The sequence below is a fragment of the Polyodon spathula genome, chromosome 8 (assembly GCF_017654505.1).
Source record: "Polyodon spathula isolate WHYD16114869_AA chromosome 8, ASM1765450v1, whole genome shotgun sequence".
Taxonomy (NCBI): Eukaryota; Metazoa; Chordata; class Actinopteri; order Acipenseriformes; family Polyodontidae; genus Polyodon; species Polyodon spathula.
In genome coordinates this window covers 38,241,268-38,353,267 of record NC_054541.1, presented here as the reverse complement: position 1 = coordinate 38,353,267, position 112,000 = coordinate 38,241,268, and the positions used below count along the sequence as shown (strand labels likewise).

General features: G+C 35.7%; 2 protein-coding genes across 2 annotated transcripts in view; both read left to right on the top strand.

Annotated features, from left to right (window-relative positions):
- LOC121319912 (semaphorin-3A) overlaps positions 1–21,550 on the top strand; it is a 129,566-nt gene extending 108,016 nt beyond the window's left edge. The window contains exons 8-18 of the mRNA XM_041257869.1: positions 3,342–3,484; positions 4,381–4,495; positions 4,593–4,662; positions 5,887–6,031; positions 6,379–6,598; positions 7,215–7,306; positions 8,138–8,179; positions 9,723–9,880; positions 12,391–12,458; positions 17,130–17,275; positions 18,483–21,550. Coding sequence (XP_041113803.1) covers positions 3,342–3,484; positions 4,381–4,495; positions 4,593–4,662; positions 5,887–6,031; positions 6,379–6,598; positions 7,215–7,306; positions 8,138–8,179; positions 9,723–9,880; positions 12,391–12,458; positions 17,130–17,275; positions 18,483–18,938 — 1,655 coding nt within the window. The 3' untranslated portion in view covers positions 18,939–21,550. The remainder of the gene's footprint in view (positions 1–3,341; positions 3,485–4,380; positions 4,496–4,592; positions 4,663–5,886; positions 6,032–6,378; positions 6,599–7,214; positions 7,307–8,137; positions 8,180–9,722; positions 9,881–12,390; positions 12,459–17,129; positions 17,276–18,482) is intronic.
- A 47,699-nt stretch (positions 21,551–69,249) lies between these two features.
- LOC121319911 (semaphorin-3E-like) lies at positions 69,250–109,481 on the top strand. The gene is made up of 17 exons (XM_041257868.1): positions 69,250–69,796; positions 86,683–86,843; positions 87,910–87,969; positions 88,157–88,276; positions 92,417–92,510; positions 94,565–94,681; positions 95,852–95,988; positions 96,852–96,966; positions 97,493–97,562; positions 98,494–98,638; positions 99,622–99,844; positions 103,162–103,253; positions 103,745–103,786; positions 104,108–104,274; positions 105,851–105,918; positions 106,160–106,299; positions 106,639–109,481. Exons 1-17 carry the CDS (start codon positions 69,682–69,684, stop codon positions 107,092–107,094), a joined length of 2,322 nt encoding a protein of 773 aa, XP_041113802.1. The 5' UTR covers positions 69,250–69,681; the 3' UTR covers positions 107,095–109,481.
- Positions 109,482–112,000: the final 2,519 nt, after the last annotated feature.

Here is a 112,000-nt window from a genome sequence, read left to right as displayed (position 1 = left end):
TAGCTGGTTATTTTATGGGGGTTCAGTGCCAATTATAGTGCATGAAAATTGTCTGCCAATTATTTCTCCCAGCTCCCTAATATAAATGCCAGAATTTAAAAACACCTCCTCATTCTTCTTTGCTTTTATTTATTTATTTATTTTTAAATGCTTATTACTTACATTCTATGTACTGACAGGAAAAGACTACATTTCAAATTGAATGGGCCCTTGTTGAGACCATATTTATTGTCAGTGAAGAAGTATTAACGTGTTTAGCTTTCGCAGCTTGTATTGAAAATACCACCCATGCTGCATGCTACTGAAAAGGCCATTGTTCTGTAAATGATAAGAAATGTCCAACTAAATGGCATACCATTTTTTAAAAAGCATACACGCCTAATTAGGTATGTTTTCTTTGGAGGCAGTATGCAAACCATTTCCGGGCCACATTCTGTTTTCTTTTTATCTTTTGAGAGTGTCACAACTCGCAAGTCCTTTTTGATTGAACACGCAATACGATTTTAATTAACCAGGCAATATGCTTTCATGCGATTTTTTTTTTTACACTGCTTCTGTGCTGCTTCAAAGAACATTAACAGTTGATTAACCTTCAACCATGTTAATTTATAAAATTAAACTATGTGATGGGTGATATGAAAGCTGCTGCAGCTGTTTAATTTAATATGAACCCCCAAAGAGCCTGCACCACCTTTATTGTGTGAGGAAACATATGAAACGGTGATAATATCTACTTCATCCACATGAACATTACATCTGTTATATTTACAAAGAGGTTTGTTTTAGGCTTTTGAAAAATCCCAGTGTTTTTAACATGTTAAAATGCTGGTATGTGGGTTTAATGATGAATGATTGACACAGCTGACATATAATTATCTTCTTTCTCGCTTTTAGTACAATATATAATCACAGCTCTTGTGTAAATTGTTTAAAGATGGTTGAAGGGACAGTACAAAAGGTGTATGTATGTACAGGTGTGTGTGTGTGTGTGTGTGTGTGTGTGTGTGTGTGTGTGTGTGTTTGTGTGTGTGTGTGTGTATGCAACCCTTTAGACTGCAGAACAAGTTATAAGGCGGTACTGTCATGGTTCCTATTTGCCCCATGATGCCATTACATTAACACTAGTATTGTCATTATAAGGCGGAACACAAACAGCACAGTCTCTTAACTGGTTTCATACAGCATTATGAAGGGGTAGCATTATTATTATTATTATTATTTATTATTATATTATTATTATTATTATTATTATTATTATTATTATTATTAATATTATTTATTTATTTATTTGGCAGACTCCTTTATCTAAGGTGACTTATAGATGTTACAGGGCAGTACTGGTCAGGGTTACAATGCAAAATAAATATTTAAATACAATATAGTTTACATTAAGTGCAGATAATACTACTAAAATACAATATGAGCTAGGATGCAAGTTAGGATTACAACAAGTTATATCTACAATGACCTATTAGTAGTGCAATAGTGTAAGGATAATGCATCAGCTGTGGATCCAGTAACATGGTGCTTAGGTCAGGTAATGTCTAGTGCATCGGGGTACATGAGAGATCTACAAGTGCAGTCTAAACAGGTTTTACCCCAATTCGGCTGTTAAACACATTTTCTCCACTAGCCAACAGAGGAATGAAAACAACATAGTTTATTATAATATACTTAACTGTTAAACACTGTCAGCATATGTTTTAAAAGGCACTGTATACAATATAAATACATAGCTTTTGTTACACAGTTTATTTTTTGTCTACCGTCCCACATGTTTTTTGTTTTTTTTTTTTTTTTAACTTTTCCTACTGTTATAATGTATTTCTTCAAATCTCCTTCCACCACTCTTAATCATGCATACTCAGTAAAGCAGTAATTCAGCAGGGGGCGGGAGAGTTTGAGTTGCTCCCCCAATTAAAACCAGGGATCAGACTACGCTATCAGCCATTGCGAGTACTGTACTGTGTGTGGTTATAGCAGATAGGAGCTTGTAACAGAGGCTTGCCTCCTCTGAGGGTCTGGAACTGCTGTTAATATGTTGAATCTAGGGTTTGGGTTCAAATGTCATTGTTTCTTGCATTTTAAACAATATTGTTGGTTTTGTTTTATTGAACACTATTTAAGCAATAGAGCCCGTCGATGCTTGTTCTACCGTGTGGTAGATGACCGAGACTGGAGTTATGCGCTCGAGCCGCATCAAGAGGGCTCTATCGCATTTAGAAAATTATTTATTTATTTTCACTTGAAAAACAAAAACAAACTTTAAAACCTATATTTACCTTGAACTTCGGATATTTCGCTGAGTAAGCTTGCGCTGAGGAAAATGTTATTATTATTATTATTATTATTATTATTATTATTATTATTATTATTATTATATTTATTTATTGGGGTCTTACTCTTTCTTATTGTAATTTGTAGTATTGAGTCCGACTCGAAACTTGTTGTTGGAGGCGGGGCATCATTCAAGCTGTCAGGAAGTGGATTGGCTGGTGCGGAAATAACTTAAAACAGGGTTGACAGTTTGACTGACTGGTTTTGAGTGAGGGTGTTGTTTGTATCCATCAAAATTGTGGGCCAATCATGTTTTTCCTGTTGATTTGTTCTCCAGTAGCTGCAAATTGAACCTTCATTACATTGTCCTGTCACAGACATATGATTTCGCTTGACTCAAGATCAGCGTCAGAAAGTATGTTTAAGTAGCTTATTATGTTACCAGATTAGAATGTGTTTATGCGCGGATGGATTTAAAATTTAATTCACAATTAAGCACTTCAACGTTCCAGCAGGCAACAATGCAAAATAGAAGCCCACTAGATCTGGAAGCTGATTGGCTGTTCTCACTCAATCATTTTCGAATATATTAATATATAGTTACGGGTGGGTGCAAGTTTGCCAGCGCTTATGGAGGAGCAAGACTTTTTGACTTTTAACTTTTTGGGAGATACGGCTAATAAAAAGAGTGGTTTTAACTACTATTAAAACCAGCCCTGGTGTCCTGCTTTTTCTGCTTGCTACATTGTTGTCAGAGGTGAGGCAGTTACCTGCACTTGGAAGCTGGCAAGGGAGAGTGAGATATATATATATTTTCCACTTCCTCCTTTGCCTCCTCTAATGAGCCTATATATATATATATATATATATATATATATATATATATATATATATATATATTTTTTTTTTTTTTTAAATATATCATGTTTAATTATTATCAGTGCTGGTAATAAACATCTTCATAAACTACAGGATTTTACTTGTTGATGATTATTGTGTTACAACTGTTAGATAACGAAGATAATGTGCCTGATGCAGTTAATACATAAACATTTTTTTTTCAGATCCTAGATTTATAAGTACCCACCTAATTCCTGAGAGCGATAACCCTGAAGATGATAAAATCTATTTATTTTTTCGTGAAAATGCAATGGATGGAGAGCACTCTGGGAAGGCAACCCATGCCAGGATAGGGCAGCTATGTAAGGTAACAAATGTATTATAATTATTCACGTTTAAAATAAAGTTGTTTAAAAAAAAAAAAAAAAAAAACATGTAGCAGTGTTTAAGGCTTTTGGCGTGCTGCACAGCATTGCATTGCAATGCTACGGGATCATTTAGCAAATTAACTCCATGGAGTTCAGGACCTACAGCCAACCTAAAACCTAAGCCATGAAAATGCTGTGTGCTTTTAAATCAAAGCAGCAATATGACTTGGGATTCATATTAACTGATGATGATGAAGAGAATTTAAACTTGAGAAACTGAATACCAGTAAGGCCAGTGCATGCTGCTAATCCAAGAACGGCTCATTTTACACTGCAGCTGTGATTTAATTGGCAGCTGCTGCAGTCCTGTCTCTCCCATCATTTATCACTAGTAAAGTATACAGTGCAGTGGTATTTCAGTAGTAATTTGGTGGGAAAGTGGAGAAAATAGGACAGAATTGGCAATAACTACATTCATGATTTCCATGGTTTTCAGTCTCGCTCACGGCTTCAATGCTATTTGCTTCCTCTTTCCCATTTCAGAGTGTCATGACTGGCGAGACAAGAAGCAGCACAGTTAGTGCATTCCTACTCTCAGCAGAGCCCCCATAAAAATACCACAGATTACCACTGTAAATACACCCACGGGTCTTGGCACATTTTCCTCTGTTTGATATTATAATACTTACACCATGATCTGATAAGACATAAATACCTTCTACAAAACATTCTACTGTATGCATCAGTTACAATAACCATTACAATTTTAAAATATATTGATTGCTCAGTAGGTGCTATACGTGGTACTGTAGGGATGCATTAAACCCTTTAGTAGACAACCTAATTAATATAAGTATGATGTTTTACTGAATATTATGTTTTTTTTTTTTTTCAGAACGACTTTGGAGGCCACCGAAGCCTTGTTAACAAATGGACAACCTTTCTCAAAGCACGGTTAATCTGCTCTGTCCCTGGCTCTAATGGCATTGACACCCACTTTGATGAACTACGTGAGTATATAAGCAAGAATACCTTACACTATACAATATATACATACTGTTTATACTGATCTCCCGTGATAAACTGACATTCTCTTATTATTTTCAGAGGATGTGTTCCTAATGAGTTCCAAGGATCCTAAGAATCCAATAATCTATGCTGTGTTTACAACATCCAGGTAGATGACGTATTTATTATTATGCTTGTGTTTTTAATACTATATAAACTATACACTAAAACTAAGAAAAAATATGTTTAAAAAGTTCCAGAAAACCAATTGCACTAGTACATTTTAGAGAGTTTTTACATTTGTATTGTTTGCTCTGTAATGCATTTACAGCAGCTAGCAAATCTTCTTGAGTTCACTTCTAGAAATTGGCCAATTCCATTTAGCACTGTTCAGGTTTCATTCAAGGCTGCAGAAAATCTTGTTAGCTCAAAACACAGGTCTGTTTTTAGACAGAAACCATACATTTGTTGAGGGTCACCATATGTGACACTACAGCACATAAGAAAGGAGAGGTACTGTGCCAGTAAATTTATAATGTAAGTGCTCATCAAGGTGAGAGCCAATCACATGGTAAACAGCGGATGTGCACCAATGACATGGGATAGGCCTATAGAGCAATGTTCTAAAGTGTTTTCATGTGTTTTTTTTATTATTATTTTATTTTTTTATTTATTATTAATTCTGGTGCAATTATTGAATTGGTACCCAATTAGAACAAAAAGTAGTGTTCTTTTATGTTGGTCCCTTTTTATGTTCTATGTGTTTATTAAAAGACTTACTGTAACTGAGGTTGCTTTGAACACTGGAATTTTCAATAGTTTTTGATCACACACAGAACTGTATTTTGCCAATTTGATGTGTAATCCTGACAGTTTTAATAGTTAATAAATAACTTGCTGTAAATAATAATTATCACTGGATCCTTTACCAGTACCATAACTGGACATACTCTGCAATAACTGGATTTTCATTGTGCAGCAGTTGGGAATCTACATGGATAAACCTGTTTTTAGTAGCAACTTCTGGATAACCACAGACTTTGATGCAATCCAGGGTAATTCCCTGTAGCATGCTCTAAAACATTGCTGCTGTCACTTATCCTGGTATGGTAGGGGTTTATAAAATCAACCCCTTAGCTTGCAGAGCCGTATTTTAAATGGGGCCATTGTTTACTGGGTGCATGTGTGAGTGATAACAAGAAATGCTCGGGTAATTCAATTCTAATTAAACAATTTCTAATGCATGCATTTTCCAGTGTCTTGATCAATAAGTGGTATTAATTGTATGGAGCAGGCAATTTATCAGTTAGATTAATCTTTACTTTAATTAGGTTTTGCACTTAATGACTTTAATAGATTTTTTTTTGTGTGTGTGTGTGTGTTTTTTCTTTAGCAATATCTTCAAGGGGTCAGCAGTATGCATGTATAGCATGTCTGATGTGAGGAGAGTGTTCTTGGGCCCCTATGCCCACAGAGACGGTCCCAATTACCAGTGGGTACCATTCCAGGGGAGGGTACCTTACCCACGGCCTGGAACTGTAAGTAGAACAATAGAGGTACACTTAGAACAACCTAGTTGCAGCTAGATATCAATTATTTCATAATGGGATAAAAAATGGGTGGAGTTTGTGTGTGTGTTGTTGGATAGTTCTTTGTTTTACCCCACCTCAACACACAACACCATAAAAAGGAGCGGTAATATATATATATATATATATATATATATCACTATATATTATATATATATATATATATATATATTTTTTTTTTCCTTTTTTATATGTACAAATGTTATTATGATATATTTGCTTATCTTGTTTGTACACATATAACTATATACAATATTTTCTAAAAAAACTAAATAAATAATAATATTGCCTTACAGTGCCCAAGTAAAACCTTTGGAGGGTTTGATTCTACGAAAGACCTACCTGACGATGTCATCACCTTTGCAAGAAGCCACCCTGCCATGTACAATCCTGTCCATCCAATAAGCCACCGACCAATCATCATCAAGACTGATGTAGACTACCAGTTCACACAGATAGTTGTGGATCGTGTTGATGCAGAAGATGGACAATATGATGTCCTGTTCATTGGAACAGGTATATATCTTTACTACAGTTTACTGCATCTGTCACTAATTTTGTTTTCCAACTAACATTTTTTTGATCATGTCTGAATATGTCAATATTCACCAATGTTTGACAAGCGGTTTATATTGTGTCTAATATTTTGCATCTGTCAACAAGGTGAATTCATAAAAGTAATACAATCTTCCACTGTCATGGTAATCCCAATCTGTTTGGGGTCCCAGTGCGTCTTTGTTTGAAACATTAGATACTATGTGGCTGAAATAGCTTGTAGATTGTACTCCCATTTGTTTGTAGGGTCCTGCTCCCGATTTACCATTCTGATTAAGACACACTACCTTTGACCCTAAAAATCGAACTCTTGAAATCATTTGGGGCTTTGTTCAAACATACCATCTTATCCTGAGACATGCATTATCATTTGATGCAAGGACATTATACTTAGACATGTGCAAGATATTTAGACTTTGTGGCAGCATTTTCTGAGATATAAAATAAAAGCAACAAAAAGAGCAAAACTATTACATCATAAAGTGGATAATATGTTTGAAGGAATCAGATGTTACATATAGTGTAGAGAGATATGTAATAGGTTCCTTCATTAATATGTCCCCTTTCTGTTTTTAAGATGTTGGCACTGTTCTTAAGGTTGTATCGATTCCCAAGGAGACCTGGCATGACCTAGAGGAAGTCCTCCTAGAAGAAATGACTGTGTTCAGGGTAAGTGTTGTCATGCTCCTTCAGTTAACCCTGTCGAGCTGCAAACAGCGGTTATGTTTTTAGTGTTGTCGTCACCTCCCAGCATTCAAGTGCAAGTCTCACTTGATGTGTACAATGTATTGGTACATAGTGATAGTGTTTATTTATAATGTGGTCAGTAGAAAGAGGCCTAATAAAGCAATGTTATAGCTATACTGTACTGTACTGTTCATAGCTGCGCCTCAGTTTTGATTTAATTGTGGCCAGAGTGTTTCTTCAACAGGCGGACCTATTTAAATTTAAATGGCAGAATGAGATATTATTTATAGTGGTGAAGACCAAGACTTTGAGGGCTGTCGTGTTGCAAACAACATCCACGAGGCAAATAGAAACATGGAGGGAAACTCTTATGTATATGAAAATAAAAAAGTACAAGTGCTGAATGCAGTCAGTTAGTACATGTAAATAGTAACTGTATTAAAATATGAACACAAGAGAAATACGCTATTTTACACACAAACAATACACTTTTATTGATAGTCACATACTTTACATGGAAAACAACTGATTATGTTTCTGCATGTCCTTGTAATTATCCCATTTGGCATTGTCATTGTCATTAATTTATCTGTCTTATTTAGCATTACTCTCTGCTTGACTGCTTACCTGTTCCAATTAGGTGGTAGCTTTCCTGTTTTCCTGTAGAGTGCAGCAAGAATATCTCAGTGACTCAAGAAGCATCATCAGTACATAACCCTACTTAGGATACCTATATGATGAGGCAGCTCAGTTATAAATACAAGGGGTGATTATAAAATCATGAAGCTAATAGATGTGTTTGCTTTATTTTAGGAGCGTGTTGCCATTACAGCCATGGATATTTCTACAAAACAGGTAAGTTTTGGCTTGAATGGCTGTCGATTCCAGACAGCTTAGTGTATTATAGCTATCCCATTGTTGTTGTTGTTGTTGTTGTTGTAATAAGTAGTAGTTGTAATGGCAGTATTGTATGTTTCGTTAGTTTTCATGAAAAAAGGCAATGGAACTGCAGCCAAAGACAGTGGCTTTGTACTTCTTCTCATAAATTAATTTAAACCACCATGCAAGGTTTGCTGCAGTGACATTCAATGTAAGGCTTATTCAATTCAGACATATAATGTCTGGCTCCCCTACAGTATATCCCATGGTGTTGGATACCATAATCTTTCGACTATTACATGCACCCCTTCACAAATATAAGAAGCATCATGGTGCACTATACACATGATGAACGTTATATATCAGGCATATAGTATACTTTATAAAAAGTGTACAGTTTATGCTTAATTTATACCTTTGATAATATTGCATATAGGAACCCATTTTAATGTGTGAGTGATCCTTCTAACTAGCAAGCATCCACCTTTGCTTTAGTCCTCTACATTTTTCAAGGTTTGCACGTTTTACAAGGGATGTTAACTGAAACTGCTTAGTCATGCACACAATGGGTGCACAGTGAATTCTGAGAATTATGGTATGCTTCCCCAGTGTTGGACAACAATAAGTGACTACTTATACTAATAAATTGAGGTACAGCTCAGCTAGGTTTGCTGTCTTTATTCGTCTTAACAGGGATAACATTATTTAAAGCAGAAGGTTCACATGAACTCCTGCACGGTGCTCAAGTATTGTACACAGGACAGGACACCTCAATAAGACAAAGCTAGGTTGTCTCAAAGCATATCGGTGTGTTCACTGATGTGAAACAAAAGATGCCAAAGGCGAAAATCAATGTTAAAACTACAATACCAATGTTTTTTTTGTTTTTTTAAATCATGTTAATTCCCTTAAGGGTTAGGTACTCTTCTTCAACATGTTGCTAAAAACTACAGTCTTAAAGATTCATAACTGGACATGGACTAGACAACCAGATATGATTTATACTTCTTTGTATGCTCTGTTAACACAATACCCAGTACTGTACATATTGCATGCAGTAGGTGTTTACAAGAAATAAGGCTGTTGGTAATGTGTTTTAACCTATAGGTCACTAGCTTTAGTTTGCTGCAAGTTTTTAATGATTGGAAGTAGTCACCTTGGAATGGCTGTTGGTTACATAAGTACTTTGGGTTTTCTCTTTGTAGTCAAAGTATTAAATAGGCATAAAAAACTATCCTTAAACATTGTTAGTTGTTGTCAAGAGTTGTATGTGAAATGTCCTAGTGCCATATTAAAATAAAGATTGATTCTTATGGCAAGTGCTTTTTGGGTTGATGATAAAGCACTGATGGTAAGCATGACAGTGATCCCATCAATGTTGCAAGCATTATTGCATTCTACAACCTGCTTGTATGACAACATAAAGGCCATTCTATTTATTTAATGTATATACCCACTATAATAATGTATTAAATAAACACAGTTATAATAATAATAATAATCGTATTTTTTTTTACAGCAACAGCTATACCTTGGCTCAGCAATTGGAGTTTCACAGATGCCCTTGCACCGGTGTGATGTCTATGGAAAGGCCTGTGCCGAGTGCTGCTTAGCCAGAGACCCCTACTGCGCCTGGGATGGAACTGAATGCTCCCGCTACTTCCCCACATCAAAGAGGTCAGACACGCTTGTGTTCTTTTGGAATCCACACTGACCGTGCTAATTAAACCAATGCAGTTTTGAGGGCTCATAGTTAGAATGCTCTACAGGAGGTGCCTGTGGCTCACAGCTTTTTTTTTTGACAAATTTTATTTTCTTCCAAATTTTTTTGACATGTCAGAGATATTTCACAGCTACTTATAATATGTGGCAATAGAAAAGTTATTGGATTTGCCAGTGGCTTTGGCATTCGTTCAAGTCTCAGGACACAGTTTTTATATCTAGGCCTATATATACAGGGTGATTAGAAAGTAAGTTTACCACATCAACACATGGTGCGTTGATGTTGTAAACCTACTTTCTAATCACCCTGTCTATACTGTATATACTATACACATATACTGTGAGGTTGTTTAAATGTAATTCAGCCATGTAATTTCCCAAAATGAAAATTCCATTGTGACAGGCTGGCTTAGTGGTGACGTCAGGCCAGATGCAGGCAGAAACACACAGAGAAAGTACTGCAGTTGCAAAGGCGCTGCAGTGCCGTTTATATTAAAGACAAAAATAAATTAAAAGATTTAACAAAAACACTTGCTCACAAAGCGAAACAAAAAGGTTACACAAAACAAAAAGCACAAACACAATAACCAAATAAATTAGCAAGTCAGGCTGGGCAAATCACCTTCAGTGTTCCTAGATTTACTTTACTTTCCGTTTCATTTATTTCTCTCACTCCATTCTCTCCTTGGAACAACCGACCCTGAGCCTGGAGAGCTGCAGGCTTTTTAAACAGGTGACCGTCTCCCGATTAGGAACAAATGAATCGCTTAATTCATTCGGGAGATGGCCACCTTCTACACAAGATTTTTAATTGTGGATGGGGTTTCCCATCCACGCTGCCAAATCAAAAACACACAGCTCTTCACCGTCTCATAAAATAAAACAAAGCAGTAACAAAACACTGAAGGACGGCACCTCTCTCGCCCTATATAATACATAAATCATAAAACACAAATACAAAATAACACAAATGAGACACAGAGGCGAAGGGGGAGACCCCATTCTAAAAATAAATAAACAATCATATACAGGGCTCCTTGCCCTATTACAGCCATAAACATCGACTCATATAAAACCCAGATAAAGTCTTTCTTTGCGTGCCAAAAAGGGACTCGGTGGGGGGTGGGGGGCTGGCTACTAAAAAACTTTAAGGGAGAATTTACTAGGAATGGCAAGGTATGCTTGTATGCTAGTTGTGTTTGCCATCCTTTGTGATTATATGTTTCTTGGCAAACTTTATTGGAAACATAGGACAGATTTATAAGTACAGATTTTTCTAATTTTCTCAATTAAGTGAGCTATATTTCACTAAAGAAACATACATCCTTTATTAAAGCACATACACAAAACTATTGAGGTAAACTGTTCTAGAATTTACATTTCATCATAAGTATATTATCTACATTGAAAAAAAAAGTATTGTGTGTTTAAAGAATAAGGCACATCTGTCAGAAAACAAAAAATGAAACAGCAGCATTCCGTTCCATACCTCAGCCTGTCATACATCTGTATTCTTTTAAATTTCAGATGTGTAAAACTTGTCACTTTATGGTGCATCATGAAGATTCCTTTGGATAAGCTCATTTCCGTCTTTTGATTGGTCTGTTTGAAATTAAGATTTTGGACCTTTCTGCATTACACATGTTTCCCTTTTCTTTTTTCCGTAATACCAAGACAACATTTTAGGAAACCATAAAAATCACCAGGGGAACAGTCTAGAAAGACACTTACAAGGCACGAGTAATATAATATTAGACTATAAGTTTACTCCCTCCTTCAATGTTATAGATGCTTTTAAAAGAAACACATAACAAATAGAGTTTGTCTGACTGTTAACCATTTGCCTTGTTTTATTCATTTGACTTTGTATATGAATGAACAAGCCATTGCTCAATCAGAAAATGTGTGAAAAGCTTATGTAACAATCTATGGGGGAGGGGTATTGAAGTTGTCTTGATCTTAACTATATAGCATTCTACCAGTAAATACTCAGTTGGGTTATTGATTTTAATTTCATAGCCTCGCCTCATTTTCCTGGCTGCTCAACATTTGTCCGCAGCAGCCTGAAGGGAGATGCACTACCTTGTAAAGAAGCTGGTAACACTAGTTCCATGTATTGATTAGAACATTAAACCTCTGCTACAACCTGCTACAGTTACAAACTGTGGTACGCGCATAGCTGAAAGGAATGAAATCAAGCATGACATCAATGACCTTGGATCTAAAATAACTTAACAATGTCAATAAATTGCATTGTACAGTAGGCATCAAAGCAACAGTATCTTCAAATTTTTTCCAATGTATTAGTCTTTTTGTGATTTGAATGGGTCATCAATTAACATGTATTGACTGATTAGTCAACAGCAAACAAGGATTTGCATGCTCAGTACATGTTCTCAGTTAAGAGTTGGTGTAATTCTGTATTTTAATATCTTTTAATATGAAATATTCTCCTTTTAATTTAGACGTACAAGAAGACAGGATATAAGAAATGGGGACCCTGTCACTCAGTGTTCCGACCTTCAACATCATGGTAAGAAGGTTTATGTAAAATATATACATGAATAAAGTTTTACCTTAAGCATCCCACTGAACGCAGTTGGGATTCAAGGAAACGCATGTACATGGATTAGGGAGTGGTTAACATGTAGAAAACAGAAAGTACTGATTAGAGGAAAAACCTCAGAATGGAGTGTGGTAACCAGTGGTGTACCACAGGGATCAGTATTAGGTCCTCTGCTATTCCTAATCTACATTAATGATTTAGATTCTGGTATAGTAAGCAAACTTGTTAAATTTGCAGACAACACAAAAATAGGAGGAGTGGCAAACACTGTTGCAGCAGCAGCAGCAAAGGTCATTCAAAATGATCTAGACAAGATTCAAAACTGGGCAGACACATGGCAAATGACATTTAATAGAGAAAAGTGTAAGGTACTGCACGCAGGAAATAAATGTACATTATAAATATCATATGGGAGATACTGAAATTGGAGAAGGAATCTATGAAAAAGACCTAGGAGTTTTTGTAGACAATGTGGGGAAGCTATAAAAAAGGCTAACAAGATGCTCGGATACATTGTGAAAAGTGTTGAATTTAAATCAAGGGAAGTAATGTTAAAACTGTACAATGCACTAGTAAGACCTCATCTTGAATATTGTGTGCAGTTCTGGGCACCTCGCTATAAAAAAGATATTGCTGCTGTAGAAAGAGTGCAAAGAAGAGCAACCAGAATTATTCCGGGCTTAAAAGGCATGTCATATGCAGACAGGCTAAAAGAATTGAATCTGTTCAGTCTTGAACAAAGAAGATTACGCGGCGACCTAATTCAAGCATTCAAAATTCTAAAAGGTATTGACAATGTCAACCCAATGGACTTTTTCAGCCTGAAAAAAGAAACAAGGACCAGGGGTCACAAATGGAGATTAGACAAAGGGGCATTCAGAACAGAAAATAGGAGGCACTTTTTTATACAGAGAATTGTGAGGGTCTGGAATCAACTCCCCAGTAATGTTGTTGAAGCTGACACCCTGGGATCCTTCAAGAAGCTGCTTGATGAGATTCTGGGCTCAATAAGCTACTAACAACCAAAGGAGCAAGATGGGCCAAATGGCTTCCTCTCGTTTGTAAACTTTATGTTCTTATGTATGTCAAACTAAGATAATACCTATGAAGGCTTTAGCCACAAGGTTTTTCTGCTTGACCTCATAATTTAGGATTGGGTGTTTGAATGTATGCATAAAAAGTAATTTTAATAAGAACATTCTGCAGCATGGAGAACTAAAAAGAGCAAGTCCTAGCTGGTTACCAATCAGAATGCTGTTCAGGTCATTATTTCTACTAAAGACATTATGCCCTTATCAGCCATCAACAGAATATTTGACATTATTGACTTTAAATAGCAGCAAGGGTGCTGTACATCACTATCACTGCTCTTCAATCTCGGTAGAATAGAATACTGGCAGGTCTGTCTTATTGTCACATAAACTTACGCTCAATGTTGTCGAGAACCATATAAACTTCCCTAAGAAATAATGGTATCCATGCATCATTATTCTCGAATTCCTTTGTGTTTCTACATTAAAAAAAGGCATGTTGTACATTATGCATTATACAGTATGCAAATTGTTTCTTAATCATTTGACTCTTCATGGCTATAAATAAACATAAAAAATGAGGTTCAGACTACGCATTTGGCATCCGTGAGCGGTGCAAGGCAGGCATCCTTGGGCGGTGCAAGGCAGGCATCCTTGGGCGGTGCAAGGCAGGCATCCTTGGGCCATAGCTCCTCCCCTCTGGGCTCTGAGAGCGGCGGCTCCTCCCTCTCTGGGCTCTGGGAGCGGCGGCTCCTCCCTCTCTGGGCTCTGGGAGCGGCGGCTCCTCCCTCTCTGGGCTCTGGGAGCGGCGGCTCCTCCCTCTCTGGGCTCTGGGAGCGGCGGCGGCTCCTCCTCCCTCTCTGGCACTGGGAGCGGCGGCGGCTCCTCACCCCTCTCTGGCTCTGGGAGCGACGGCGGCTCCTCACCCCTCTCTGGCACTGGGAGCGACGGCGGCTCCTCACCCCCTCTCTGGCTCTGGGAGCGACGGCGGCTCCTCACCCCTCTCTGGCTCTGGGAGCGACGGCGGCTCCTCACCCCTCTCTGGCACTGGGAGCGACGGCGGCTCCTCACCCCTCTCTGGCACTGGGAGCGACGGCGGCTCCTCACCCCTCTCTGGCACTGGGAGCGGCGGCGGCTCCTCACCCCTCTCTGGCACTGGGAGCGGCGGCGGCTCCTCACCCCTCTCTGGCTCTCGGGAAGGCAACTCCTCACCCCTCTGGCTCTCGGGAAGGCAACTCCTCACCCCTCTCTGGCTCTCGGGAAGGCGACTCCTCCCCCTCTCTGGCTCTCGGGAAGGCAACTCCTCACCCCTCTCTGGCTCTCGGGAAGGCAACTCCTCACCCCTCTCTGGCTCTCGGCAAGGCAACTCCTCACCCCTCTCTGGCTCTCGGCAAGGCAACTCCTCACCCCTCTCTGGCTCTCGGCAAGGCAACTCCTCACCCCTCTCTGGCTCTCGGGAAGGCAACTCCTCACCCCTCTCTGGCTCTCGGGAAGGCAACTCCTCACCCCTCTCTGGCTCTCGGGAAGGCAACTCCTCACCCCTCTCTGGCTCTCGGGAAGGCAACTCCTCACCCCTCTCTGGCTCTCGGGAAGGCGGCTCACCCCTCTCTGGCTCTCGGGAAGGCGGCTCACCCCTCTCTGGCTCTCGGGAAGGCGGCTCACCCCTCTCTGGCTCTCGGGAAGGCGGCTCACCCCTCTCTGGCTCTCGGGAAGGCGGCTCACCCCTCTCTGGCTCTCGGGAAGGTGGCTCACCCCTCTCTGGCTCTCGGGAAGGCGGCTCACCCCTCTTTATTGGAGTGACCGGGGCATCTCCCATGTCTACCGCCAGGTAATTAACCACCATGAGGGCAACCTCTGGGAAGGACGCTGGGTGGTGTTGTTCCTCCCACCTCTCCCCATCTCGACACCACAGTGTGTTGATAACTATGGGGAGATCATGGACTAGGTCTGCCTCAGGGTGCATCAACCAGTCCCAGATCTCCTGGGATGGTGGTGAAGGTGGTGGTGCTGGAGGTAGTGGGGTGGCCCTTGATGCCCGGGGTGAATACTGCACCTCTTCCTGGGCCTGGTTGTAGGGGCATCCTGCCCAGTTGTGGCCGTCCTCCTCACACCGGCCACACCAGTTTGCCGGTGGCACATCTGGGCAGGACCGCCAACGATGGTCCTCCTTCCCACACCAGGAACACCAAGGGAAGAGGCTGGCCGGGTCCTCCAGCGGTGGCTGCAGCAGCTTACATTTCTTCAGCTGCTGCTTGTCCTGCCTTTGCTCTTCTGCTCTTCTTTCCCATTTTTTTTTTTATATTTCAAAAAAAAAAAAAAAAAAAAAAAAATGTATCCCAAAAATTCCAAAAAAAAATAAAAATACTGCTCTGAGCCTCTAGGTGGCACTATCCCACTTCTTACACCAAATGTGGCAGGCTGGCGAGTGAATAGAGGCCCAGAGACAGTCTGCAGTTCAAAAAAAAATACTAATTTTATTATAAATAACACAAAACAAAAGTGCACAATGGCAAAATAAAGGGATTTAAACGCAAAAAAAACCCCAACACAGAAACAAACTTACAAAAACAAGGTTTCCAGGCTGGGCAATGCTTTCACTGGATTCAAATTTACCAAACCAAAACCAACAAACAAACACCAACCTGCTTCCTCAGCTCCCTCTCCCAAATGAGAAGCAAAGGCCTCCTTTTATGTCAGGTGGCTGGGCGCTGATTGATCGTTAATTAACCTAATCAACCCCAGCCACCTGAACATAATAAACCCAGGCAGGTAGGGGAAATTAACCCCATCCTTGCCAATTTAAAAAGGGCAGAGCTTTGCTCTCCCACAGATGTATTTATGTATTGCGTTTGGCTTAGAGTCCTTAGATAACCCTCTTCCAAGATGCACACTGTCAAGCAGCTATTTTATCCTGACATTCTTAGATAAGGGATGTTTGCTCCATTATATAGTTAAGTTGTGTATTTGCCTTTCTGAATTCTGTTCTATAAGAGAAGGCTTTAGCCACCCAAATGGAGGAGACCACACATTGATTTTTCATTTATGAAAACTTGAGGGCCAGCTTGTTATTTTGTAAACTGGAACCACCACAGCATCATGCTGTGCTGCTATAACTTTAATTCAGAAACACACTGCAGAGGTTTTAAAGTTCTTAGTTTGGCGACAGCCACTGAATACAGCATATTCATGCCTACAACTATATTACATCTAGTTTTCCAAATAGCTGAGGGTTCTACCCTATATCCACAATTTTGGGTATTTGCTGTTTCTTTAATTTAGATGAAACCTAAGCAATACCTCTGTATAAAAATCAGATCTGGGAATAGTATTGAACATATTTGTTAGAGGCAAATTACAGTTTACATACTGTGTTGAAACTAACTGGCTTTGTAAGTTTCTTCAGTGTGTCAAATCTTCCATCACATTTGAGTAAATATCACAGCTATCCTTTGCTATGGTGTGTGTATATATTATAGATTTGGATCCCTAACCATGTTGACATTAAGGGGTTATTTAACATTTTATAATGCTGATTTGATTTTTACCAAAAAAAAAAAAAAAAAAAAAAAAAACAAAAAAAAAACGGATGTGTCTCCTTCATCTACAGATGAATTAAATGGCAAAGGGAATTTGGAAGAAAGGATTATTTATGGAGTGGAGAACAGTAGCACTTTCCTGGAGTGCAGCCCAAAATCCCAGCGTGCTCTTGTCTACTGGCAATTCCAGAAACAGAATGAAGACCGTAAAAATGAGGTAAAAGTTTTTTTTTTTTTTATCCCCCCCCACACACACACACACCCCAGTATTATTTTACTCAATATATGCAGTGTCCAGTGATTCACAGTATGGGATTATGCAATAATTCTGATGTCACCAAGTCATATGACAATATAATTTAAGATATTTCAGACAAAGGTAAAGGCAGCTTTAGACAGAAATTATAACTCAAACCTTTCAGTGGCCGAGTGAGACCTATAGGAGCCGATGAAGCTGAAAAAAGGCATATCTGAGCAATACACATAGCCCCTGCACCATAGAGATAACACAGACACAAACAAAGGAGATAGCTGCTTCTGCATCCAGTGCTCAAAGAATATCACAGACATTTGCAGAACTTTGAGATGTTATAGTAATAACATAATGACTTTTATAGCATTATTGAGGAGTTGGTGATAAAAGGAGAGGATTTATCAATATGCACGTCTATAATGAGGTATGTGAAAAATACAGAGAACAAGGGGTGGGGCTTGGCTAAAGATGAAGTACTGATGTCCTTTTGCTATGCAGGACCTTTTAAACCTGTTTTACTCTGAAAAAAAGATATATTTTAAACAGGGCGTGTACAATAAACAACATGTGTGAAAATAAATTGGACCTGAAGTGCCAGACAAGCATTGAATAAATGGACTACTAAGGGTTAATATTGCTTTTAAACTTTACTAATACCAGTAGCCTGACAGCATTAAACTTTCTTACAAATGAGTAGAATGTCCAACACTGGCTTACATTTCTTCCTTATCAATCCAACCTTGTATCAGAATTGCTTATTATTATTTATTCAAAGTTAGACAATGCCCTGTCTATATTATAGTTGGTATATAAGGCTTTGCTATGGATGATTGGGCAAATGCCTCTTTAGCATCACATTCACAGCTGAAAATACAGCAAGGTGGCTATCTGTTTAAGAGAATGACCTCTAACCGTTATGCTTTTGGTATAGAGCCATTCTATGTAGCACTTTTCACGGTCCATTGGATTTGGTATGAGCCTCAAACATCTGAGAAACTGAACCATTTAATGGTCACAAGAGCCATGAGTCAGTGTGAATCAGGTTAGGTTTAGAAATGACCAATGCTGAATTTAACTGACTAAGCCAGGTGCTGTTCAGTAAAATTAAAATCGTTGGTAGCAAATAGTCTTACCAAAGTTTCTGTGCACTAATGTTAACTCTTAATTGCAGATAAAAGCAGATGACAGATTCATCAGAACAGAGCAAGGTCTACTCATACGCAGCCTTCAGAGGCAATATTCAGGAATCTACTACTGTCAGACTGTTGAACATGGATTCATGCAGACCTTGGTCAAGGTCACTCTGGAGGTCATAGACACAGAACACCTAGAGGAACTTCTGCACAAGGATGAGGATGGTGAGGCAGCAAAACCAAAGGAAGGCCATATCATTATCCCCCCCAATCAGAAAGTCTGGTACAGGGACTTCATGTCCCTCATCAACCACCCAAACCTCAACACCATGGATGAATTTTGTGAGCAGGTCTGGAAAAGGGACCGCAAGCAGCGTAAACAAAGGCCATCCAATGCCCAAGTTAATGCTAACAAATGGAAACACATTCAGGAAAACAAGAAAGGCAGAAACAGGAGGACCCATGAACTTGAGAGGTCACCAAGAAGTGTCTGATATTGGGGTGGCATTTCACAGACTTAATCCAAGTAGACTCTTATAGGCACTCAACTGGAAACAAATGCAATATACTCCTGATTTAGTTCATTGGATTGATAAAGACTTGCACAATGGTTTAATGGTAATGACTTTGGTAATGAGTGAACTACCATGTGTTAGTACCTTTGAATGGTCTCCATTATGGAAGAATGGAAACTGACAGTTGGACTGGACTTCCTGTAAATATTCTACAGCAAAAACAATATTTGACATTTTGCTAACTATAGAGCTCAGACTTTTGTTAACACTGTACAATTAAATAACCATCAACGTTGACAATATAATTATCTCTCTGCTTGCCATTCTGTTGTTTTTAATGCAATAGTTTATAGATGTTACCCTATCTCCTAATACGTGATAAGATTCATTAACAAATTATTTTGGAATAAGCTCTTCCAACACTGATAAGGTATGTTTTATTTTTAGTTCATAGAGTTCTATCTAAAAAGTGTCTAAAATAATGTATGTTAACTATCTATCTTATTGTATATCATCCTACCTTCCAACAAAAACTACTGCAACCCAAAGTTGTTGTTTGTTTTAATCATCATGCAAGTGTATTTCATTTCTGTTCAATTGTACTCCTTAGATACATTTCTAAATTATTTCAGACATATTTTCTATTCTGAGTTTTTTTGCTTTATTTAGTGTCAATAGCTAAATAATGAAAAGGTCTAGGCTATGTGATACAACACAGCACAATATAAATAACGTATTTTTTAAATGTATACAGTTAATGGTGAAAGTGATTATATTACACTTCCAAAAGCAGACTGACATACATGGCTAGTTTTACAGATCTGGATTAGCGCTAATGTTGGACTACCTAATATTATTTTAGGTAAGGTAGTCCAACACTAGTGCTAATCTGTGAAACCATCTGATAAAGTATATCATTGCAATCCATTTCTTTTTTTCATGTGTGGCAGTATGGCCTGGGGTGCTATGTGTCAAGCCAAAAAATGTATTCCTTAATTTATTATTCCTAATAAATACTGGTCAGGTGATTCATTAGTCATAGAAATCCTGGAAAATATTATAAACTAGCCTAATAAATAAAAATTAATCAGAGATCTGAACCAACAAATAATACTTTTTTTTAAAATATAAATGACAAAAAGCATTGCATTCTCTATGTGGCAAATACCAATCAAGTTGACATTTACTTAAATTCAGTTTATTTTTATCTGTGAGAACAGAATTGAACAAGTTAAACTGGGCTACGACTTAAACTTACATACTTTGGGAGTGTATATTCCCAATATAACACCACCTCATTACAGCTACGATATGTGTATGCCCTTATTGAGGAAAAAGAAAGATGAAATGTTATCATAGTGGTTATACCTCCCAGTAGAGATATAAATGACTGTGTTTATACACTATTAGATGTAAAAAGGTCCATAGAGGCCAAGGCATCACGACTTAATGTAATTTATCACTGTTGCAAAAATAAAATAAACATTACTGTAGATAAGTGGGTAGACACCATACAAGTGTTTTTTTGTGGCCATTCATCTCCAAGAAGAACAATATTAAGCTGACTCCTACTGAGACTGTTTAACTACACTGTCTGTCTGTGCATGTGGTTGGGGACGGACTGTAAAGCTCATTATATGTCAGCACAAAGGTGGGGTCAGAGTGAGAGATACAGCTGCTAAATACCAGCCATCTGAGCTGTCAGTTAATTCCGTCTAAACCCAGTCACTAGTCATCATTAAGCTGGCAAACAGAACCCAGATGGTTAAAAAATAAGATTTCCCTTTTTTTCTGTGAAACCATGCAGAGATCTTCTTAAAAGATGTTCCACTGATTAAAGACATTTTATTAATCACATTTATCACACACTTTTAGCATTTTTAGAACTATTGACTGATAATTTAAACAACTATAAAAACAGTAAAACTATGGTAAGTGATTTAAAAAAGACATCGGTAAAGATAATTGTAAACACATTTTAGGATGCTTCTTCTAGGTTAGCATGGACCACTGAATGTTCAATTATTTAAAATCTAAATATTTGCTTGATGGTTATTGTTTGAAAGATGATACATGCCCTAAATACAATATTTGTCAATTTACAAGAAAATAAAAGAAACCATTTTTGTCATGGTCCAAAAAAAAATGTCACTGTGTAAAAATTGCATGTGAATGCTCTTTTTAATGTGTCTAATAATTTTTATATATAATTTAGTGACTTTTAATGTTATGTGTGTAATAGATCTACCTTTTGCAACATGCAGTACACATTAACCTGTTTAAAAGCTGTATATATTTTTTCCTTAGAAAATCAAGGTACAGTGTAAAGTACTGGCATCTATTAGGTACTCTATTCCAAGGTGTTCTATATCAGTTTTTGAGCAACTAGTATACAACTGTTTCCCCCACATTAAAACATGAGGGATTTATTTCATATTTCAAGGCAACAAAGTAAAGTATCCATCAGATTGCATGTATGTTTACTACAGAGCAATTCATTTACATGATCATATTGCTCTTTGCATTTCAGATGGTCTCTATAAAACTGGAGAAAATATAATGAAACTGCTGCTGTAAATTATTTCTTTTTTGGCATGTATTCAGTTGTTGAATAAATATTTCTTCTAAAACATCTGAGGTTTTGAATGTCTTTAATTTGTTAAAGGTGTGCGCCATTTTAAGCTCACTCATTTGTTTTCTATTTGGAGAGATCAATCAGCAAAATCAGATTGCAAGATTTTTGCAGACTGGCACACTACATTTCACATGTGGACTATTTTGGTAAATATTCCAACATTTACAGTAGATCAAACACGGCAACGGTAAACAGCAAACAGCGAACGGCAAACAGTAGATCCTTAAATGACTTTAGCCTCAGTCGTATGAGGATGGTTGCCAAGGGGTTTAAACAGTCAGGTCTCATTATCGTAACTGATATGCAGCGCTCAAGAGCACATTCTAAACTAATGCATTCTCCAGTCTGCCATGAGACAACATAGGACTTGTGATGGGTTTGTTGAAAGTTGAGGTCACAGGTACAAACTCAGATGACTGGCGCTTATTATCTCTAATGAATGCAGTCTGTTAATTATTGCTTGTCTGAAAATGCAAACCTGTGATTGCTGTGAACCCCCTTCTATCCACAGCCTCTTTTATTAGCGGTTTCAATTAAATTAAAATTAGACACCATGAGCATAAGGAAAAAACGTGTACAGCATCTTGAACAACTTACTTAAACTGGGGAAAATGGAACGAGTAAAGAGCATTGGATGTGATTCTACTGTATGTAGATAGTGGGAGCCATCTTTTTAACATAATAAGAATGTTCTGCTGCAATCCAGGGTTTGTTTTCCGATTAAACATGATAAAACCAAAAATATGTGCAACTGTACTTAATTTTAAATATAATTAATTTGTTACAATTGTTTTACATTGCTCAAAGATAGCACAGTATTTCTGTGACAATTAGGCCTTATCTGTCGCTGCTTGCAGAAAGAGAATGTTCAATATTACAAAACCAAACCCCAGGAAGATGTCTGATCATAGATTTTACAGGAAACACCTACACAGTTAATACTTGCAACATGGGCAAATAAAGTCAGAACTTTAAGGAATACTCCTATTTGTAAAGTTGCAAAATGGGACACACCATGTGTGGTCTGCTTAATGCTTGGGCAAACACAAAACAGCTTACATTCAGAAAAACTGAATACAAATTGAATTAAAAAAACCCACTCCATGTGTGCAACTAATGCAGAACACAAATCAATGTTATCTGTCGGCTTCAGTAAGCTGTTTAAATGAAAAACATCTCTTCACAAAAATACTTTAAAAAAAAACAGCACATTGTTATTCCAAACAATAAACACTGAAAAGTTAGTTGCAAACAGATTTAATCAGCATTTAAAAAAAAAAAAATAACACTTTATTTTTTGAACCAAAGAATGCAGAAGTTATAATATGTTTTCTTCAGTATAACAGTCTTGGCCAGGTATTATCCTACACACAGAAACAGGGTTAGCTTTTTAGTTGAGCAACTGTTGATAAAATTCTCAATTAAACTATATCGACCCAGTCTGGATGTAAATTCAATTTTTGCATTTCTTTTAAAAAATCAGTCTTGCCAAGTTTGAATGATGGTTTTATAACTAAAGAGCAGATTATGATCAATGCTGTATTATCTTTATGGCCAGGTATTTCAATATGAGAAGAAAAGTAATTATGATATTTTACCCCCTCTCCCCTATACAGTGGTGTAACGGTTGTGTGTGTGCGCTGTCACAATAACAGGTGATTGTGAACCACTGCCAGCTGTGTTTTACTCAACACAGAGGCATCAAATAGAAAAACATTTTCACACTGGCCAAATTCACAACTGGGGTGCTAAACTCGTTGAAACCAGTCAGTCTGGTAGGTCTCTTGTGAACTAGATGAAACATGAGATGTGACTAATACTCAACACTATTGGGTATTATGTTATGCCCCATTGAAAAGCACTGGGTCAGTGCTAGTAATAACAGTTAAAAATTCAGATCCAGGACTTGACCCTAGCTTCATTTATAAGGAAACCAAATGAGCAGAAGATGAGCCCAACAGTTGGTAATGGTTATAATGAATACAGGCAAGTATATATTTACTTTATAATATACTGTATTTAATTATATATGGTAGAAGTTACAATAGTTTGGTTGCACTAATACAATTTCTGCATCCAGAAAATCTTAAATTATTTCCAGATCAGGACTCTTTTCACTGTTAATTTAAATTAAGGCATTAGATTAGGCATAAGACTAGGTTTATAGGATCTGGGGTTATTTTATCTACACGATGTCGACCCACAGCTGTTTCTGTTTCAAATGTATTAAAAGAGCAGATGCTTAAGGAAATTCTGCTTGTTTAGTTCTAAGTAGTCAGTTAGTGGTTACGTTCATTCAAAAGTAACAATAAATGACCAGAACTAGTGTTAATGAAAAAAAAAAAAGATACAGTATACAGTATACAGTATTTAAATTGCACCTCTAAATCCCTCCAACAGTATAACCTGTCATTTGTTTGCCAATAACCTGGTTTCTCCCCTTGTCAAGAACGTAAAAAGAAGCAGCCAATTGACTTCATAGCATGGTAGAGGATATACCCTTATGATATTTATTTTCCACTCAAGCTTGCAGAAACCGCGTGTCATTGGCTCTTTTCCAACAAGTGCAATTCCAAAATGTTACTTTTCGCCATGTTTCGACATAGACAGTGAGAAAAACAAACCCCATATTTGGACTATGGGCCAAACAGCCAGCTGTCAGTTTAAAGCTTTGCACAACTTTATCTCTCAAAATCTGTTACCTAAATGCATTATATTTGACCTCATTCTATCTGCAGCCTCCTTCCCAGACATTTCCAAACCAGGCTGGCCCACACAACAAGGTCAACCTCACAATCCCACCACAATCCCATAAAAACAGATCTGGAATCATTTTAAACTAAATAGCCTTGTTTTGGAATCTCTTCCTCCAAGGAATCTTCCATCTCCAATCTTCAAATGTGTAATAATTATTCCTGTTTTGCCAAAGTGTGTTTCTTCATCACCCTTATGTTCTTCTTTGGCTTCTTGTCTTTTGAGCATATGTATTGTTTTGTTTTTTTTACTTACAGTACCATCCTTTTCCACATACCGATACCTAATGATCTGTGTTTCCATTTCCTATTTCTAATTTAAGGATGCTGCTGTTAACTGTATTTGTTTTTTCCTTAATATATAATACACATAAATAAAAATGCCATGCATAATCTCTCATAAAAAGCCAACATAAAATGTAAATAGGCTATGCCTGTTCTGTATTTACATTTTTGTTTCTGTACAATTGGTAAAGAACATGACTGCCATCTGGTGCTGAACATAGAGTGGTGTGGTATTTAAAGTCTACATTTAAATATCTAGAAATATTGCTAAAAATAGGGAACTATTTTACAATGACTTCATGTCAAAAACTAGTTCTTATTATACGTATTTTAAGTGATCAAATCAGTCTTTTGGTCAAAAACTAATAATTAAAAAGTAAAAATACTTTTAACAGAGAATTATAATATGGATATTATCTGAATAAAGTAATGTTGTGTGCCACAGTGGAGAAAGATGGTCATCTTAATTTAAAGATTACCTGTCCGAAACAAAAGTTTACAATTAATGGATGTCCAACAGATGGCATTATAACCAAAGTTGGACTTGTTTTTTAAAGTGGGGTACTTCGTATGATATCACCATGTAACAATTTTTTTTTTTTCTGGTTCCTGGGTAGTAAGGGTTATTTCCTAATTGCTTATGCCTCAAAAGTATAGAAAATGGCTATTATTCCCCACAAACTTTGTTTTTGTGACCAGGACAGTGATATTTTGAAATTTACCTATTTTCCAAAACATTCCAGATAGATTCAGTGCTGAGTAAACTTGGAGTAACTTCTAGAACTTTCCAGTAATATAAATAGTAGTATAAATACAGGGGCCTTAAGCTCACCAGTTCAGTTTAGTTCCAGCTGTCTAAGTGGATACATATCTGCATTTTTCTGAGATGGCATCAAGAGGCTGCAAGCATCCGGCAGACGCATTTTGCTATGTCTGAGGCCAATTTATCAAGACAAGAGCGAAAAAGTACTCCATGGAAGCATCTGCTAAGATGTATGAGGCCTACAAGGCATATTTCGGCATGCCTGTCGGGGATCAAGACAAACCCTGGGCACCTAATTTCACTTGCGAGCACTGCAAAAAAACTCTGGAAGGTAAGATGGACAATTGTTGCTCGGAATTTTATGTAATGAAATTTGTTAACATTTTTAAAATTGTAAAAGTTTTTAATTTTAAAAAGTTTTACAGTTTTCAATGTTATTGAAAAAATATATCATATATGAAAAATGTTGCGAGACTCTCTTACACATTAGTCATGGGTGAAATAAATGTATTTTTGTAGGATGGTACAGAGGGGAAAAGAGAGCCATGAAGTTCGCTATCCCAAGAATTTGGCGGGAACCCACTGACCAACTGCTACTTCTGCATGGTGGACCCTTCCAAACGTCGGACTGGCAAGAATGCACCTGCTATCACATATCCGGACCTTCCTTCATCCATCGCCCTGGTGCCACACTGCCATGAGCTCCCCATACCCACTCCTCCGGAGAGAGAGCAGCAAGTCCAATGCCGAGCTTTTGACGTCTAGGCTCAAGCAATGGAACTTGTTGGATGAAAGTGTGCAAGTTGCAGATCAGAGGAAGCGTCACCAACCTTTTTCCAGCTTCTTCACCCGTCAAGATGGACTCTGCTTCTGCCACAATGTGGCCAGTCTGTTCGAGGCAATCGGAATCGCCTGTAACCAGAATGAGTGGCGCCTCTTCACTGACAGCTCATCCAAGAGCCTCAAAGACGTGCTGCTCAATAATGGTAACAAGTACCCGTCTCTTCCCCAGGCTCACTCGGTGCACCTCAAAGAGGATTACAACAGCATCAAGACCTTGCTGGATGCCTTGAAGTATGATGAGTACGGCTGGGAGGTCATAGGAGACTTCAAAATGGTGGCATTCCTGATGGGTCTCCAAGGCGGTTTTACCAAGTTTCCCTGCTATCTTTGCCTTTGGGACAGCAGGGACACCAAGGTAAACTACCACAGGCGGGACTGACCACAGTGGACCAAGTTCTCTGTGGGGAGGAACAACGTCAAGTGGGAGCCACTGATGGACCCCCGGAAGGTGCTGATGCCACCACTGCACATCAAATTGGGCCTTATGAAATAATTTGTCAGAGCTCTAGATAAGGAGTCGGCAGCCTTCAAGTACCTTCAAGACTTCTTCCCTAAGCTGTCTGAGGCAAAGATCAAAGCTGGTGTCTTTGTTGGACCACAGATAAAGAAGATCCTGGAGTGCAATGAATTCCCCAAGAAGCTCACTAGTAAGGAGAAAGCGGCTTGGAACAGCTTTGTCGCAGTGGTTCGGGGCTTCCTGGGCAATCACAAGGCCGAAAACTATGTGGAGCTGGTTGAGACTCTGGTGAAGAACTATGGCACAATGGGCTGTAGGATGTCCCTCAAAGTCCATATCCTTGATGCTCATCTTGATAAATTCAAGGAGAACATGGGAGCGTACTCGGAGGAGCAAGGCGAGCGCTTCCACCAGGATATACTGGACTTTGAACGCCGCTACCAAGGACAGTATAACGAGAACATGATGGGAGACTACATTTGGGGGCTGATTCGTGAAAGTGATTTACAGTATAATCGTAAATCTCGAAAAACTACTCACTTCTAAATCTTTTGTAGTCATTTTAGTATTACTTTAGTATAAATACATGTTAATTTGGATTCATATGTTGTTTTTTTCTGACTTTATGTGAACAAAAAGACACAAATTTGCCAGTTTTCTCATTGGAAATAGGTAAATTTCAAAATATCACTGTCCTGGTCACAAAAGCAAAGTTTGTGGGGAATAATAGCCATTTTCTATACTTTTGAAGCATAAGCAATTAGGAAATAACACTTACTACCCAGGAACAAAAATTGTGTTACATAGTGTATCAAACAAGGCACTTATACTAATGGCTAATAAATCTCTTTATATGCATGAGTGATGTTTAACTATAATATAAAGTCAAGTTATTTTTGTGCTGTAATTAGAGTTTTTTTCTTTCTTTTTTATGTGTGATATACAGTTTCTGAAATACGTCATACTGTCATACCAAGGCTTGATTGCCAAATGGGAACATAGATTCGACAGCTGTCTTCGTGATTATACACTGCACTAGGCACACAGTCCAAACAAACAACATGATTAAGGAGCAGTTTTGGACAAACCATGACAAAGAAATGTAAACTAACAGTATAAATATTTTATTTGTATTTTAAAAAGGCTATTATGGTAAAAGACATGACCTCATATTTTCTTGTGGTGCAAAGAAAAATGAAAACAGCAAGGTTTTGAGTAATTTCTCTAGGTACAATACTAAGGTTATGACTGTCTGTTCACAGCTTTAAACAAAGGATATTTAGTAACATCAAAAGAACCAACTAAATTGCTTGTTTGTTTGATAACTTTAAGCCTTTAATATGTATTGCCCTGTCATGGTCAGACTGAATGTTGCCAGGTGAGCTACTATCGGTTTTAAGTATAGGAATTTCCCAAACAATCATATTTCCTTTGAAGCTGTCAGTCTGAAACTAAAAAAAGAATTTACAATAGACACAAAGAAGACTTGCTGAGATTAGATAGAGACAATTCCTTACTTTAACCATCTGTAATTTTTGAATAACTGGAGCTGTATTTTGTTATTAAAAGCCTTAAGAAACTTAAACCTTAAATTTAAACCCTAAAGAATCTCTGTATTCTGTCAAGCACCATTCAGCATGTGCACTCATGCTGTCGCTATCACCATGTTTTCACAGGGCTGCACTTGTATTGTTTATACGGTCGTCTAAGCAGTGGGAGATAGCACTGACAGACTGAATCTCAGCTCCTGGCTCCAGTCCGGCTCACAGCAATATTCAAAATGGTCACCCACTAATGAGAGGCCAAATGGATACTGAAAGCAAATGTTGGTGCTGGAAACATACAGATACAACACACACACACACACACACACATACATTCCCTTTCAGGGAAGTTTCTGTTAAAAATTAAATGATGGAATATTACATTTCAATTTCTCAGCATAGAACACCAAGTAAACTTAACTTTTGAAATGAGTGTTATGTATTCTTCTTTATCAATGACACAGCGTTTGGAAAAAAGGTGGAAACAAATAAGCCATGAGGGAAAATAATAATACAGACATTGAATTATCCCCCTAATGAAAAAAAACAAACAAACAAAACAACAACAAAAAAAAAAACATTGAAGCGCTCATAGGAAATATTGTTGTTTATATTTATTCACTCTAAGCCTCAAGTAACATTTAGCTGTTTTTTCATATGGGGGCTGGTGATGTCTTTATTAAAGAAGCCCAGGAAAGCCCACAAACTTGGTAACAGAATCACAGATTTAAATTCACCAGGTTTCACCCCAAGCCCTCCAGGTGGTGGAATAAGTGAATTATAGTCTATTGTTGCACAAATATCTGGATTTCTGTGGGGGCACTTTTCGTTCAAATACATGTGAATAGATGGCTTCAAGGAATTGGAAGCTACACTATATAATATAATACATACTTAAAGTAAAAAATATTATTTACCACTTCTGTACTTTGACGGCAGAGTGTCAAATTTGTGTAGCTACTGTTTTTTGTGTTTTGATAAATTTGCTAATGTGATCAAATTGCATAGCGTAAAATATAGTGATTATACCAGCCATGACTGGAGGAAGAGTATAGGGTCTGGGGTAAAAGCATAACAATGCTGTATTCTGCAGTCTTCAATTTCTGAAGCTTTTCTGATTGAACTGTAATTTAAATAATTATTACACAACATATTTATCTACTTAGTTTCTGATTAGTTTCCCAATGAGGAAGGGTGTGCATGTAGCTGAAATTTGTTGCAAATGGTATTTTAGAGATATTGTTCATTCAAGTATTTAAGTAGCTTATTTAGCTTTATATTGGAACTGCAATTTGGAATATGGCTTCATTTAAAAAAAAAAAAGATTTATAAAAAATACATAAGACTGAGCTCATACTTTATCATTTCTGGAAGTAATTTAGTCCAACATGTTTTAAATTTGAATGTGCACCTATTATTTTTGCTGTTGGTCTTTCTAATATCCTTGTATATGTTTCAGACAAGACATCGAGTCGCATGGTTCTTCTCAGTACTGTGGGGGTGCTTGATTCCATGGCACTAAAATTTCACAATTTTTTGTTTTGCAGTTTTTGTGTCAGTAATTGTTGACTTTCCCACACCATACTCTAGCAAGTTGAACAGCGCGTTCAGCCTTTTCCAACAGTAATTTTTCAGCTGAAGTAAGTACTGTCCTTTTTTGTTTGTCATCCATTTTGAATGTGTCATGGACACACTTGTAGTGCTGTTAATAAGGCAATTCGAAACAAAAGGGTTCAAAGTAACAGGCTTCTACTGTACATATATACATATTTCAAACTTGTGTACATTTTCCCCAGTAATGGTGTTTTCCATCTATTCAAAAACACGCTATATTTCTAAAACTTTCATTACATCCATAAAGCCAAGGCTCTTTTTAAAGACTTATAAATCCTAAATCCAAACGTAAATATCTTAAATATCTTTCCAAAGATAGAGGACATTCCTACACCATCTGTAAAATGATACACTTTCCGAAATGCCAGGTTCTATTTCCCTTACACATAACCCTACAAATCTATTATATTTGGATGGGTTTGTCATTACTTTATGAATATTTTACTTACATTGACTAAATGTTTTTGCCAGGTATGGGTCAATATTCATACATAATGATTATATATTATACATTTTTTAAACTGTGGAAAACAAAGTTTCAAATGTTAACTATTTTGTCTAAGTAGTTAGTTGCCAAGGCGTTATCCCAGTAACTGAACAAAGATGCACATTACTTTAGCAGTGAATTTAAATGATAAATGTTAGTTGTTGTTTTTTTTGTTTGCTTGTTTTTTCAGTTAACACACTGTTGTGAGAAAGCAGGGCACTCCCTATGATACACAACTCAATAGGCAGGGTACTCTGATTGTGCTAGTCCCAAGTTGTCTGACTGGATTGATGTAGCAAAATGCACATGAAAGATACATGATATGTATGTAAAGTAGTAATATATCACAGCTTTAAAAATGAAAAATAAAATCATAAGAAGTTTTAGCTGTGCAAGGTCAAAGCACTTGCTATCCTTTCGATGATTAACGTATTTCCAGGTTATATTTCAGCTTCAAGATTTAAAGATACACAATAATTTAATGTTACATAAGTTGTGTGCAATAGGGACTGAAAAAAAAACCGATGGAATATTAAGAGACCTACAATTATTACTGAACCATTCTAGGTCTGACCTAACTTTTCCATTTGCAGTCATCCAGTGAGAAAAGACAACCTTTCATAAACTTTCTCTCAAAGGGTAAGAAGGGTATTTCAGGACCAAAAATCTATAATAAATCATGACTCGGTGCGACAATGCTCCTTTTGTAAACATAAGCAGTCGTTATGATTTATGGTCAAAGCAGCAGAATCTTCACAAAGACTGTCATGACAACCAGTCAAAAAGTAACTATATGCTATCCACCTGTTTGAGTTAATGATCCATTTTATAATGGGTACTTAAAAAAACTTAAACTCCCGTTCTCCCGGGGTCTCATCATAGCCACACAGTCAATTAATCATTTGCAACTATTATTAGTAATATGGTTGATAAAGCATAACGCTTTCCATTGCAAGGCTAGATTTAACTGCATAGACCAAACAACAGTACTTTCAGAGTTAAACATTTACAGGCCAAAATAACATAATGTGAAAAGTATAATGCATACACTAATATATAAAGATAGTGTTAACTGCATTTTTTTGTTTTTTATTTTTTAATTTAACATGGATGTGCCTAGTACTCTAATCATTTGGGTTTCTCTTACATTTATGGCAATTTCAAATGCTTATAGAAAATGCCTATTAATAATGACTTATTGTAAATTATTTTTCAAAGCAAAACAAATACATTAGACCAGCTCCCAGTGACAGAGTACCTGCACTGAGAGTAATAAGTATCATATTTGGAATCTTTGTCTTGCTCATATGTAGCTTCCTCAGGTGGTTATTTCTCTCAGCACATTAGCAGTCTTTTTTTTTTTTAAATGACAGTTGCTCTAGTGGTTGGAGAAAAGACTTAATCAATATATGATGATTTGTAATGCCGTTGCAGCAGCTAACAATGTGCATCTTATCAAGTTATTTGACCTCTTGATGCTTACATTTTTGCTTCAGTAGAATAAACAAATATTGCATACTAATTAGGTAAATATTTTCTAAATTAAAAATGCCACCATTTAGGTCTAGAATGAATGTAAGCAGTTGTATTTACATCAGGGCTGGCTATATGTAAATATGCAGCAGAAGTGGTCAGTTTTACTGTAGTTTCATTGTAACGACTCCAATTTACACCATATGAGAAAACAGTTAGAATCAGAGTATTTGGTTACTGTATTTCTCTATCAGACCATTCTTTTAGCATTATGCTTCATTCACATTAGCAGGAACTTATAATATACCAGGTAAGAAGGTTATATACTTTAGTCCATATTTTAGAAGCTAAATGTTCACTCTGGCATTAACTCCATTGGATGTTTATTTATTCAGTGACACAACCAACTCATTTATTTTTCTCTGAGAACCCCACAGTTGATTTGTTTTCCCTGCTGCATAAGGTCTAGCATCATGTCAGCTGAATTATTGCCAGCACTGAGGAAGTTTAACTGGCCAGAATAGCAAGGGTTATTGCCGAGACAGGCCAAGCCAAGGCCAAAACAATCCAACAGTCTCCTACCCATCCTTCGTTTCGATTTAATTAATTCCAGATCTATTGAAATTCAAAATCACATTGTGTGGTGTAACCTTAACTAAGTTGCTGGAGGACATCTGATGTTGAGATTTGTATTATTTAGAATAATGGTGAACAACACAGTTTAGTGTGGAGTCATATTGGAATCGGCTGTGGATTCTTAAACACTTAGTTTACCAGCTGCTGGCTGGAAATATTGAAAGATGTGAGGACAGTTTTAAAAATAGAAAGACTCTAATATAGTACCTCTTTCACTAAGAGAAGCAGACAAAAACATAAATAAATCTCATCAGTCATTCCATTGAGAAAACATCATGGTTACTTAACTTTGTCAGAAAATTATTGTAGGGGCTGCTGCTGTGGTTAATGGCCAGTATTCCTAAACTATATTAACCTGTACAGCTACTTCAAGCTTGGTAAATGTTTTTATTATGTAAAGCCTACATATCAGAATACAGTTATCTATTAGGGCTAAGAACCTCACATTTTTCATAGATACATCAAAAATCTATAAAACAATGAGCTTTGTGATTGCTAATATTACCTGAAGGATTGCTATTAAATTATAATTTGGATGTTATACTGTCAATAAGAATTTATTAGGAAAAGATCATATTGTAGCACGTCAGTGGGTCACCTCCAAAAGTGTTTATAGTTGTACGTATGGACAGTGTGGCTAGTTGTCAACAGGGGACTAGGTAGCCAGGTTTGGCAGGTGTAAGAAACAGGAACACTCGTATTACACTGAATGTAGTAACTTGCATAGATATGCATCTAGCACAGGAACATTGTTTGATGTTTATGTTTATGGAGAAACCAGGTGAATTAAATGAGTTTGGGAATGAATGTGGATTTAGAAAGGAAAATAACAAACTTCAAATAATTATGCTCTTGTGCAGTCTATATTTAAAGCAATAGCAAACAGAGTGCCTTGTCTTCAACAAGTCTGAAACCTGCTGTTTATGTTCTTTACATGAAGCATATTGCAAATAACTGGTCTATAAAAGTAAGAGAGGTTGCAATATAGCATTCCCATGACAGTGTGATATATATATATATATATATATATATATATATATATATATATATATATATATATATATATATATATATATATATACACACACACACACACACAGTGCCTTGCAAAAGTATTCAGACCCCTGACCAATTCTCTCATATTACTGAATTACAAATGGTACATTGAAATTTAATTCTGTTTGATATTTTATTTTAAAACACTTAAACTCAAAATCATGTATAGTAAGGTGACATTGGTTTTATGTTGGGAAATATTTTTAAGAAAAATAAAAAACTGAAATATCTTGCTTGCATAAGTATTCAACCCCCACACATTAATATTTGGTAGAGCCACCTTTCGCTGCAATAACAGCTTTAAGTCTTTTGGGGTAAGTATGTACCAGCTTTGCACACAGTGTGGGAGTGATTTTGGCCCATTCTTCTTGGCAGATTTGCTCCAGGTTGTTCAGGTTGGTTGGAAGACGCATGTGGACCGCAATTTTCATAAAATGCCACAGATTCTCAGTGGGATTGAGATCAGAACTTTGACTGGGTCACTGTAGGACATTTTTGTTCTTGAGCCACTCCAATGTTGCTTTGGCCTTGTGCTTGGGATCATTGTCCTGCTGAAAGGTGAATTTCCTCCCAAGCTTCACTTTTTTTACTTGCAGTATTTTCCTGTATTTGTCTCCATCCATTCTTCCTTCAATTGTAACAACATGCCCAGTCCTTGCTGATGAGAAGCATCCCCACAGCATGATGCTGCCACAACCATACTTCACTGTAGGGATGGTGTGTCTTGAGGCATGGACAGTGTTAGGTTTGCGCCACACATATCGCTTTGAGTTTTGGCCAAAAATCTCTTGGTCTCATCTGACCACAAAACCTTTTCCCACATTGCAGCTGGGTCACTCTCATGCTTTCTGGCAAACTCCAGACGTGCTTTCAGATGGTACTTTTTGAGTAACGGCTTCTTTCTTGCCACCCTCCCATACAGGCCAGTGTTATGCAGAGCTCTTGATATGGTTGACTGGAGCACCATTACTCCACTCGCAGCCACTGAACTCTGTAGCTGCTTCAAAGTGATTGTTGGCCTCTCTGTGGCTTCTCTCACAAGTCTCCTTCTTGTTTGAGTGCGGAGTTTTGAGGGACGGCCTTTTCTTGGCAGTGCCTGGGTGGTGTGACGTAGCTTCCACTTCCTGATTATTGATCCAACTGTGCTCACTGGGATATCCAAACACTTGGATATTATTTTGTACCCTGTCCCTAATCTATGCATTTGTATTACTTCATCTCTAACTTCTGCAGAATGCTCTTTGGTCTTCATTTTCCTTCAGATTCACAGCCTTACCAATGATCCTTCAACAGTGGGGTTTTTATCCAGAAAATGTGACAGCAACTTTAATGGTTTACAGGTGGAGGCCAATGGTAGGGTAATTGTGTCCTTGTTAGGGCAATTTCTTTTATCGGTGCAAACTGGGAGCTTCCACAGCACAGGGGTTGAATACTTATGCAAGCAAGATACTTCAGTTTTTTTTTTTTTTTCTTAAAAATATTTCCCAACATAAAACCAATGTCACCTTACAATAATGGATTCTGAGTTTCAGTGTTTTAAAATAAAATATCAAACAGAAAGAAATTTCAGTATACCATTTGTAATTCAGTAATATGAGAGAATTGGTCAGGGGACTGAATACTTTTGCAAGGCACTGTATATACACACAACTTTTACACTGGACACAATGCAACATAGGGTTAAAATTGAAGGACCTATAATGAATCTTACTTTGTTGTTGGAATAAAGAACATTTGAAATACATTTTTGTTTGATGAAAAAGTTTTCCACTATCAGAACATTGGTTCTTAAATGCTGTATGTCAAACACAGCCAACTTGGAATGACAAGGATGCATACAAAAAGAAATATATTGAGACATTTTGCTCATTACTTAACTTGGGATGGTGCAAAGAAGCCACCATTTTCAATTATCGATTACTTTTGTAAACATGCATGTCCAAATTCAAGTAGTTCATCTGCTATATGAGCCATGTATTGCAAAAACAATCCCCATTAGCAACAATTGGTAATATACATGTGCCAGACAAAACATTTACACTTGTACAAACTCTTTAAGAGGCTATCCTAATGGTTTCAATTAGATTTTTGTTGACATGTTTTCTGTTTGTGATATTTTCCATGTTGCAATACAAACGGCAACAAAGTCTTATTTTGCTAATGCAATACAGATATTCGCCAAGATTAAAAGATTATCACATTTAACTTGCTTCCTCTATATGAGATATTAAAGGTTGTTAAGACAGAATAAATAGACATTTTGGTTACCGTCCAATTTTATTTGACTGTTAAACATATGTGACTTTAAATGGATTTTATTTAAAACCCGACTTATGTTTTTTTCCATTTACAATTTATTCAAATCTACATAACAAACAACTTAAGTTTTTATATATACAGTGCCTATATAAAGTCTATTTCTGGAGTGCTTGGGATATTGTTGTCACATACACATTTTGACCAGTCTTAGCCATAAAAGCCTGTAGCTCTTGCAAAGTTGCCATTGGCCTCTTGGTAGCCTCTCTGATCAGTTTACTTCTTCCTTGGTCATCCAGTTTGGAGGGACGGCCTGATCTAGGCGGGGTCTTGGTGGTGCCATACACCTTCCACTTTTTAAATAATTGTCTTGACTGTGCTCCGAGGGATATTCAAGGCCTTTGATATTTTTTTATCTGATCGGTGCCTTTCATAAACTTTGTTCCGGGGTTCTTTTGAAAGTACCTTGCTCATTAGAATTCATGAATAAAATACAGAAACTAGTGATGTAAATCAAATTAGCGTTTACTGAAGATGTATGAAATGCAATATATTACAAAGACAGAAGAATGTTTTAAAATGAGTTTACTTTGACAGTGTTACTCCCAGCAAAATCTTTTCAAAATGCGATACACCTCCAACCCTATAAGTGTTGTTAGTTTTCTGGGATTTCAAAAAAAAAAAAATACACTTTGGGTTATTTATTTTTTTTTATTTTTTTTTACTTTAAAACTAAATAAACAAGCCTGCTTTGTAATTTTACCTTTTCGTACATTTCAACAAAATACATACCAACAGAAGTGGGTTTTTTTTTGTTGTTGTTGTTGTTTTTTTAACAGCTTTTTTAAAGAATTCACTGCTGCAAGTCATTCTTTTTGTACATTGATAACGTCCATCGTAGTCTTTTGTCTCAGTGAGGTAAAATATGTTTCCTGGGCTTCACTAAGTAACTACCTCGGGATAATTAATTTTATAAAATTGGCATCCTTCTGCTGTTCATACCTAGAAACGAATCCTCGCATGTGTAGCGCTGCTGCTGCCTTGGTGTCTATTCCACAGGTTTTCTGAGGTCTCTTCTTCCTCACTGCCACTGTCCTTATCATAGTTACTGTTGTCCAATTTGGCGCTACATGTAATAGGTTCTAGGCTGTCGCATGTGTCATTGTTCTAGGCTGTTGCATGTGTCATTGTGTGTGTGTGTGTGTGTGTGTGTGCAACACAAGCATTAAGTCTATCTTGGCAATAATGTAGTGTCTTTCAGAGATAAAAGTCATCAGGGAGCTGCAGATAATTGAAGTCGCGGATGGATGGGGTGCAGATAAATGAGCTTGTACTGTATATATTATCTGAAAATTGTATATTTTACAAAATTGTAAATTATACAAAAAAATGTATTTCTGAGATTTTTCAGGACCAGTGTGGTGTAGTGAAAAATAACACTCCCTCCACACAAATTCGTATTTTTAATAATAAATACAAAATACTGTTGCTGTAGTGATCTTAATTCAGCCTTTGTCACAATGAGCAAATAACAAAATAGACAGGGATTACAGCCAATTTAAGTTTAACAATTTGTAAAACATAAAATCAGTGCATAGTCTACAGTTTGGATCGGATCAAATTTAAACATAGGCTTATTAAAACCACACACTTGCTTCTCATCACTTCAACTTTTAATTTGTAATATTTATCAAATTAAATCCCGTAAAGGTAATCAATTGAACAGATACAGTACATAGTAAAGCAATTTTTTTCCCCCCTATATTCTTAAAGTTTTCTGATATTATAACTTTGTGAAAAGTATGTGCAGTATGAGTCAATATGTCTCAATTGAATTTTTTAGGACATTTGACAGTACCAGTGAACCTAGCCAGCCTGCATCAACCACTTATTTTTAGGAATACTCCCATAGGTGGTTGATGCAATCTAGTGCTGTAAAATACTCCTAGAAAAAAACAGCTGTAGCTTATCCCAACAGGATATAGGTTGATCTAATCAACCTCTAAATCTCATTCGCAGATAGTGTAGGTGATAGGAAAAGTTCAAATAGAAACAACCTTAAAGGTATCTGGAGCACCTAAGTTCACCACATTGAAGTCTATTTTTACTTCTGCTTTCTGCAGGTAGAACAAGAAAAAAAGTCAAGAACTGTCTCAGTGAAACAGCTTCAGTTGTTTGTTTTATTAAACTATTCTGCATACAGATCACTTCTATTATTCTAATAGCTGGAACACTTAGAGGCCTTAAAGCTGCAGTTTTATTGCAGCTCCAGCATCATTTGTAATTTCGCTGTTTAAGTTGATAAATGTGCATGATTGTACTTGTGTATAGAATGCAAAATGAAACTTTAGCACTCTTTCGTCTCCAGTACAGTACTATGTAACAAAGTGTAGTACATTTTTTTTTTTTATAAAGTAATGGCAATGCATTTGAGATTGAGGAGTTCAAGAAAATTCAACTCCACATATCAGTTATACGTTAATTGAAATCTGCCGTAGATAAAATGCCCAACATTCAGATTTCACTTTTATATATTAATATGTCAGTTCCTAAGTGGAGAAATAATTGTGTAATGTGTATAACAAATGAATTTGAATATAATTCCCCTTTCAGGAACATGCTGCTGTATTATAAGTAGGGCTTCTGATTTACAGTTTTAACCAATTATACCCGATAAAACACCCGATACAAAAATAAATAAATAAATAAATGAAATCAGTGGATAGTCAATAAATACAAAAATAATAATAAATGCGTTTCCCAGTGCTGCTGGGCAATGTCCCGCCTTCCTGACTTGCATCTATCATTGATTCGTTGTGAATACTTTAAACCCGCCCCAACTACTGAGTGACAGCACCTTCTTACATTTCTACTGGAGACTCTGCTTGCGCGATTTAAAACGAGATTACTATCCGGATGGAGGCATGTTAGCGGGATTTAAAGCTGTATTACAGTTAAAATACAGGGGATTTAAAATACATTTGGGGCGAAATGTACGAAAATGTCTTCACACAAAAAACCCCAGAAGAATGTGCCCGTGACCATAGGGTCTTCATTGTGGAAGACAGCAAAGGAAAGAAGGTACAACTTCAAGTGTGCAAGTACTGTCGAGTTACTGCTATACATATTTTATCAGAAAAAAAAAAAAAAAAAACGCTCAAGCATTTTAGAAAGTTACCGAAAACACTAATTTTATACAGTATATCAAAAACTAAAGCACCTGAAAAAAACAACAACTATTTACATAAAACTCAAAAACAGCTAAAAATAAGCACCGAAAAATACAATTAATAAAACCTGAAAAACAGAAGCCCTAATTATAAGGTGTTTTAATGTAAACAGAATAAAAGGGAACCTCTGGTTTCTTACAAAATATTTTTAAAGGAAAAATTGTTTAGTAACAATACACACCAGTTATAAATGGTCAATATATATATAGTTATATATATATATATATATATATATATATTATATATATATATATATCTATACCATAGATACTGTAATACCTAATACACCTATACACTAGACATTAACTATTAAGTAGTGATATCTAGTTAGAAATTCAGTTTGTAGCACAGTAGCTCCTTTGTTTCACATTTTTTTTATTTCTAATTTTAAACAATCCTCTTGCAGATTTTTAACTTCCTCTTTCTTGTTATTTAAATAAACATTGCATATGTTGTTAATCAAATATTTGTTTAAAAATCTGTATGCAATTTCGAGGCATGAGCTGTTTCCAATTTAAAAAAAAAAAAAAATATATGAACCTTTCTCGTATTGTTTTTTTTTTGTCTTATATCGTTCGTTGGTAAGGTTTTTTGGTATTTCTCATATATATATAAAAGAGCATATATATATATATATATATATATATATATATATATATATATATATATATATATATATATATATATAAAAAAACAGACATGTGGGTCACACATCTGTCTCATGTTTTCTTGCAGGTTACCTCAAGCATCCACACTTTGATGTAGAGAAGTTAAATGGGAGCAAGAGGGAGTTACCAAAGTACAAATTCCATGACACCTCTGACACTGACTGATCCACATTTCAATCAGTATACAGTCATTTACTGTCAAGATCTAAATCAACAGTTTGTTGTCAGTTTGACTTGTGGTTCTTCAGTTTATAGGGGTCACTACTAGACTCCATGATAATCAGTAATGTGTTAATAAGGCTTTACAAAAGGTTGGCTGAAGACTTCATCCATTAAGAGAAGGGAACACAAACAAGAAACCTCGGATTTAGGGTATGAGATCAAAGCACCAATAAAACTAGTTGCATACTGATGTGTGCATTTCAGGGGAATGTTACACCCAAATCACAGGCTTCTTGAATTTCTTTGATCCATATGCACAACAAAACTAGGCTTAATCTTTAAAGAAAACAATTAGCAAAGCTTTCATCTGTTTTTACAAGTGCTTAACTTGTGTTCGAGTATAAGTAATCCAACATCTGTGAATCAGGGCAGGATAATACATATTTTATTTGTTTACTTCTAGTGGTGTGGAAGAGGCCGGTTTGTGGGCAAAACATGCCTGTTGTAATGCCCACAGTATACAGCATGGATCTGTTAGTTAAGGTTCAGTCAAGCCCTTAACCACTTAACTACTGTAAGAATCCCCCAACTTGTTAAACCTTAATGTTATCTCTTAAAAAGATTTAATATTTAGCTAAATATTTAACTGGCCAGCTACATCTGGAGTTTTTATGCAAATGAGCTCCGTCTGCTTTGTGCTTTCATGCAATTTGATTGGCTCTTGTAACGCTGAAATTTGCATATTTCCAGATTAGCATTAATATTTAATATTTAGCTAAATTTTAAATCTTGTTAAGAGATTTAATATTTAGTTAAATGATTAGCTAAATGTTAAATGTTGTAACTAGATTTATAAATTATATCTGAATGTACACATTTAAAAAAATATTTATTCATTTTTACAACATTTATAAATCTGGGGAGAAAAAGACAAGATTTAAGTTAAATCTGGGAAAAAATACAAGATTTAAGTTAACACTAGAAGACCCGTGGCGGTCATTTTGGATGTTTTTGATTTTAAAATGTAAACGCGCGAGTGTAGAAATGAGGAGATATATTACATTATACCTAGAGCCCCGGGAGCAGTCACGTTGACGGCCACACAGAAAACAAGTCTGTCATTAGCATCGGGACTAGTGATAATAAATAACAGAGGCCGTGGAGTTTTACTATGCAACAAAATATGGAGTTGATGTTTTGGATCAGATGGCACAGCGGTCTTCAGGTGTTTTACAATGTATTGTACCTAGCAGCCATCAACTCCTGGGTACTCTACAAAGAATGCATGAAGAATAATTTATCAAGGAGAGAATATATTTTACAGTTAGCACATGAACTTGAACATGAACAAGAAGCATTTGTAGAGGGAGACTGCCATGCATCTACCCACAGCTGAAGCTGGCAACCCCGTTGAGAGCCGCAAGAGATGCTAATGTCAGGTTGGAAAGTGCAATAAAAATAAAACTTAGGACAGCTGTGCCCTGTGCAGAAAGGCGGCGTGGAGAAATACATTATCTCTGTTGATTGATTGTGAACAGCCTTAGACCCCAATAAAGGAATACCCTTTTGTCGAAAAAAAGAAAAATAAATTACTTTTTTTTTATAACTTCTTGTGCTGTGCGATTCTGTTTATTTTTCCTAAGTTTAATTGTCTACGTTGTTCAGTTGCTTTTGCTCATCTGATAATAAACCAAATGCTGTTGAAAAAAAAAAAAAATGTATTGCTATCGTTTCAGTTTAATAAATATGTACCGTATGTTGCAAACCGATATCTGTTCAGATGTTCATTTACATTGTCTTGATTTGTAAAATAAATGTTTATATATATATATATATATATATATATATAATATATATATATATATATATATATACTACCAGTCAAAAGTTTTAGAACACCCCCATTTTTCCAGTTTTTATTGAAATTTAAGCAGTTCAAGTCCAGTGAATAACCTGAAATGGTACAAAGGTAAGCGGTAAACTGCCAGAGGTTAAAAAAAAAAAAGTTTAGGTTACCAAAAACTGAAAAATAATGTACATTTCAGAGTTATACAAAAAGGCCTTTTTCAGGGAACAAGTAATGGGTTAACAACTTACAGCTGTTCTGCAGCAATGGAAGTAAATTAAGCCTTGCAAGTTGATGCTAACAATTCCTACAGGTGTCCCAACTTTTGCTGATTACTTACAAACCCTCTGTCTGTATAAAAGCAGTGTTGGAACAGACTGTGTTACTACACCCTCTTAAGCATTATTTGGACAGTATTGTACTGCAGGAAGTAGTATATTGCTATCATAATGGCGAGAGGCAATCTTTGCTGTATGATACACCAGCCGAAATACACCAATATATATATATATATATATATATATATATATATATATATATATATATATATATATATGGGGGGGGGGAGCATTTGGAAATATTATGACATCTAGACTGATGGATTGTATTTTGACATTTTACCTAAAAATAACTTTTTGAAGTTTTTTTTTTTTCTTTTCAGCAGAGACAAGGCAAATGCATTGTTGGTTTAATATTCACGGTTTTATCAAAATTGTAGATTTTAATTTCACGTTGGTAAATGCAAAAGAGTTTCAGTATAGATATTTTCAGTGACTTAATTTCATTCAAGCTGCATAGTTTGTAGGAACATGACAGATGTAATCTCCATAATGTGCCAATTGTTGCTTAAGAATTGATTCATTGATAGACCACATGTATTAGGCACCACAGGGAAGAAACAGCAAATAGTCCATATTTTTTGTGGAAAAGCAGCTGCATATACACTACTGGCCAAAAGTTTTAGAACACCCCCATTTTTCCAGTTTTTATTGAAATTTAAGCAGTTCAAGTCCAATGAATAACCTGAAATGGTACAAAGGTAAGCGGTAAACTGCTTAAAAAAAAAGTTTAGTTTACCAAAAACTGAAAAATAATGTACATTTCAGAGTTATACAAAAAGGCCTTTTTCAGGGAACAAGTAATGGGTTAACAACTTACAGCTGTTCTGCAGCAATGGAAGGAAATTAAGCCTTGAAAGTTGATGCTAACAATTCGTACAGGTGTCCCAACTTTTGCTGATTACTTACAAACCCTCTGTCTGCATAAAAGCAGCGTTGGAACAGACTGTGTTACTACACCCTCTTAAGCATTATTAGGACAGTATTGTACTGCAGGAAGTAGTATATTGCTCTTATAATGGCGAGAAAAAGGCAATTAACAAAGGAAGACAGACAGACCATTATAACCCTTAAAAGTGTAGGTCTTTCCTTTAGAGAAATTGTAAAGAAAGCCAAGGTGTCAGTGAGTACAGTTTCCTACACCATCAAAAGGCACTTGGCAACTGGAGGAAACTCTGACAGGAAGAGGTGTGGCAGACCCAAAGCCACAACACAATCAGAAGACGAGTTTCTGTGAGTCAACAGCTTGCGTGATAGGTGGCTCACAGGACAACAGCTTCAAGCACAGTCTCAGTTTCAACTGTGAAGAGAAGACTTCGAGCTGCAGGTTTGACAGGTCGAGTGGCCGTAAGAAAGCCATTGCTAAGATGGCAAAATAAGAAAAAGAGGCTTGCCTGGGCCATGAAGCACAGCCAGTGGACTATTGAAGACTAGAAGAAGGTCTTATGGACCGATGAATCAAAATTTGAAATCTTCGATTCATCACGCAGGGTTTTTGAACGCCATGAAGTAGGCGAAAGGATGGTTCCTCGGTGGGTGACACCAACTGTCAAACATGGAGGAGGAAGCGTGATGGTCTGGGGCTCTTTTGCTGGATCCACAGTTGGCAACTTGCACAGAGTGAGTGGCACCCTGAACCAAAACGGCTACCACAACATTTTGCAGCGCCATGCAATACTCTCTGGTATACACCTAGTTGGTCAGGGGTTCATCCTACAGCAAGATAATGACCCAAAACATACCTCCAGGCTATGTCAGAACTACCTTAGAAGAAAAGAACAAGATGGTAGGCTTCAATCACGGAACGGCCAGCACAGTCTCCAGATCCCATCGAGCTGGTTTGGGATGAACTGGACAGTAGGGTGAAAGCAAAGCAACCTACAAGTGCAACACATTTGTGGGAACTTCTGCAACAGTGTTGGGATGAACTTTCCAAACAATATTTGATTTCCATTGTAGAAAGAATGCCACAAGTGTGTTTGGCTGTTATATCTGCAAAAGGTGGTGTGACAGGCTGGCGAGTGGATTGAGGCTCAGAGACAGATTAAAGGCAAAAAATAAAGTTATTTTATTAAATAAAACAATCAAATAAACAGGCACAAGGGCCAACAAAGAGAGGTTCAAAAATAAATAATCTAAATAAACCTACAAAATAAATGGTCAGGTTCCAGGTCTTTAAACAAAATATTCCTTTCTTTTAAAAATACAAAACTCAAAAGCAAACAAACGCAAGCACGCAAGCGCACGCGCGCACACGCACACGCACGCGCACGCGTACTGCGTAAATTTCAATAAAAACTGGAAAAATTGAGGTGTTCTAAAACTTTTAACTGGTAGTATGTGTGTGTGTGTGTGTGTTTATATATATATGCGCTTCGGTGTCCAGATGTTTGTGGAGTACTCAATAAAAAAAAAAAGAATTACATCCGACTGTTTCTCCTTTCGTTATACTATTTACGGTGTTTTGAATACAGCCATCAGAAAGACTGCTCCGGGGCTTCTAGGTATGAGTATATCTCTGGTCCTTCTAGTGTTAAATCTGGAAAAAAAAGACATGTTCAAATATGAATGCTTTTTTTTACATTTCTTTTAAGTCGAGTCCAGGCACAGACTGCAAGTGTGTCGCTTTGGCAGGCAATGTAATCAATCCTTTCCCTGCCGACCTAAAACACCTGAGCACAAATACATACATTTTAAACAATAACACACAACACAAAACATACAATATGCACAAGGGCAGGGTGTACCCCACCGCAGTTACATGTGTATTTCTTATCAAGATTAGTCAGTGCTAAAGATTACAGGTACCTTCAGAGAAATTCAGAAAATATTTTTAAAAATATGAACTGTTATGTTGTTTGCTTAGCTGCATTCAGAACTATTTAAAGCAGGGAATGGACGTTGTCTGCATGGATGAGAGAGAGTTTTTTTTTTCCCCCTCTGAAGAGCATTAGCAGTGCAAGGGTAAACATGACCATAATGACAGGCCAGACTGGAAGCAGAATTGGCTGTAGCTGCATATTCAAATTGGACAGTCTGGGGATTGCTTCTGTGGTAACATATCAATAACACCTTGGCACACAACTTTGTACCCAGCTTCAGAAAGACATTCTATTTTCTTTTTTTTTCATAGGGGATGTCATTGAGCCAACAGAGACATTAAAGCCAATATGATATTGTATCTGAAATAAAGGATTTGTCTATCCTGGTTCTATTTTTACAGATTATTAAATCATTACTTTTTCTAATGTGAAACATGTTTGCATATGTGAAATGAGTTAGGGGTTTTTATAGCTCTGAACAATATTTACATTGAAACTGAGGTACTTCTTATAGACTCTAAAATAACCATTATGCGATATGTTATTTGATACTCTTACTCTGTCTTTAATCTATTCCCCTAATCAGAGTTTTTATGGAAAAATAACACAAGTTTATGATATCAAGGGAGATATGAAATACACATGTTTATTAAATCAATCCAATGAACTTGAGATTGACAGGTAAAACTGCCCTATTGGAGCCAAAAGCTGGTTCATAACAAAAATGATTCCCTCCAGATAAAGATTAACCACTTCAACTCCAGATGTAAAAATGAAACCCCTTCCCAGGTACCATATTTTGTAAATAATAATGTTTTCAAACCTGTACTTGCTATACAATGTTAACATATGATGAATAAAACACAAATAAATGACCTAAACTGTGTTTTTCATTAACCCTTTATGCTCCTCTGTACTACAAACCCAAGTTCAATAGAGATAAAAACTTTTTTTTTTTAAATGTTATTTATTTTTTGTTTGAACAATGAAAACAAAAACACTTCTAATAATGCTAATAACAATAATAATCAGTAAATATTCATTATCAAATAAAAATCAAACAACAAAACGTGTGCCATTATCAACTTGCTCTGTGCCATTTATTGAAATGTTCAATACAACAGAACCCGGGGTTGCCTTCGCAACCACTGCACATTTCTCTTGAGTCCTTTCTTTTGTTGTCATTTCCATAGCAGACCCTGCACCTTTTTTGAGGTCTCTGCTACCCTTGTCTTGGACGGATAGTCACAAATGTGTGCACAGGGCTACTTTGCACAGGTATAGTGTTGGATATGGCTGCTGCAGATGCCTGCTTCATTGCATTGTACCCAGTACTGTATTTTGATATTATTTCGTCACATCACTGCCATTTCAAACCAAACAGCTTCCTGTGTGCAGCTGGCTTACTTGTAAAGTAGCTGCATGATCTTTTGTTTGTACAGTCACAAAGGTAAATGATTAGTTTTTGGGAACAAAAGCCAAAAAGCCCTCCAATGGAGAACGCAAACTCTCAGTTTCTAAGGCGGGGTGCACATCTGTGTAAATAGGTGCAAAATCAAATGATGGAGGACTGGCATCATGGTACGGATCAGTAATAAACACCCAGTCCCCTGCTGTTCTTGGCTCCACATCCTCTTTATCATCATCGCTGAGTGATGTCAGCATCACTGTCGCTGGTATCAAATCCTCCGAACCAACTTCAAAATCTTCATCACTCCCATTGTTACTCTCCATGTAAATTTCCATGTTTAGCTTTTGCTAAAAACTATATAAACTACAACTAAACAAGAAAAACTAATAATAAAACTGAAAATAATAATAATATAAAACATATATATATATATATATATATAATATATATAATATAATATATATATATATATATTTCACATATATATAGTGTATATTTTCAGTATATATATACACTTGTAAAAGTTGCAAAAGTATGCACTTTTATGGCAATATTTAGTGACGTGACAAACCTGTTTAGACTTTTAAGTTGTAACCATTACACCATGTAAGAATAAATCATGGATTTGAATACAAACAATAAGAAGCTGTTGTCATGCCGTCAAAAACCTATAAATACCTCCAATGTTTTGATTCAAAAACACGCTCACTTGAGAAAGATATGTATATATATATATATATATATATATATATATATATATATATATATATATATATATATATATATATATATATATATATTATATATAGTAACTAGCAATCATTTAACAACTCCATATAAATACCTAGGTGTTTAAAGTAAGACATCTTTGATACATTATTGAGAAAACACATCTGCAGACCAGCTTCCTGGGTTTCTACGCAAGGGCTCATAAAAGGCCTTTCCCAAACTGAATGGTGGAACTAGTTGTGAAGAAGCATGGTGTTAGTGCATGACTGCATATATGCTATTTCACATGTCATCAGCAATAGCTACTGTGCTAAATGGTCCCTTGGGTGCAGTCATTATGGGAATGTTTGCCTGAAAAAACATGGAGGTTTAGTCAGGTGGCGAAGAGAGGGATACGGTTTCTGTAAAGGGAAAGGGAAATAAAAATATGCTCCTGTTACTATAATTCTGATTACATTTCAAAAGGATGTATCGATAGTGGTGAGGAACGGGTGCAGTTCGATATCTCAGTTAGTTCATTCTAATGTTCTGGATCATTTCAAAAGGACATATTGATAGAGGTGAGGAATGGGTGCAGTTCGATATCTCAGTTCATTCTAATGTTCTGGATCATGAATAACTTGTTAGAAAAGGAAAAAAAAAGCCTTGGAAAGTATATGTAAAGGGGTCCAGAGCCTATAAGTATCATCTGTGCATGTGCAATATTCCCTTCTAAAGTGTGCATACACACAATCGAACAGAAACTATGTGATTTATCAATTTTGCATGAGAATGTTCGCAGACTCACGCACACTCTGGATCACACGTACGGTTGATTCCTCGAGTCAGAAAGATGGTACTGTAAGATATGATCAAAGCCTATTAAGTCAGCTAAAGATCCATAATCAGTGCAATATGTAAAATAATAATTTTCTCATTAGGGTTTTGTTATTGATTCAGGTATTGCTGAGTTTGCAATGCTTGTACATATAATTATTTCCCACTATGTAACACAATTTTTGTTCCTGGGTAGTAAGTGTTATTTCCTAATTGCTTATGCCTCAAAAGTATAGAAAATGGCTATTATTCCCCACAAACTTTGGTTTTGTGACCAGGACAGTGATATTTCAAAATATCACTATTTCCAATGGGAAAACGGCAAAATGTGTGTCTTTTCGTTCACATAAAGTCAGAAAAAAACAACATATGAATCCAAATTAACATGTATCTATACTAAAGTAATACAAAAATGACTACAAAAGATTTAGAAGTGAGTAGTTTTGAGATTTACGATCATACTGTATTTACTAAGTCAGGGCGACCATGAGAGGTGCTGCGGTTCGGACACCGAGCATGCGTGGCTCGGGTCTCGCCGTGTCGTAGGTCGACGATCGTCTGTATTCATATTTTATGATATGAATGTTGGTTACCACCACCATGATTATTACTTAATAAGCAGGAAATAATGTTTTTGTGACTCCCTTGTTTCAGTTTTGCACCGGTAATTACATATTAATATGATAAGTTATAAAAAGTGTGCAGGCTATTAAAACATAAATATTTTTTCTATAAATTCACATACACACTTGTGGAAGACCTTGCTAATGCTGCTTTTCGGCAAGAGATCACCCAACTCTTTCACCCAAGCTTTCCATGTGTGATGAGCTACTCTGCTAGATCATGCAGAAATATTTTAGCTAAAAATAATGTGAAATAAAAATATATTTTTTCAAGGACGAGAGAATGGTAAGCAGGTTCAAATTAAAATATGGCACCATGTGATAACTAATTCAGTTTTTCTTCAATCATTAAATTGCCACTCTCAATGCATGCTTGTAAACTCATATCATGACAAATTGCTCTTTAGAAAAAACAAATACATTTGAATATGATTAAAATAAAAACTCTGAACAAAATGTATTAAAAAAAAAATAGGTTCTGAGTACAGTGGCCCTGAAGTGCAGAGAACACAAACATTAGAAACATTTGCGAGCAACAGTTACAAAAATGTTGGACAAACAAAAATAGAAAGACACAATCTACGAAAAAAATGGCAGCATTTCAAAAACTGATGACATCTAACTCCAAAACACAAAAACAATATGGCAACATATTTCTAAATGATGACATGATGACAACTCATAAGACACTCCAGAAAAAAAAGGTTGCCATTGTTTTTTGGAGGAGTGTCTTTAGTTTTTGATTTGTCATACTTTTTGAATGAAAACTTTTTTTTTTGTTGTTTTTTGCACTTCAGGGCCACCATCTGTAGACATATTGTACAACCTGGATTTACATTTTCTGCTAAAATTAGGAAAAGGTCCTCACTGAAACCAAATAATTTAGTATAAAGCAAGCATCATTGTCATCATTGATCTTACCTGTTGCTGCAGGGACGTCCAAAAGATGTTACCAAATTGTTTGTAAATATTACTAGCCCCAGAGTATATATTTTTAAGCAACTTACAACCAAATGTGCAGCTGTTTTTTTGTAGCAACCAGATCGAAAACAACATCAATATTCATAATTGCAGGTACAATGTGAAACTAAGACATGTAAACTCATCTCATAACAGATTGTCTGGGGTCTCCCGAGTGGTGCATTCAGTAAAGGCACTCTGCGTGGAATGCAGAATGGCCCTTTAACCTGGAGATCGCTGGTTGGAGTCCAGGCTATTCCACTGCCAACCGTGGACAGGAGGGCAGTGCATAATTGTGTCCTTGGCTCACCGCATGCCAGCGACCCCTGTACACTGCTTGGGCGCTTGTGGGCTTGCCTGTAAGTTGCCCAGAACTGCATGGTCCTCCATTGCTGCAGCTCTGAGGTCGCTGCATGGTAGGCCTGCAGAGTGAAAAGAAGCGGACGGCTGATGGCACACGTTTCGGTGGACGCGTATGTCCGTCTTCGTCTCTCCTGAGGAAGTAGCGTGGGGGTGGCAGTGGTGAGCTGGATTCAATAAATAAATAAATAAATAAAAATTGGGCTTTCCAAATTAGAGAGAAAATGAGAAAAAATAATTGGCAATTCCAAAAAAAAAAAAAAAAAAAACAGATTGTCTACATTGTGCTAAATGTGTATAACATATACCATGGCTGAATCTGGAAGCAATTTCTATTTAAAACAATTAACATATGCTTTGTATTACAGTATATTGAATGGATGAAAAAAGTTGGGAGCAAGAAAGATCATAATTTCACACAGCCCTACTTTCTGTATATCTGCCAGAATCAATTTGTTTTTAATGCATTGCTAACAACCAAGTAAAAGCAATGAATATAGACCTGTGCTCAAGTGTTTAATTAAAAGATCCAAAGACATTCTTGCAGCAATCATTCATAACAATATATTATTGGCAAATAGCTATATTATTCAGTCACATCTGAGTCATGGAATTAGGAATCCATGACTTTAGTCTTCGAAGGTCATTGAAGCTCCTCTCAGATCGGTGCCTAGATGCAGGATCAGATGCTAGTAGTACATCTGGCCACTAAGGCAGCGTTGAACGCTAGAGCGAGTGTGTCACAATGGAGATTTCATTGGAGTTATGAGAATTGCCCTTAAAATATATTTCTAGAAACATCGAGGTTTCCCCACAATTTAAATACTTCAAAAAACAATTGACTCATATTTTAAAGTATGTATTTAAAGTTTAATCTTAATGAGATATGACATGTGGTCGCCATGTGGGGCATGTTCTCTGTATCCTCCTTTGTAAAAACTTGTGAAAAGTAATTTTTTTAGAATCTGCACTCTGTATTTAAACACCAAAAATAATTTTGAATATGATTATTGTGTAAAAAGTGATTTTAAAGTATTTAAATTTTATTGATGTCTATATTCATCATGATCCGGCTCCACTAATCCCGGATCCGGTCCATTTTTTGAACATATTTAAGAAATATCAATTTGGTTTTATAGAGAGAAAAATTGCTTGCTGCCAAATAAGAAAGAGAAAAAATATGTTTTTAATGATTTGATTTAGTCTGTGGATGAAGATTGTACAAGGTTATACAGATAACGAGTAATGTGATACGTGTCTTAATGCACTGCAGAAGTCTTTTATATGGGAGAGTGATATTGTTTTATATCAGAACACAGAGAATGATCTACAAGTCATATTTTTAACAAAATAAATAACGTTTGAAAAGCGTAAGAGAAAAGTTATTAATCTATTCTGCATGCTGTTTTCTGCTTCATCCTATATGTTTATAAAGCTATGCATAACATTAATTTCAAAGTTTATTATTTCCCAATCCTGTTTCCATCCATTAACATTCCTTGTGGTGTAAAATGATGTTCTACAACTGTAGCGACAATTTTATCGGCGGCATTACAATATTCTATGCGACATTAAAGTTATAATGCATGAATAGGTTAGATTTTGACGGTCAGGCCACTTTGTGCCAATCTGTTTTGTTTTTCATGGTTGCATTTTAAAAGGAGACAAATGGATTAATGGAGACCTTGAACCTTATGGGTTTACTCTTTGATGAAAGCCCTACAGGCTAAGTTGTTTATGGTTTTGTGAATAAACTCACTCCTGGGATTAAATTCCTAACATGTGTGAAAATACTGTAACCTTTATATTGACATCTTCTTTTTAGGAAAATAAGAGTTCATAAGAGGCATATAGTTTTGGTTCCATTGTTTGAGGAGTAGTGTTTACCAGTATATGTAATGCACATATTAACCAAGTAAGAGTTTAAGGGATTTGTGTTGCATGCTTGCATTTAATGTACTTACAGTGTGGAATCTTTTTTTTTTTTCATTTTTAGATATTACTCCCAGACTTTCATCTCTCTCTCTCTCTCTCTCTCTCTCTCTCTCTCTCTCTCTCTCTCTCTCTATATATATATATATATATATATATATATATATATATATAGTGCCTTGCAAAAGTATTCAGACCCCTGACCAATTCTTTCATATTACTGAATTACAAATGGTACATTGAAATTTCGTTCTGTTCGATATTTTATTTTAAAACACTTAAACTCAAAATCAATTATTGTAAGGTGACATTGGTTTTATGTTGGGAAATATTTAAGAAAAATAAAAAACTGAAATATCTTGCTTGCATAAGTATTCAACCCCCACACATTAATATTTGGTAGAGCCACCTTTCGCTGCAATAACAGCTTTAAGTCTTTTGGGGTAAGTATGTACCAGCTTTGCACACAGTGTCGGAGTGATTTTGGCCCATTCTTCTTGGCAGATTTGCTCCAGGTTGTTCAGGTTTGTTGGACGACGCTTGTGGACCGCAATTTTCAAATAGTGCCACAGATTCTCAATGGGATTGAGATCAGGACTTTGACTGGGCCACTGTAGGACATTCACCTTTTTGTTCTTGAGCCACTCCAATGTTGCTTTGGCCTTGTGCTTGGGATCATTGTCCTGCTGAAAGGTGAATTTCCTCCCAAGCTTCAGTTTTTTAGCGGACTGAAGCAGATTCTCTTGCAGTATTTACCTGTATTTTGCTCCATCCATTCTTCCTTCAATTGTAACAAGATACCCAGTCCCTGCTGATGAGAAGCATCCCCACAGCATGATGCTGCCACCACCATACTTCACTGTAGGGATGGTGTGTCTTGAGGCATGGGCAGTGTTAGGTTTGCGCCACACATATTGCTTTGAGTTTTGGCCAAAAAGCTCTATCTTAGTCTCATCTGACCACAAAACCTTTTCCCCTATCGCAGCTGGGTCACTCTCATGCTTTCTGGCAAACTCCAGACGTGCTTTCAGATGGTACTTTTTGAGTAATGGCTTCTTTCTTGCCACCCTCCCATACAGGCCAGTGTTATGCAGAGCTCTTGATATGGTTGACTGGTGCACCATTACTCCACTCCCAGCCACTGAACTCTGTAGCTCCTTCAAAGTGATTGTTGGCCTCTCTGTGGCTTCTCTCACAAGTCTCCTTGTTTGAGCACTGAGTTTTGAGGGACGGCCTTTTCTTGGCAGTGCCTGGCTGGTGTGATGCAGCTTCCACTTCCTGATTATTGATCCAACTGTGCTCACTGGGATATCCAAACACTTGGATATTATTTTGTACCCTTTCCCTAATCTATGCATTTGTATTACTTTATCTCTAACTTCAGTAGAATGCTCTTTGGTCTTCATTTTCCTTCAGATTCACAGCCTTACCAATGATCCTTCAACAGTGGGGTTTTTATCCAGAAAATGTGACAGCAACTTTAATGGTTCACAGGTGGAGGCCAATGGTAAGGTAATTGTGTCCTTGTTAGGGCAATTTCTTTCATCGGTGCAAACCGGGAGCTTCCACAGCACAGGGGTTGAATACTTATGCAAGCAAGATATTTCAGTTTTTTTTTTTTTTTTTTCATAAAAATATTTTCCAATATAAAACCAATGTCACCTTACAATAATTGATTCTGAGTTTCAGTGTTTAAAAATAAAATATCAAACAGAACAAAATTACAATGTACCATTTGTAATTCGGTAATATGACAGAATTGGTCAGGGGTCTGAATACTTTTGCAATCCACCATATGCACACACACACACACACACACACACACACACACACACACCACTTTATCACCAGATGAAGAAGCCTTAACACGTGGACTTACAGTATATATTTGCTGCATTTATCTGATCTCATTTTGGAATCTACTTTGCAGTCATTCAAACCCACCTTTATAAACATGATTACTTAAATACCTGGCGTCTTCTATATTTATCTATATGTTACAGTTTTAATGTCTGCTTGACTTTGACAAGGTTTAAATTACGTACATGTTGACTATGTGAATTATTCTTTAATTGCACCTTTTTTTTTTGGCAATGATCCTTAAATACCCAACAGCCAATATAGTCTTTCTCAATGTCTTCAATTACGTTTTAGTTTTACTGCATTTGACACATAAATTACCAGCAGTCTTAGTTTCTTGCATTAAAAAAAGAACAAAAAAAAATGTGGTAACTGAGCTTTGTTTCTTTTGGCCCCCATCTGAAAGTTGTTGCTCATGCCAAAGTATGGTAATGTTTAGTACCAGTTTACATTTAGTGAGTGCGATTTGTAAAAATAAAATTGTAACTAAAAATCTTCACACACGTATACAGTTAGTGTGTAAGAATGAGGCCATCATAAATGTGTACTATTTGGCAGGCAATAAAGTATGTTTTCTCAATGTTATGTTACAAAAAAAGTTTTAAAAACTTTATGAAGTTAGTAGCTGTAGTCGCAGACAAAGAATAAAGCTGTTTGTGTTTCACACATGGATGCAATTTACTTAAAATAAATTAGAAATGGCATGAATTTTGGGATTATTTATTTCCTAAAATCTAATTGACATTTTTTCTGGAGGAATTATCTGTTCCAGGAGCCCCTTCAAGTACATTTGTCAAATTCTAGTTCACTGTTGCTTGCTGGCTATCTGAATTTTCACCATCTTTTAAAAAAAAAAATAAAAAAAAAACATTAATTGTGGTTTGGATCCCACAAAAAAAAAAAATAATAATAATTTTGCCCCAACTTAGACTTATTTGAACACTACAGCTAGTGCTATTGCTATTTTTGGTAGGTCTTGATACTTGGACTACGTGATTTAGTTAAGATATTTTAAAATAGCATGCAGCTACACTAAGCACTGCAGTCAAACATGGCTTTTGATAATAAGTGCCATTGGCGTTTTAGCTCAACTGCCAAATCAAGATGTTCATGTAAAGGACTGGACACCTGGACTTGCAGAGAATGAAGTGCCGGACAGCCTAAACATCACTAATGAGGGGTTGTTTTCTCTGGAGAGAGTGTGCTAGTTTCCTTTTTAACCTGTAAATAGCTAATAGGTGTTTAGGAATTCTACCTCTGCATCAGCTCTGTTTAGTATCAGCAGTCGTGGTATCTGTCCTGTTTATTGCACATTCTTTTTTTTTTTTTCTGGGGAGGCAGCTGGTGAGGTGAAAAGGTATTCTTCATATTTTCCTTGTGTAAAGTGCCTGGTAAATCAAGGACCATGTCGTATTTTCCACTGACAGAGAGCTATATGTAAGCATTGATTAGGAGAGATGGACACAGCAATGTGGAAACCATTTCTGAAACAGCTACATGTTGTTGTTCTTTTTTTGTTTTGTTTTTTACCTTGTAGGAATAAATGTATATTTTATTGATGTATTCCATGTATAAATAATTGTTTTACATTTTGTAACTGTTAAAAGATAATTTTGTGAACATGTTCAAGAATAAACAATTGACAAACATACACCCTACAAATATGTTGTAAAAACCATTGTAGTTCCTTACAAACAATATAACCAAACCCTTAAGAAAAATCAACAGTACTGCTATGTACTGTACAGTAAGTGTCAAGTCACATACAAGGAAACGGAGCCTGAAATCACATGTTGCATACAAGTGCTTGTTTCTCAGCTGTTTAAAAGCATCTCGTGATTCTTAATCTCATGGGTGAGTCGTGGTTCTTAATCTTTTTCTGTTTGTACCCCATTATTTTGTAAATTATTGTTTGTATTATTTTTGCGCATTTAAATATGCTTCTTTTCCCAAACAAATACACCTGGAAATATACTGTAATTTTGATTCCAGTATGTGGGACTCCCAGACTATATGAAGCATGACTGTATTGAGCTTCACATATGGTTTTCTTAAGTAATTGCTTGAATGTCTTTTTAGTGCCATTACTTTTGCCAAGAATATCAGCATACAACTAATTGTTATTTCTATTCAGCTGTAAAATTTGATTTTTTTTTTACTTTTGAAAGCTAAGTAACATTGATGTTTGGTGCGGATTTTGGTCTTGTAGATTCACATGTTTTGTTTTTGAGTAAGAAGTTGTAACCCAAGAGAAACCAATAAACCAATTCACATGTTACTGCTATTTAATCCTTTTTTAGAGAGTCTATAAAACAAGAATCAAACACAGCATTACATCTAATGTATTCAATACTTTCACAATACCTCATTGTGACACGTAACATTCATTTAGGAGTAAAAAAAAAAAAAAATTGAGTTCCTCAAAGGTAAAACTTATTTGACTTTCTATAAGATGATGATGTCTCAGTAAGTTTATGACTGCTGGCTGCAGTTAAATGTATATTATACAATGGTTAGATTACTGGGTTCATGCCACAAACCCCAAAGAGGCCAAGTTCAAATGCTAACATCAAGTGGAATTTATAACAGGTGAGAGGCTGAATTCGTTTTTCTAGCAACACATGTCTTGCCCAGTGGATAAGCAGTAAGCCACGAGGAAAAGAGACTCTTCCTCAATAAAAGCACATTTAATTTGGCTGAGGTGGGTTTATATGTGTTTTTGACAGACAAGGTAGGGTAAGAAAATTAAACGGAAGCTCTAGAGAAATTAGGAAATTAGAGGACAATAAGAAAAATGAAAAAATCGAATCCTTCCACTTGACTTTTAATCTCATTTGAAGTTGTCATGTTTCACTTCAGAAATCTAGGCGTGTAAATACTTGTTTATTGGGTGATAGCCCTTCTTCATAATCTAGTCTGCTGTCATGTGACATCCATGGTTTCAAAGCTGTTATCCATCTCCAGGAGGGTCATTTCTTAAGGTCTGAGCTTTCCATTATAGATAAGTCTGTTTTTTATATATCTGAATTATGTTCCCCTGAGCAAATGACAAGTCTCTATGTACCATTATCAGAGATACAGAACATTAACAGGCTAGGGCTGGGACCAAATCAAAACTTTGACAACCCGCTAATTGTACTTAACAAAACTGTATTTAATAGCGTTTTCTTTTTTTTTGTAAGTATCTTATTTCTTCTACTCAGAAAAAGAAAATGCTATTAAATACAGTTTTGTTAAGTGCAATTAGCGTCAAAGTTTTGATTTGGTCCCAGCCTAGGATGAGCAATATGACTCCATGGGCAACATGTCTCCATGTAAACTTCCAAAAATAAAGAGAGCAGTCAGCTCCAAAAACTCCTCACTCAACAAAAGATATATTAGTCTTTTTACTGTTGGCCATTTTTCTATTTACAGACACAAGAAATATCTCCCAATTAGCCATTTTTTAGTAATAGAAAATAAATATAGAGTGACCATACCACCTGGGAGGTCCAGGAGTACTTATATAACCTAAGACATAACCTTATCTCAAAGTTTTAAGTTTTAAGGGTTTAAGAGGCTTCATGAAAATCCCATCAGTGATCGCTGATGCCACTGCAATATTAACCAAAATGGGTCTGTTACCACCATACTACAACAGCAAATTAGTATAGAAAATGTTACTTGCATAAATACATTAAGTAAAATCCTAACCTCAACCCCTAGCAATAAATTACAAAGGGTAATAGACAAGATATTAGGCATGTTCACTACTTGTTAATGTGATGGGATACAATTAAACAAAAGTGCGGTTCATTTTAAAACAGGAACTGCCATGATTCACAGTTATAAAACTCTGAAGCTTGCCTTTTTTTCTTCATGCTGGGGATCACAACCTTATTTCTTAAGTCTTGTTTGTGAAAAACTCTAGACTGTCTGGCACCAGGGAATCATCTATATTCACAGTATTTCACAGAACTGGCTTTACCTAATCCCCTTCAGATGTTCTGAATCTGGTGGATCTAACAGGGGGTATCAAACGGTCCTGACTAGAAAGATAGTAGACAATGCATAAACATGTTTTGGGAACACAATAACATTAAAAAAAAAGAGATGTTATTCTCAGAATGTTGAGAATGAGCTTTTTAGTGAACACAACATGTGAATATTATACCGTTAATAGGCAAATGTGACAACTTTAAAATCTGTAAAGTTTATTTCTTGATTTCTGTATTAATTAATTTAATTATTGATGCTAATGACCTCTTTTCCTCTGCCAACAAAGTAATCAAACTACTTAACCTTGGAGCTGAAGCCCAGCCAGGCTAATCTCTGCCTAGATACCTTACAAGTGGGAGAGGCTGAAGCACTAAACATTGCTGTACTTCGAACCCACACCTCTCAACTTGCATGCCTCAAACAGTTTAATTCAATCTCAAACACAATTTTGTTGTTATATCTAGCATGTGGCTTACTTGAAATATGTACCATCTATTTTTTATTTTTATTTTGTTATTGTATGGAGAATCAAAGTAGTATTGATGTTGGGGAAAGACTATAAGAAATAGCAGCAGAAATGTGTTCCGATCAAATAATGTTGGTTCAGTCAGAAAACATTTGAGCTATTTAAGCCACTGAATGAAAGCTGTTGGTACTGTCAATACTGCACCTACTACATATTTTGCCAGCTTTAATACTGTAAGAATAATCTCTTCTGCATTTAAAAAGAGGATGTTAAATACACATGTATTAACTTGTTTAATGACAAAATCTTTTCCGTTTATTCTGCTTCACTCCATATCCTAAGAATCTTATTTTAAATATATAGTGTTTTATCTCCTGTTCCGTCACATAGCGCAGTGTTGCAGCACACGTTCCAATTAAAGAATGGACCCTGAATTTCACTTTCTGGGTCAGGTAAGACACTTTTTGGGTCATACTTTTTTTTTTTTTTTTTTGACAGCTTTAATTTGAAATTGCCCAGCAGCTTTTTAATTTTTTTTATGGCCGCCTGAACAATGAGGTAATTTCCCGGTCTAGTGTTTTCTCCCCTTGGGTGCTAAATTGAGACCCCCAAACAACTCATTTCACTTGTGATCTGAACAAAATTTGAACCAAGGGCTCAAGAGGTGAAAACCTGGCTAATACAAGCAGCCCACTGTACCATTTAGCTTCTGTTAAACAAAGATTCAGGTGTTTTGTAATGTAATGATAGTGAATACCTTGTAAACTAAGATTGCAGTTCAGAACCTCTTCACAGTCTATAATGACACACTGTAAATAAAGAAACATTTACAGTTATCAATTAATATTTATTGCTCCTGCTTGAAAAAGAAGACTGATATTCTGACAGTTTTGCACAATTTATTATATCAAATTAAACATCTGCTTTACAATATGTTTGCCTGGAGGCCACTTCTTTGACATGCAAATAATGTGTTGAGGATTTTAAAAATGGTGCATTTCATTTTTTATCCTTCAGCTGTTTATTTTGAACCGATGGTTCTTGAACATTAAAAATAGGGAATTGAATAACGACCTCCACCTGGAATCAGATTTTTGGTATGTTTTAATACATAAAACACATTGAAACACATTGGACCAGGTTAACTAGGTTTTGCTCTATTGAAGTACACAGACTCTACACACAAATTATTGAATCCAGAATCTTGTGTGTCGATGATGGAGTAAGTTTAGTTCAACATATTAATTCATCTCACATTGGTTGTGTTAAAGTTGAATTAAAGTCAAATATCAACCTAGGTCATATTTCAAGAAAGAAAATTAAAATGACGTCTGTACCTGGAATGTTTCCCAGCTGCTGGTTCCATCAAAATGTGTGCTCTTTACTGTGCCTGGTTGCGTTCTTACCTTCAGGCTTGCTCCCACTCCTCTCTCCTCTGCTTCAGCGAGATGCACCCACAGCCAACCTTCCAGATCGGTCTTCCCCTTCGCCGACATCCACCTGGGCAGAGGTGGCATTTCGGCTATGGCTGCAGCTTCCTCCAGCACTCCCTTCACCTTCCACAGCTTCTGATCCATCCCACTTCTGAACATCAGTGTAAAAACTTGGTAAGAACAGAAGCGTGAAACAGGACTTTTATTTTGCATAAAAGCACAGGATACGCAGGTCAGCAATACATCAACAAGACAAGTTGCACATGTTATTTACCCAACTCTCCACACCCGGCTAGCACACAGGCTGCCTCTTTTATATCCCACAACCGTTACAATGTGAAGGTTAACCGCGACCAATCAGTGGCCGCTACCTGCCACTCTCAGTTCTTTATTATTTAACTTGCTGGGATCCAAGAAGGGGATGAGTGTCATGCTTAATCAATATCAAATAATCTTAGCTGCATTCTTTTCAGGTTCTTCATAAACAAACAGCACTGCATGAAAAGTATTGTTACTTTTAAAGATATCCAGATTTAAACCACCACTTTACTAAAATGACACTTTAACCCTATCTTCCTGGGATGTTGAGATCATTCTACAATTGATTGAAGGTTGTGATTTTCTTGTGGTAGTATGGTAAGCCAAATTATCATTTAGCGATATCTCTAATTGCATTTTAAGATATCTTGAAATATTTAGAGATATCTGTAAATCAATTAGAGATATCTAAAAATGAAATATCACCTATTTACAATGCACACAGGATGGCGAAGGAACAAACAAAAGCCTATCTACAGAATTAAGATACATAGTTTGTGTCGATGTGCAGTAGTTCATTTAAAGTAGGTTTCTTTTTTTCTCTCTGAATTTCTGCGGTAACCCTCAATTTACTGATTTCTGCGAAATTGTGAATTATCTAGACCTATGCATAATCACTGTATTTAAACTGATTTCAACATGTATTAATTAGATAAACTTCTAACCTTAATACATCCAGAAGTAAAAAAGCTTACCACACATGTCATCACATGGCATTTGTAAGTAAGAATTATATTACAAATATATTATATCAAAGAGGAACATAGTCCAACCACTATGGCAAGCCAAATGATCATTTAGAGATATCTCTAATTCATTTATAGATATCTCTAAATATTTGAAGATATCTCTAAATCATTTCCAGATATCTCTAAATATTTTTAGATAACTAAAATACATTTAGCGATATCTCAAAATGATTTACAGATATCTATAAATGGAGCTTTAAATGAGATATCTAAAATTTATTTTAAGATAACTGTAAATCAATTAGAGATATCTAAAAATGAAATAGATATCTGTGACGGAGAGCGAATTAATCCAAATCAACAATCTCCCTCTCGACCGGTGAGGGCTTCATACTGAATGGTTGGGCAGTTCATCCCAGGGACAGTCGGGAGCCGGCCATTCAGGAAGAGGGCGGCGTTACGGTACCTGGAGTCATCGCCCTAGTACGGTGAGCGAAGTTTCAGTCATGAATTGGAGGAGACGTGATTGAACTAGCTATCGGAGGGGGCGGGGCTTAGGGTACTTTAGGGGGACGTGACGCCGTAATCGTCTCCTTTGTTGTGGTTAATGGGAGGAGACAAGGACGGAACCTTGAATGAAGTGTGGGTTCATTGAGAAGTGTTGTGTTTGTTTTGCCAGACGGCTGATACGAAGCTGGAGCTGCAGCGAGAAGCCCAGATCTGAACGCGCACGAGCACCAGCAATCAGAGCACCCCACCTGCACCAGAGCACCCAGTTTGGAGACAAGTTTTCTGTGGTTATTATTTTGGGACTGCAACCCCTTTGTTTTGTAGCTGGCAATACCCATTGCTGGGTAGAACCAGCTTTATTATTTTTGTCCAGCTTTTGCTGGCAACACCCATTGCTGGGTAGAGCCAGCTTTATTATTTGAAACCCGGTTTAAAAGGACATTAAAAGAAACCTGACCGGTAAACTTTGTGTTTGTCCTTTGTTGGAGCACCTCAAATCACCTATACACCAGAGCACTACAAACCACTTTGCCACAATATCTCAAATTGATTTACAGATATCTTTAAATACTATGGAAACCATATGGATTGTGCTAGCATGGCATGCCAAACTGTCATTTAGAGATATCTTAAAATGAGGGTTTTAAAGATATCTTTAAATCATTTAAAGATATCTTGAAATAACTTCCTGTTCATTTAAAGATATCTTTAAATCGTTTGAAGATATCTTCAAATAACTTCCTGTTCATTTGAAGAAATATCTAAATGGACAGGAAGTCCATTGAAAACATAGAGCATTTTCACAAGAAGTCATTTTGAGATATCTCTAAATGATTTAGAGATATCTCTAAATAAAGGGGAAGTTATTTGAAGATATCTTCAAATGATTTACAGATATCTTTAAAACCCTAATTTTAAGATCTCTCTAAAAGTCTGGCGCACCATGCTAGCCAAATCCACATATTATTTAAAGATATCTCTATCATTAAAGATATCTCTAAATCATTTGAAGATATCTCTAAATAACTTCCTGTTCATTTTCAGATATCTCTAAATAACTTCCTGTTCATTTAGAGATATCTCTAAATAACTTCCTGTTCATTTGAAGATATATTTAAATGGACAGGAAGTCCATTGAAAACATAAAACATTTTCACAGGAAGTCATTTTGAGATATCTTGAAATGGCTTCCTGTTCATTTGAAGATATCTCTAAATGAATAGGAAGCTATTTGAAGATATCTCCAAATGATTTAGAGATATCTTTAAATGAACAGGAAATGATTTGAAGATATCTTCAAATGATTTACAGATATCTCAAAAACATTTAGAGATATCTTAAAATGATTTAAAGATATCTAAAAATGCATTTTAGATATCTCATTTAAAGCTCCATTTAAAGATATCTGTAAATCATTTTGAGATATTGCTAAATGTATTTTAGATATCTTAAAATTATTTAGAGATATCTGGAAATGATTTAGAGATATCTTCAAATATTTAGAGATATCTATAAATGAATTAAAGATATCTCTAAATGATCATTTGGCTTGCCATAGTGGTTGGACTATGTTCCTCTTTGATGTAATATAATTCTTACTTAAAAATGCCATGTGATGACATGTGTGGTAAGCTTTTTTACTTCTGGATGTATTAAGGTTAGAAGTTTATTTAATTAATTCATGTTGAAATCAGTTTAAGTACAGTGATTATGCATAGGTCTAGATAATTCACAATTTCGCAGAAATCAGTAAATTGAGGGTTACCGCATAAATTCAGAGAGAAAAAAAGAAACCTACTTTAAATGAACTACTGCACATCGACACAAACTATGTATCTTAATTCTGTAGATAGGCTTTTGTTTGTTCCTTCGCCATCCTGTGTGCATTGTAAATAGCATTAAGAAAAATACTCCAACGTGTATTGGCTTTTCTGTGAGCTGCATTGTACAATAGGAGGTGAGCCAAAGTTAGTGTTGCATTGTTATTTTGATTTAGGTTGCTAACATCTATTGAAAATATGATCGATTGCTATTGCGCTTCAGAATCACAAAACAAAAGACAACTGAAGAGGCTGCTAAACAGAGGGTAAAACAAATAACAGCTTTCAGAAAACAACGCAGACAAAAAGTATTCCTATCGGTTGTAGCCAAGTTAAACAGGTATGGTCTAGCACAGCCACCTCACTTCAAACAACCTGCTGCTTACTTTTTAAACACAGTTTGAATTTTAGAAAATAGGCACATTTTTTTTCTTTTGACTCGGTACTAATAAATAAATTCCTGGATAGGACAAACAATGTGACAATGAACGTGCTGCATGTGTGGCCTTTATTAAAGAATGCCAGTTGCCCTTGAGGGTAACCAAGTTTCTAATCGATTTCTACATCTGTATAACTTGGCAAGGCTTTGCCTTACACTTCCAACCAATTCAGTGGATGTAGATGTGCAGTCTCAATGTGTGGGCAAGTCTTCACACGACAGAGACAGAGAATGTCAACAGCAACTGCTGGGGGATGCTGCATACTTGCCTTTAACAAATGACAACTCTCCACTTCAGTAAAGAAGAAAGTACCACTGTTTTTTAGGCTTTTATAGTGCTCTGAAATATTATCTACTTAGGTTTATTTAATGTTTAAATAGGTCCGCAAAATGTCAGCGAAATCCTCATTTTATTCCATAACCTATCCGAGACAAATATGTAAATTCTCCGCAATTTATGTAGACTCCTAATTATGCATAAAATAACACTTTTCGGCCAATATATGTCCTCTGAAAGCAAAACATCCCCTTTGGTTTGTGCTTTTAAATTTGTACCGTGTTAACTTTCCCCATTTTATGCTATACTTTATGATTATGTTTTTTAAAAGTCTTGGTAGGACAACTTCTCTTATCTATAGAGTTCACACAAACAGTTTTTATTTTTTTTTAAATGTGACCAATTATGAATTTCTACTGTCCTTTAAAATTGTAATTACTTTTGAGATGCTTAAATAACCTAGCTGTGTTACGACATGAATGTAATCATTACCATATTCCTTTCCTTTTCTTCAGAGAAGATTTTGTATGTAAAGACCAACCATCTCGAAGTGGCTTCAAGATGAACTCCAATAAATTAACTATCATATTTAAACACTTGTATATCATCCATGTATTCAGTGAATTAGGTTTTGTTTAGAAGAAAGTAAATCCCTATGTCTTTACCTCATGGCTTTGTCTCTCTCACGGTTTATGGCTTGATTGGTGAACTTTAATGTATGTGTTTGTCTTCAAATGATCAAGCTGTAATACATGCTACTATCAAATTTAATTGGCAACCCTCTACACTTCAAGAAAAAGAAATGGCAAGTAATCCAAATGTAACTTATTTTTTCTGAACTATCTATCATTTGCAAGCCCAACAGTAACCAAACTGACCACTTGAGACGCAATAAAAATGCATTTATGAAGCACTGCAGCTGAATCCTTATTTGGTAACAATAAGCTGCTAAAGTGGAAAACAACATCAGAGAAGTGGCATTAAGATGAGATACATATGTATGTGGAGTGTTGGCTCCAGTGATGATAAGTTTGCTTCTAATGCTGTAGCATAGTTTAGGATAATGCAATCTAGTTACCAAACAAATGGAAACAGAACATATCTGTTTCTTAGTCTAAATTATCATTCTGGCTTTCTAATGAAAAACTGTGTATTCAGCTTTGCCAGACAATCCAGTAGTGTAGTGTGAGCAGCTGTTCTGAAACCCGCAACATATGTTCTATGCATGACAATAATTTAGAGTTGGTTCTAATTAAGACATGTTGTTTTGCAGCCTTCAGGATATTTGCAGACATTTAAATGCTAAAACATGGGGCTGATATCCCCTTTAAAACAAGGAACTCACAAGAAAATTTTACATTGACGTCTTAAATATAGTTTAGCATCTAAACAGAGGTAATGGGATACTATTTAATGAACGACCTTTTAAATATTTTCATTTATAAGCATGTTCATGTTATTTTTCACCCCTTGCCAGTGTTAAAGGGTTAACCTGGTTAGCCGCCATAGACAGATGGTGTGTGTGTATGTAAATAGGCCCAGCTAAACTGAGCTCATGAACTTTAAATTATAAATTTTGTGAACATTTCTTTTTAGTTGTATGTCAGATTATAAGGGATGTTAAAAAGGTTTGCTTAATAAAGAGTGTGTGTTGTGGCTTCAAGACAAGGAGGTGTGTGCGTAAGCGATTTATTCATGTGTGTTTAGAAGATATAGCTGGTCAGTACTGTATGAAGAATAAATAGCTAGACTCACACATAAATAATATCAAAGGGCAGTTTAATTAGAGACCAGAGGAGTCAATTTAGTGTGTTTTGATTTTGCCCAGATGAACCACAAAGATCAAAGTTTCAGATAATCTTCAAAGCTATATACATAAAAAAATGTCTGTTTAGTTTAGTGGGGTTTTTTTCTTGTTGAGTGTACTGTTTTTTCTTTCACTTCACTCTCAGCTAATCCTTAAATGGTTCAGATAGTAAAGTATCAGTCACTTTAGGATATTTATGGGAGGTGTTATTGGCATAAATGTTCTGTTTAGCCCGTACAGTACAGTCATATCCAACATTTACAACAATTTGTGATGTATGTTATATGGTGTAAACCTTACTTGAGTATCTCTATTAGGATGTCACACAGAACTCTGCTTCTTTTGCTATACACTTTTCATTGACATTTTATTTTGCTCTTCTTTAGAGAGGACACTTTCCATATAATGTGGGCTTATCATATTGGTTTTTAGATTCTGTACCTTAAGTTTGATAATGCCAATGCCATTCCATTATAATACCATATAACAGCAGTCATCGCACCAGCTATGACAACAATATGGATTTGGAATTGCAGAGTGTTCCTGAAACAGCGAACACTGTTACTGCATTGCATTGTTTTTGTTTAATTCAGGACAAAGAAGCCATCTTCAAATTTTTACATACATTATATCTTACATAAATTGCTATAAACTTTATTTTATTAGATGCTTCCCTGAATTCTGGGGGCGAGGCAACAGTCTTTCTATAGATCCTATGGAATGAGAATCTTTAAATCAGCCTTTAACTTTTTCCAGCCTGCTGTTTTGTTTTTTTTTCTTCCATCCACACCTCCTCCTTGTTACAGTGATATCTCTCTATGGGGTGGGGTTGTCAATTTCACTCCTTGAACTGGGACCCTGGGTGCGCCACGTAAATTCCTAATAACAATGTTATATATTAGATATATATAGCCCCATATAATATATAGATATAATATATATATATATATTGATATATACGTGAGTATATGCATATAAACGTGATAGTTATTGTGTTTGCATAGTGAGTAATAAATGTGTGAGTTATGTGTTAACAGAAGTATTGACTGATTCCCCTAGTGGTCACAAAATAACCGTTCATGGAAATGTAATATCATTTCTGATATTTGCATATAAGTGCTTTTTCTGTTGCGTCAATAGTTTTTTGGAGTAAACAAGATGAACTCTGGTGGCACAAATTAAGAGGCTGACTTTATTTATACTGGACTACACTAAAATGAAATACAAAAAAAATAAATTAATAAATTGTTGGGGGGGCTCACCGTGATACAAGATAATATATTGTAGCGATCTCAGTTCCCGTAGGCGGGCTTCTCACACAGGGCGAGGCAATCCACACACAGACGGAGAGCTGGCGCGAACTCGGGATCTTTCACAGTGAAGCATAGCGCAGATACTGCTGTACAGAAGAGCCGGCTCCTTTGCAAGAAACATATATCAGGCATATGTCTCTGTATGTGATTACGTCACCTACCAGCCCTACTGCTGCCTTCCCCGTGCACGCTACAATATCTTGACTAAACCAATCCTTTTGTACGCTGGTTACAGTGGCTGCTCTGGCACTATGCAAATGTACAATGTACATCAGAAGATGCACATTGGGTCTCCAAGAACTGCAGGCTGCTAATCTATGTGCATAACAATAGTTTTACATTTATATAGATTTTAATTAAAAAGGCCTATTGATCTTTTTATCTTTTTAAATGGGTCTATTAAACAGGCTCTTTTTTTTTTCTTTTTTATTAAGTTCACACCCAACTGCTTAAATGTGGATGACCGTCTCTGTGTAAAGCTCCCAGCCTTGACTTCAACAAATCTAAACATTTAAAATGTATGGTTAACAGATACTATATAGAAGTTCTATGACAAGCCAAATTATCATTCAGAGATATCTCAAATTGCATTTTAAGAGATTTAATTACTTAAAGATATCTCAAATTGAATTACGTATATATTTAATTGTACAGAAATTAATTTTAAGATATCTGTAAATCAATTAGAGGTGTCTACAAATGAAATAAAGATATCTGAAACTGATTTACAGATGTCTTTAAATAATATGAAAACCATGTGGTTAAACTGTCATTAAGAGATATCTAAAATTCGGGTTTTAAAGATATCTCTAAATCATTTGAAGATATCTTGAAATAACTTCCTGTTCATTTAGAAATATCTCTAAATCATTTAGCAATATCTCAAAATAACTTCCTGTTCATTTGGAGATATCTGTAAAGGGACAAGAAGTCCATTCAAAACATAAAGCATTTTCATAGGAAGTCATTTAGAGATATCTTAACAACACTCCAAAATTACAGGAAGCATCAACAAAGATTTAACTTGATAAGCAGTTCTATGTTTAAATATAAACCAAACAATTTTAAAATGATAATTAAAGAGAAGAAAAAGAATTGCTTTGGAAAAGTACAAACATATATTGAGAGCCCTGGAGACAAAAGAGATCAGAGCAGAAAAACAGAGCAGAAAAACAGCAGAACAACTTTGTAAGAGACCTCATATACACAGAAAATGTACCCTAAAAAGCCACAGAAAATACACAAATAAGCTTACTGTAACAGTTTCTAATAACACTGGTCATTAAGATTTAGAGTAATGATAAGACTTGTCATTTACATTATTTACTTTAACAGACACTGGCATAGGTGGCATTGATAATATTATCTCAATCTATTAAAAACTGATCAAATCTAAGGAGTCCTCACAATAAAAACAGAATTGTACTCAATATTCTATTTGGAAGCTTTGAAGTTTAGGCACATGGAAAATCTGTGTAAGATTGTGATCAGGTGGGCTTGAGTGGCGTGTGTGGTGACATCACAGATCTGGAAGAAATGAACAACAAAACAGGCACTGGGCTGAAACAGAGTGCATGGGCCCTCTGTGTTTTATTTAATTAAACAAACAAAACAGTTCAACAAAAAACACAAAAACAAAGGGCGCGTTGGCCAAACAAAACAGACATTAATATGCTTTCTTGTAACAAGTACCTTTTTTGCAGGTCGGAAGCATTCGTTCATTCTCTCGTTCATTCTCTCCACCTAATGAACTGAGAGTGGGTCCTTTTATGTTTGTGGCTGGAGCCTTAATTAATAAATAAAATAAATTACCTTATTAAGGCTCCAGTCACATTCCCACAAGGGTTTACAGGGATAGGGTATTAGCCCCATCCACACTGACTATACATTACAAGACCAGCTTTTCGAAGGTCTCAATTAATAAATTAAAATGACAGCTATATACTACTACAACTACTAATAATAAAAATAAATAAAATATACACAAGGGGTGGGCACCCCGTCACAAAGATTTACATTTTTCTTTCTAGCCCTGGGATTGCATACAGAAATGAATTAACTCCTTTGGGGAAAAAAAAAAAAAATATTTGGAAAAAACTTAGTACCTACCTGTGTCTGGAAAACTACTTCACATGTTATGATTTAAAAACATGTTCTAAAATATGCTCCCTGCAATTTCTAGACAAATATATTATATATCATGATAGACTGCAGTTTACTTATCTAAATATCATTTCCATTTGTAAAAAAATGTACAGCAGATTGTAAAAGTGTTTATCATCTGCTAATTATAATCAATCAATCCTTCTGATTGTAAAAGTATTTGTGTATACATGGGGTGTAGGCTCTGTATAAACACACACACACACACACACACACACACACACACACACATACACTGGTGACACAGAGCACATGTCTCACAAAAACCTCTCTTACTTGCTTTCTAAAATCGAATCAGAGTTGCTTCTGTCAAAGGAAACATGCTGCTCAAGAGAAGTGCTGTCATAATCAGGGCAGTAAAACCTTGGCCCCAGTTCTAGACACCAGGGGATCTGAGAGAGTGGAAAAGAAAGGGTGGATCAGTGAATGGCACGTGGATGAGAAATATGTCTTGGCTGCAGAGCTTACTTCAATTCCCACAGTACTTCTCTACTGAGGACTAATGCACCCCTGCTGGGTGGAGCTGCTGGATCTGAGACGCACTGAGACTCAGCAAGGGAGAGGAGGCTGCTTTCTTCTAATTGCCAGGGGTTTTTGGCAAGTAAATGGGGCTGCAACCAACTGACAAATAAACCAGAGGAGAAGTTTTGGAATGCTGTTTGCCTTGCACCCAGAAAGAAGTAACAAAAAATGAATAAGAGTTGCTCTTTGGTATTAGAGAAAAGCCTCACAGTTGTTTGAAGCAGAAGACAACAGATAAAGGCTGATAATACTCCTGAATGCTCCTATCGAGAGAGAAATAAGCAACCCATTACAAGGAACTAGTAGTTTGACATTGTATTTAGGGATAAAGCAACTTATATTCACCCCTTCAAATGGACTTGTTCAATATAGTTGTGAACTGAATGAAAGTGATTTAAGGAAGAAGAGATACAAGTGACACTAACAGGATGGCAGTGGTACAGAAGGTGCTCATATCAGTGCTGTTTCGCTTTTGGTTAATTCTCGGGAGTGGAGTGCTGGAAGCCCATAGCAGCCGACCAAGGTTACGACTGTCTCACAGAGGTAGGTGAAAGTGCCAAGGGGGTCACATGCTGTATATTGCACAGAAAGACAAAACAAATAATACAACTTGCAATCTCTCCTCTTATAGCAGTATTTAGAAACTAAGTAATAATACAAATACAAGACAGTAACAAAGATGTGCTTTATCTGCTATGATTCTTTGAAATTATCTGTAGTGTATTATTTGCATTCAGCACTGACAAATGAAGTTCAATACGACACTGATTACTGCATCATTAATGTTATTTCAGTGAAATTACCTTAAATGAACATTTAACAACTATTATATTTAATATAGCTGTTTGATAATAATAATAATAATAATAATAATAATAATAATAATAATAATAATAATAATAATAATAATAATAATAATATCTCACTTGAATTATATCTTACCTAAAATATTTTCCAAATCAATGCATCACTCATATATTGTTGTAAAAATATACACAATTTATAATTAAGAAAACATGACAGGGATGAAACTATTATTTGCATTTCTATTATCCATATGGTCTGGTAAATCATCATCCTACATTACACTAACAGGCAAAGACCAAGAAGTACAAATACATCCATTTGCATTTATTTATTTATTTTTTATTTATAATTCTTCAAGTGGGCACTTTCAAGGGGTATTTACAATCGTGAAATTAATATACCACATTGTTGTGATGAGAAATCTCATCACCTAAGTAGGACAGGTTGTTTCTATTTTACATATTCAGGTTCATTCAGGCTATCTGGCTTGTGGTTTATTGGGCATCATGCAGTAATGCTAATGTTATTTTATTTATTTATTTGTGTATTTATTGCATTTATATAGCACTTTCTACACAAAAGTATCATAAAGCACTGTACGGTACATAGCAGAAAAAGAACAAACCACAATACATTTGTATAGCATGTCACACATACAACTGCCACATTCAGACCATTTAAATAACATATTTAATTAACAGTATACACATAATACTACAAAAGTTACATTAAAGCCTACTAAGATAAGAAAGCTATTTTATAAAAGTGCATTTTTAGTCTTGACTTGAAAACTGTAACCAGCTTCCCTGACTAACAAAGGCAGAGAATTCTGTAATTTTGCCATCAACACATGCAGGTTCTGTTTTCCTTGAGGTGGAATGCTGTTATGAGAGGTATAATAAACAGAGATGTATAGTAAAGTATGGCAGAAAAAGAACATGATGATTTATGCTGTACAGTATGTACAGTAAATCTGATTCATGACATTTGTAGGTGCTTTCCATGTCATCCTGCACATTTCTGGAAGCTTTAAAAGCAGCCTGTGTATACGCTTCCTAATGTCTCTTTATTAAGTAGTTTATTAAACAACTACCAGCTTCTTTCAAATCGGGACTGTGTACCATGCCCATATGGAGAAATTGACCAGTCATGCCTGCAAGCTCCAGCAAGCACCACACTGTAATTTTGGATACTGATTTAGATATAGTGTAGGCCTAAGTGCTACGATGCCACATAAAATAAGGAAGCAAAATGGTTCCGGTCCAGATCAAGTGTGGAATGTAGTTACTGAAACCTTTATCAAGCTCTGCTGTACAGTATGGAATTGCATGAATTCCAGTCATGCTATTTTGTTATGATAAAGATGTCTGGGCGTGTTTATAAAAAAGTTACATCACCATATCCTTTAGTAGTGTGGTATACGAACAGAATCCAGCTTTATACCTGTATGTGTGGTCTAGTAATACATATAAGTGAAGTCATTTATTTTATAGTTATGTACCGGTATGTATTTTTGCATTATGCTTATCTGCCAGTAGATTTAAACTTTAATAACACAATTATGAATCATCCTTACATGCTTGAAATCTTAGTTAGCACGTGGGGCTGAACCAACTGTGGATTAGTTGCAAATCTGCTTTTAATTGTTTGTTTACAAGGCTATTTGCTCTGAAAAAGACATGACCGGGACAGATGCCTAGGAGGCAACATCCTAAACCAATTAATGACTTAAGCTGACAAATATATGAAATCTAAACATCAGAGACCTGCCAAAATACAATATACTGAGCTGATTGAAGAAAGCAAGTACACTTAAAGGATTCTCTGCTATGTATTGATATATCTTGCAGAAAGTTGTGATGGTTGGTCATAAAGCCACATTTTGCAGTTATGATGTACATGCTGGACTTTACTTGCAGCTCTTCATTCCTTTTTGTTCCACCTCCCTTGATTATTTGCTTGCACTGTGAAGTGGGTTTCCTTACAGGATTAGGCTGAAAAGGGCTACTTTCAGTCTGGCCTAATTGCTGATTATATTATATAGAAGTCCTATATTTACATTTAATGTTAATAAAATACACTGTAAGAGAAAATATGAAACAACATGCATCATTATAGATTACAATTTACATAACTTATCCAAATGACATTTCAATTTGTCAAACATCCAGGCTTTTCTGGCAAGCAGTTCCAGATTGAAACATTTTCATAACACTGGCAAAGTTCACATGTTGAGTGAGAATTTCTCTTGCTATTGTTATGGAATTTTAATGTACCCACCCCCTTCTCAAGATTCCATTGTAATGATGACGTCAGTATCCACTTACTGATATAATGTTATTTAAACTGCAGGAACACAGTCCTGTAAAATAAAACAAAAGTCTACTACAATTGGTTTGAAGTTTATGTTTAAGTGACTTTAAAAAAACAATACAAATACCCCCTTCCCCTCTCTCCTCTCCCTTCTCCCCTCTCCCCGCTCCCCAAGCACCCTGCCTGTAATCGTGTTATACTTTCAATATTGTCCTATATCGTACCGAGGAGCTACAATGTGTATGGTGGTAAGGAGCATGTAAACTTGTCTTCTGTCTTGTGTGAGCTCTATATATTATTGCAGATGTGTATATCGATCTATCTATCTATATTTGAAATACATATATTTGAAATCAGATATAAAGCAGGTGTATGAGATAAATGCCTTGAGCTTGTAGTGCTGAAAGAACAGCTCAGCATACAGAAATGGGTTCCAGTGGCAAAAACCAAAACAAAACATACAGCTACTACATAGAGAACATACAGTATATGTGGTGTGGCAGATGAAATGTTTTTGAGGCCACTTCATATCACTAGTGATAATCATGCATATTGTCTAAAGGGAACACTTAGCTAAGGCACACTTAATATATATATATATATATATATATATATATATATATATATTATATATATATATATATATATATATATATATATATAAAACGACTGGAACTCACACACGTTTGTTGCCACCTTAAGATAGGACCCAGGACACACAAATCAAAGTTTTCACGCTTATGTGCACTTTTTAATACACACACAAAACAAATAAACAAAAACAAACACCTAGCTCCTTCGGAACACTGACAGAACATTTGTTGCAGGTCCCTGACTAGCTCTCAGGACGGCTACGCCGTTTACCTGCAACATGGCTGCTGTCTATTTAAACCCTGCACCTGGTCCTAATTTTTAAAGATCCCCAGGTGTGGGTGATAATTAAACAATAAAATAAATGAAACAATTAAACACAAATGTGCATTCGCATATGTTTCTGGGCAGGGAAACTTAACCCCTTCCCTGCTACTACTATATATATATATATATATATATATATATATATATATATATATATATATATATATATATATATATATCGGTATACAGTACAACACATTACTTTCACAATAATGTTTTTGCAACGGTAAGCGTACACCCCTTCCTCTAAGTATTTTATTGTGAATGTTTAACAGCTATTTCATGAGAAACTTTTTTTTAATACTACATGTAAATCTTGTGGTCAAATATGTTGTCACAATAGTTACTATAATAAAACAAAAATGATGTTATTCAATTGATCTCATGTTCATGTTATGTGGATGATAATCACGCATAGTTATACAGTGTTATCTAGTCTTAATGAAGCCCAATAAAGTGTTACCTGAAAGGGTACTTTCCTTTTAGTTATATCTACTGCTGCAGTAATGATCATTTCAGCTTGTTTTGACTTTCATACTCAATATATCCTTGATGGGACTGGGGTTCTGTAATAACTGTTGCATGCTTGGTTAACTGAAATGTCATTAAATGTAACTTGGTCAAATAAACACCCTTCACTATGAATATTATTGCTGTATTTTTTAGCTCTTGAAAATGTGCACTAAAGACACTAAAAGCCCTTGGGCTATACAGTATGTCTGCACTATATATACACTGTTCTATTTAGCTTTTACTGTGTATTCACTAAATAGTTTAACTAGTTTTAACTATAATAACTTATTTCATCCTTTCAATAACATTGATGACAGTTTAATAAACTACATAAATATATATGCTTCTTAAAAAAAAAAAAAACTATTACATTTGACCTGCCTGACAGGTGTTTATCCAACCTGTACTGTGTTGTGTTATCACAAGACTTGGCATCTCAATGAAAGTGAATGGGAGAGAGATTCCACTTGTCAAATAATGTTGGATATTTACAATAATAAAATATTGAGCACAACTAAGTGCAGCAACGAGAAGCAGCTTCTAAATTCACCAGGCAGAGGCTTTAAACAGTAGTATTTGTAGTTAATATTACTTGTGATTGTATTCAGTATGTTTAGCTAAATGAGATGAACTTACAGGAATGCTACTAATTTGAATTCCATACTATAATAATTTATACCATAGAAATTGTTTGCATTTCTTTATCTTGAAGTTACTTTGCATTGCAGAACGATATGCCAAGTAACATGACAACAGTTTTCCAAAATCGAACTAAGTGGGTAACAGCTTTTCTGTTTCTTTTCTCAATTGTATCTAATAAATGTACATTAAAAACATAAGTGTGCACCAGTTTGTATTTTTCTAATGAGGCTACCAGTATTACAGATGAAAGCAATAGAGAAAAATTAACATCCAAATGCTTTTGTGGTTCAAAGTGACCAACTGAGTACTGTTCCCTTGTTTTGGTCTCAAAAGCTCATGCTTTCAAAGACACTGCAGGATCTACCTCAGCCCATACACAAAACTTTGTTTTTAATTGTCTCATCTAGACTTCACTGCCAAATAGCCTGCTGAACACAAAGGCTACAGCCACTGTTATAATTGCTGTTCACTGAGGGGTAATTGACATGAGTTGATGAATAAAGCCGCTGCCAATGGAAGATGATTGGAGGCTTTGGCTTTGCCTGGTAACAATATATTTATCACAACTCACATATATATGTACAGGTCACATACAAGACAGTACACACGCACTGATAGGCTGATTAAATTGTTGTCATGTGAACAGTAAACCATTTTTTTTGTTTTTATGACTAAGGTACTTTTTTTTTTTTTTTTTTTTTTTTTTTTTTAGCTAACTGCAATGTACGGAAGTGCATTGCTGCCTTACATTAAAAATAAAATGATATCACGTAATTACGTGATGATTACCACGTAATTTCGTGAGAGGGAATTATCACGTAATTTGGTGATAAGGATAATTAATTGGGGCTTTTTACAACCATGTTGTTTGAGTAGATAAGCTGTAAATATGATACAGATGCTCTAATAAGCACAAGCACTGCCCTTACTCATGAGTAAATTATTTGGAAAAACGTAACTTTGCGATCACATTTGTCCATGCATAATGTTTATGCTATTGTATAAACCTGTTGTTAAATTAAATAAATGTTAACCCTTTTAAATTTAATTTTTGTTTTACAAAAATATTTACTAATATTGTTGTTCTTCGTTCATAGTAACTATATATATATATATATATATATATATATATATATATATATATATATATATATATATATATATATATATATGGTATATGTCAATACCAGCAATGCGCTTCCATAGCAATTCACACAGGAATAAAAAAGCCTGTCTACAGAATTAAGATACATTGCTTACGATGGCTTGTGGTGTGCAGTAGTAAATTGGGTTTCTTTTTTTTTTTTCTCTCCATAATAATCCGGTATGCATTGAACCCTAAAGAGGTGAATTTCATGGTGACGCCTCAATTAGGTAGACCCCTACCTATGCCCTTCCAATTTCTTTTTTAAGAAAATGATAATGCTAATAATACTAAGTTATTCCAACAACAGATTCTAATACAATTGGTCAATAACAGGTCCATAAAGAAACTTATTTTAAAACTTGGTGATTCAGCATTCTAACACTTTTTTTCATATCACTCTATTTGGCAGAAATATATTAATAATTAATCTTCATGCAATAGAAATTGGCAGTTAAAAGTTTTATCTGCCAGTCATATTAAGGTTTGAAGCATATTTTAATCGAAATCTTTAATGGTCCTGCCGTGTTTCCACCAGGGAGGGTCATAGATTATTCTTTTTCAGTATAAAGACATATATTTAATATGCCAGGCAAACTTTCATCCTTTCAGCTGTCACTCTTCATTACTTCAGAAGAGACGCCCAAGGGCTATATTGTCTTCATATGTCTGGCATTTCATTTCTAAGCTAGTACTTATATATCATCACACGCCTGTGATTGTCTAAAAGCTACTGATTTACTTCATGTCACAGATCATTTCAGAGAGGCAGAGGCAGTTCAAACGTAATGAAGTCTGATGTGTTAAGAACTTGTTGGATATGTTGCGTTTCATTGCACCATTAACGTGTGGAAATACAGGTTCTATATCTTGAAGTCTTCATCATATCAAATTTTACATAGATCGCTGCCAGTCAGATTAATGTGCCAATCAGATTAATGATGCCAAATTAGACCTTGACAGCAAACACCTTCCACAGGCTTTACTCAAAATCAGAAGAAAGAATTTTCAAGAATTACATTTGTTCATGAACGCATTGGTTATAATTTTGAGATCTGATCGCAAAGCTGCTGTTGGTAATAGAAAGGGCTTGTGTGTATTGTTTTATAAATGATTTGAAGGGGAATGTGGAAAGACAGTAGTATTAACAGTAGTATTAATTAAGCATCTGAGCCCAAAGAAGAGGACTTTACCGTTGGTAAGGCCTGCCCCGTGCAGTTAAATGTCTGAGCCAGATTGATTAAGCAATAGTCTGGCTCAGACATTTACATACTACCAATGTAATGCACAATAATCAGGGATTATTGCAATTTGAAACTGGTAAACAGCCTGTATTGTTATTTTACGTCTTTCATTTACATTATTTAGGTTTCTTCATAGAGATGTGGAGTGCCCTGCAATGCTGCTTCCTAACTGGTACATGATAGTTTCGAGGTTTCTAATGACAAGTATTGCTCCATAAATACACACCCTATTTATTAAGTAATGCAAGGAGCCTTAAGGAAAAACAACATGTTAAATAAATGTTCTGACTGGATTTTTTTTTCTAAATAGTATCTTTTGTTTTCACTGTTGCCAATACAGAAGGATCCCACACATTGAAGATACATATTAACCATTTTCAATACGATATAGTTCTTCTTTGAGCATATGTCACAAGTTACAATATCTGTTATAATTATAAACAAAAGCACTTAAAAGTACTGTGTCATGAAAGAAACAGCTGCATCTCTGTCACATTTTATAAGTAAAGACACGATGACATTCAGCGAAATCCAGAAATGACTCTATAGCAAAACAAAACTTGTATTTATAGTTAGTAATTTCCCTGTGTCTATTTGTCGATGGTCGAGGTTTCAATGGGGTGGTGAATAGGAACAAAACAGAAGTCCAAACAGTTTTAAAAGAAACAACCAGGGTTTATTTTATTTATTTTTTTTTTTTTTCAATTAAGCCCAACTGAGCTGAGGGAAGACAGGTGCCAGCGGATCCTGGTAATGGAAAACCATCAACTGGTTCAGCGCCCTCTAGTAGCAGGAGGTCGAATTACAGACTGGACCCTCCTTTGTCCATGTGGCGAAGTGGTTGATTGTATACAGGTGCAGGAGTGATGCAGTGCAGCAATTAATCAGACAGAGCCTTGTAATCCAGTTTATAAAGTGTGCTTTATTTTTTATCTAAGTCTGGTGACCAATAAACAATAATCCCCTGACAACACACAGCAATGTGTATTACACTGGGTAGACAGGCCCTCGGCCAAAGCTCCAAAATCGTATTAGCTGTCTAGTGCTTTACAAATAAGACGAAATACACAAAGACAAACAAACAAAACACTCGAGATACTGAGACAGGGGTTACGGGGTCTCTCACAGTCCTTCTTGGTTCAATAACAAAAAACAAAGTGAAGGAACAGATTACGATTCTCCATTCCCTTTTTATGCTGTCACACTTAGTAAACGAGTGCAATCGCCTCTCCAATCTGCGGCTGACAAGTCGTTTCCCTTCCGGGTCAATGCATTCTTGCAACGGTGTCTCGCCTTCTTCCAGACTGGCCGATCTCTCGACCCTGGGAAAGAACTGTCAGACCAGCCCATCCAAAAGAACTCTGTTCTAGCTGCTTAGCGCCCTCACAGGTCGGGAGGGAGATTTACAACCAAGTATCATTGTATTTCTGTCACAGTCCATCACATTGTTACATCAAAATCAGCCAATAATTCTGGAAACTGTCGATAACAAGGTTAGGGATGTTCAAAACTACTGGGACACATGTTTTTAGAAATTAAGACTAGTGCAGTATTTAAGGCAGAATGTGTATAATACCGTTTCTTAATGTTTTTATCATTATAAAGATATAACATTAATATATGCCACTTTTTTGTATAAAAGAAAAAAAAGAAATTTAAAGTAGCACAGTTCCGTTAATGTACTGTACAAAATACTGTTTAAACACATGAGATATACAATGAACAAGCTGGAGCAGCTCACAGTTGGAAAATATAACTGAATTATTAAAATTTATCTTGGCTAAAATTCAGCCGGGCAACAATGACTCTAGTGTGTCTGTGCGTCAGTGTTTAAAGTGTGATTAATACATTCCAGCTAGATTTAAGATTGCTTTTAGAAAGCAATTTTATTCTCTGAGATGCATGCAAACAAACCTGTACAAACAACATGATTTAGTCTTTTCAAATAACAAAGACAGAATAACCAAAACAGAGGTCAGAGAACCATTGGCAAACTCAGATCACAACATGGTCTCATTTGAAGTGCTTTTTAAAACCCCAAAAGTAACGACTAAAGCTAAGGCTTACAATTTTAAAAAGGCAAACTCTGAAGGAATATAGTAAATTACAGAAAACATCCACAGAGAAAGGATGGCTATTTTTTTTAAATAGTACTAGAGGCATGAAACAAATGCATTCCAAAAGCAGACAAATCAAAACCTTAAACAAAATGGCCAAAATGGTTTAATAGATCAATTAAAAAAATTAATTCAGGAAAAAAAATGGCAATTTACAGAGTGTTTAAAAGGGTACAAAATACACAGAAAGAGTATTTGAAACTGCAAGTGCAAGTTAGAAAGGCCAAGAAAAAGATATAAATGAATTGTCATTGCCAAGGACGCTAAATCCAATTCCAAAAAGTTTTTCCAATATTACAACAGCAAAAGAACATTCAAGGAGTAAAATGTCTAATAGATACAAATAGCAACATCATTAAGCAGAACCGTATTAATCGATCAGACTTAGATTTAAGAGTATATGTGTGTGTATAAAGAAACAAGATTTAAAGACTTTGAGAAAGACTTCTAGTCAGAATGTTTATCATACACACTAAACATACCACAATTGCATGTTTTATGGTTGCTTTTTTATGAATGATTCTCTTTCATTTTTTGATGAAACATTTGTTCACAGAATATCTATACTCTTCTTAATTTGTTTAGAAGATATTCTTAATTGCATAGGTAGAGTATGTTACGTACTATTGCAACCTTTATTTTTGTAACAAAAAGAGACAGCGAAGGGCCAGCTACAGCAATTCATCCTCAATTAGCCAATTCACTACGTGTGCAGTTTAACATCTAGAAATAATGTGTCAAATACAGTACAGACTACAGTACAGATGTTATAAATAAATAATGCTATAAAAATACACATTTTGCATACACCCTTTTAAAAGCTAAAAAAAGAGTTACAAGAGTTTTTGTTAGCTGCTCAATGGCAGATTTTCCAGCAACCAGCAGAACTGTTTTTTTTTTTTCTATTAACAGCCTTTATATATAGAAAGTAGTGTCGAGTACACACATTAAATGTTACTGAGGTTTATAGATAATCTTTTGACCAGGTGGCTGCAGTATAGTATATGTGTTTAGAATATATCAAAATAATCTTTCGGATATTTAATTCTCAAAGCATTTAATTTAATTTGTATTTTTTTCTGCAGGAGAACATTGTTGGTTTAGAGTGATATATGTGCTTATCTTTGCATGCAAATGTGAAGATCACCCAGTCTCATTTAGAGCATCCACCTATATGCTTTATTGTTACTTACAAAAAGAACCTTGTACACAATGATAGTGCAGCTTTTGATTCTGTAATGCATTTACAAACTATATTTGAGAAATAATCCAGCCTTATACAAACAGCTTTCGCATTGTGGTTCTGTACCTGTAACTTGTTTCTAAATTAAAAAACTTCAGCAACCTGTGTTAGTACTGGAGCCATTAACTTCATATTGTAAGGCATTGTTTAAGGTCACGTCTTTACTTATAAATATTTTTCAAACATTTATAGTCTTTTTAGCACCAGGGAGTAGCTTTAGGAAAGTTGAACCTTCCTTTGAGTGGTTGAGTGATTATGTTTATCATCGCTGGCGTTTTCTTTCAACTTGAGACACTGTTTTCAAGAAACATACTTGAAATGTGACAGAGAATAGGATTGACATGTCTGGAAACCAATTTGTCACACACACATCATTAAGAAATTAGTTGTGTGGAAGTAGGAGTAACTTGTTAGCAAGATTGTTGAAATGTCTGTCTGAATGCTTGTAGATACAGCAAGCATCTATCACCAATTAAATAATAGCTGTCAACACATTAGTCACATTTAAAAGATATAATTATATAAAAATATAATTCAAAGCATTTGTATTTTAGGCAGAGGGAAATTAGCATTCTTCATTCGCCATCACATGGTGAATGTGTCCATTGTATACGCCTTGCATAGATTAGCTTAAAATGGTTTTCAAAGAGGAGAACATATGTCAGCACGTGGAACTAAGTAGCGCAGTTGTAAACTTAAAACCTGAAGTTTTTCATTTGAGATTGTGCTGGCAGAGGAATGTTGAAGTTTATTTCAATAGTCACTTGACCAGTTCACAGATATCATGAGATAAAAGTATGCACTGTAGATTAATACAACTTTTCAGGGAGCATCAGTAGACAAGAGAAGAAAATGGATGACACCGTGAGTCATATGGGATTCATGTCACTCTGGTATGCAAATGGTGTGAAGACAGAACCTTCTATGACTCAAAGTACCAACTATAATAATATCCTTTTTTCATTGTCCATTATTGCTAGCAAGTTTCATTGTTCTATGGCACACAGTTTTCCAAATGATTCATGGTATGCATCAGCAAAAAAAGCTAAATTAATTAAGAGGCCAGATACTGGAAGTGGATGGAAACACCCCTATTTTTAATACTGCAAATGGTATATCGTTTTTTGAGAACAACAGACTAGTAATGTGTTATATGTGAAACACTATAAGAAACTAAGTCAGTAGACATGTTACAGGAGGTTGCAGAGTTTCCAGAACATTGTGCAGATTTAAAGGACTGGTTCGCACTAAGATAAAGTTCTGTAATGAAGAAAAAAGTTGACATGCTCACCACAAAAAGCTTTATTTAAAACTGGTGTTCGATGCCTCCAGTGACTTTTTGTATTTCCAGAGTGAAATCCAATACAGCAGAATATGCAATGTACGGTAGAACAATACCTTAATTTAACTTCAAAGTCAATATCATAAGGGATTGTGTGCTGTTTTAAATTAGATTAATGTCACATAGTAATATCCCTAACTAGGAAAATGGAAAGATGAAAACGTTCAGTATCACTTTATCTACCCAGTCTTCACCTTCCAATCTCATCTGAGAAATCCTTTTGAAATCTTAAGTAGCCTAAAAACAAGCAAGCTTTTTCAACATAACCCTCACAACGGTGTTTTGTTTCCTCCTGATACACATCACTGTCGAATGTAGGTCAGTAAGGATATGCTGTACAGGGTACACCATTTTATATTTAGAGTCCACCACTCAAGAAATTAATAAAAACATGTGTTCAGAATAAATGACCAAAGAAGTTTGATAATTCATATTGATCACTTGGAGACTATGTTAACAGACCTTCTGAACTGATAATGATCCAGTGGCCATTGTAGAGTGGTGTAATGTTCACACACTGACCTTTTTGATTTAGAATGCAATGATATCATAAGCCATGATGATTTGAAAGACATGGGCTGTAATGTTTTACAGCTTAAAGAAACAAAAACTGCAATATATATATATATATATATATATATATATATATATATATATATATATATATATATATATATATATATATATATTTTTTTTTTTTTTTTTTAAAACTAACCTTTTGTTAATGGGGACAGCTTTTTTGTGAAAGAGGTTAGAGAGGTGTATTTTATCTTTTAAGTTGTTCTGACATAACAGATGTTTTTCATAAATAAATAATTGTGTGCAGTTGCATAAAGAAGCATTATCAGTGACTCACTTCAAAAACTGTTTTGGCTAATGAAGCTCATAGTATTAAGCTATTGGGCTATCTTGAACAAGGATTTTGGTTTAAGAAAGGTACATGCTGGTTTCTTCTAAATACAGTAGTGATAGGAGAGGTTTCTTTTTGAATGTTGAAAAATGAATCCGAATCCCAAACTCCTCTTTACATCCCAATAATGTCTGGCTTACTCAAATACCTCTTTTCCACTGTACAACCGAGCCGGGCCAGCCTGGTGCCGCTTAGCAGGAGCCTGGTTGTTTTCCCATTGATGTCATTTGCAATCAGTGTCAATAATACAGTATTAAGAGGTGCTAAATTTGAGTTGAAATTGGCGACTCCAGAGGTTATAGTTGTGTTAGGCTTCATTTTTAATATATGACTGAATATAACTGAAATTCAATGACATGGGGGGTTATTATGCAAAAAGAGGAGCCAAATGCTTCTCGGAGAGAGTACTGACTTGGATATGATGAGCAAGATTCTTGGCCTTAGATGCTGCAACGTAATGATGAAAATTATTAACCCCTCCCCTGGCCTTGCTCTGATTCAGATTCAGATGTGTTGTGATGCCAGAATTTCAGCTCAACAAATAGCCAGTGGAAAACCACTCGTACCATCAGGGCCTGCGGCAAAAGGGAATGTTATGCCTACCACTGCTGTTGATGCATGTTCTTAATTACTGTATTCTTAATTATGTTCCTTCCCAATAGGTGTGTGCCAAAATGCGGTACTCGTATTCAGAATTGTCTTCAATAAATTCATTAAATAAATCTCTATCGTGTTGATTTAAAAACATGAAAAGATGATGTCCCTCATGTTTACAATTGAGTACCAATCAATGGCAACTAACTCTCATCCAGGGCGCTGACAGTTCTTCTGCCATACTGAGGCTGTAAACTGACAATGAATAGGGAAGGTTGTTTGGTAGCCTAAAATGAAAAATAATATTGTACATCCCTGCATGCTTTAACCCTTTGCGATCTTATGTTGGACTAGGTCCGACATTACAATTTTCCCTTTTCTAGTCTGACTTAAAGCACAGGTCTCTAGTCACTTTTTCTCCTGAATATCACAGACATTTGCAGAGCTTTTTGAGATGTTATAGTAATAAAATAATTACTTGGATCGCATTATTGAGGAGTTTGGTGATAAAACAAGTGATCAGGAGATGATTTATCAGTATGCACGTCTATGAAGAGGTATGTGACAAATACAGTGAACAAGGGGTGGGGTGGAGCTGGAAATGCAGTACTGAGTGCCCTGTTGATATGCAGTGCCTTTTTAACAGGTTTTACTTTGAATAAAATTACTTTTAAACAGCGCATGTGAAAACAAATTGGACCTGACTCGCCTGTCAAGCCCTGAAAAAATGGACTGCAAATGGTTAAAATACTGGTTTCAGCCTCTTTGAATGCTAACTCAGTGATCAACCAGTTTGCTTGCTGTATACATAAACAGAGAACAGTGTGATGCTTGTGGGTACTTAAGTGCGTACAGTCATCTCCAGAATGTGTCTAAATAATACAAATAAAAACTGAACAGTCTAAAAGTTAGTGTTGCTGAATTTACCACATATTTCCTTTTGAAGAAAATCACAAAGGCAAGTTATTGTTGTTGAATAAAGAACAATAAACTTTTCTTTTGAATTAAACAACCACAAGTATAAAATACAAGTGGCTTTATTTAATTGGATATGTCATGGCAGTTTAATAAATACGATTTTAATACAACCGTCAAAGTAGTTTTTTTTTTTTTTTAGCCCCAGTAGGATTTAGGCAACAAAGAAGTGGCTGTTAGCATCTTAAAATGGGAGATTCAAGTGAGTTAGATTAAACAACAGACAGTGTACGTTGTTTCAATTGGTATACAAAAAACAATGTATTTTGGCTTTATTTACTTTCAAAAGTTTCCGGATTATAAAAGTTCTGTGGAAGTAACTTTTGTATTTCATCAAGACCACATAATACTATACAAATCATAGGTACAAATTTAAGACCTAAGTAATGTCCGCTGTGGTTCAGATTTAAACAATTCCTGGTTTTTACAGCTTAAGGCTATGGGGTTATATTTCCCAATGGTGGACTGTACATAATTTGTTACTGATTGGAGACATTCAACATATACTATTTAAATTAATCTGAAACTCAATCCAGGGCTAGGATTTTACCTATTGAGATTGGGTCCACGCTGCTACTCCCTATCTCCCTGGCAAGTCAGTGAAATAGTGTTGATGCCCGGAAGTTTGGTTACTGTTCTGCTACAGTACAATGGTAAATTATTTTAGCCTCTGTAAAGAGACCCTTCTCTCACACCGTCGATACCATGGCAGCCACTGTCTGAGCCAATGAGGAAACAAGGCTCCTGGTATTTTGGATCAAGGTCTGTGTTACTTTATGATGAACTATTGTTTCTTTAAACTAATACATGACTTAAGTAGTTTGTCCTGCCTCTACCTTACTCGTTTTATACCATCTGTGTCTTTGAATTTGACTCAAAATACCACCCATGGACATTTCATTTTCAATAAGCAAATCTTTGAAATGATCGAAACAAGATTATTTTAATTTATACTCAAAACCCCACCTATTCCGTTCTAGAGAAATACAGAATGCCTTGATAGTTTTCCACTATCAACAATGACTTTTGGAAGAATTAGTTGTACCCTCCAGGTCTTTAATCCAAGTATATTAAACTGACCATGAAAACAAAGTGCAGGAAGGTTGCTCTGTTAATAATGTATAATGTGCTTGTGTACGGGTTGGTGATCTCATTTCACAGCGGTTGATTGTTTACTGGCAATGAGGTTGAGCTCCAGTTTCATGCCTTTCACAGCCAGCAACAATTCATTCAGAATACCACTTTTTTTTTAGCTCATCCAAAGATGTTATTTAATTGTGTTCAATGTATTATTGAGCCACAGGGGGAAATGATTAATATTGTCATTTGGTTCATTTGGCTCAGAGTTGGTTGAAGTCATCAATGGAATAAAAAAACCACAAACAGATTACAGATTTTGGTTGACCACAGGCAAACAGGACATCCCAGTGTCTTCCTGATGGGGCCATATGAGTTCAAGCAGATGTTTCTAGAATACCAAAGATATTTATTGTCTGCATCATAAAACTTGTCTTTGTTAGTGCTGTACAAGTCTGTTATGAGGTCATGGCAGCAGGAAAGGAATCCATACAGGATACAGGACACATCTTAAAGGGTCCCAGCTATTTTTACTTAGATTTGTGCTTATAACTATAACTAAAAAGGTTACTGGTACATGTCATGCACAGAATGCATGTGCACACACTAAATTTCCATAAAAAAAAAAAAAAAAAAAAAAAAAAAAAAAGTACTCTGAAACACCCTGTTCAATAACAGAAACCACAGAAAAAGAGAGAAGCTTTTTAGAAAAGAAAACAAAAAAAAAAACATTTTAGCATGGCCAACTCAAATCTGACAGTGTACAATGAAACTTCAACATGTAGGGAGCAAATTGGATAATAAATGAATAAATTATGGCCATATATACAAAAGGGACCAAAAGCAATCAAAAAGAAGTGAACAATTGAGAAATGTGCAAAAGAAAAAAGAAAAAAAAAAACGCATTCAAATTATTTGTCCCAGGGACACTGATTAGGTGGAGCAAGATGGAGCTGTTCACTGTGGCTTGAATAACCAGCAAGGTGGTGACCATGGCAACCTAACCCTAACAGCTCTTGTCTCGTGCATCTGATCCACAAACACAGAAAACAAATATATATGTATCGGTAAAGAGGTCCTTGTGCCGTCAATGTCGCCATTTCTCTTGATGTTGTGTGAAAATGTTTGTTTACTGCACCGAGGTAAGTCTGTCTTACAGCGGAAAACTCTCACTTTTACATCTCTCTACTGACATCAGTAGGGCCTTGTTTTAAAGCCTGGGCTCTACTCTTTCCAGCAGGGCTATCTCTCACAGTGCCTGAGTAAAACGATTTAAAGGGCCAGGTCGCCGGTGGGATTTTTAACATTAGGCAGACCTTACGTTGCTTAATACACACTGCTATAGGTGAACAACATCAAATACAAGCGATAAGTAAAGGCACGGTGTACATATATACATTTCACAGTTGGCTTCCACTTAATTCTAATAGCAGTATAAACAGGCACTGAGTTAAAAATGCAACACATTGACAACTATAATCTGGTACTGTCCAATCAGCTCTATGAAGACAACACTTACATGGAAATGTTAACATTTTTAAATAATCTTTCATTTTTATAAAACGAAACCTACTTCCGCTGCTTTTACAGAGCTGTGGGATTTAAACCGAACCTCCGTTTTTTACGGCCCACGTGGTTTTTTGGACCTAAGAACAATGTTCCTGGACGAGTATCAAGAACGCTTGTTTGTGGGAGGTCGGGACCTTATGTATTCTCTGAACTTGGACCAAGTTAACGAAGAGTACAGAGAGGTATGGTAACGAAGAACATTGTATTTCAGTCACTGGAAAGACTCTCTAAACACATGTATTTCTTCCTTCTGACTTTGTGAACCTTTTGTTTAAGATAAAGACACCTTTTTGACATAATTAATGTTTATGTGGTGCAAAAGATAAAGGATCTCCCCTTCTGCTTAACCAGAAATTTACTTAAGCCTAATATAAAAGTAATACATCAGCTAACCCCTCCCGTGTTTCTGTTTATGTATAATTGAAAAGTAAATTCATTACACATATCTTTACCTATTTGTGCTTCCAATTCTTTGCACTTCTCATATAGTGTCTATCTGTCTCAATGTCAGGATATTTACGTTGTATAATAACTGGTCCCAAAATGAAATAGCCATTCTGTTTAGAGATGTTTTAGGATGAATTCCTCAAAGGAACCACCATATGAGACATTTCCCAAATAATTTCTAGCTACTCTTGGTAATGGGACAAATGGTAACATAGCTATTATTGGTATCCAAAAGCATGCCTCTATTAATTGTAAACTTGGTTAGCATTTGCAATTTTTAGGAGTTATGTTCCTTGTGTGGTCTTTTACACATGTCGGTCTCCTTTTTTAAAGAGCCTCATAGGGATTTAGACAACCTGGATGAGATTTTGCAAAACAGTACTTAAAATAAACTGATCGGTTCAAAGAGCGGCAACTGTTTCTGGCTCCTACTTATCCTGATTCTGAACCGGAGGGCATTGTTGGGTTAAAATGTGTGGGGCTAAATCCCCAAATCTTTTCCTATAACCATGATTTGTCTATAGTGGTCAGCAAAGCAAACCATAATCACTGTTAAATGTTATACCTGTGCTTACCCACACTGAGCTGTGTTTTTGTAATAAATCTTATGTAAACAATGCTTAGATGCTAGTGGACAATAGAGACAGATTTGAACGCTTTCCAATTCAGTTTTCTACAATAAAACAGAAATGATTTCTTACTTAACAGAACTGTTTTGTTTTACTAAATTGCTTTAATGTAATGCTATATTGTGGCAGTTATTGTAACTTGAAAATATATATTTTTTCCGTTTCATTACAGATACACTGGCCCAGCACACATACTCAGGTGGAAGAATGTCAAATGGAAGGCAAAGATGTGGTACGTATATTCATGTGACCAGCAAGCTTCCAGAAAAAAAAAAAAAAAAAAAGGAAAACATCCATATCCCCAATAATATACACAGAAACCCTACTTCTGACTTGCAATTGCTATTTACTGTGCATTCTGATTTACTTAAAAATGCTTTTGCGACATTGTTCTCATTTCTTTCTTTTTCATTATCTAGACTGAATGTGCAAATTTTATCCGGGTCTTTCACCAATATAACAGAACTCATCTTCTGGCTTGTGGGACTGGCGCTTTTGATCCTATATGTGCCTACATTAGGGTGGGCCATTGGACAGAGGTAAGAGAATGCATTATTACAAATGCTGATATTACCTGATAAAAATAATATATGTACGTTTTAGTAAATCTGTACTTATCCAAGGAAAAGTAATCTAGACCCCCTAAAATGAATTGTTATACTAAACGCTAACCCCAAAGGTAAAGTTTCCATATGGAAAGCTGTCCTAATGACACACCATCTGTCTCCCCATGCAGCTCTGGCACACAATCACATTGATGGTTTTAAATGACACTTAGGATGGTATTCATTTACTAGGTCTGCCCTTGTTGGGAGTACTGTAATGTTACAATATGAATATTCTGACATATATGTAGTCAGTATACTGCATTGTCTAGCACTGTTTCTAAATGGTCCACCTCCTATGTATATATCAAGAAGTTTGGGAAATATTTTGGTAATAGGCATCAGAGCAGAGAATAATTAATTATTGCACCTTTAAGTACTGTATCTTCTTTTTTTCCTCAGGGGGATTGTGCCTCCAATGATTTAAATGTTTTCCTGTCATTTAGCGAGTTTATTTTTGTGGTCCCTCAACACTTTGCTCATTTTTTGAAGAAGATCTGAACCAACTGACTAGGAAATGAAAACAAACATTCCAGCATTCCCAAAGGGGAAACTCAAATTGAAAAAAATCTTACCAACAGCAGTGCAAGTGACTTGCTTGCCATGTGTATGAAATATGGGAGTTTATGTCCAGTTCACACAAATACACACCAGGTGATTAAACCCTTATTATATATATATATATATATATATATATATATATATATATATATATTATATATATATATATATATATATATATATATACTTATATTTATTAGAGAAGGCTACAATTCAATGTACTCCACACAGGCCTTCTATATCACCAATCTTAAAGCACTTACAATTGTTAACATCTGTTTTACAAAGAACTTTAGATCCATATGGTTTTTTAGAAGTTCAGGGTTATCAAACAAATGGAACATTGAGATGAGAACCTTCTTGCACAAATGCAAGAACTGTTATTGTCTAACTATATACCAAAGCAAGAATTAGATTTATTTAATGAAGTCAGTTTTTCAAACTAATCTGATAAGTTTGGAAAGTACATTACAAAAATAATGTACATAATAAAATACAATTACTTCTGTAGTATCTACACATTCAATTGCTGCATTGGTGCAGTTTGTGGTAAGTACAGTTGGACTATGCTGTCATCGTTTGGCCTTGTTTGGTATTATTGATGCCCTTGTTTGCTAATGTTAATTTATAGATATATGTCACATTATAATTCTGAGAATTTCAGGTATGGATTTATTATACTGAGATACATTAATTGAATTTAACAATTGCTTGGTGAATGAAAATATGAAATTAAACATTTAAACATTTGAACCAGAAGCATTTTCAAAGAGTTAACTATTAAAGCCTTTTAAAGGTCTGACATACTTTGTACAAAAGTGTGCTAACATCTGTCATCTCACTACTATGGAGACTTTTTTAGGGGACAACCAAATAGAATGCATTTTAGCAGCACTTCAAATTATTTCCCTAATGAATCACACAAAGGATTCAACAATGCAGTGTTGCAGGGTTAGTTGCAATTTTCATTACCACTGCAAACCCACTGCATGCAGACCATGCACTGCAATCTTAGGCTTAGATCTCTGTCCATCCTGTTGCTAAAAGAGTGAACCTTTAACACCTCACACTCATACAATAAACAGATCCCTTCACCTAATCAGCCTATATAGCTGTGGTCTTCAGAAACTGCAGTACTGCTTTTTATCATTTAACATTGCATTTGCTTCTAAGCACTGTAGTCCAATTGAACTGGGGATGACGCCATGCAAATTTGAACCACATTTAAAGCAGTTGCATGGGTATTAGAGGGTATAGGGTCTTAGCATATAAGAAAATGAATGCACACTAACTGTCAATTGTAGTTGCCCAATTTCTGACGTTTTGTGTGTAGCTCAGCAATACGTTAATTGTGATCTCAAAGTCCATGTTAGAATTATTACGTGCCCCCTTAAATGATCAGAATACCATATAAGGCAAAATCCAAGTGCTTTTATTTTCAATAAGAGTCAGAGTGTTAAGCCAGGTTCATTTTCAGTTCAGATCATGCTTTGTAATTCCCTGTGCATTATGCTTACAAAGTTGTATTTAACAATTCAATAATTGCTGATCTTGATTCTAGAATCAGGTCAATGTGAATCAGATTTTTTGTTAAGTATGAGTTTAAAATAAAAAGGCTTTTACTGTTCAAAATAAGTAAACTAAAACCAAGTTATGTTTTGGTAGATACAATCACTATCCAGATGAGCCCTGGTAAACAAGCAAGTATAACATGTTGCGGATGAGTAATATCTTATACTTTTGATTGGAGCTTTTTGACACAGCAATATGATTTGTTTTTAATTTAATAAGGCCATGCTGGACACTTACCGTTACACTAACACAATGAAGTAATAATATTGTCAACACACCTTCCATTACAATTTATGGGTCGGGTTTGCAGAACCTAAAAAATAGGAAAATATTAATGTATTTATGGTAAAAAAAACAAAACATATGAACATTAGCTCAGCATATGGAACAGTTGAACTTTGAGAACCTGTTTTGAGAAATATTTTCCTTTGGTCATTCAGCAGAGAATTTTCTGGTGCTCCCACTGAAGCTTATAAGAATTGGACAGCAGCTAAAATAAATACAAATGTTTTCATTTTTTTTTAACTATATAACAGGAATGATCACGCTTTTCCATGGCTCATGAAAAAAAAATAACGAAACATGTTTCTTTGCTTATTCTGGGTTTAAGTCTTACTTTTTACTAAACAAAATTGTTTGGCTAAAATGACTAACATAGGCAGCCTCAATCCTGGATTAATTCAGTGTAGACTAGTTTTGTTGTGATAGTTGTTGTGTAGAGCTAATGAGAACCCCCAACAAGAAGGATAACCCCTTCTATTATCTCTCTGCAAGGTGAACAGTATTCACGCTACTTTCACTAAACAGTTTGCAAATGGAAAGATTTTTTGGTGCCGGCTGATTTCTGCTTCATAGCTGTATAAAACGTTACTGTAAATTTACAGTATAATCGTAAATCTCGAAAAACTACTCGCTTCTAAATCTTTTGTAGTCATTTTTGTATTACTTTAGTATAAATACATGTTAATTTGGATTCATATGTTGTTTTTTTCTGACTTTATGTGAACGAAAAGACACACATTTGCCCATTTTCTCATTGGAAATAGTGATATTTTGAAATTTACCTGTCCTGGTCATAAAAGCAAAGTTTGTGGGGAATAATAGCCATTTTCTATACTTTTGAGACATAAGCAATTAGGAAATAACACTTACTACCCAGGAACAAAAAAAAAATTAATTGTTACGGTGTAATTTGTCACATTGCTTTCTTAAACTAATTTGAAATTCAATAGAAAAAAAATATATATGTCCACAATGAGCGGAACTATTTTTTTTTTGTTTTGTTTTGTTTTAAAAGAAGATTGGTTGTGACATATTAAGTTGTCATATAGAAGTGCATTATTGCCATAATAAAGTTTAATAATTCTTATCAGTGCTCCTAGTGAGTGTGAATGTCTTATATTCAAACTGTTGTCTAACTCTGCCGGACTGCTGAAAATGTGTCTTTGAAGATACAAAAACAGATGCCCCATGTCAAATCAAAAGGTCTAAAATACCACCAGCTTTAGGCCAGTTACAATTTACTTACATAAGACATTTGGCTTCTAAAAAAAGTTAAAGTAAACTTGATACATCTGATGCTAGTCCAGATAATTATGTTAGACGTTCCATTCCTTTGAACATTGCTGTCTTTTCAGATTTGAAACACTGATCAAAACCAGGTACTGAGATAATGCACAACTAGTTAGTATACTGCTCAGTATATCAGCTGAGTTTATTAAACAACTCAATCAAAAGTTAAAGGCTGAATGTCTTAGTGTGTAATATAGTAGTTCTAAATGGTTTCCATGGACAGCTGGATCTAATTGTGCCAACGTGATACAATTTTCTTCTGTTTCACCTTTAGTTCTTTATGTATCCCCTTCACCTTTTGTTCTCAATGTATCCCACTGCATGAGTTACACTATATAGTGTGTATGATTGTATTCTTTCATTCTTTAGGACAGGCTGTTTAAACTGGAGATTAACATGACTGAGAGTGGGAGAGGCAGATGTCCATTTGAGCCAAACAGCCCTTGTGTTTCTACCTTAAAACGTAAGACAGATTTATTTATCACTTTTTTCTTCACATTAAACTGTTTAAAAAAATAAAATTAAAAAAAGGCATGTAATTTGCAGACAGGCTAAAATAATTGAATCTATTCAGTCTTGAACAAAGAAGACTACGCAACGACCTGATTCAAGCATTCAAAATTCTAAAAGGTATTGACAGTGCTGACTCAGGGGACTTTTTAGACCTGAAAAAAGAAACAAGGACCATGGGTCACAAATGGAGATTAGATAAAGGGGCATTCAGAACAAAAAATAGGAGGCACTTTTTACCCACGAATTGTGAGGGTCTGGAACCAACTCCCCAGTAATGTTGTTGAAGCTGGGATCCTTCAGGAAGCTGCTTGATGGGATCAATAAGCTACTAACAACCAAACGAGCAAGATAGGCCGAATGGCCTCCTCCCGTTTGTAACCTTTCTTATGTTCTTAAGTGTTCACAGTGACGCTTTCCAAAGAAAATCAGTTCTAAGTGAATGGCATTGGTTTGTGCAGTTCTCTAAGTTGCTTTTGCTTGTTTTCTTTGTAGCACTAAATCATCGTAACTAGGAATGTGCTATAAACATATCCAATGGCATTTTTATGATTGAGAAAGAATTGAGTTCAATTACTGATGCATTGTGCTTTCTTGGAATTCTCCTTTGCTGAGCACAGCAACATCAAACGACAAGACAAGTAGACCACAAAGCCTTCACCATGTTGCAAGCACATACTAACTCTAGTCTTGTGTTTATCATTTATTTTTAACAAGCAGTCTTCATATACTGTACATTGAAACCACAAGCACACCCAGCTACAGTGAAATTAATCTACTAGTTTATGAGCAAAGCGGCAGAAAATTTGATGAAAAATGGTTTCTCTTAAAGATTTTTTAGGCTTAGATTAATTGTACCATCCCTAGCAGAAATAACATAATGAATTCCATTTATAGTCACACTTAAGTCAAATCATTATGTTATTCAGAAAATAACTACCATGCTGTTTCCCTATAGGGAGGGACAACACCACATCACTGCATCTGTTTTCAATACATTGAAATAGTTTTAGCCATACTGTGAATAAGGGCGTAGTCTGCCTGGGAGAATATGCATCTTAGGCAACTGCTTTTAATTACTTAATCCTGTCGTTTTAATATATCTATTTCATGTTTTTGGATATAGATTTTCTTGCCCCCCCCCCCCCCCCCCCCCAAAAAAAAAAAAAAAAGCTGGAGTGCTTGGAGAAATTGGTGAAGTTCATCCAATAGGCCTCAACTGAATTGTTAGCCTGATATTAAGCAGATCAAGGGAGGTGTGTGAAATCCCTGGGGAACTCTTTATACCGACCCCTGACCCCTCTATTGTCTATAGATGGGACATTGCTGTCTGAACTGCATCTGCCAAAATATTCAGGCATGCCCATAAAAGAGAGGCCAAACCGAGCAATTTCTCACTATCAAAATGAAGGCTACTTGATTACATAATTGACTGAACAGATTTAATTTTTCTACCACATTATTATGAAGAAGTGTCATGGTATGTCATGGTAATCGTTATTTTTTTTATAATCTAATCTCATATTTGTAATCTTCCTCCAAAAAAAATGTGCAGTCATCATTTATCCAACACTGCCCCCTTGTGGACATTTCTTTTGCTTTTACAGTACAGTAAACATCTTTACTCTGATATAAATGCGCATTTCTGTAATACATCGTTTTCGTAGTACTGTATACTGCAGGGGTGGCCAACCCTGGTTCTGGAGAGCCACAATCCTTAATTATCAATTTATGAAGAATGCAAGTTGTTGATCAATTTAGCAGGTTAATGTGTTCAATTAAATCAGAAGTGGTCAGATCTGGTCCATGAGAGCTGGTAGACTGTTCTGGTTTTTGAGCCAAATTATCTCTAAATTACTAAATTGAACAAATTACCTGCTTAGCTAGTCAAAATGAAATTATTCTAAGTGTTTAGGAATTAATGATTAGGGGTTACCTATAAAACAGTGTATAAGCTGTGTATGCATATTATGATAACCATGTGAATGTCCTGCTTTTGGTCTTCAGGGGGCGAGTTATTTGTTGGGCTCTATACGGATTATTGGGGATATGATGCTGCTATTTATCGGATGGACCACCTTTCCTACACAAGAACAGAACGGAATGATGAACGGCAGTTAAAAGGCAAGCGCTTTTAAAGTACCTTAAAGCTGTATACTGTACCACTATAAAACTGTGTCCTTACAGGAATGATAACCAAAGAAGCTGATTTCCTTTTTAGCATGAGCAGCATTATCACTGGTATCCTTGTCATTGTTTTTAAAAAATCATTTAGTTTGTACTTCTTTGTTTTTCTTTAATTCAAATGTGTATCTATCATGTTATTTTTTTAAATATTAACATATCCCAAAATAAAGTATAAAAACATGCAGAAAACCAATACAGACATGCTTTTATTTTAGCTCTTATACTGCTTTATATTTTATACTGCATCACTTGTGGTATGCTACTACACTGTAAAACTAAATATTTAAGAAATAAGCACAGTCTTAAGCAATAGACTTTAAACACAGTTTACTGTTTATTTTAATCATTTCAAAATATGCTGTACCAAAATAAACAGTACAGCACAAAGTAAATAAATATTGAAATTAGTGCAAAATCTGTTACATATTTTTCTTTGGTTTATTACAATCAGTGCAGTTGTAATATGTTTAAGCTCCCTGGTGACCAGCAGGTGGCCAAAAGGTGGGTCTCTGTACATTTCAATTTCTGCCTTCTTACTGTCTAACTCACATAAATCAGTCACTTTGCAGGGTAGCACTGAAAACATCTTCTACCCATGCTAACACATTCCTTGGCAAGTGATATAAATTAAATAAGTGATGGTCCATGGAAATAAAAAAGAAAAAAATGTTAAGAGCCCCTTAAACTGAAGATGGTATTAGCCACAGGCCACTATAAAGCTATTGTAATGTGTGTATGTCGTTTAGACATGTGTTGACGGAATTCTTTTTCCTTGCCCTAAATATTGAATTAGCTTTCCTGAGATTCAAAAATAACACTATCTGAGAGCCAAAATACATCCAACTATAATAAACAAAACAAGTAGAGTAGATTAAAGCAGGTAATTCTGTTATAATGCTATTCAACTGCATTGTATTGTAATGTACATTAAAATTACAGGTACTACAGGTTGAATTATACAATTTCAATACCACTAATGTGTTTTATTGTGGGGAGGCTGCAGATAACCATATACAGTAGTTCTACATTCGTTTTTGCCCTTATGATTTCAGATGTTGAAAATGTCCAAGAGGGTTTGTTTTAGATTATTAGGTTTTTGTTTTTCAGAACCCAAGTTTGTTGGCTCGTATGTTATCCCTGACAATGATGACCACGAGGATGATAAAGTGTATTTCTTCTTCACCGAAAAAGCAATTGAGGCAGATGGTGGTGCGGTTTATACAAGGGTTGGGAGAGTCTGTGCTGTAAGAAATATCATTATTATGTTACTTAAGAATAGGAAGCGCTTCAAGCCTGTCTTACGGCTGCTTAACTTTAAAATGTGTCTATATGTCTTATCTATCTGATTTGTAAGGTGCTTAGGTGCACTGTTCCCAGATTATGGAATGAACTACCACCTGCTGTTAGAGATGCAGAGTCACTTCATATTTTTAAATCAAGATTAAAAACTCACTTTTTTAGACTAGCATTTTATACCAAATGTTAAAAGTGCTCCTTCGTCTTCTCTTGTTTTATTTCTCTACTAATATTAATATTTTTTGTTGTTTTGGTTCGTTTAACTAACTTTTTCATGTTAATTTTTTATTGTTTTAATTAATTTTATTGTATTTGTTGTTTTTATTGACTTGTAAAGCACTTTGAGATATTGTTGTATGAAAGGCGCTTTAAAATAAATGCTTACTAACTTGTGGAAATCTGCATTTAAGGGTTAAGATCTTTTTGAAATGTTGGAATACATAATCTAATAGTCAGTGTATTACAAGTAACGTCATGCAGAGGCTGACTACTGTGTTGATGTCTTCATACATTGGAAAATGTTCCCAGACTCATTACACAATTCATTCTATTTATCTTCTCATGGCAGTATACATTTCATAAACTACTGTAAATAAAAGCCTAGCCACACTACTTTAAAATAGCCTTTGAAATGGTAATGTCGCTATGTGCTTTAAATAAACACACAGAGAAGCAGATCTTCACCACCATACCCAATCAGGCATTTCACCCTTCTGAAATGAGGAAGATGTCCAGATTAATGCTGTCTAAACTTGTCCATTGTCAGATATTTGAGAAATTATTAACATTTTGATTTTTGCTTTCTCCACAGAATGACCTTGGAGGACAAAGAATGCTGGTAAATAAATGGACCACTTTACTCAAAACACGACTTATTTGTTCTGTGCCTGGGCCTAATGGAATTGACACATATTTTGATGAATTGGGTAAATACAGCTTTGTAATATAAATAGCCTGAAGCATTTTTAAAATAAAAAGCATGATATTTATATGATAGCTTATTACTGTAGATGTTAAAGTATTCTGCCCCCCACCCTCTCACTACCATCATTACAAGGCTATAATATGTTTTGTCTTATTTTTTGTATATTTTGTCCTTAATAATACTGATATGATTTGAAAGACTTGGAAGCAGAAAAACTGTTGGAGCTACTGCTCTGATAGAAAACATCGATTGAGTTTTTGCACAGGGTCTAGAGAGATCTTTTACCAGAAGAAACTGTGAGAAAGTTGTTTCAACTACTGCTTTAAAAAGATATCAAACCATCTGGACTGTACTTACTGACTTCACAGCAGACCTAACGAAATGGTGGTATTATAGAATGTTGAGTGTGAAATGTGCAACCCGTGAGGTGAAATAAGTTAAAACACCCTCTTGCCCAATGTGTGCCTTTGAGCTACAGATTTACTAAAATAAAAGACAATCACTAAGGTCTTTTATATGTTTTCCAGAGGATGTGTTCCTACTCCAAACACGAGATGATAAAAAACCTGAGATTTTTGCCCTATTCAGCACTACAAGGTCAGTGATTTGAGCTAAAGTGTAGTCGTCATGTACAGATCCCAACCATGACACAATTTGCTGAATGCAGACTAAACACGCAATGTAGATGAATTCTATTTAAAATGTTCAACATTACAATAGCTACATTTAAATATTAACATTTAGAGTACAACCACAGCACCCCTATTGACATGCACCTACCACCCTCTGCTGGGCATGGAACAAACCCTTCTAGGGTCATTGACCTCTGTGTCAAATCTAAACTTCATGCAACATTCTCCTCAAAAGCTATGTCCAAAAAAAGAATATTTTGACAAAACAAAGAAATAATTATCTGCCAGTATTTTTGTACTACATATGTCGTAATCTGAAAGATGAGGAGACATTTTTGTATCAATTCAGTTGAACTAATAGATGTGTATGTTCTGGAGGTCCATGTGTGGCAATGTGCAGCCATACAGGGGGCCAATGTGTACTGTATATAGTCACTATTCTCCAAACAGATCATGCATCTCATTTGTTCATAATTACTTATGAAGTATGCTAAACTAAGAACACACAGTGTATATAATAAATATTACTTGTCTCACACATGTCTTTAAAATGTATATCGTATACCATTTGTTCTTAAAATTTTACAGTACAACATTGCAACTTATTTTTGTATTATTTAACAAGAATAAGTAACACGAAATTTTATTTAAAACCTTCAGTATGTCTCTTGGAAAATGCCTCCAGTTAGTCTTAACCTTTAACCTAACAGTCAACATGTGCACCGATCTGAAATCTGATAGCATACATTGTTCCAAACATGTAATGCTGTGGGACTGAGATGGTAGACAATGAAAATCGGGGTCATGTCTATTACCATAATGTAAACAGGTGTTCACTGCAAGCATGGGGAATAGTCTACATGCATGCACTGCTATTTTGCCTTTTCTTTTTACAGCAATGTATTTAAAGGATATGCTGTGTGTGTTTATCATATGGCTGATATTCGAGATGCATTCAATGGGCCATATGCACACCAAGAAGGACCAGAATACCATTGGGTAGCATATGAGGGAAAAGTGCCATTTCCAAGACCTGGATCAGTAAGCCATTTTTAAAGCCTTGTTATATATTACTGCTTAAGTGTTATTTAGCAACATTTCAATATTAACAGGCTTCTTAATGGGTTAATATATTTCTGAGCGAAAACTTTTCTGAAGTGAAACCTTTCAGCTAATGCCTTTATGTCTTATAATAATGTTCTTTTTTTTTTTTTTTTTTTTTTTTTTACAAACTGTTTTGCTTTGTTTCGAAAGTTCACTTGACATCGTGTTGCCCACATCATAGTGATAGCAATCCTAGCAAGCCTTGTACTGATGTATGCAGTTGTAAATGCATGGTGAGTTTAACCCTATGCATAAGCCAAGAAGTGAATTTTAGGCACTTAAAGCTTGACTGACAATAGGAGTAAAATCTTCTGGAATAATGAGGTCAATATTACATCATTTCAAATACTTAAAAAAATGCCAGAGAAATAAATTAAATTCACCCACGAACAAATTCAGCCTGTCTTTCTATTGGCCTGAAGGTAACATTAACAGCTTTTACACAAATCCGTTCTCTGAAATGAAATTAAGTTTAGCACATTGAGATCAATCTTTGTGAAAAATCACTTCTGAGAAACATGGTTCAAACTTGTCTTTAAATAAAGTGTTATTTATTTGCAAGCAAGTCATTTGGAAGAAAAAAATAATTCTTCCTGAGTAGATGTCTGCCTACATCAACCCTTTACTGTATCGTTATCTATGAAACACTATTAGGAAATTGAATGCTTGCTGACCTTTAAAATCTGTGACACCAGCGTGCTCCTGTTAAATGGAAATTTAAATGTGTGGTCAGGAATACTACTGAAAAAACCAAAAATGAAATATAAAAGAAAACTATTCACTAATATGTTAAAATTAACCATATGTTGCTCTTACATTTAATAGAATGTACTATAGTCCTGCTTGATTTATGCATATGCACCACTTCCAACCACTTGACAATGCTTTATAATCATTTTTTGTTGTTGTTTTCCCCTCAGTGTGCCAGTAAGATGAATGGAGGTCAGTACACTAGTTCCAAGGGTTACCCAGACGATGTCCTTCGCTTTGTGCGTGCTCACCCTGTAATGTACCAGCCTGTCTACCCTGTAAACAAGAGACCAGTTCTTCTCAGAACAGATGGGAAATACAATCTCAAACAGATTGCTGTGGACAGAGTTGAAGCAGACGATGGATACTACAATGTTCTTTTTGTAGGAACAGGTAAAAAAGACGGGAGACATCTGCCAGGACATTTTGTTATAAACTAGTTATAAATCCAAGCAGGGCTGGCCTTCGGCTGTGGGGAGCCCAAGGCGATGATGATTGAGTGTGGGTCCAGAATGAATGCTACAGTAGCAACCGCATCTTAAGCTGGGTCCACACCTCAGCGATCAGTTGTGCAGCATAGTCGCATGCAACCTAGTCTCTTATGTGTGGACATCCTTGCAACCAGCTGCAGGGCTCTACTTTACAAGCAACCTCCTGAGTGACTTCTGTAGACATAGGCGATCACGTGGCAATCCGCAAACTCCGACTGGTTCTTATAATGCTGACTGCACGGCTTGCATATCCTGTCAATTTAAATAAATAAATAAATAAATAAATAAGTTTTTACATGGCTTTGTTTACTTAACTTTATTTTTTCTTTAGGGAATATGGCATTTAAAATAATAGCAGTTGAAAAAAATAACAGCCAGCTCTTCCTTGTTAATTACTGGACACGTTACAACCTGACCAAAAAAGTGTCACCTCATTTGTCAAAAAATAAATAAATTAAATACAATTCTAAACTTGTAGACATGGGACAAAAAAAAATGTGTCAACTCAGTTGTCAAAACCAAACTACTTGACCTTGTAGATGGAATAAAAATATAATAAAACCTGTCACCTCAGTTATCATAAAAAAATGGAACGCGGGAACCTTGTTGACAATTTCTCAGATGTGGACACAGCAACTGCTTGTAACTGAGTTGCACGATTTGCAGCAAATGGGTTGAGCAACTGATCGCTCAGGTGTGGACCCGACTTTAAAGTTAGTATGTCAGGTGCAGTAGACCTATTGAAAAATACTGTAATGCCTGACTATAAGTGGGTTCTGACATGTCGGTAGCAAGAATAACCAGACAGAAATAAATACATAAATAAACAATAATAATAATAATAATAATAATAATAATAATAATAATAATAATAATAAAAAAAATCCCTCTTTGACACTTTATGTGCAATGCCACTTTGTCACCCCCCCTTCAATTAGTTTTTTGTGTTTTGTGTTACAGTAAATATTTTTAACAAAATGTACCCCCTATGTAATCATACCAAGATTTGTAATATTTTGTAAAAAGAAACTTCTGCCACATCTCTCATCCATGGCAAAACACATAGCAGCCTGAATTATATTATTATTATTATTATTCCATTTTACTGGGTAAAGAAAATAATCTATTATGAATGATGAACGGTATTAGAAACAATCATGCTGTGTGTGTGTGTGTGTGTGTGTGTGTGTGTGTGTGTGTGTGTGTGTGTATATATATATATATATATATATACAGTACTGTGCAAAAGTTTTAGGCAGGTGTGAAAAAATGCTGTAAAGTAAGAATGCTTTCAAAAATAGACATGTTAATAGTTTATATTTATCAATTAACAAAATGCAAAGTGAGTGAACAGAAGAAAAATCTACATCAAATCAATATTTGGTGTGACCACCGTTTGCCTTCAAAACAGCATCAATTCTTCTAGGTACACTTGCACACAGTTTTTGAAGGAACTCAGCAGGTAGGTTGGCCCAAATATCTTGGAGAACTAACCACAGTTCTTCTGTGGATTTAGGCAGCTTCAGTTGCTTTTCTCTCTTCATGTAATCCTAGACAGACTTGATGATGTTGAGATCAGGGCTCTGTGGGGGCCATACCATCACTTCCAGGACTCCTTGTTCTTCTTTACTCTGAAGATAGTTCTTAATGACTGTATGTTTGGGGTCGTTGTCATGCTGCAGAATAAATTTGGAGCTAATCAGATGCCTCCCTGATGGTGTTGCATGATGGATAAGTATCTGCCTGTACTTCTCAGCATTGAGGAGACCATTAATTCTGACCAAATCCCCAACTCCATTTGCAAAAATGCAGCCCCAAACTTGCAAGGAACCTCCACCATGCTTCACGGTTGCCTGCAGACACTCATTCGTGTACAGCTGTCCAGCCCTTCGGCGAACAAATTGCCTTCTGCTGCTAGTTGAGTTGAGTCGCTTGGCCTTGTTTCCACGTTGGAGGTATGGCTTTTTGACCGCAAGTCTTCCATGAAGGCCACTTCTGACCAGACTTCTCCGGACAGTAGATGGGTGTACCAGGGTCCCACTGTTTTCTGCAAATTCTGAGCTGATGGCATTGCTGGACATCTTTTGATTGCGAAGGGAAGTTTAAGCATGATGTGTCTTCATCTGCTGCAGTAAGTTTCCTTGGCCGACCACTGCGTCTATGGTCCTCAACGTTGTCTGTTTCTTTGTGCTTCTCAAAAGAGCTTGGACAACACATCTGGAAATCCCTGTCTGCCTTGAAATTTCTGCCTGGGAGAGACCTTGCTGATGCAGTATAACTACCTTGTGTCTTGTTGCTGTGCTCAGTCTTGCCATGGTGTATGACTTTTGACAGTAAAGTGTCTTCAGCAACCTCACCTTGTTAGCTGAGTGTGGCTGTTCCTCACCCAGTTTTATTCCTCCTACACAGCTGTTTCTGTTTCAGTTAATGATTGTGTTTCAACCTACATATTGAATTGATGATCATTAGCACATGTTTGGTATAATTGTTTAATCATACACCTGACTATATGCCTACAAAATCCCTGACTTTGTGCAAGTGTACCTAGAAGAATTGATGGTGTTTTGAAGGCAAAGGGTGGTCACACCAAATATGGATTTGATTTAGATTTTTCTTCTGTGGGCGGGTCATGTGAGTAGACCAGACCCAATGAGAAACTATCATCATCTATGGTTACTAAGGAATAGAACAAATATTTAAAATAAATAAATAAACACGTTTACTGGCACCAGAATTTAATGTTGCTGGTGCTATAGTGGTAGAGTCTAGCACCATAGCACCAAATTTGCACTCCTGAGCATTTTGGTGTACGTAACAAATACTTTAAATCTCATGGCACATTAATTCTCACGGCAGCCTGGTTGAGCACGGGGCCCCCTAAAGGGTGGGGGCCCTAGGCATCCACCTTGCTTGCCTTGTTTTAAGGCCGACCCTGAATCCAAGCATTTTAGAGGTTTCCTGAAGCATACATACTGTCTGAAATGGATTTTAGTACTTGTGACAATTGTTAAATGCTGGTAGTGTAAATGACCAGGGAATCTATATTATTTGTCAGAAACAATTTCAGCCCTAGCACTTCAAAAGGCACCTCCTTATATTAGTTATTACGGTGAACCTAGTTGCACTTACAATGATAACTAGTTCTGAATCATAGCTTGATTTTGAATCCCATTTCATTTATTTTGTATTGGATCATTTTTCTTTTTATTTATTTTTCAGACAATGGCATTGTACAAAAAGTGATCACAATATACAACAAGGAAACTGAAACTATGGAAGAAGTAATTCTGGAAGAACTACACATTTTCAAGGTAACCACGTAATTTTTGATATGGTCATACCTTGTAAATTCTCCAGCGTGACTCATCTTGTATTTGTGAGTCATTTATCAGAGACATTGTGTAGATTTTGCAGATTTTGTATTAGCAGTGACTATCACAACCGTGATAGAGAATATGTGACATGAAGTATATTACAGCTCCACGGTGCTAAACTGCTGTTTTTCATTGGGACTTATTCCTTAACATTTAGGTTATGGATATACCAATACGTTCCATATATGAAGGCACAATTCAACGTCTGTTTGCAGTCTTTTATGTTTACTGGTATCATAATTTGAGGCCAGTATTTAAAACAGCTTAAGGGAAGTGACCTGCACTACAAAACTGCAGTGATACCATATGCTTGAGTAAGTGAGGGGTCTGAATCGAATAGAACCCCTAGTTCATATTGTAGTAATATTAATAACAAGAGTAATCATTTTAAATTTCTTTTTTCTTTTTCTTTTCTTTTTTTTGTTTAGGTTCCTGCCCCGATAGTGGCAATGGAAATTTCTGTTAAAAGAGTAGGTTCACTGTATAATATGTACTGTAAAAGAGATCAAATATAAAAGTTAACAACCATTCTTTAAAATTCAGCTATTGACAGTGCTTTTTTATGTTATATATGTTTGAAAGGGACAGCTCTATAATACAATGAATGTTACTTAAAATGGTTTGGCCATACTCCTCAATATTTTTTTTTTTTTTTATATATATACTGATTAGTGTGGCATGTTTTGTTACCCAAATATTGGAGTCATGTTCAAGTTTAATAAACATAGTTCTTTTTAAATATGTTCTGGGAACAAATGTTCAATGGATTTTAACATTCAATTCCCTTACAGCAACAACTGTACATCGGTTCTGAATCTGGAATAGCTCAGGTAAAGCTCCATCAGTGTGATGTGTATGGAACAGCATGTGCTGACTGCTGCCTGGCTAGGGATCCATACTGTGCCTGGGATGGGGTGACATGCTCCAGATATTACCCAGCTGGAATACTCACTAAAAGGTAACACACATGTTGTAAGCTTTATGTTTTAATAGAATTGGTTCAGTAAACTATTTATTTTAAATTAAAATTAATTTTGCACCTGGAGGTGCAGTATACTGTTCCTTGAGAGTTCACTTTTCATTTACAATTCTTCCACAATGCATGTATTATTCTGCTAATAAAAATACAAACATAAGTACAACCCTTTCCTGTAAAGAATAGCAGGTTATACACTGAATCCAGGGTTCTGTGTCCTGGATTCAGTGACTTATTGTTTCTTAACTGACCAATAAGTCTGTTTATTGACGAGCAGTGCCTAAAAAGAAGATAAGTTTCCCTCACTGTTCTAAAAAGTTTGCTTGATGCTTTAATCATGTTTATAGCTTATGACTTGTGGGTGCTTATGAAAGTATCTTCTGAATTATCAAAGCATTTTCACTGAGCAAATAGAAATCCAGTATTGCACACATAGCCTATGCATTCTCAACCAGCATCTTCATTAGGCCATTCCGTTTTGTTTGAATTATTGTGTGCTCACAAAACGCAAAAATGTCATAATTACCATTATGGCACACATTTAACAACTTTCTTTAAGAACTGTAAAAGATACAACTTTATTTTGACTTGTATTAATTGTGTCTGTATGTTGAGAAATCCTTGTTACCAAGACATCTCTTGAACAACTTTGTGAAGGTCCTGGGGCCACAGTTTGTCTTGCTAATACTAAACAGGAACTACATTCCATTAACAATATTTAATCAATTTCTTTGAAAACATTACATTATTTCTAGAACACAGAATAGACAAAATGACGATCTGTTTTCATACAAACACAATTAAACTTTATGTACCGCATATTATTCAAAATACCAGAAAAAAATTATGATAATTGTTTTTGACTTGTGCATAAAACAATTTTAGAAAAAAAATAGAAAACCATTTGGAGAAGCTAATGGGTGTTCCTTCATTCCTAGTGACCAATGTCACACTGATTTGTGAAGCACATTAATGATAGACCAAGAGCTGGATGTTCACCTTAGAAAACACATTAGAGACAATTTTACATCTCTATGGTTACAGTGTAATTACTGCAGGATTTTCTTACACAGTTACAAAAGTCAGCAAATGTCAGACGGCAGGGTGTCCTGATTGCTGAACTGCATGTATTGTCTGTAAAAAACAGGACAATAATTTCATCCAGGGTTTCTGTGACATCATAAATTACGAGACCGAAGGTCGAGTAATTTATAAACTGTCACAGAAACCCGAGATGGAATTGTCTTCCTGTAACTCACTGAAGAGGCCCATCTATTATTTTTTATAACACATGGATACCCTTGTGATTATAATATTAAAGAAGACCAGGTCTTTCAGTGCGGTACAGACGTTATATGTTATCCGTTTAGTTTCTTTGAGATACGAATGTACCAGCTTTACATCTTTATTTAATTTTTTTTTTTTTTTTAAATTGATGTATTCTTATTTTGTTGATAATTGATGAACATTTCTGTACTGTGGGTGTTGTTGAGTTATTGAAATATTTTTGTATTCACTTTATATTTCTAATTTGTGTTGCATATTTTTCTTTATGCAGACGCTTCCGTAGACAAGATGTCCGTCATGGTAACGCGGTGCAACAGTGTCGTGGACAGCATACACACGGTATGTACAACAACAAAACTGCTGTAGTTTATTGTGCTCCATCCTGTGGTTGCTGGTCCACTATGAAAGGCACTATATAAAAATAAAGATATTAAAAAATAAAGATATTAACAACTTAAACAAAAAAATAGTCCCTCTTAAAATAAAATATGATTTAAATTGCTTGTAGATGATTTGATTTAAAAAGAAATAAAAACATAACAAATATAATATTTTGTTAATGAAATACCATTGTTTCTAGGGGGGGTTTCAGAAATGGCTGAGGAGAAGCTGGTTTATGGTATCGAACACAACAGTACACTACTTGAGTGCACGCCAAGGTCTCCACAGGCAAATGTTCTCTGGTTAATACAAAGGAATTATGACAACTGGAAGGATGAAGTAAGACAAACTTTGTATAGATTCAACACTTTGCAGAATGTTTTTAAACTCTGTCTGTGCCTGTTCCTAAAACTTTTTTTTTTTTTCCTGCTGGTATTTAATATTTTAAGATTACACAACTTATAATGTTGAGTAGGGTATGTGTTAATACATATTCTTCTCATCTGTGTAATCCACACTAAAGCTCTCCTTTGGTCAAATTATATGTGGTACAATAGTTAATGATGTACATAATAAAAACGTAAACCTTTAAAAAGTACTTATAAAAGTCATTGTTTTGTGCTAGGTTTGTGTGACCCCCCCAACCTCTGACCCTGTGCTTTTCTTTTGTGAACTTAGGTGAAAACAGATGAAAGAATTGTAAAAACAGACCATGGCCTTTTATTCCTGAAACTGCATCGGATGGATGGTGGGACTTATATTTGTCAGACAGTGGAGCATGGCTTCATCCACACAGTTACTAAGATCACCCTAGAGGTCCTGGAAGAGGAGAGAATTGAGGACATGTTTAATAAAGATGACGAGGAAGAGCTACACCATAAAGAACCTTGCCCTGCACCGCAGGGGTTGTCTCATGGGTCCAATCGGCTTTGGTACAAGGAGTTCCTTCAGTTGATAGGATACAGCAACTTCCAAAGGGTGGAGGAATACTGCGTGAGAGTCTGGTGCACAGACAAGAAACGGAAAAAGCTGAAAACACTACCAGCCAAATGGAAATACTCCCAAATACAGGAGAGGCAAACCAAGACAAGAGGGGAACGCCACAGAAGTCCTAGACATGCCCGGGATACTTGATGATTGTAGGAATTTTACTGGAGATAACTATTAAAATGTGCTCAAGAACATTGTGATCTTTATATAATACAGATACCTGTGTTATGCTTTGTGTATTAAAGCAACATTTTCTATAAGTACTCTGAAACTATACAAGGATAGGTCTAACTGGAATATGGTCAATCTATAATACTAATTAAGAGCATAATTGTACAAAGATGAACTATTTACGCCGCTAAATGTTTCTGTTGATCCTTGCACAGGTCATTGACTCAGGTGTATAAATTCTTAAATAAAAAGCACAGTAATGGTGACCAAAATCCAGTGTTACTTACTGTAAGCTACTAAGGATTTACTTATGTTGCCTTAACTGGAATTATATAATATGAAACCTTTATAATAAAAAGCCAAAAAAGCATTACAGCATTTTAAAAAATTGGACTGTAGGATATTTGTCAGGCCACTTTCTATCTTCCTGAGTTGTCAGCACATCATCAAAACCAGTGTGGTTCAGATGGTTGCAGATCGAGCTTTTTGGCTGACCAGTCAATTTGATTGGCTGTTTGGCTGTGTTCTGACTTATGCTTAAGCAATAGAGCCAGTCGATGCGTGCGCTACCGTGTGGTAGATGACCGTGACTGGAGTTAAGCGTCCCGAGACATTGATTTGCTGTTCAGTAGCTGGGAATTGAACCTTCATTACGGTTTCCTGTCACAGACATGATTTCCCTTGTCTCTATACCAGCATCAGAAAGTATGTTTAAGTAGCTTTTTATGTTACGAAATTAGTTGTAGATTAGAATATTAATAGAAAAAGACGGTATTTATGAACAGATTGATTTTAAAATGTAATTCACAGTTAAACACTTCAATGTTCCAGCGGGCATCTATGCAAAATAGAAGCCCGCTAGATCTGGAAGCTGATTTGCTGTTCACGCTCATCGTTTTGTAATCATGAATATACATTTTACTTCTATTAATATGATCCGCTGTGAGAATCCTTGCAAACCGCACAGCCCTGAACTCGACAAAACCCCCAACACAACTACTAGTCAATCACGCACTGTCTGAATAACAAGCCAGAAGTATCCCACTTTCTTCAAATGGAAACCTCAAATTCTTCTAAATACACCAGAATGTATATTTAAGGTTTTTGGCTGGGTTTCTTTCTGAGCGGCCCGCTTGCCTTTAAGGTTGTAATTAGCATCATTAAACTATCTCAACAAGCTCAACTATTTTGATATCTGTACATTATTAAAACGACAGCGATGATCGCTTTACCGTCGCTGCTTGGAGGTTGTATCTACATTAACTGTTTCATAAAACAAAGACTTCACCCTCGCTAAACTCGACAAATAAAATTAACTATGATTGTGATGATTAATTATGTGTTTGCATTATAAGAGCGCTACTTAAAATGCAGAGCAATTCATTTCATTCCGCCGCCTTTATTCTGCATGTTAAGTTGTTCGCTGGAGTAGAAAGAAATCTTAACTACACACATCAATCACTCTACATGAGCAAGATGTTAAAAAACACAGTATAGATAGCAGCAGGACTTGGGAACTCAGAATCCATTTATTTTGCGGCAATGCAATGTGCAAAAGAGCTTAGATAAGTATGATTTTTTTTTTTTTTTTTTTTTTTTTACCTTAGCTGGCTACAGCCTTGAACACTCACTTTAAATATTACTTTACACTGACTCACAATGTACTTGTCCCTAAAATTGAACTCAACTACACCTTTTATGAAGTATATTAAGTGCTACATGTACACATAAGATTCACGTTTACTTGTTATGCATTCTGAAATAAATAAATAAATAAACATCAATTTCACACAAATATAATCGTTAAACATCAGCAGCAGAAAGGTGGCCACTCGATCATACTCATGTACCATATTCTAGTTTCCTTTTCTTGTGTCAGATGGGGACATGCATAGCATCAAAATAAAGGCGATGCATTACTATTTAACATGTTAATAGCACATATGTTATTGAGCTATTTAAATTTTAAACAAGAAGTTTCGTTTCCACCCTTCCATTTCTGTTCAATGACGCGTTTGGTCACGTGAAAAGTTGGTTAGTTTTAGCTCAGGGATGTTCATATATTCCTGGACTAAATCTAAATGCTTTTTATGCCCTGTAAAAGTTTAGATTTGGGATGAGAAATGTATAGTTAATCCACCTTGTTTACATTTCTTTGCACATAAATGATTATGAAATAGCACATAAGAGAAAGGAAAGGGAAAACACCCTTCTGACAAACACAGTGAAATTATACTGAAACTGTATAAAAATGTCAAGGCTGGAGTATGTTTAACTGCTCCAAAGAGTATTGTATAGAGGATACTGCATAGTTTTATATAGTTTTAAACGAAATGGAAAAAAAAAATATATACACAAGACAGGCCTGAATAGACTGGCTGCTTTCTTTAAATACACTACACCCACCGAGATTATAGCCTGTCGTTACTTCGGTCCACGTCAGGCCCTATTAATTAATAGATTGTTATGAGGTGTTAATATAATAATGAATGTAATGCAATCCAGTTGTGTTTATGTTGTTATTTGTGTGTAAAAAATACGTCCCTCACACATTTTTTTATGCAGGGAGGATTTTAACCCCATCCCTGCTGTGTTACAGTACATATATATGTATGTGTTTGTGTGTGTAATATATATATAATATAGATATATATATATATATATATATATATATATATATATATATATATATTATCTGGGCTCTAATGCAGTATTATATAAATTGGTTACAAATTAAATGATGTTTCATTCACTGATGATGGCCATTTTTATGATGTTATATAATCATATTCATTATATATAGTGTCATATTCAGTATATGAAGAAACTCAGTTTTATAATAGTGTATTTTGCTCAAGCTTTAATAATCATCACATTAAGTCCTTATCTAGCCATATCTTCAGATATCTCTATTTATTATGTGGCTCAGGGGGTGTTTTATCTATAACACATCTATTTAAGTTTTGGTCTAAGTTTACCACTCGAACACCATGTAACTGAAGATTTTGTATTATTCATTATTAACAGTAAATCAATGGCAACAATTCCAATAAAGTATTCATTATGCTATTATTAAAACAAGCCAAAATAGTTATTTGTGTCCCAGTGCAATTACAGTATACATAAGTTAACAAATCCAGTGGTCCATCCAGCCTTGCATGCATATCTGAACATCTGTTTCTATGGTTCATTTATTGTTTTCAGATATTATGGTAACATGAAAGCAAAAAAGAAAGTGAAATACCAGAGCAACTGAACAGTTTATATGTATAGTTTTAAAATCCTTATCAGTTACCACTATGTATAAAATATCACTATTTGTAATTATCATCATTTTAGAATACTTTTCCATACATTCTTGGTAGACAAAAAGAATATTATTTACAATGCATTACTTATTTTATCATAATTGTTTCACATTTTCTACTGGAAGTACTGTTCGGTATGTGGCTGTGGATGTACATTTTAGGAAGCAGTGATCCCATAGGCTCTATTAAGAAGAAATGATGTAAAGTAATCTGTCTGTTCAATATAATGTGTATTGCATACTGTATAAGAAGACAGTGCTTACTGTTTAACATGGAATATTCTCAAGGTCAAATACAACAGTAGGGTATTATTTTATAATAATGGAGATTGTCTGCTCAACCTGTCAAACAAGGATTAAGTGGTGGGTGATCCTGGTTGAGGTGTGTTTGAATAGCTATATGGGGAAGCTCACATTGACACTGAGCTACCCATGCTTTGTGGATATATACACATATCTGTATAAACATTTCACCAATACTTTCTTTAGTTTTCCTCACTTTTATGATGAAGTGTTTTAGTTATAGATAGATAAATAAAGACAAAACTAGCCTCCAGTTCTGTCAATCCAAAATCTTTCATGCAAGCAGTTAACACACCAACCTCTGCTCCAGCCCATTTAATAAACCTTTCTCTGTGGATTCTTCTCCCTGAAATTACATACACACAGCCACTGGTTCTCACCAAATAAGCAGAAGCGAAACCAACATTAAATCATCTGTTATATTTGTAACCCATAGATGCCAAAGACCAGGGAGCCAAAGGGTAATTGCCTATCCAGTTTTTCAACTTCTTTCCTTCACTTCTTTCCATTATATATATATATATATATATATATATATATATATATATATATATATATATATATATATATATATATATATTAAATGGTAGGATGTTTGTGGCAGGGCATTTGCCCTGCACAATGGGTAATTAGTGTTGGTGTAATTTGTATGTGGGAATGGGTTTATTGTGTCTTTTTTGAGTTTATTTGTGTAATTGAATTATTGTTTATGGATGGGCGCTCCATTGAGACCCTCTGCCTGCTAGGCGTGGTTGAGGGGAAGAACAGCAAGTGATTGGCTGTGCTGGTCGTGAATCAGCAGGTGGGCGGGTTTTGACCTAGTATCCGTCAGCTTAAAAACATCAGCGGGAGATTGATGGGGGCTGTTGCAAGGCCACGAGACTCGGCGCTACGGAGGTCTGGAATCCGGCTGGAGAGAACTGGAGACAGCTGTATGGGTTAACCAGGGTCAAGGTTTCAGCATTCACGCAAGAAGAAACTGCAGCCGCTGGCGGTCGTGTGTATACCGGGGCGGGGTAGGAACGGAGCTTAGTTTCAGGCAACAACAGCCTGCAGTATAGAGAGAAGTGGATTCCAGTGGGACCTCTTGTTTAAGGGAGTGGCGCTAGTCATTTTTACGGCACCTTTTTATTTGTAGTTTTTTGTTTGTTTTACATTTTTGTACAGCTTGCTGTATTAGTTCTCTGTGCGTTACCATCACTGGTAACGTCACAGGACCACCTTTACTTTTTTTCTGTTTGTTTATTAATAAATCCTGTGCGCCTGTGC

What these genes read in the sequence shown, in the direction of transcription:
- LOC121319911 (XM_041257868.1), top strand. Translation starts at nt 69,682, where the DNA reads ATGGCAGTGGTACAGAAGGTGCTCATATCAGTGCTGTTTCGCTTTTGG. An exon ending in TGATGAACGGCAGTTAAAAG is followed by an intron (nt 94,682 to 95,851) that starts GCAAGCGCTTTT and finishes TTTGTTTTTCAG; the next exon opens with AACCCAAGTTTGTTGGCTCG. An exon ending in TGTTCTTTTTGTAGGAACAG is followed by an intron (nt 99,845 to 103,161) that starts GTAAAAAAGACG and finishes TTTATTTTTCAG; the next exon opens with ACAATGGCATTGTACAAAAA.